Raw genomic sequence first — 134,581 nt, forward strand, 5'->3', positions numbered from 1 at the left:
TGACCCCTCTCAGGGCAATAACTTTCTGTGTTTTTTTTTTTTTTTCTACTTTCTATTATATTTTTCTTTTCTTTATTTTTTTGGTTTTGATTTTATTTTTGTTTTTGTGTATGTGTCTTGACTTAGTTTTTGAAGGCAAAGTCTATTTCTTACCTATTTTTCTATTCCTCATTTTGCTTGTCACATGAGTGTTTTATAATAAAGATGTTTGGTTTAGTTGAATATTTATTGAATGGATGGATGGATAACTGACATTACTGTCAAGATTTGTGCAATCTCTGTATATTTTATTTTTTAATGTCAATGTCTACAATAGAAGGCTTAATTATTAATCATATATTAAGTATATATGATTCTTGAGGTATGCTCTAAAGAACTAAATTTTCCTATTGGGGAAAAATCTACTGGACTTTTGTCTGGAGCATCTCAGCATCCTATTAGGTTATTCTTGAGTCATTTAATGTGATCACCTTTTTTTAAAGCTTATTTATTTATTTTGTGTGTGTGTGTGTGTGTGTGTGCGTGTGAGAGAGAGAGAGAGAGAGAGAGAGAGTGCGCGCGCAAGAGCGCAAGTTGGGGAGGGGCAGAGAGGGAGAGAATCCTAAGCAGGCTCTGTGCTGTCAGCACAGAGCCCAACTTGGGGCTTGATCTCATGAGCTGTGGGATGATGACCTGAGCTGAAACCAAGAGTCAGATGCTTAACCGATTAAGCCACTCAGGTGCCCCATTATGTGATCGCTCTTTGAAGGTGGGTAGATAAAGGAAAAGGAAAAGGTACTTCTTTGGGGATGGCGTCCTGGGTCTCTTGGAAACGCCTTCATGCTTAGTATAACATTTCCAGGTTTTCCCTTGACTCATAGACGAAAGCGGATTAGAGAAGCAGAAGCCATAGCCATGACGCTGGACCCAGTTTGGTGGTGCCTGCCTGTCCTGCTTGTGAAATTCAATCTGGAGTGTGGAGTTTCCACAGCTGAGCCTATTATCCCATGGACAGGTCTCTTGAGCTTTCTCTGCCTTTGAGGGTATTGTCTTTTCTTAGCCACACATGGTGAGCATCATGTTAAGCAAAATGCAGGGAACTCAAAGGAGGGATCAATGGAAAATGTCTTATGGTGTTATGTTTATTTGGGTTTCGTTGTCAAGTTTAAGTCTTATAATTTGAGCACATGATCAGTTGCAGCTCTTAGTTTCTTACCAGCTTGACAGAGTTAAATGCCTCTTTGGGAATGGAATCCAGGTTTCCTTATATCCTTTTTAGCTACTGTTGTTGATGATGGTGTGGATAATCTAAGGGAAAACTCTCACGTAAGGAGATCCTGGGGTTATCCAGAATTTGGGAGTGCTTCAGACAATCCACCTATTTAAACTTGAATGTCCTACGGAAGATAGCATATCTTCATTATAGAAGACCCAGGGAAAGTAAATTTGTTGCTGATTATCTGCTGGGCATGGAATCTGACAGAGAGCAATTCAGTAACAGTCTTATTAAAAATCTCTGCCCAGCTGCCCAGCTGCCTCTCCTCATCTTTCTTACACATCTTCTTCCCTCAGTCCAGCGATGAGCTAGCCAATAGGCAGTTGTGAATCAAGGTGAACGCTACATCTCCATTAAAAGGCAGGGCCCCTCCAATCCAGGGGTTGGGGGTGGGAAAAGATACCCACCACCAGCTGCCTTTCTGGAGTAGGAGCTCCAGACCAGGAGCAGCCTGGTTCTTCTTTGACCTGGTCCATAGGTACCTATATCCCAAATGTGAAGCTCAAAAATAAAGAAGGTCCTATGTGCTACACCCTCCGTTAGCTTGCATATCACTTTGTGGTTGCGTCCTCCCTTTCTCTGGGTCCCCTTTCACCTAAGCTCTGACTTATCCACACCGGCACCTTTCCACATAGAACCTGAAGGGATCACTTTGGAATCTTTTTCACCAGAAGGCATTGGATCCACAGAGGCTCACAGTCTTTTTCATCTATTTTAGAAGGAATAGATTTGGTATTTTTGTGTAAGCACTCTAGTGACTTTTCCTTAATTCTTTGTTCCTTTGGTCCTGGGTTCCACGCTTTTGTCCCTTCTAACTTACCCTGTTATAATCTGTGTCTGATGCCTTTGCCTGCTATTCATTAGAGACTTGAGGACAGGAGAATCTTGATTTCTAGAATTCAAAATGAATAGGAGTCTCTTTTTAAAAGGGGATCAGATCAGAAATACCTTTTGTGCTATGGATAAGCTATAGTTTGGAAATTTTATGTGGAGTGTGAGTCTGAGAATTAGGAATTTAGATTTAGAATTGGTGGTCTAAAGATTTTGGCTTCTGCTTTATGGAATTCACCCAAACAGGTTGGTAGAATCAGGTGACTCACGACACAAGCGAAGGTAGCTAATCTTTAATATCCTAGCCAAGGTTGTGAAGAGTGACAAACTTGGCAGATGGTGACTACATTTATTGTGGTGAGCACTGAGTAGGGTACAGAATTGTCAAATCACTATATTGTACACCTGACACTAACATAACATTGTAGGTCAACTCAACTTCAGTTAAAAAAAGCAAATAACCAAAAAAAGTCTATTTCAGAAAAGTGGACAATCTGGAAAACAGGCCATTTTATATCTCTAAGTATCTTCTTAAACCTTCTATAATGATTGAGAATGATCCATATATAATATCCAAAGCAGTGCAAAATATTGAAGCCAGCAGAGGCACCTGGGTGGCTCAGTCGGTTAAACATCAGACTTAGGCTCGGGTCATGATCTCAGGGTTCATGAGTTTGAGGAGTATGTACTTCACAGTTTTCTTGTTATTTCTTATGACAAAGCATATTTTCTCACTTTATCATCATCATCATGTCCTTGTGATGAAAACATTATTGTTATCAAAAAAATTTTTTTTAATTTTTTAATGTTTATTTATTTTTGAGAGAGAGAGTACAAGCAGGGGATGGGGAGAGAGAGAGGGAGACACAGAATCCAAAACAGGCTTCAGACTCCGAGCTGTCAGCACAGAGCCCAGTGCGGGGCCTAAACCCACAAACCATGAGATGGTGAACTGAGCTGAAGTTGGATGCTTAACCGACTGAGCCACCCAGGTGTCCCTTCCCAAGTTTCTTAAAATTCATTTTCTTATTTTATTTTTATTTATTTTCTTTTGGAGAGAAAGAGAGAGAGAGAGAGAGCACATGGGTGGGGGAGAGGGGCAGAGGGAGAGAGAGAGAGAGAGAGAGAGAGGATCTCAAGCAGGCTCCATGATGTCAGCACAGAGCCTGATGCAGGACTTGATCCCGTGACCCTGGGATCATGACCTGAGCTGAAATCAAGAGTCAGGCACTCAACCAACTGAGCCGCCCAGGTGCCCCACCATATATATATATATTTTTAGTGTTTATTTATTTATTCTGAGAGGGTGAGAGAGAACACGTGTGAGAGAGTGCGACTGGGAGTGGGGCAGGGGCAGAGAGAGAGAGGGAGAGAGAGAATCCCAAGCAGGTTCTGCCCTGAATAGCATGGGATTCGATCTCAAAACCCCGGGATCATGACCTGGGCCAAAATCAAGAGTTGGATGCTTAACCAACTGAGCCAGTCAGGCGCCCCACTGTTACTTTATTTTATAGATAAAATACTTTATTACTTTACTTTATTACTTTATTTTATAGACTGAGGCCAGAAAGTTTAGGTTCGTTGCCCCAAGTTCTCATACACAGTGACTAAGACGATCCAGGTCATCTGACTTCGGGTATCATCCACCTTCCATACATTTAAGTCTATATTTTGGTGGGCAAGTGAGATAAAGACAAAAAAAACCTACAACGTGTTCACATTCAGGAGCTTTCCTTTTCCCCCTGCCTTGCAAGAGGAAGTAGGCTTCTTGGATGTGTGGCCGCTTTTGCTCACGATGTGTGGGATCACATCTTAAGGAGGCAGTGGGGCTGAGGGATGGGCTCCCTGGCAAGGGCACGGCAGTCCTGGAGGGAAAGAAGAGCATTCCAAAAAGCAAAGCCAGAAGGGGGATGACAGCAAATGCCAGCTGAGGTCTGAGAGAGCATGTTTGGGCAGAGGGGGAGTGTGGGATGTCACGTCTGTGCTCTCTGAGAGAGAGAGTAGGAAACGGATAGGGAAAGACAGTCTGAGAAGTTTTATTATTATTATTATTATTATTACGAATGGAATGCTCACTGGGTGTCCTTTAAAGAAAATTCCAGCTAAGATTTTAATTGCTTTTAAGATTTCTTTGAAGGCCAGTTTGTTCTTTCTTTGGATTCAGCACCTCTCCACAGCTTTATGGGTGTTATATGAGCTAAAAGCCCAAGACGTGAGTCTGGGTTTTCACTCTCTCCTGTGCAGGGGAAAAGGGGCCAACAGTGTGCTTAGTCCCAGCTCAACAGCACCAACCAGAACTTGTAGAGAAATGGGCCAGGGGAAACATCCCCCTCACTTCCTCAGCTCCGTTGGCGGAGGTCACAGACAGGCTTGAGGCAAAGAACCTCAGAGTTGAATTCTGAGGGTCTTTACTTCGGAAGCCCTTATTTTCTTCTTAAACCCAGGAAATTCTTCTTGGTGTTAATATGATCCTTCCCTGATTACATAATGATCACAAATATCATTTTATTCACAGGAAGAGAAGTAGCAAAGCTCTAAAGGGAGAATTATTTTTTTGCAATTTCCCCCCATTTCATCGCTCGTGGTGAGTAAGCGTGGTCTTATGACTCAATTCCACTGGTGTAATAGCCTGGGCGGCAGTGCCGGCCATGGGTCGGGAGCCAGGGATGGAAATGTGCTGGAAAAGTGCTGCCTTAGCTGAACTGCTGACCTTGTCCCAGGAGAGGATATAGTGCGTCTCAGCCCAGTCAGGGTTGGGAATAGGAAAATCTGAGGCCAAAGGTAGACTCTGGCATATGACTTGTCTGGGCACTTCGGGTCTAATTTTGCTGAGAATTGGTATTTTATCTGCTGGTTTCAAGGCTGTTGGTTCACGGACAGGACATCGATTACTCACTAATGTCCAGAATGGGGCATCCACGTGCTGACTGAGAGAGCAACACCCTGTAGTTTGAATACGAGTGGGAGCAAATACTTTTTTCTCTTTTTAAATGTTTATTTTTGATGGAGAAGGAGACAGTGCATGAGTGAGGGAGGGGCAGAGAGAGACAGACCCTGAATCCAAAGCAGGCTCCAGGCTCTGAGCTGCCAGCACTGAGCCCGACGCGGGGCTCGAACTCACGAACGGTGAGATCATGACCTGGGCCGAAGTCAGACGCTTAACCGATTGAGCCACCCAGGCGCCCCAGGGGAGCAAATACTTTTCCTTCCTGTCCCTTGAGTGACTTCTTTCTGCGGCATGAGGCAAGTGTGCTTGCCAATGATGTACATTGCTTCTTCCAAGATACTGCTCAGTGCTTGATTAATACTGTAATTACAAATATTTGTAACTGGTAAGGACGTAAACCTTCTGCCCTTCGGTTGAGTATTTAGTGGCAACTTCCTTTCCCCTAAAATGACTCTTTCAAAAGGAATTGTTTTCATTTGGCTAAATAAACTTTGGTACGTGAGTTTTTATTTTTTACCTTATTTTTTAAAATTTATTTGTTTACTTTTGAGAGAGAGGGAGACAGGATCGGGGGAGGGGCAGATAGAGAGAGGGAGAGAGAGAATCTCAAGCAGGCTCCATGCTGTCAGCATACAGCCCGACGCGGGGCTCGATCACACAACCCTGGGATCATGACCTGAGCTGAAATCAAGAGCCAAGACGCTCAACCGACTGAGCCAACCAGGCGCCCCAGAGTATTCTCTCTCTCTCTCTCTCTCTCTCTCTCTCTCTCTCTCTCTTTTTTTTTTTAATAAGCAGGGGAGGGGCACAGAGAGAGGGAGACACAGAATAGGAAGCAGGCTCCAGGCTCTGAGCTGTAAGCACCGAGCCTGATGCAGGGCTTGAACTCACGAATTGTGACCTGAGCCGAAGTCAGATGCCTAACCGACTCAGCTGCCCAGGCACCCCGGGAAGTATTCTTTTTGTAGAATTACAAATTAGAGTCTATCTTAGTGCTTTATACTTGATCAGTATTTGTTGCATTGACTTGAATTGCCTTCAGAGTCAGAGACTGTCTTGTTAACATGTTTGACAGTGGAAAATCTTCCTTTTATCAGAGCAGATTCTGTAATTCAGAGCCAAATCTAATGAATAAGGTGGGGGGATCAAGCTGAGTGGCTCTGATTCAGATTGTTAAAAACCTCAATAAACTAAACCAGAGTGATTGTTTTTTTTCTCTGACTTAAACTGGCTTTTTAAAAAAGTGTTTTGATTTATTTTTAAGAGAGAGAGCATGGGCAGGAGAGGGGCAGAGAGAGAGGGGACAGGGGGTCTGAAGCAGGCTCTGCATTGACAGCAGTGAGCCCGACGTGGGCCTCAAACTCATGAACCGTGAGATCATGACCTGAGCTGAAGTTGGACCCTCAACCAGGGGAACCACCCAAGCACCCCTGACACTGGCTTTTGAAAACAATGGTATGAGTAGAAAGTTGTAACACTGTAAGAAATCAGTTTCATAATTTCACATTTTACATATGGAATATATTAGCAAATTATGGAATGCTTCTGCATTCTAGGCATGATATTCAGTGCTGGGGTTACAGAGATCAGTAAGTATTAGCCCTTGGGGAAACCATTGTCCAGTGGGGAGAGACAGCAGAAGATCAGTCATCAGAATGTGGTGAGATTAGACCTGTGGAGCTCGTTCAGTTTCTGTGAGCAGTCACAGGCGGTGGGTATGGTTGAAGTGGGGCAAGGGTCTGGGGTCTGGGAAGTTTTTAAAGTAGAGGTGATGCTTGAATGGGATGTTGAAGGATGTATATGGGCGTACAAGAATAAAGAGGGTATACGGGTGCGCGCGCGTGTGTGTGTGTGTGTATGCTTCTGATAGAAATGCATGTGGGATAGCTTGGAGGCCATGATGTCAGGAGAATGTTCTAAGGAGTGAGTAAGATCAAACAGATGAAATGCTTAAGGGCATTGCAGTTTTGATGTCTAACTAGGGTTAGCACTCAAAGAATACTTCTAAGAAGTCCGGTCTTCAAAGTCAGCCAACGAAAGGCAGTGAGCTGCGAGGCAGCATTGGGTCCTGCCCGAAGATCACTGTCAACAGTCTCTTGAGGGTTTTAAGATGAGTCGCCTGACGCTTCGTGGGTTTAAGTAATTTGCCTAAAGTCTTGTGGCTGCGAAGAAGTGGGAGTGGGATTTGAATTGGAGTCTGCCTCGCTCCGAGAACCTTACTTTACTATGAGTGTCGTCTCGTCTTTATCTGATGGCATAAGATTTCGCGTAGCTTCGGGCCCACCAACCTGAACATGAGATTGTTTGTATGGTCTGTAGCTGGAGACGAAGGGGCAGGTCCAGCCCTGATCGCGTGGACTGACACAGGCAATGCTCACCCTAGTAGTTTTCAGACTTCAGAGTGCCCAAGATTCCTTCCGGGGAATTCCTCTGATGGCTTCAGTTCTGAAGTCCCACTTCAGAGAGTCTGTCCTGTTGCGAAGCATCTCGGGCGATTCTGATGCAGATGGTATGTGATTCACGCTTTGATGGCCATCCCCCTGAATGAATGTCTTCTGTGAACGTGGGTATCTCTCTCCCTCTCTTCTTCCTTTCTCTCCCTCTCCCTCCTTCTCTCTCTCCCTTCTCTCCTACCCTTCCTTCCTCTCTTTCATTCTGCCTTTCCTTCCTTCTCCCCCGCTCCTCCCTCTTTTCCTTGCTTGCTTCCTTCCTTGTTTCCCCTTTCTTCTGCGGCTTCCCTTAATTGGGTTCCAAGACGCAAGGAGATCACTCATAAGTACTATTCCCTCTCTTTCCAGCAAGATCGTCTGTTCCTTGCAGGCAGAGATCCCACGTCCGTATGCCTTTTGCAGACACTCACCTGGGTGTGCTCCCAGGGATGAAAACATACACTGGGCACCCGGTGACACAGTTGGTCACTTTACAGCGAGGCATTTTGAAACACGTGGTTTAGCCAAGGAAGGCACGCTCAGCAGTTTTTCATGTCGTCTCTGTGAACTGCCTGTGTACTTACCTCTCACGGTCTCTGCCTTTCCTGCTCCTCACACAATTCTGGAGGGTCCCTAATGGGAAGGACACAGACTGATGCTTAGCAGCGGTTCCTTGCTGGTCCAGCCCTCGCTATTTCCCACAGCCCCCGGCCAAACCCCACCCCCTGGAAGTCTCCAGACCTGTGCTTCCCTCCTCATGCTCACTTCTTCGGACGCCTGTCTTGTGTTGCATTTCTGAAACGGGAAATCCCGTTTGCAGCTGGCTTAATATCTGGGGTACCCCCTCTTTCTGGGCCATGGCATGTCAGAGCCACGTGGATGGTCTGACCTTGTCCCATTTGGGCAGTTTTCTCCTCTGCGCCCTGGTGACAAAGGCCCAGCATTCCTGGCATAGTGGACTCCTTGCGTGGTATCACACAAGTGATGGATTCCTGTCTGTTTCTCTGCTGTGGCCTGGGTGCCCAGATTCTGAAGTCAGGTTACATGGGGTCCAGCTTTGCTTGTGGACTGGGAGTGTGGGCATGTTTTAAAACTCCTTCAAGCCCCCATATCCTCATCTGTAAAATAAGGACCATACAGTGGTTGTGAGGTTTAGAACCAAATGATGCTTGGGAGTGCCTGCTTTAGGGTAAGCACTATTGCAATTATTGTTCTTGGTGATAATTTTTTATTGTCCTTTTATGTCCTCAGTTGAAATTCTGTCAGTCTTGCAAAGCCCAGCTAGAGCTGTGCCTCATCCGCAAAGCTTTTTTGTCCACTCAGGTCCGCAGACAGCGCTGTCCTACATTCTCATGATCACTCAGGTCTAAGATTAATGTTTGATTGCCTTTAATATTTAATAGTGTGTTCCTATTGCACTGGGTCCTAATTGGTTTTATGCTTGGTCTTGAGAAGTTCTTAAATGTGGCTAATAAAGACTGCCTTTTTCTTTTAGCCTCCCCACTACTGGTTACGTAATTACATTACCTCTTCTTTCAGGTGTTATGATTAAGGATGTACGGGTCAATTCCCTTAACATGAACCCATTTGGGATAAACTCATATACACTGGCAGCATCTACACTGCAAATGACAGCATCCTGGGGTCCCACGTCAGCTGGCTTTGTGCCGCTGCTCTTACTAGATAAGGAGAAGGCCCTGGTTCAGGGAGAAGTGTTTTTAAAAATTTTTTTGATGTGTATTTATTTCTGAGACAGAGCATGAGAGGGGGAGCAGCAGAGAGAGAGGGAGACACAGAATCCGAAGCAGGCTCCAGGCTGAGAGCTGTCAGCACAGAGCCTGACGTGGGGCTGGAACTCCTGAGCTGTGAGATCATGACCTGAGCCGAAGTCGGACACGCTCAGCCAACCGAGCCACCTGGGCATCAGGGAGAAGTATTTTAAGGCTCGAGTGTTACGGATGGAAGGAAGACCTTGTTTTGACACCATTTCCTTCTGAAGTTGGTAACTCTGAGCCCTGGATGCACCGGAGAATCACTGCAGAGCTTAAAAAAAATACTGATGCCCCGGCCACATTCTGGGCCAGTCAGATCCAGAATCTGGGGGGTGAGGGGGGGTGGGGGAGGGGGAGAACAGGGGCGGGGCAGGAGCGAGATGGCGGAGGTGCCCAGGTATATAGTATTTTGAAAAAGCGTACCAGCAGGGGCGCCTGGGTGGCTCAGTCGGTTGAACATCAAACTCTTGATTTTGGCTCAGGTCATGATCTCATGGTTGGTGAGTTCAAGCCCTGTGCCGGGCTCTGCACCTGACAGTGTGGAGCCTGCCTGGGATTGTCTCCCTCTCTCTGCCCCTCCCTTGCTTGCTTGATCTCTCTCTCTCAAAAATAAATAAACATTTAAAAAAAAAAAAAAAAAAAAAGCTTACCAGGTGGCTTTATGATGCTGTCCAGGTTGAGAAGGGTGGAATTGCTCTAAAACCAGGTTCTCCAGCCCCTCCGCCTGGTGAACGGGTTTCGGTTTTAGTTACATGCCTTCATGCTGGTTTTCAGGGATACTGGCTACAATTAGCTTGCAGGGATTAGCTTTTAAGAGAGCCTGGATGTCTTAAGGGCCCAAACCATGCTGCAAAAGAGCGTTTATTATCTGAGAATGCCTTGCAACCAGGCTGCTCATGGGCACTCAGTGTGCCTAGGAATAGAATTTTCCTTGCCCTAGGTCACTGGTGCCGTGGCAGACAAGTGACAGGGCTCCCGTAGGACCTAAAGTATTTATAGCTCTTACAGTATTTCCGCAAGGTGAGCTTTGCCGCGGAGGCCTGAGTCGGGGCCGCTCAGAGTCACTAAGGTGCAAGAAATAGCTCTTAGTGCGGAGAGAGGGGCTCAGGTGTCCTTGGCCGAGAACAGAACGCGCGGGAAGCCGTGGAGCAGACCCATCCGGGATTCCTCCTCCACCTTGTGTGAGATATTTTGCACAGGAATCGATTAAGACCTCTTAAAAACTAGAGGTTTTGAAGTATAATTTACTTACCATGAACTTTATCTGTTTTAAATGTACAGTTCAGTGAGTTTTAGTAAATTCACAGGGCTGTGGAGCCATTCCCACAATCCAGTTTTAGAATATTTCCATCACCCCAGAAAGATCCTCGGTGCCTGTTTGCAGTCAGTTCCTGTGCCCAGTTCACATCCAGGCAACCGCAAAGTTGTGTTCTCCCTCTGTAGTTTTGCCTTTTCTGGACATTTCATATGAATGGAGTCCTACAATACGTAGTCTTTTGTGTCTGGCTTTTTTTACTTTAGCATAACAATTCCGAGGTTCATCCAAGTTGTGGCCTGTGTCAGTATTTTTTTCCTTTTTTTTAAATAGGGACGCCTGGGTGGCTCAGTCGGTTGTGTCCGACTTCGGCTCAGGTCATGATCTCACGGTTCATGGGTTCGAGCCCCGCGTCGGGCTCTGTGCTGACGGCTCAGAGCCTGGAACCCACTTCGGATTCTGTGTCTCCCTCTCTCTCTGCCCCTCTCCTGCTCGTGCTCTCTCTCTCTCTCTCTCTCAAAAATAAATAAACATTAAAAACTTTTATTTTAGAGAGAGGGAGAGAGAATGCAAGCAGGGGAGAGGGGCAGAGGGAGAGAATCTTAAGCGGGCTCCACACTCAGCGTGGAGCCAGAGCCCATGAATAATGACCTGGGCAGAAATCAAGAGTTGGACACTCAAGGTCGGAACCACCCAGGCACCCTGGTAGTTTGTTCCTTTTTATTGCTAAATAGTGTTACATTGTATGGATATGCTACGTTTTATTTATCCATACTCAGTTGACTGAGGTTGGGATTGTTTCCACTTTGGGACTTTTATAAATAATGCTGCTGTGAGCACTCAAGTTCAAGCTGCTGTATGGATGTATGTTCCCATTGCTCTTGGAGTGAACTTCCTGGCTTGCATGGAAAATTTATGTTAAGCTTTTCGAGAAACTGCAAATTTTGCAGTTCCATCAGAAATTCACGAAGGTTCCAGTTTCTCTCCATCCTCACTAACCTTCGTTATTACCTGTCTTTTTCATTCCAGGAGGTGTAATGTGGGTTTAAGTCCACTCAATCATTTTTGTTTTTTTTTCTTTTTTGAATCGTGCTTTTGTTGTCTTATCTAAGAAATCTTTGCCTATTCAAGGTCATACAGATTTTCCCCTAGATTTTAGGATATTTTAGATTTTCTTCTTAATCTTTTATAGTTTTAGCTTTTACATGAGGCTTTGATTAATTTTGAGTTAATTTCTAAGTATGGTGTGAGTAGGGATATAAATTAATTTTTTTTTTTTGATTGTTGAATTTACTGATCAATCGCTACCTCAGTGATATTGAGCTGTCTGATCCATGAATACAGATCTCCATTTATTTAGATCTTTAATTTCTCTCAACAATAATTTGTAGTTTTTGGTGAACAAGACTTCAATCAATATTTTTGGAGGGGTCCTGATAGGAAATTTCTTTTTCTTCCCTTCAGAGATCTCATTGAAAACAATGGAGGGGGTCACAGCTGAGCAGCCAGGAGCGGGAGGTGGGGTGGAGAGTGGAAAAGGCACCAGCTTGGGCGGCGGGAGGACCGGCTCTAATCTGGGGCAAGCCATGTCACCTCTCAGTTTGCTGATCCCTAAAATGAGTGTAATGTAGTTTGTTTTGCTTCAAGGTTGTAAGGTTAGAGGTAACGTGGGGAAGGAGCTTGGAAAAATGTTGTCTGTCCTATGATGAGGCTGATACGGCCATTAAAGGGGACACGAAGAACTAACAGAAGAAGATGCTCTGAGAGATTTCATCTTGGCCACTGAGTCTCTTTGCAGCTCGAGGCAGAGGCCAGTGATCCGCAGCGAAGTGAACATACCATCTCATTTGATCGCCAGACAACTCATTGAATTAGCCATTTTCATCCACATTTTGCAAAACGGAAACTGATGTTCGGAGAGGTAAAGTCAAGTTTCCAAGGTCACAGAGCTAGTAAGAGGCAGTGCAGGATTTAAACGCAGCCTTGTGTAACCTCAATGCTTCTGCCTTTCCACGGCACATCACCACCCTCGCTATCACCACCAGCTCCCATCAGGGAATCTACAAGGCAACGTTAAATCTCAGGCACAGCACAAAACTCCTCAGAGGATAAATGAACACTGATAAGTGGTTAATGTATCTTGCTCATCTTTCGTTCTTCACATGTTAAAGGTTTAGTTTTGTCTCAAGATTCAGGAAGGCAGATGTGATTTCCATCATCAAGGATTAGGTGGGAAAACCAAGCTGAATTCGTAAGGGTTGATCATAGCGAGCTTTTATTTATATTTTTTAAAAGCTTATTTATTTTGAGAGAGATAGAGACAGCACCAGTGGGGGAGGTGTGGAGAGAGAGAGATTGAGAGAGAGAGAGAGAGAGAGAGAGAGTGAGAGAGAGAGAGAATCCCAAGCAGGCCCCACACTGTCAGTGCAGAGCCCAACATGGGGTTTGAACCCATGAAACCGTGAGATCCTGACCCGAACTGAAACCAAGAGTTGGATGCTTAACCGACTGAGCCACCCAGACGCCCCAGATCATAGTGAGCTTTTAAAAAAAGTCACTTGGGTTACGTGGCTATATAGATCGAGATGAAAGGCAACCTTTGCTCCCAACGTTTATTATGATCTGACTTGAGCTCTGAGTTGCACCTTGTAGCTTCCATTTTCTCAGCGGTGATAGCATTGGTGAGAGGAAGGTGGAGTTTGTGGCAATGTGAAATTTCAGATTCAGGGTTACAGATGTCCTCTAGCTGGCTCCTCTGGGCTTGCTCAACAGCAGCATACGTACTCACAGATGCGAGTAGACCTGAGCCTACACGGATGGGTCACCAGTTTTTTCTCGCTTCCCACGCAGGAGATCTGGGTCTGCTTTCTAGCAAATCCTTTAATATGGCAGCATGGAGAGTGCACAGGCTTTTGGAATCAGACGAATTTTTGTTCTATTTCCACCATGCACTAGTTTTGCGATCGTGGGAAATGGGCTTAAATGATCTGAGCCTCAGTTTGTTCATGTAACACGGTGCAAATAATTGCCATGATGATTACAATGAGACAAAGTCTGTGCTTTGCTTATTAGTGGCAGATATGTAATATGTTCTAGACAAAGAGAGTCCTTTTGCTCTTTCTACTGGAGTTACACATGATTAGATTTAATTGTAAGGAAATCTCACTGTGGACAAGTGCATTAGTCTTCTTTTGCTGCAGTAACAAATAGCCCCCAAAGCTCAGTGGCTGAAAATCACATACACTTAATTTCTGGCTCATGTTATCTGAGGGCTGAATTAATGCTGCCTTTCCTGGGCTTCCCTGGGTTATGTTCTGCTCTTTGTGTCCTCTTACCTCGGGATCCCAGTTGAAGAAACATGCTGTTCTCATGGTGAAGGACAGAAACTCCAGAGAGCCAGAGCCAATCTGTAAAGCATATTTAAAGTTTCTGCTTGGACATCGTGTGTATCACATCTGCCCACATCCATTGTCATACGGCCAAGGCCAAAGTCAATTGATGGGTAAGTATAATCTGCCTAAAGGGAAGCATGGCGTGGGCTTTCTAAATAAATAAACAATCTTCCTTAAGAAGTGAGAATTTTGACAATTCTTGGGGTAATTCTTGGTAATCTGAGGAATAATCATTACATACATGGAATAGCCCGGCTTCTTTATTTTTAATCTTTCCCTTTGGCTGTGGCAGTTTGTTTGCTTGCTTTTTCAGGTTTTCTTTGTAAAAGCAGAGCCAACGAAAAACAATTTGTCAGAGTCTGAGAAAAAACTTTTGTGTTTTTCTTCCTGCGTCTCATTCTTCTCAGTCACTTGCTGTTCATCCCTTTTTACTCATCTAAACGTGGGCTTGCTTCGGCCTCTCTTCTCCTTGGACACTCTTTTCTCCAGGTAATCTCATACGAAACTCTGGCTTCAGCAGACTTCTCACCGAGGCATCCTGTGTCAACATTTGCAACTCAGATGCCACGGAACTGTCCACTCATATCGCCAGCCTGGCGTCTCTCCTGTGATGCCGTATGAATCTCAATGTAATAAAACCCAGCTGCGGTGACTCTAAGCGTACCTTCTAGGACCGGACCGTCCAGCCAGTTGTGGACATCGAGCCCTGGAATTCATCTTGCTACCTCCCTCTCCCTCGCTCTCTTATCCAGTCCTTTGCCAATCCCCTGTCTTTACCTCCTAAGGGCCTCTCTGATCATCTACTTCTCTCCATCCCCACTGCCACCAGGAATCCACGATCCTTCTTCATCCGGACTCTTGCAGTATCCCCCAGTTGTCTCCCTGTATCCTTGCTTTCCGCTTCTAATTTGATTTCTTCACGACAGCCATAGCCAGAGTCATTTTTTAAAGGATTTACATTTGGGGTGCCTGGGTGGCTCAGTCAATTAAGCGCCGGACTTCGGCTCAGCTCATGATCTTGCAGTTCGTGGGTTCGGGCCCCACGTCGGGATCCGTGCTGACGGCTAGGAACCTGGAGCCTGCTTCGGAGTCTGTGTCTCCCTCTCTCCCTGCCCCTCCCCTGCTCATGCTTTGTCTCTCTCTGTCTCAGAAATAAATAAACATTTAAAAAAAATTCAAAGATTCACATTTGGTCATATCTGCCTTGGGCTTACAGCCCTTCAGTGACTTCCTGTCTTTCCATAGCCCTCAAGGTCCTGCATGATCTGGCTTTTTTTCTGTCTCTCGCACTTTGTTTTGCAGCACTCTTGTCTATACTGTAGCTATGGTGTTCTTCCCTTTTGAATCCTTCCATGTGTCACGCCCTCACCTCTCTTGGGGACTTTGCACATGCTTCCCTCTGTTTGAAATGTTTTTACCCTGACCTCCATCCTTGAAATCCCAGCTCAGGAGTCTCTTCCTTGCTGAAGCACTCCCTAGCATCTCCAGGCTGAGAGGTTTGTTTTCTCTTCTATGACCACAGTTTATGCGAATTGAATGCATCTTGTGTTCTTGTTTGCTTACGCGAATCTCTGCCTGGGTTTCAAGGTCTGAGGGCCGAGTTCTGTCTCATTCTCCAGACACTGTTTTGTTTGTTTGTTTCTCTTTTGAGCTTAAATAAAACTACGCACAAGCCATCTGTAAGGTTTAGAGAAATCAAAATTCGCTGCTCGTAGAGCTCTTTTGTACTAAAACTCATAATCACAAACATCAAAATTGGGAGGTGGCAGGGATACCTCTGGTCCATGGCCTTTATTTTTATTAATGACAAAACTGAAGCCTGGAGAGAGCAAATGACTTGTTTAAGGTCATGCAGCTGGTAGGTGTCAGGTAACATTAGATTGTCTGAGTACCATCTGAAAGGGAAGGTTTCCATAAGGGGTCGGGTGGGGGTGATGGGGGGGTTGGGATGAAGGTGGAGGGGAGGGGCGGTGGCTAAGATGGCTTATCTTTCCCCAAAGGTACCATTTTTCAAAGGCTTATTTTGGGCCAGGGGTTGTATTAGCTCCTCATAGAAATAATCTCTAAATTTTAGGACCACACACGAGTTTAATCCCCATTTTAACTTGAGGGAAAATGAGAGTGACAGAGATTACAATGTGTTCAAGGTCCACGCAGCTCATGAGGAAATATCTCAATGCCTCGATAACAGTGATCCTTAACGCTGATTTCTTTTTACGTGTTGTTTGTTGGGTGGGGATGAGGGCTTGAGACGAGATCAGCCTAAACGGATTTTCACTGACAACTGGTAATCCCAAAGAGGCTTCCTAGTAGGAGACTTGCAAGGTTTCAGGGCTTCAGTGTAAAGCCGTAATCACATGGCCTTCAGGGAGAGGTTTATAGAGCTCCCACCAAGTGTACCCACGTGTACGGGCCAAGTTCAGTGAGGTGAAGAACTGTAAGCCATGAACTGCTTCTGAGGGAGACCAGATCAAAGGATCAGGCCTGTTCTTATCCGCCTTGCTGACTGGGAACGCGCCTATGGTCACTTCAGTGAGTGGGCATCCAAGTAGACCCCAAGTCATACACCAGACTGTATTGTTCTTTTTTTTAAAAAAATGTTTTATTTATTTTTGAGAGAGAAAGCAGGTGAGCAGGAGAAGGGGCAGAGAGAGAGAGGGACACAGGATCCAAAGCAGGCTTTGCGCTGATAGCAGTGAGCCCTGATTTGGGGCTTGAACTCATGAGCCATGAGATCATGACCTGAGCTGAAGTTGGACGCTCAACCAACCGAACCACCCAGATGCCCCCAGACTGTGTTTTTTTTTTAACTAAAATTTTTTTTTAATGTTTATTTTTGACAGAGAGAGAGAGAGAGGGAGAGAGAGACAGAGCATGAGTGGGGGAGGGGCAGAGAGACAGGGAGGCACAGAATTTGAAGTGGGTTCCAGGCTCTGAGCTGTCAGCACAGAGCCCGACGCGGGGCTCGAACTCACAGACCGTGAGATCATGACCTGAGCTGGAGTCAGACGCTTAACCGACTGAGCCACGCAGGTGCCCACCCCCCCGCAAAATGTTTTTAATGTTCATTTATTTTTGAGAGAGACAGAGCACGCGTTAGTGAGGATGAAGGGGGGAGGGGCAGAGAGAGAGGGAGACAAAGAATCCAAAGTAGGTTCCAGGTTCTGAGCTGTCAGTACAGAGACTGACGCAGGGCTCGAACCCAAGAACCATGAGATCAAGACCTGAGCTGAAGTCAGGCGCTCAACCGACTGAGCCATGCAGGTGCCCCCAGACTGTATTGTTCTTAAGTATTAATCTCTTGGCCTAAATAATTGGTCTGCTTAAGAAACCAGTTAGCTGCATCCTTTCCTAATCTGATCCTTGTCAATCACCCAGCACTGCCTTCAGATCGCCCCAGATTCCCACTGGGTCCTCCCTCAATCCCCTCCCCCCTCCCCCCCAGCAATATCCGAACTTCTTGCCGGAGTGGATTGCCAGTGTGCTGTCTTCACCCGTCTGGCGGCTTGCAAAGAGCAGATAATCCGTTTAAATCCTTCATTCTTAATAGTAATAGATGATCTGTTTGGCCTTATTTTCTAACATTAGCTTTCAGACTGCCTGTATCAAATCCACTGCCTGTATCAGACTGCCTGTATCAAAGGTTTTGAATGTGAATCCTAGAGACAAAGAGCGGTTAGCAACAGGAAAGAGCTGATGGCAGAATCGTGCAAAATCAAATCTGGAAGAATTAATTTTGTCGATTTCCCTAACAGGGCCGTCCTCTTTGTACCGAGCGGCAGATGATATTGGCAGTGAAAACACAAAACACAGAGTCAAGAAGAACCGGTCGCTGCACATGTCGGTCCTGCCGGGCACTAACAAGGTGACATGGGACGACTGCTAACCTTTTTAAACCTTCGTTTTCGTATTCATACAATGGGACAGTAAGATCTTTCAAGGCTGCAGAAGGGCTTTGTGAGTTGGAACTCGCTCTACAGTCTGAGGTACCATTCTGGGTGGAGCCCAGTCCCCTCCTCCTCGGGCAGAGCTTTTGTTTGGGGAAACTGAGGAGCCGGGGGTGGGGGGGGGGGTGGGGTTGTGTGCACTGTTGCCCACGAGGTATCCTCAGCTCTGTCGTGACCTTAAAGTCTCAGAGACGGCAGCTGTGTAGATGGAGCAGAGGGCCCTTCCCCACAGCCAGGGCTTGGTTTATTCAGGCAAAGATCTGGCAGGAAGGGGAACTCTCAACAGATGTGCTGATGGGCAGAGGGGAGGGTGAGTGGACAGTGATGCCACCTCCCTGTGTTAATCTCAATTACACAAGCCTAAATTACCCATACTCCTCACTAAATGGCACCTTCTCATCGTCTTTCCATGCTAAGCCCTTCCCTTTTTAAACTTAATACCCTTGGGGCGCCTGGGTGGCTCAGTCGGTTAAGTGTCCAATTTGGGTTCAGGTCACGATCTCATAGTTTGTGAGTTTGAGCCCCGTGTCGGGTTCTGTGCTAACAGCTCGGAGCCTGGAACCTGCTTCAGATTCTGTGTCTCCCTCTCTCTCTGCCCCTCCCCTGCTCATGCTCTGTCTCTCTCTCTCTCTGTCTCTCTCTCAAAAACAAACATTAAAAAAAATAAATTTAATATCCTTTAACCCTCATTCGCACTCACCATTCATTGAATGATATTCATTGAATGTGTTTATTTATTTATTTTGTTTTTAAATGTTATTTATTCTGAGAGAGAGTGCAAGTTGGGCAGAGGCAGAGAGAGAGAGGGAGAGAGAGAATCTCAAGCAGGGGTGCGGGGCTCAAATAATGCCCCATGAGATCACGACATGAGCCAAAATCAAGAATTGGATGCTTAACCGACTGAGCCACCCAGGAGCCCCAATGAATGTGTTTTAAATTGCATTTGACGTGTGTGTGAGTGCTATGGTGTTGTAATCATTCAATTAGTCAACAAAATGTATTAAGTGCCTCTTTTATGGTAGGCTCTGTTCTAGGCCTTGGGGGACATCAGTGAACAAAACAGGCAAAACTCTCACTCACATAGTAAAAGGTGGGAGTGGGGAGATAGTACTTACTACCTTTCACTTATTACATTTGATTGTTGTCTGAGGTAGAAATAGAGCTGAGTAAGGGGGACCAAGGGTGTGTGTGTGTGTGTGTGTGTGTGTGTGTGTGTGTGTGTGAGTGTGCGTGCGTGTAGAGGATTTTGAATGCTTATGATTCTAGATGGAGGGAGTAGCCAGTGCAAAGGTCCTGTAGCAGCATCACTACCCTGCATGTGTTGACTACAGCAGGGTGGCTGGTGAGGCTGGGCCAGAGTGAGCACTGGGGACAAGGGTGCTGTCAGGGAGGTAGAGGGAGTGTGGGGGGAGGGGGAGGAAGATCATCTAGGGCCTTGTGGGACATTGTAAGGACTTGTGTGCTCTCAGGGTTATAGAGTATTGTTAGGGTCCCCCCCCCCACTTATTTTTCCACTCAGCATTGTTTTCAAGATCCAGCCGTGTTGCCAAACGGACAGCTAGCCAGTTGCTTGTGCCATTCTGTAGCACTACATAAATTTTACCTGCTCACTCATCCAGCCTCCTGCACTTGACGTCCTCATGTGGGTTCCATCACGGGCCTGTGTGATCGTTTCTGTGGGCGACACACAGGGGCCTGGGGAGACTTGCTAGGTCACAGGGAGGCATACGCCTAATTTGGCTTAAGTAGTTCCAGATTGCTCTCCAGGCTGTCTCTACCCGACTGTGCTCCTTCAGTGGCGCTCCAGGGTCCCTGTAGCCCCACATCCCTGCCAAACGAGACGTGATTCAGCTTTCCATTTTTTGCCAATCTAATAAGTATGAAGTCCGTTGTTCTAATTTGCATTTTTCTGATTATTAACGAGCATGAACACCTACCTGTTTATATGCTTGTTAGTTTTTTGAGTTTCTTCTTTTATAAGTTGCCTGTTCATATTCTTGGCCAATTTTTCTATTGGGGTTCTTATTTTTTGTTTTTTGTTTTTTTTTCAGGAGTTTTCTTAGATTCTGAATATCATCCATAGTTGTTTTCAGGAGGGTAGATTTGAGGTGGCCTTTGAGGTAATCTAGTCTAACCACCCCATTTTACGCTTGAGGAAACTGAGACCCAAGCAATGAAACGACTTGTTAAAACACACACATAGTGGAAAAGCTGAGACTGGAAGTCAGTACTTTTCACGCTGTATCGTATGGAGTGGAGGTCCTTTTACGAGGCAGCGATGGCGGGAGGTGGTGGGCAGGAAGTGTGGGGTGTTGCTGGCTCCCTATCATCGACACTTCTTTAGGCAGTGGGGCCATGTGCCCTGACTGCTGGCAGAAGCCAGTTCTGGATCCAAGAGGCCCTCGGTCTGATGACTGTTTCCTCCTTTCCATTCAAACTGTTACTATTTTATTTCAGGATGTTATCTCTTCCCGCTCGACTAGTGTTTCTCAAATTTTAGTGGTGTGCAGGATTCACCCAGAAAACATACTATAATGCAGATTCCCCCTCCTGAAGATGGAAGCACTGCGTGGTATTTAGGACCCTGATGCAGGTGGCCCACAGACCTCATTTTGTGAGTACCCTGCCCCAAACAGTGCCATTAGCCACCTAATTGTTCTTCTGTCTCCATCCCAGAGCACTGCATCTGCCTTCTGGGCCGCCAAACAGAGCTACTGTCATTCCAGAACATCTCTCTCTCTCTGTCTGCCAGGCTTTCACCTTTAACACCCACCTGAAGTGCTCCTTCCTTTCGGAAATTCTGTGATTCTCAGGAGCCAGGTCAAACATGGTCTTCCTTAGAAAGCCCTCTCTGATTTTTCTGAGAATCGAGTTCAGGGTCACAGTATGAATGATGACATATGGCAGGAAGTAGGAAGAGCCCCCTCCCCGGCATGTTGCCCTTTGAAATCCTGGTGGATAGGGGCACTTGGGTGGCTCAGTCGATTAAGTGTCTGACTTCGGCTCAGGTCATGATCTCATGGTTCGTTGGGCTCTGTGCTGACAGCTCAGAACCTGGACCCTGCTTCGGCTTCTGTCTCCCTGTCTTTCTGCGCCTTCCCTGTTGGTGCTCTGTCTCTTTCTGTCTCTCAAAAATAAATAAATGTTAAAAAATTTTTTAAAAATTTTGAAATCCTGGTGGACACCCCTCTGTGCAAAGTGGTGAAGGACACCTCTTGAAGGTAGCAACACCCGGCAGCAGCCAGTCTTTTTTTTTTTTTTTTTTTAATTTTTAATGTTTATTTTTGAGAGAGAGACAGAGAGAGAGAGGGAGGGAGGGAGAGAGAGAGAGATGGGGAGAGAATGAGTGGGGGAGGGGCAGAGAGAGGGAGACACAGAATCCGAAGCAGGCTCCAGGCTCTGAGCTGTTAGCACAGAGCCGGACACGGGGCTCAAACCCACAGACCATGAGATCATGACCTGAGCCGAAGTCGGCCGCTTAACCGACTGAGCCACCCAGGCGCCCCAGTCTTTTCTTTTTTTTAAAGAAACACTCATTTTTTGTAATCAAATATATATGTACATAGTTTATTTAAAGAGTTGTAGTTCTACAGAATTTGTTATGGAAAATGGCAGTCTTCCATCATTTCCTTGTGTTGTTTTTTTTTTTACTCGCTAGAGGCAGACGCATGAAACGCTTTTGGCTGATTTTTTTCGTTTGTGTTTTTGATATCACCAAAGAATATGGTTATATTGATCCTGTATTTGATTTTTTCAGTTTTAGGCACTGCCTATTGACTTCCCTTTGCCGAGAATCAGGCTTTACCCTCCCATCCTGCCCCTGTGGCTCCACACGTGCCCCTCCCCACCCCCCAGGTTCTATCTTTGCCCGTTTTTTACGGACTCGTTCTCCCTGCCTCAGTGCCCGGGGCTCTTCCGGCCACGGCCACCAGCTGTCCAGGTCAGAAATTTGGGCCCCTCCTTAACTCCCTTTTCTCTTAATCCTCTACCCATTTTTCCGCCACCTCCCACTCCTGGAATTCTGTCAACTCTACCTCTGACAAAGCTCTTAAACCCATCCAGTTCTGTGTATATTGCCACAGTCCCTGCTCTGTCACCCTCCCAGCTTGCTCAGGATACGGCAGGTGTCCTAGTCCCCTTGCTTCCTGTCATCCCTCCCTCTTCTGTCTTCTTGACCTTACAGCCAGAGCGAGCTTCCCCAAAATGCCAACTGGACCATGCGATTCTCGTGCTTAAGACTTTGAGCGCACGGGGGAAGTTTCGAATTCCTTATCGTGGTGGGGTGGACACAGTACTTTGTTTCCCGTGGCATCGCGTCTTGCTGGCACACAGACCACCTTTGCTTGCCGTGAAGGTGGGGGTCGCGTGAAATGTGAGGGGAAGCAACGCGTCCTTTCCAGGCCCAGGGAGTTAAGAGCAACACGCTTAGGATGCCTCTTCTCTCTTCTGCAAGGGGCCTCCCAGGCCCATGTTCCAGAAGCTGTAGTTACAGAGTTGGGGGGGGGGGGCTGCCCTCCCCCCATCGGACTTTACACGAGTGAGAAATAAGTCTTGGTTACACTGAAGCCCACGGAGCTTTGGGGTTGTGTGTGGCTGCGGCATAGCCTGTCGTAACCTGGAGCGACACCAGGAATGAAGAAGGCCCTCTGGGGCCTGGCCTTGCTTCTCCCCGATATTATTTCTCTTCTCCTTGCCGTGGGCTCTGTTTTCCAGCTTTGACAGGCCAGGCTCTCTCCTGCTTCCAGGCTTCACATGTGCAGTTCTTGTCGCTAAGAATGTCTTCTCGTTACTCACCCCCTCTTCGCCGTGTGGTCTGGCCAATCCCAACTCAGCCTTCGAGCCTCGGCTCGTGCGTCTCCTCTTACGGGGACCTTGCAGGATTCCGCACCACCCGCTGGGTGAGGTGCCCTTCCTCTGTGTCCCTTAGCACCCCCCGTCCACCCTTCACTTTCCACTCCGTCCTGAGGTGGCCTGATTACTTGTGTCTCTGCCAAACCAGACTGGACGCTCCCTGAGCGTCTTAACCCTGCCTGTTCTTTGTGGTTTCTTAGGGCCGGTCAGGGTAGGTGCTCAGTCCATTTTGTTGTGGGACCATCCAGGGGATCTTAGAGGTTATCGTGAAAAACTGCAATTCAGATTTCTTTTGCCAAGATCTTCTTGGTAATTGATATTCCTGGGGCGCCTGGGTGGCTCAGTCGGCTGAGCGTCCGACTTCGGCTCAGGTCATCGTCTCATGGTTTGTGAGTTTGAGCCCCGCTTTGGGCTCTGCGCTGACAGCTCGGAGCCTGGAGCCTGCTTTGGGTTCTGTGTCTCCCTCTCTCTGAACCTCCCCTGCTTGCGCTCTGTCTCTCTCTCTCAAAAATAGATAAACATTAAAAAAAAAAAAAATCCTGAGAGACAGTACTTGTTGCTCATTGGGAGAAAGAGTTTGCAGTCAGACACAGCTGGTCTCATTTTGGTCTTTCTAGCTGGGTGATGTCGAGCAAGTTACTTAACCTCTGAAGCCCCAATGTCGTTATCTACGGGGGATAATAATAGTAACCATCTCACAGGGTCATTGTGATAGGGTTAGTGTCACAACGAAATGAGCTGGTCTATAGAAGCACTTAGAAGAACCCTTGCCCCATACATGTTAGATATTTTGTGAAGAATGTCCCAAGTACAAATGTGGGATTAGACCCTGGAACAGAAACACGGGAACAACCAGGGGCATCCGAATGAAGTCTGAAGTTAAATTCCAGCTTTGGGATTTCTTATTTTGACAGATAAGCCACGGTCGTGGGGGTAACTTTATGGGGAATAACTTTAGGGGAAACCCGGTGAGGGGGTATGTGGAAACTCTGTGTTCTACCTTTGTAACTTTTCTTTTTTTTTTTTTTATCCTTTAATACTGTTTTTATTTTTATTTATTTATTTATTTTTATATTTATTTATTTTTTATTATAAAATTTATTGTCAAATTGGTTTCCATACAACCCCCAGTGCTCATCCCAACAGGTGCCCTCCTCAATGCCCATCACCCACTTTCCCCTCCCTCCCACCCCCCCATAAACCCTCAGTTTGTTCTCAGTTTTTAGGAGTCTCTTATGTTTTGGCTCCCTCCCTCTCTAACCATTTTTTTTTCTTCCCCTCCCCCATGGTCTTCTGTTAAGTTTCTCAGGATCCACATAGGAGTGAAAACATGGAATCTGTCCTTCTCTGTATGTAACTTTTCTATAAGCCTCAAATTCTCCCAGGATGTTGCATTATTATTTATATATTCACATTATTCTTATAATATCCCTTTATGATGTGGGCACTATAACGATGGCCATTTACAGATGAAGAAACTGAGGCAGAGAGAAGTAAAATAGTTTGCCCATGGTCACCTCTCACAATCTGCATAACAGAGTAGGAATGATCGGTGGGTTGTGATTTCAATAGGATGTGATAATGAACTCTTATGGAACCCCTCCTTTTGTGTAAGGCACCTCCCTATGCACTGTGTCAACAGAGAATACCAGGAGGTCTCGGTCCTAAAGCTCATTATAAGCAAGAAGCCTACGGTGACACGGGGGTAAGGGCAGAATCAGGGGACAGGAACCTAGCCCCCAATTCAGGAGCTCCTACTCTTAACCATTACACTGGACAAATCTGGGGGAAATCATGTGGGATTCACAGAGGAAGTGCAGAGGTAAGGAAGATCTGGTTGGGGGTTTAGGGACAGCTGGCCTCATGGGTAGGGCCTTTGATCAGAGTCTTGAATGGGTCTTGGGGTTGAGCCACGCCTGTCAGCTGCTCCCTTTCCCTCCCTCCGGCCAGTCCTGAGAGGCGGATCGTACTTGTATACACTTGGCTCTTCTGTTTAGCGCTTCATGAAAGACGGGAGCTCACAGTACGCAGGGCACAGGCTTCGGGGTCAAGTGGCCTGGGAATCAGAATTCCTTTGGCTTCTCGTCAACCGTTTGATCCTGAGCTGGTTCCTTAGCCTCTCCGAGCTTCAGGAAAACGAGGGTAACAGCGACCACCTGACCTGGGGTCGTGAGGGCTGACCTGGGGAGAAAATGCATGCAATGCTGGGGGTGAGACTGGGTGCCGGGGAGGGGCTCGGTAAGTGGTGGTCGCCTCTGGGTTTCACTCCTTTGTTTCATACAAGGCTTACGTGGTGAGTCCTTGGCTGCATTGCCAAACATTTCTTGGGGAGGCAACCTCATGGAAAGGAAAGTGCATGGAGTTTGGGGGGCTGTGCTCCTGACCTGTTGGGTGGCCTCAGTCGCTTGTTTAACCTTTCTAGGCCTCAACTTTTCACTGTCAACTAGTATCCGTACCATGGGATGGTGGTGGCAGTCTTGAGACGGGGTGTGAAGTTGGCCCGTGGGCGTGTTCCACTGATGTCAGCTCTGATCACTGGGTCTTGCGTTTTTCTCCATTTCATTCATATTAGTCTTGACTTGCCCCAAACTGTTTGCTCTTTGGGAACTGGTCTTCAGTCTTGTGTTTTTCATATCCCTCCCGCCAGCCAAGGCATAGTAGTTGCTCATTAAACAAGTCGGCCTGCATTGAAGAGGGTGCAGCAGCCTTGTTCTATACCATCCTGCGGAGCTCACGGAGGTGCCCCTGGGCTGGTGGAGCAGGAAGGGACCAATTTGTGAAATGGCCACCAAACATTTTATTTGCTTTACTAATAGGCGTCAGTGTCTCAGACAGCTGTGAGGGAGTGGGAGGGGAGGGCGGAGAGAAGGCGGGGAGCCTTGGGAAAGGCACGTCCGATAGCCGTCTCGGGCCGCTAAATCAGCTGAGGGAACCCGTCCTGGGCCGAGTCGACCCTGCTTCTGAAGATCCGCCCGCTGACGTTCCCCCGCTGGCCGTGTTCGTCCTCGGTCTCGTCTTCGCTCGACTTGCGCCGGGCGTTCTGGTAGAGCACGGCACACATGCCTGTGAGCCAGGCGGCCACCGTGCCCGCCGAGAAGATGCAGAAGCCGATGAGCAGCAGGAAGAGGTAGTCCTGGCGGTCCAGCTGCGTGATGCACATGTAGCGGAGCGGGTTCCCCACCTGCGTGATGGGCCACCCCGCCAGCTCCGTGGGCTCCGTGCACGTGGCATTTTGATCATCTACGAGGAAGAACACAGCAGGACAGAGCTGAAACCGCAGAACCTCCAGGGTCCTGAGTCCAAAGGGGACCCGGAGAGGCCTCGCGGACCCGGGCTACTCAAAGCGTGGTCTGCGGGCCAGCAGCACGGGCTGGACCTCGTTAGAAACGCAGGACCTCAGGCACCACAACAAACCTCCCGAGGCAGGATGCGGGTGTGAACGAGACCCCCAGGTGGTATGTGGGCACAGCAAGGTTTGACAAGTACTGCACCAGCCCTGCTTCTTGTCCCCACCCCCCGCTTCCGGGTCCACTGTATTCAGTGGCCTCCTGGGAATGCGCTTGGCTCCTTCAGGATGCTCAAGGGACGAGAAACCACAACCGGGGCTGAAGGATCCCCCTGGAGTGTTGACCCCCACCGACATCCGTCACCTCCCTCCCGCCTCCCACCTTTCCAGCCACCTTGTCCCTTTTCCCCGGGCCTGACTGAGTCCCGCCGGGGACCACTGAGGCAGGCATCACACCCGGCTCAACTCTCCGGAGGGACAAGATTCCCCAGAAATGCCTCCTGTGTGTCCTCTGCGCAAGACGTCGGGGTGCGGGGAGCTCAGGGGAGAGGATAGCCAGGAGGAGGAGAGGCTCTGCTTCTCCATGGTGAGGTCGACATCACTGGCTCATCACGTGATCCACATGAGTCTTCGGTCCTTTTTAGCAGCCGACTCAGCTACCTGGCTACTTCTCTGAGCCCCTCCCCGTGTCAAGCGTCGTGGACTTGAGTATATGACAGAAAGCAAACTGGGCCCTGGATCCAGACAGACCAGACCAGAGTTCAGACCCAGACTGTCACTTACTAAGTTTGTGAACTTTGGCAGGATGTCCATTTCCCTCTCTGAGTCCCATTTCCTCACCTTACACGGGCTGGGCCATGAATGCTACCTGCTCTCAGGGTAGTCGAGAGGATTTCATTGCCGCAGGAGGGAAGGCAGGCCTGGTGCTCAGTAGTTGCACAGAAAACTCAGAGCTCTGCCCTCAGCCCTGCATTTTCCCATTTCCACATGCTCCTCCGTGCCGAGGCAGAGGGGTGTGTGCGTGTGTGTGTGTGTGTGTGTGCGTGCGTGCGCCAGGGGACTATATCCAGCAGGCATCACATAAATGCCCTCCAATGCAGGGTGAGACCAGGGCTTGAGATAATCATGCCCCCAATTATAACAGCAGCTACTATGTGCCAAGCTCAGACTACATGCTAAGTGGTATACAAAGGTCTTGTTTAATTCTTACAGCAGCTTTGACACACACAGTGCTATCATTCTTGTTTCGCACATAAGGAAACCGAGACTCAGAGACGTTTCTAGATAACCTGAAGGATCCAGGCAGGAGACAAGACACAGAAAACACAGACCGAGCTCTCTAAGCTCATTTGTAGACGTGGGAGACACAAGCCTGCTCGTGTGGAGAGATGCTTCTCCTAAACTTTAGGGCAGAAGCTCCCGGATGGGTGAAGGCATTCCGATCCTTGGGTGACCAAGGAAGTTAGGGAAATCGGGTTTGGACTGGAGCTATAGCAGCAGAGGAATTAGAGAAAGGGGTTACAGAAGTGAGCCAAGTGGCAAGGAGGCTGTTGGGCCTGGCTGGCCGGAAAGAGCTGACCAGCCTGGGCGCCCTCAAAGTCCGCCGCGGGCTGAACACCCATCCCCTGCGCCTTGCTTCTGCCCCAGTACGCCTGCAGTGAGAGTTGTTTGTTACTTTCAGGAAGATGGCCTGAAAGCTGTGATGTGGTCGAGGACTGGCTCTTGGTGGAGCCTGTAGACACAGGAAGGGAAGCCACCGGCTGTCACCTCCGCTATGTGCAAAGATTACAGAGGGAAGGAGAGGAAGAGACCCTTTGGGTGACCCTGCCCTGCCGGGGGGAGAGCTCTCAGGAGAGGAAAATGGGCTGGGGCCCTGGGATCCATGACAACTGCTGTCAAGGGGCAGGACCACAATCATGCCCGGAGGCCTCTGTCCAGTCAGCCTGGCTTAGCGATTTGCCCAGGAGGGCCCAGAGTGGGGGCGGTGGGCAGCCGGGGGCTTCTGGCCAGGCTTCGGGAATTCTATCAAGAGAGGGCTTGGGGCATCTCTCCAAACTGCCAGAGACCCGACATGGGACTATACAGAGAAAGATGTATTGGAGGAAGGAAAATGTGAGATTCTGTGGGTCCGGGTGTGTCTGGGGAGGGGAGGTTATCTCATTCTATTTTAAGAAGATTCAGCTTTCAAATTGGGGCTTGGGTGGCAGAGAGGAGACTAAACACGAAACACCGTTTCCCCATCTTGGAGCGTTACCTTGAAAGGGGCAATTAGCAGTGATTTTAAGGCTTTGTTAGGTTGCTCTTAAGTGCGGGATGTGGGTGGCTCTGCGGGGAGGGAGGTCTGGGTTTTTCTGCTGCTGTATTTTCTCCCCCTCCCCGCTCCCCAGTCACTGCCAAGGTGGGAGCCTTCCTACCTCCCAGCAGGTCCCCCTAAATCCACTTTCCCCCATTTTCCCCATTTCCCAGCTCTGGACCGTGTCACACACAACTGCCAGACTTCCCTTCCTCAAGCACAGCTCTGTCGTGGCACACTGGCTCGAACCCTCCTCTAACTCCCCCGTGGGCCTGGGAATAACATCCAGACCACCTGGCCTGGCGTTCAGAGCCCTCAGCATCTGCCCCCTTCTACCTCGCCCTCCTTTAGCACTCCAGTGCCCCTCCCTTTGCTCCAGTCAAATTAAACTATTAATTCCTTGATTACATCTTACCCCTGTTGTAGTGAGCTTTGTTCCACCACTCTTTCTGTATCAAATGCCTCCTCCTGCAATTTTTGCATGATCAAGTCCTTCCTATCCTTCAAAGTCTGGTGTGAATGCATCTGCTCTCAGGGTGCTCCCACAGCCCCCTAGTCCTCATAGCTCAGACTACATGTGATTGTCCCCCTTCCTGAACCATCCATAGCGTTCTCACTGTGCCTATTGCGTTGCCTCTTGCCGGGGGGTCGTGGTGGGGTACTTGCCAGAGGGGGAGTGTATCTTTTCTCCCCCACCAGGCAGACAAAATTCTTGAAGGCATAATCCATATCTTCTCATTCTTGTTCTTGTTAAGAAGACATTATCATTTATTGAAAGAAACACTTATTTTGGGGGGATTTTCTAGTTTGTATTTTTATTGTTGAATCCTACTTGAATTCTGTGGGCAGAGACATACTCTGTATGATTTCAGTCCTTTGAAATTTATTGAGAATTTGCTCGATAAAGCCAATTTTAGTAAATTTTGCACGTGCCCCCCAAAAGATGTGTATTCTGTCTTTGCTGAGTACGTCGTTCTGTGAATACCAACTAGGACGTGTTTTGTACAGGTCTTCTGTATCTGTTTTGGCTTGTCATTTATATCTTTACTGGCTTTTTATCGATAAAAACGATTGTCTCTTGGTTACTATGAGTTTATTCATTGTCTATTAGTTACCGCAAGAAGGATGTTAAAGTCATCGGTTTTGGCTGGGTATTTACCTACTTCTTCATATCGTTCTGTCATGATTTGCTTTACATATATTGAAGATATGTTATTGGATGTGTAGAAACTTCTGTTACCTCTTTCTGGTAAACTTACCCTTGCCTCACTGAACATTATCTCTCCTTATCTCTAGCAGGGCTTCTTGCCTTAAAGTCTACTGTCTTTGACATTAGTATGGCTCTATTGAATTTCTTTTGGTTAGTGTTTGCATTGTTTATCTTTTTCCATCCATTTACTTTTATCTACATTCCTATGTTTAAGATACATCTTTGTAAGCAGCATATAACTGAGTTTTGTTTTCTATGCAATCTAGCAAACTTTGTATTGTAATTATTCCGTTAACATTTAATGTTGGACTGATATATTTGTTTTCAATTTGTCCCACATACTTTATCTCTTTCTCTCTACCTTGTTGCTTTTTATTTTATTACTTCGTGTCCTTTTTGCTAGCTTGATAGTCATACATTGTTTTTCTATTCTGGCCTAATGACATTAGAGATTATAGGCCCATCTACTGATCTTGGAGAGCCTGATATATGCTGGGCACCATAGAATGTGCTTTTCAAAGTTAAATTCTACTCTGACCACTCCACCAGGTAGTTTTAATCATTCCCGTGCTACAGAATGAATAAATTGTTTGTCAATTATTCCCTCTCTGGCTTTCTTGATTTCCTTTCCTCTGACAAAGAGCTACCAAGTACTGTTGTATATGCTGTGCACTGCACAATTCTGGGGCCTTCATTCATATTGGAAACAGGTTACTAGACCCCACGTCATCCTTCTGTCAGCCCCACTCCATGGGCGCAGGGCATTTGTTCCAGTTAGAGCACCCAGGTACGATTACAGGCGTCATTGATGTTTAAACTCTTCCTGCAAATAGTTCCTAAGGAAACGTAAACTCCCCCCTTGTTTATCGCCACACATAGCGTGTTACTCACAGGCAGAAAACCCGTCTGCCAGAATCACGTGTCTGGAGGAGCAAGAGCTTCTGTGGCTCAGAACCACACCTGTTGGCGCAGGAGCCCAGGAAGCCTCTGTCTCAGAAAACTGGTTTGAACCCAGTGGTTGTAAGGCAGACTGTTCCTTTCTTGGCCTGCAGGGACCACAGTTCTGACCACAGTTCTGCACTGTGTTCTGCTGCAGGTTCCCAGGCCTGAGTCTCCAGAGGAGCCAAGTGCAGGCTCGGAGCGCCCCCCGCCCCCACCCCCGACCCCGTGCTGGTGTGCGTGTTCCGGAACCATCTGGGCTGAGTGGAGCCTGCACGCGGTGGCAACGTACGATGAAGGATGGAATTTGGAGACTCCCTCCTCTACTAAACTGTATCTGCTCTCACCCTCAGGGTGCAGCACCGGTTTCTAACAGCTTTAGCATTTTTGTCCTAAGACTTCCACCTTAACCCCGAGAAAAGACCTGCTTCCCCCCATTTCTCCTTATTAGGCCCTAGCTTGCCCGATCATCACTAGATGTATAGTTGGCCTTATTTTTTTCTCCGGCTAATTATGCATTTGTCAAGGAAGTGGATTTACCTCCTACTCCTTCGTCTGCCTCCACCCGCCAGATTATGAGCTCCATGAAGACATGGGAGTTTTGTCTGTGTGGTTCACTGTTGTTCCCTCAACACCTAGAACCGCGCTTAACCCACGCTAGAGCTCAAAGCAGGATTGTGGAATGAACAAAATGCTATTTGTTATTAATACCCCTCGGGGCCAGGGTCATTGACATAATGCTCAGCCAGAAAAAAAGGGAGCCTGGGGAGAAAGAACACCATACGTGGGTCAGCTAATCCTTGCCACCTTGGATTACTCGACACTAGACGAATACAAATCCCTGCTTCCCTTTCGAGAATTTGGGGAGGATTCAGTGAGCCATGGGGCGTGAAGTCCTGGGGGAGTCAGGAACAGGTGGTCTCCGGGACCAAATGGAGGGGTAAGCCTTGAACTGGGAAGCGACACGCTTCTGTCCTCAGCGACTGCAGAGAAGGAAGTGAGGGCAAGTGCAGATGGAGACAAGTGAGGGTGCAGGTGTCGTGGGCGTGCCATCAAAAGGGGCTTCTCACTAGTCCCTCATTAGCGTTAGAGAACTGACGGCAGAGGCCCTCTTTGTTCACCTTTGGGTCCCTGGTACCTGCTCAATAAATGTCTGTTGGATGCGTACAGGAGAGAATGGTGGGCTCTTGGTCTGATCTCACACAACAGTCCTTAATCGCTCCTGTCTTTGGCCTCACTCTTTAGGACCAGTTCCCGACTGGAATTTGAAAGGACCGCTGTTACATTCTGCTGTACTATGGGTGCCCAGAGGAAATGACTCCCTAGAGGGGAGCCTAGATTGGATCACCTAGCAGCCCAACAACACCAGAGCCAGCCAGCCAGCCAGGCCCCCTTCTCAGACTCGCATGTGCGGTCCTTTGGGCATTGGCTTCACCTTTGTTCCCTAGAGCTCTTTTTTTCTCATCACCTAGCTGTCTTCTCTAGCCCGGGCTCGGCAAACTCCAACCCGTGGGCCAAATTCAACCTGCTGCCTAGTTTTGTAAGTACATTTTTATCGGAACACAGCCATGCCCATTCATTTACGTATTTTCTGTGACGGCTTTCAGGTAACAGATGGCAAAATCGAGTAGTTGCAGCAGAGGTCCACAGAGCCTAAGACATTTCCTGTTTGGCTGTTTATAGAAAGCAGTGCTGACTCCTGGTCTAAACCATCCCTGGCATTGTGAAACCTTAAAGATTTGGAGGATTTGGGCTTGGGCCCTACAGTTCTTATCTGATACATTTCCCCCCCCTTGGATAAAGAGTCCCTACTTTGGTAAAGGTTAAAAGTGATTCATAGACTCTTGGAACATTACAGAAAAGACCTTCAAGTCCAGGAATTTCAACTCGATTATTCCTGTGCTTTAGAGGTGCTCTAGGCTACAGGACTAGTCTTTTGCATAAGGGGTTGTGTATGGGCATGTTTTAGGGGTAGAAAGACCCCCTTGCCTCAAAATACCGTCTTGTGTACTTGTGAGTACATGGGATTCCGTCAGCAGGAGATGTAACCTTCCATTCTGCCGACAGAATAAGGCTTGAAGGGTATCGTCTTCTGAAAAAGAAGGTAACGACTTAACGCCCTACGCTGGGAGAAACCGGCCACCTTTCTGAGTAAGGTTTTGATGGGACAGGGGAGCCAGCTGCATGGCCGGGCTGGGGGGTGGTACCAGTTGGTTCTTGGAGGCTAAAGGCAAATTCTAGTTTCTTCTTAGTTTGCTCTAGAGCTGGGCCTGCTTAATAACTACCCATCTGCCCAGAAAAATCCAGGTAGCGGACGGCTATCCTCATGGAGAGAGGCAATTTAGAAAAGTTCAGAAGCAGAAGGGCATCACTGATCACCAGTCACCCAGGCAGAAACTTGGGACCCCTCCTTGCTTCCTCCCTCGCATCACGAGCCACATCTCAAACCATGAGCCATTCCTGTTAGTGTTCGAAACCCTTTCGTGATATCCTGTCACACTTAATTTTTTTTTTATGTTTATTTATTTTTGAGAGAGACAGAGACAGAATGCGAGTGGGTTGGGGCAGAGAGAGAGGGAGGCACAGAATCTGAAGCAGGCTGTAGGCTCCGAGCTGTCAGCACAGAGCCTGACGCGGGGCTCGAACTCACGAGCTGTGAGATCAGGACCTGAGCCGAAGTAGGACGCTCAACCGACTGAACCACCCAGGCGCCCCTGATATCCTGTCACACTTAGAACAAAATCAGAAGCCTGTCATTGGCCCAGCGGTCCTACCTGATCTGGCCTCTATTTTTCTGTCTCCTTCCTCCACCTGCCTCTACCATACTCACCTTCTAATACATTGAGCTCATTCCACCCCAAGGCCTCTGCATTTGCTCTCTTCCCTCTGTCTAGAAAGCCCCCCTCCACCACGTCTTATGTCCACAGCTTGTCTCCTTACTTCCTTCAATTCTCGGCTCAAATGTCACCTCACTAGTAACCACCCAGTGTAAAGTATCTGCCTTGTCCTCAATCCCAGGCACGCTTTCTCCCTTCCCTGCCTGCATTTGCTTCTGTAGCACTTACCATCACTTGGCATTAGGTCATATATTTATTTGCTTATTTACTCCCCTCCTGATAGAGTGGAAACTTCACGCGAGTGTGTCTGTTTCTGTTCAGAGCTGTGTGCCCAGTGCCTGGCCCAGGACCTGGCACCTAATAGGTGCCCAGAAACTAATAGCGGAATGAGTGCACTCAGGTGCCAGGCTGGGCTCCTTACCCCTGTGTGAATGTCAAATAGAGTCAACAAGGCCTGCACCTCACCTCGGCCACACGCTCTGGCCAAGCATCGTAGCTGTTGGAAGAAAATATGGAAAATTGCAAGACTCTGTTAACATGATTTTAATTCTTGTCTGAACTATATTTTAATCGGATGCATTGGCTATTCCTTTATTTGGGTTGAGGGGAAGGCCAAATCTACCACTGTTCTGATAAAAGAGAAAATCCCTGTATATAGGCTAAGCATTAGGTTTCTTTCTCTCTTTTTTCACATAATGCTGCCATTTTGAAAGCTTTAAAACACCCTCCTCCACCCCAAAAGCCCTGGGGCCCCCCGTGGCTTTTGAGTGGGACTCCCCGTGGACAGTGCACCCCAGCAGGAAGAGTGGCAAGTCACAGCAGTACTTACCTGTCTCAGTAAACCCACACTGCTTTCCCCCCTCTCCATGTCCCCTGTGGTATTGGCAGTCGCCACCAGGGATTGTAACAGCAGCGACAATAGCCAACGTTAGTTGAGCACTTGCTGTGTACACTTCTAAAATCTTCCCGTGGGCGATTTCATTGAATTAGCACAACGACCCCAGAACTAGGAACTAATTGATCTCCAGTTTTCAGATGAGGAGCCTGCTTCTCCTGGAGACTGTGGCCCAGCCGGTAAGTGCCAGAGGCAGGATTAAAAACCAGGTCGTTTGAATCCAGAGCCCACCTTGGTTTTGCTTGTTCAACGGGAGCATGATCATCTCAAGAACAAAGGGCCATTTTGGGATCCCCTAATTGGGTTGATGGTACAGAAGCATCACAGAGCACATCACGGGAACCTGTGCACTTTTCTAGATACAGAGTTGTCCTTTGTCTTTTATTTCACTGCAAGAAAAGTAGGGACACTTGGGTGGGCCCCTCGATTCCATTTGCCGCACATCCTCACACTTACCCATGTGTGCTTACCCTCGCTTCCTTCTCTGCGGTCCCAGGGGAGGGGAGTTTCCCTGTTCAAGGCTTACCCTCCATTTGGCTCTGGAGTCCGTCCACTCCTGCCTCCTTGGGGCTTTACACCATTGCTTATTCCCCCACCCCATGTCTTTGCCCTGCGTTGCCTCCTCAGCAGCAGATAAAACACATGCATGGACCTCTTTGCTCCTAAGAAAGAAATACCCCCTTTATATCATTCTCGGCTGTCTGTCTCCTTTAGTCCATAGCCAAGCTTCCTAGAAGGGCTTACAATTTTTTTTTTGTTCAAGAAAGCTCTACGCCCAACGTGGGACTTGAACATGTGACCCCGAGATTAAGAGTTGCATGCTCCGCCAGCTGAGCCAGCCAGGCACCCCAAGCTTACATTTTTTCTGCACTCTTTTTATTCCTTGCTGTTCATTCCGTATCCCACTGTGCTCTGGTGTCCACACCCACGATGCCACTGGAAGGTCCAAGATGTCAGGGACCTCTTGGTAGCTAAATCTGACGGACCTTTCTCAACCCTTACTTGACCTGCTTCCACTCTCTGAAACTCTTCTTCTCTTGGCGTCCATGAGTATACCCTTCTCTGATTTCCTTTCTCTTCCCTGGCTTCTCCCACCCGGGGTACTTCATGGGTGCCTCTTCTTCACCCTTCTCTCTGTTGGGATTCCCCAAAGTTTCTGTCCTTGCTCTATTACCCCTTACTTTTTTGCTGGCTCATCTCATCCTTCATTTAGTTTCATTGGTCACCAGGGAGCTGATGATTCTCAAATATATACTCTATTCTCTATTCTGGATTTCAGGTCAGAACATCCAAAGACCTACTGGTTGACAGGGGCCCTCCCACTCAACATGCTCACGGTGGGATATGGTTGTGCCCTAGGCTCCTCACTGCCCCTCCTCTAAGAGTGTCCGTCTCAGGGAAGCCCCCAAAGCGGGCTGAGCCAATTCTTGTCTGTTATTTTCCACATCTCGCTTATTCATTGATTTTTCTCAATGAATATTTATTGAGCCCTTTTCTGTGTCAGGCCTTGAGCTAGTTTCTGAAGATTCAGACATGTTCCTTGCTCTCATAGACCTTACTGCCAGAGAAGACACATGTTAAATATACAAATCTATTAATTACGTAGAACTGTGCCAGAAGTCATGAAGGGCATACAAGGAACCTTGGGAGGGTCAAGTTCAGTCCTGTGTCCTATTGCTTCTATCTTCTAAATGGTTCCTTCTGACCTATTTGGACTTCTTCATCCCCATTGCCGCCATAGACCACCTTCCTCTTACCTGGGTGCCTACAGGAGCCTCCCAGCCCTGCACCCAGGCTCGCCTGCCTCCTAGGGCTTCTCAGGATGCACTGCCTGTTCCTTTAAAGGCCCTTCATGATTGGATCCCTGTTTCTCTTTCTAGCCACATCCACATTCTGCAGATTACCTCCGGGCTGGAGAGCTCTTCTCTTCTAGAGATAAGGAAACGGAGGTTGGCTGCTTTGGCTAGCCTTGCACTACTGCCTTCCAGAGGCCTGGCTGGTGTTGGGTGACCAGAGGTCTGGCATTGCTGAGCATGAAGGGACTTTGGGTCATCTCCTTTCAGGGGTCTCGAGTGAGCCGAATTCAAGAGTGTGTGAGAATCATTCAGCCTCCTTCCTAGACCACACGTGCTTGCCACCCCATCTCTTCTTGGCCTTTTTGGGCGGTTTAGGGATCACTGACCCAGATGCCCCCCTCCCAGCCCCCTCATTGCCCTCATGAGGCTGCACCTCTGGCTCTCAGCAGGGTGAGAAGGGAGGAGAGATGGGCTGGAGGAGAAGTTGATGGCCTTGGAAATGTCTGCTGCCCAGCTGTTCCCTTTTTGGGCGTCTGGTCTTTGCAGCAATTTCTCTGATGGAGGAGATGGGTTAGCATTAATGGTGGAAGAGTATGAGGACCTGAATTCATTCTGGAAATCTAAGTCTTGGCACAGCTGTAGATGACTTTGTACTTGGTGGCTTGAAATGGGGCCATTATCCTATTACAGCAGCCTTGAATACAAGATGAAGTAGCCTTGGAATGAAACTAAGATGTTCTCTGCTCAAAACGCCCTCGAGATGATGTGGACTTGAAATAGCACATGACCCAGCCCATCTGTTCCCTGCAGATGTCTCTGAGCGGCTTGGTGCCCCTTCCTCTACAGCACTCTTGCCCAGACTCCTCTTTGATTTGTAGGCCCCACCACCGGGTCACCCAAGACTGCTTAAGGACTATAACTTAAGAGCTGACACAGAGGGACACTCTGTCCCCAAACTACCCCCACTTCTACCCCTGGTGGTCTGTTGCTTTCTGAATTCTCACTGTTTCTGGTTGTTTTCTGTCACACTGCAAATGCCCCTTGAGGGAAACATGTCAAAACATTATTAGCCATTAACATCTCAGTGCAAATCAATTTATTCACCAGTGGCGGTAACCACTGTAGACCTAGAACACAAGCCATTGTCATAGGGTTTCTCAAAATATGGCCTAAGGATTTGCACTGTGCAAAACTAGAATCTCTGTATGTGGGGCCTGAGGTTTTTATGTTCACTGGAGTTTGAGAACCACTGGTTGAGCAGACCAAGCCTGGGAGGACAGTCGAAGTTAAGGCATTGTTTTAGTCAAGTAGACGGTGCTTAAGACAGGAGGTGGGACAGCGCAGGAGTTCAAGGCTGCTTGCTTACTACTTACATGCACGTCCTAATTACGTGACTGTAGCCTACATCTCCAGGAATGGCTCCACCTCAGCACTGATCCATCACATTGCCCATCTGGCACCCTGTCTGCTCATCACCGCTTTCCTGCATCCAAGTGCACCCTATCTTTCTAGTTAGCTCCATCGACTACCCATTCGAAGGGGCTTTAGAGAGTATCTAATCCTACTCTCTTTTTATTTCAAAGACAAGTGAGTCTCAGAGGGAAAGTGACTTGCCCCAAGTCACACAGTGGCATCACAGGGACCAGGTCAGGGCTTTCTGGCTTTCAATTGCATCTTCTCTCTCTTATATCCCAAGATTGTCTTATTACAGACAGGAATTATGGCGTCATTCTCTGTGATGAAAGCCATCATTACAATACAATGTTGGACATATACTGAACATACAGCAAATGTTTCAGAGTGGAGTGGACTGTGATGTGTCTCAGAGTAAGGAGGTATCATGGCATGGGGGAAAACACTGAATCTGGTTGTCAGGAGATCTCCATGCCAGGCTGGGCTGTACAGTCACTTACCTGTGAGGAAGCTAGATTCTAAAGTTCCAGCTTTGGCATCTTTTATTAAAAGGCTGCTCTGACCAATATGGTGGCCAATGGCCATTCATGTGGCTACTTACAAGATGTAAAATGACGTAAAATTAAAAATTCAGTTCCTCCATTGCAATAGCCTAACTTCAAGAACTCAATAGCCACATGTGGCTAGTGGCTACTGTATTGGACAACACAGATATGACCATTTCTACTGCTGCAGGGACTTTTATTGGACAGTGCCAGACCAAGCTTTGGGAGAAGAGGGGATGGAGGTCAGGTTCCTTATGTCCGGGAGCTTAGAGTTGCATGAGTTTTTGAGAGCATCTTCAGAGGCATTCGACCCTGTCCTAGTAGGCAGCTCTATCCTGGGAAGAGCTCAATTGTCAGTCTCACCTTCAAATGGTATTAATGACTGGAAAATTACAGTTCCAGCCAGGAATTAGTCCTCCTCTCTACTGATCTGGGCCAAAAAGAAAATGGAATCTGTGGGTCTATTTACCTCTGCATTGATCAGAGCATCCTGGAAACCAGCACATTACAACCCACCTCCATTTCTGCTGTGACTTTCATGTTTGTAAAGTGAGTATGTGAACTCTTTGAGGACTTAATAGTCTTTAGTGCATCTGGTGAGTATATCATTAGAGGGCTTCTTTTGATGAAGACCTTTTGATAATAGAATAGAACCTCTTGCCAATATGGGAAACTTTTGATTGATGATGAAATAGATGAATGAAACATTTAACCTTCTCTACAGCTCCTTTGTGGGGGTGGGTTTAGCCAAGATGGGCCATAGGGGAAGGACATATTTACTGCCTTCATATTTTTTGTTTTAAGATCTCCTCATTTCTTTGCTGGACCTTGGCTTCCTTCATGGTTCCCCACTGCTGCAGAACTAATCTTGGCTAATTGTATTTCTCAAGAATTCACTTCTGCCTCTAAGAGCTGATAAAGGCTTGGGGACACCAGTATTACTCAGCCCTAAAGTTCATATATTTTTGCAGGGTCCTCTTCAAGATTGGGGTACTTTTGGGGATCTAAAAGGGTAAATCTCTAATGGTTAATTTTAACTCAATGGTAGGCACTGGATGGGAGCCAAGGTATCACTTAGTCCTCTTCCAATAACAAAATCATACCATGTGGGTGACTTCTTGCTTTCAAGGCCATGTCTACCCCACAGTTGGACCTCCTTGCCCTCAGCTCTTGAAAGATCTCTGCATGTCCACACCTGTTTCTGGAAGTGGGGCTTGTCTTAGATAGAAGTTCAGTTCCAGACTCAGGTGTCTCAGAAAGAACCACTTGGCTACTACTGGCCCAGCACTGAGTCTTATGGTCCAGGCTGAGACCAAGCCTTGATTTGGGCTTCTGGTTTTGTTCCCCGGGGTCTGAACTCCTGTGTTCATAACTCGTCTAATACCTAGCTCCCCCTAAGATCCCTGCTATCCCATTTTCCAAGGGATTAGAGTCCTGGGACCCGCTGCCCACCTCCCCACATCCTATCTATATCCCCACACGCATCCCTATAGTCCTGTCTCCTGGACACTGTCCTCTTGTTCCATGTGTGCTGAGCCTTCCTGAAGTCCACTGCTTATCCTGGGGTCACCTAACTGATGTCTGTACTCTCTTAAGTACCCTATACCTTTCCCACGCCTGCCAACCATTCACTTATTGAATGTTTTTTGTGTGCAAGACTTAATGCTAATGGCAGTTTGTAAGTGTTCTCATCTCCACAGCCCACATAAGTTGGTTCTATTCTTATACCTGTCTGAAAGATGAAGTTGAAGTTCAGAGAGGTTAAGTAACTTCTCTGATATCCTATAAATAGCAAGTGGCAAGGCTAGAATTATAATCCATGTCTGTTTTTAACAGGAGCTCCCCTGCCTGCATGGTGTCTGGCCTTCCCCATCTGCAACTGAGGCTTTCCCAAGTGCCTGCTCTGCCCAGTAGGCACATGGTAGTCTCTTTTGTCCTGCCCTGTCTGGACAGTGGGGTTAGTTCTGCTGCACGTGACTGGACCATGGGACATATATGGTGCAGATGACCACAGTCACACGAGTCTACACACACAGCTCCAGGCTTCTTGGCTGGTTCCCTCCATGAACACTTTATGGCACCTAGTAGGACTCAATAAATATTTAAATGGATGAATGGATGACTGAGTGGTGGTAGCATGGAAGTTCCTTTCTTCACTTCTTGCTTTTCAAGGGTTCTACATTTTGCCATTCTTCTGTCATGCTGACCTTAATTCTGTACCATAGGTAAAATCGCCCAATACTAACGTTCAGTATCTTCCTGGGTCTAAAATGAAACCCATCTTTAGTTTGGATTCTTTTCTACAAATAACCAAGTTACTCAGCTCACTTCATAGAGAATCTTCTTATATCCTGCAGTGTGGGTACGTGGGGAGAGATGACTACACTCCATTGTAGAACATGCCCAAGGTCACCTGTTGATGGCAAATGTGGTATAATAGGAAGCTTGAGCATTTGCCACGAGTATTTGTCAATAGTGAAGATATTTCTACTTGAGACATGAATCGTACAAGAGTCACTTGAAATAAGTTATCTTCCATTATGTCGAGGTCTGGCTAAAGGGCAAGAGAAGCATCTTCTGAATTCTACTGTGTGTGTGTGCTCGGTTTCATGTGTATGTGGGTGCCTTCTCAAGTGTGGCTGTGTATCTGCACATTGGTATATGTATGTGTGTTGTATATATGTAATATGTGGGTGATTGTGTAAGTGAGTAGGTGTATATTTATGTTTGCATGTATGGTATGTGTGTGTGGGCACATCTTTGTGCTTGTATGTATGTGGGTATATGTGTGTGTGTTTGCACATGGGTTTATGTGTTTGTCACGGGGTGTATGTACGTGTAGGTGTGGGAAGGGAGAACCAGACTGAGATGCAAAGGTAAGCAAGGTTAGGCTCCTTCTTTGGGAGTTTGGGTAGGTTGTGGTGAACTTGGGTTTGCAAGAACACAGGCATATGATGAGTTTACCATGGCTACAACTCACTATCCAGTGGAAATGATCTTGGATGCATTCATGTGTGGTCATATCGGAAATAAAGCTGTAATTTAGATGCTGTGGCCAGATGCGTATAACATATGGATCATAGTTATGTAATATGGGGATTTAAGATATAGTAGTCTCATGAAAAAAGACCTGACTCAGGAGGTTCAAATCATTTTTGGGGGGCCATTTAGTAGCTGTGTGATTTTGGGCCAGTCTATTTTCTTATCCATATGATAGGGTTAAAATTACCAATCCTAGGGGTGCCCAGGTGGCTCAGTAGGTTGAGTGGCCGACTTAGGCTCAGGTCGTGATCTCACAGCTTGTGAGTTCAAGCCCCGTGTCAGGCTCTGTGCTGACATCTCGGAGGTTCCTCCCTCTCTCTCTGCCCCAACCCACTCACATTCTGTCTCTGTCTCTGTCAAAAATAAATAAACATTAAAAAAGTTTTTTTTTAAAAAAAATTACCAATCCTAGCCTCTTCCATAGGCCTAGGGCACAAAATTTAAGGGTTGGTTTGACACTCAAAGTAAAGAAGCATGTGTGAAAAGCTCTAACAGCTGCAAATCTCTCTACAAAGATAAATTGTTCTCTGTCTGGCCTTGGGCTCATTAGTGTTTTTAAGAGATAATAATTGTTAGCCAGGGCAACGAGACCACAGTTCTGCATGAAGTGGCCTGGGTGGGCTCCTCTAGGCCACCAAACAGCAGAGGGAGATGAGCAGATTAGTAGTTGTTGGGGGGAGTGTCTTGGGAGGGCGGGGCTCACAAAAGACAGACTGTTGTTCGTAAAGAGTTTATGAGTTTGACAGGATAGATACCCACTTCTGATGTTTTTGAGAACAGGCAGTGAAACAGATCTAGTCTACAATCCTATTTAATCTCAGAATGAAGTGAGTCAAAGAGTCCAAGGTAGTCAGCTTGAAAATTCCGACAAGAGATAACTCTATAAGCAGAATTTTGATGAAGGGAGATTCGGGGTCAGGTGAAGTGGTAGGTTTAGGGACTGGGGACGAGGCCAAGCTACATCTCCCTTTTCCGCTAGGGTAGGAGGTTCTCCTGGCTATGTGGTGGGCTCTGCTCAAGGAAAATATATATGTGTGATGGGGAGGGGGCAAGAGAAGATGAAGCTTCTTCACAGGCTGGTTATGTGAACACTGACAGGAGAATCCCATTTAAAAACCACATTTAATGCGCGAGAATGACCAATCACGACCCTCTTTCAGGGAGCTTTCTAGAAAGCAGCACAGCACCAGTCATTGAGAAAAGTAGAAGACATTCTCTTGGAGAGATCAGGCAACCCACCCAAGATAACTGCTCCTCTATTCTCTTATGATTGGTGGTCTTAAGAAGATAGTCTGATGAAATTCTTTCCTTTCGATTTATTCTAACTCAGATGGAAGTGCCTGTCAGCAGGACCAGGTGTCTAGGGCACAAAATGTGAGGAGCCACCCACTCTTAGTGCCTCCCTCAATTCTGCATTCCAGGAGGCTCGCTTGCCTCGCCAGAGTCCAGGCATTGCCCAGAAGACACGTTAAGACCCTCCCACTGGAAGGGAGGCCAGGAGTGCTGCCACCACTCAGCTCCCTCTCCCCCAGATCCCCTTGAAACCTGTCATTTTGGCTAGGGATCTTTCTGGGATATTGCCACCTGGGCAAGACTTCATGGTGGAAGCTTCAGCAGGTGCAGGTGCATGGAAATATTTTCAAGAACAAACACTCAGAGAAGGGAGAAACGACATGGTTTTGATAGGGTTTGAATCCAAAGTCCAATCTTGCCAGATTACATCAGTGGCTCCTGGCTTTCTGTGAGGAATTATCTCACATTCAACTGAAGTTTTGACTTCCTGAGTGAAGGTAGTATTGGTGGAGTGGGATAATTGGAGGATGAGGACTGGACAATAAAGTTACTGAACAGAAGAGGGGTGAGACACTGGAGGGCCCCAGGGACCATGGCAGAGGGGTGGGGACAGTGGAGAGAGTGGCAGCATCTGGATTGGAAATCTACCAGGTAAGACTTGAGAGTCTGCCTGGGAGGTTGGAATCTCCCTGCTGGACACAGTGGGTACTGGTGACCCATTCTTCATGGATTCATGCCATTCTCTCCTTCCTTATTGGGTTAGCATCTTGAAGATGAACCATCAAATGCCTTCTCCTCTCCCTTCTCTCTGCTCCCTCTCTCATTGTCTGGGGAGCTCCTGTGCCCCTCCTCCTCTCTCTATTGAACTTTCTCTTCCGTACATTATACCGTTGGATTTTCTACTGCCTATGCATGTCTGAATTTACTTTCGGATCCTGGAAAAATTCAGTCACTGAATCAAACAGATTAAAATAGTCCACCAATGGAATAAAGTGTCCCTGTATTACTTGGCTACTGTGCAGTTACAGAAGTCAGTCATTTCCACACATACCATCTTAGGTTGACATGACAGCTCTGTTTGGAAATATTATTGTCCCCACTTGATGGATCAGGAAACTGAGGCTCAGAGAAATTGGCTTTCCCAAGGGCAGCCAACTAGTAAGTGCTCAGCTTGGGACCAGAACTCAGCTCTTTGGATTCCTCCTCCAGAACTTTTTCTACTGACCCTACTGCCTCTCCAGTCAACCCCAGGATGGATCTTGCAGAGCCATAAGAATGTTTTCAATCAGATTAACCCAGACTTTTTCTCCCATCCTGACCATCTTTCGACTACCTTTTCTGTAACTAATTCCTCCTACTCCATCACATCCGCGTCCCCACACCCAATCAAACCCTCACCTGGATGGTTCAGATGGGACACTATTAAGTAGATGGTGAAGTCCAGGAAAGAACAGTTGCACCTCCATGGGTTTCCGCTCAGATACAGGGTCTGTAGTGTTATGAGGCTATGGAAGGCAGCATGGTCCAAGGTCTGCAAGCCGGTATTTCTGAGGTCCAGGTACCTCAGAGAGCTGGTGTTGGCAAAGGTGTACTTGTTGAGAGATAACAGGTGAGGGTTGTTGGAAATGTTCAGCTGCACCAGGTTGCTGAGCACGGAGAAACTGTATGGGGAGATCAAGGTTAGGTTGTTGGAGCTGAGATCAAGGTAGATGAGTCTGAAGACCCCGATGAAGGTATAATCCATCACCTCGCGAATCAGGTTATTCCGACAGTCCAAGTAAACAAGGTCACTGAGGAGTCCCAGAGTCATCGCTGGCAAAAAAGTGATGCCGTTATCATTCAGGTACAGCCTCCTGGTGTTCAGGGGTATGTCTGGGGGGTATTCGGTTAACCGGATCCCTGTGCAGATCACTTCTTGGGCTTGACACTGACAGTTATTTGGACACTTTGATCCCGATACCAGTCCCATTCCAAAGGAAAAGAGTAACCACCCAGGCCCAGGGCCTGAAGCAAGGGACATAGTAAGAAACCGCAACTACCCTCCTTCCACCTTCCTGCGGGCGCTGTCCCTCTGATCAGAAGGCTGCCGAGGGGCGGGGTGGTGGGGGGGAGGGGCGCTGGAAAGAACTGTAACACTCTAGCTTTGTGCAAAGCAATTTTCCATTACAGGAGAACAGAACAGAAGTTGAAACGAGAGGCCCAATGCCCCGCCGCCCGGCTGGGTGGCTCTGCCGCTTGCTCACTCCCAGGCTGCTGCTGGAAGCTTGCCCGCTTGGCGGCTTTGAAAGGTCTCACCCTTTCCCTGCGTTGCAAGTGAAGGGGAGCCAGGGGAGAGCCACATGACAATGAGGTTGCCAGTTGACACCTTTGTGATGTCAGCAGCCTCAGGAGACTGCCTGGCTGAGGGAGGGAGAGTCCCGCCTCTCCTTCTGGGTGGTGTGGGGGTGTTTTGTGTATCTCGGTAAGCTGGCTTTCCCCGGGGAATCAGGGCCCTGCAGCATGGGGGTGGGGGGCCGGTTCACAGTGTGTGTGTGTGTGTGTGTGTGTGTGTACCAGTTCCCAGGGAGGTGTAGTAGAGGATTAGGTTAGGGATCCAACCTAGGAGGGACCTTGGCGGTGTTCAGCACAGCTCCCTTCTATACTGAGGAGCAAAGTGACTTGTTTAAGGTCAGTTCTCAGAGTGGGTCTTTTCCTTGGGGAACGGATTCGGACAGGCGCCAGTTCTTGGTGGGAGAGGAAAGGGGAGCCTCCTTCGAACGAGGGAAGGGAATTCCTCTGATGAGGTGGTGCTCTTAAGATTGCATTCCTAGTGTGCGTACAACCCTTTCTGCATTTGGAATATATGTGCGTTAGTATTTTCAAAAACCTTTAGAGCAAGTATAAGCTACTCTCCTTAACACAAAACTCAAATGTATGAGAAAATATCTGAGTGCGAGGATATGAACTATTTCTTACCCTTACTATTCTCCTGGGACTTTTAAAGTAGCGAGTGCCTCTCTAGAGTTTCTCGTGAGAGTTTATAGTCATTAACTGTTTGAGGGATGATGGGAAAGAGGGTCTTTTGGAGGGAGGGATAGAAGATCTGGAAGCTGAAGAGTTGCGACGCATCATCTACTCCACGGAGGAAGGCATATTGGGCAGAAATGAAGAAAAAGCAACTCAGGAATGAAAATTTATGTTTTGGGGGAAAATAGGATTTCATAGGTAACCTAACTGTGAATATTCATAAAATAATGCCACTTATATTTAGCTTAGCATAGTGCCTGGCACCTGGTGTGTAATAAATATTTATTGAATGAATGATGCGTGAATGTCTCTGATGGTTTGGTCCCTTTTCGTGTTTCTCTGCCAAGAGAGAAATTAATAAACTCAAGTGGATTTGTGGCTGGTTAGCTAATGCTTGATTATGTTTACTTACTCAGCATTCCTAGGGTGACTGGCCGTGAATTAAGATGATGACTTAGGAGTGTTTACCAAATTGAAAGTGACCTTATTTAAGTAGAAATTTCAAACACTTAAAATAATGACCCAAAGGATGGTTGAACTAATTGAAGCAGGATTTTATTGATGGGGGAGCCACCCTTTCCTTATAATTAAAAAAAAAAAAAAAAAGTTCCTTGGTAGACCTTACATGATTGCCCGGGAGAGGAATTTCGCCTGTGAAGGCTATATATGGGGAAGAATTAATTTCTGGGGCGATGGCTTCCCCTGGGGGCCAAGATAAGTTGAGGGTGTGGTTTGGAGGGGGTGTGGTAGGAATGCCACATTCCTTCCCAGTGGGCTGGGTTTGCCTTTTTTTTTTTTTTAAGCATATTCATTTATTTTTAGAGAGAGAGGGAGAGAGAGGGCATGAGTGGGGGAGGGGCAGAGAGAGAGGGAGACAGAGAATCCCAAGCAGGCTCCACAGGGTCAGCACAGAGCCCAAAGCAGGGCTTGAACTCATGAACCATGAGATCATGACCTGAGCTGAAATCCAGAGTTGGCTGCTTAACTGACTGAGCCACCCAGGTGCCCCCATCCATTTCCTTTTGGGGAGAGATGATGGCTGCCTGGTTTGCCAAAGCTTGTGGAGTGACTTTTCGGCCTCTCTCCTTCTTTCTGACTCTTCCTTTCAGGGGAGCTAGCGTGTCCAGGTTTACGCATTTGATTTCTAGCCGCCGCATGTGGATGCACTTTCTCAAGGCAGCAGCCTCTGGCTCAGGTTTTGTTGTTTGGCCATATGATTGCAAGTGCTCTCACTTGGAAAAGCCTCGGACAAACAAAGTGCATTAAAAGTTATCAGGGACGCCAGTCAGTTATGTCTTTCTCTCTCTCCGGAGCATTGCCATTTTAGCAAAGCCTCATGAATGGTTAAATCGAGTAATAGTCCTTGGCCTGGGGTAGCTGTGTGCTTTGTGGTCCTGAAGTCTGCACGCCCGTAGGCTGGTTCCAGCTCTGCCAGGTTAGACCAGATCCCTCAAACGTGGTCCTCGTTTTGAGACTGAGTAAATATTTGTTAGATAGAGAATGAGTGTACGAGACAAAGAATAGAGAATGCGGCCTTTCCCAACTACCTGATCTCAGAGCCTTTAAGACAATTTCTCTTCAAGGAACATCTACGAGACTCTTATTTCAGGGATCCTGCTCTGGGAAGTTCTGGACTAGGCTGTTTGCCCTTGGCAGAGTTGCTTAATGTCTCCGTGCTTTATTTTTCTCATCTGTATATTGAGGGAGGTGAACGAGAGAATTTCCAACTCTCCTTAGGACTGCTGAATTCCTACATCATGGGAAGATTTCAGGCCCCACAGGGAGCCACTAGGGGAGAGCCAAGAGAAGAGCCTTCCTGTTCCTTCTGATGACCCCCTGTGGCCCCACGTGGTCAGATGGCTGCAGAAATAGAATCTGCTCGCCCCAGCTTCAGAAGCAGCTGGGTTGCCCTTAGTGTATACAGCTGTTTGCTGAGCCCACCTCTGCCCCTGAGGTGGCCGGGGTGGCTGTCCTTCCAGTAGCACTGGTGGGTATCAGGTGAACTCGGTGAGGAGCACCTGGTCTCAGTGCACACTCACTAGCTGAGGCTGCTCTCGGGCCGGCTCCTATTTTTAGCTGTATCTGACAGAGACAGCCTCCCGCTTACCGATCCCTCTCGAGTGCCAGTGTGCCTCCCAACAGACTCTCATGATCCAAAAGACAGGTGGGCACAGTCTTTGATGTTATAAAAAGGCAGGGGTGGGGGAGGATAGAGCAAAGTGGATACAGCCAGGACCCTTGATTTCCATCCCCTCCCAGGGCCTTGGTTTCCTTTCTATAGAACAAGGCGGGATGCTCTCTGAGCACCCGCCCAAGTGTAAGGTTCCATCAAGAGCCAGTCTGTGCAGGGGAAGGACAGATGCTTGAAGCCTTAAGACCCGAGCACCAGGACAGATTCTAGCGACTGCACGGTGCCCGGCACAGGGTAAACAGTTTGTAAATGTTAGTCAGTGCCTGTTCCATCCGACGCCCGGGAGCAAGGGCCGGGGGCAATATAATTTCCGCATACTTGTATTTGCTCAGGAGAAAAATAGAAAGAAATGCCGGTGCCATTTTATTTCAGTTAAGACTGCTCATGTGTTCAACTCAGGACTCTCCACAGGGTTAGCAACCTAGCGGCGTAGAAGTCAGTTCTCTGTTCTGCTTCCTGGGCCAGGAATTCAGTGGGTGCAGGTCTAACGAATGCAGAATGCTAAGGACTTTGATGTCAAAGCTGCTTATGGCATCCAGGTCACTCCAGACTTCTGATAACACTTGTGTCCTATTCAGCAGGGCCGTCGAGGCAGGTATGGGGCTGGGGGCAAGTCCCACGGAAAACAGATTGATGATGAACAGGAAAGACAGCCTGGAAGAGAAAAGAAGTCCTAATATATGCCAGGAGGGTGGGGCCTAAGGGCCAAATATGTCTGTCTTTCTGTCTACCTATAGATAGATTTATCTCTACCTATCTATCCATCCATCTATCATCTATCATATCTATCATCTATATCTTTATCTGTCATCTATTCATATGTCATCTCCATATCCATCCATCCATCCATGCACCCATCCATCTATCCATCTACCTGTCATATCTATCTATCTATCTATCTATCTATCTATCTATCTATCTATCATCTATCATCTATATCTTTATCTGTCATCTATTCATGTATCATCTCTATATCTATCTATCCATCCATCCACCTATCATCTATATCTATCTATCTATCTATCTATCTATCTATCTATCTATCTATCTATTATCTATCTATATCATCTATCATTTATATCTATCTATAATTTATCTGTTATCTATCTATATCTATCATCTATCTTATCTATTATCTATCTATATCTATCATATCTATGTATCTACCTACCTATCTACCTATCATATCTATCTATCTCTCCTCTATCTGTCATCTGTCTGTCTATAATTTATCTGTTATCTATATCTATCTATCTATCTATAATTGATTTGTTATCTATCTATACCTATCATCTATCATTTATCTATTATCTATATCTATCATAGCTGTCTATCTACCTACCTACCTATCTACCTATCTATTGTATCTATTTATCTATCTGTTGTCTATCTATCTATCTATCTATCTATCTATCTATGATTTATCTATTAGCTATCTAGCTAGCTAGCTGTGAGCCTTGGGTCTGTTTTTAGTACCACCTGGTATGAACTATTTTTGTCTTTCTCCTTCAGGTTGCCTGAGTCCCTGCTCAGGAGATTGGACCTTTACAAGAGTGTAGGCCAGAGGAAATCACTCCAATTGCTGTGTTCCCCAGGGATGTCTTTGTTTTCAGGCTCCCCCTACATTATACATTTCTGTAGTATTTATTATCTAGAGGAATCTAAGGGAAGCCTTGAAATTGCATACCGTTTTGGGGGGATTGGATCACCTTCTCAGCTTATAACAGACTTATATACTAACTAACGCCCAAGGCTAGGCTTATAGGTGTAGTAGTCATTATGCCTGAAACCCGCACTGCGACTTTGTCTGAGCCCATTGATTTGGGAGAGACCATGGGAGAGACACCTGTGTTGTGGTATGAGCTTCGGAAGGAGAAACTCCTTGCCGAGTGACTCCAGGCAAACACTTCAGCTTCTATGGACATGTTTCTTTTTGATACAATAGGGATGCCAAATAATGCTTCTCCAGGATTGCTATAAAGATTGAGTATCATTTAATATAACATACCAACTACCCTTTACTATTCACCCTGTCAGGTATGTGATTCTCACAGCAATGCAGCGAGTCATGTGGCATGACCCATGAAGAAAAAGAAGCTCTAAGAGGGGCCATTTGTCCAAGGCTACAGAGCTGATGAGTGATGAAGGCAGGATTGGGTCCAAAAAGTTTCATTCCTGAGTGCACGCTCTTAGTTACTAAGCCAGACCACCACCACTTATGCAAATGCCTCAAAATGCTCATTATTGTTTTTACAGGCTCCATGGAATAAATGTACTATAAAAGTGCCCCTCCGAGGCACTAAATGGTACATTAACTCCAGACCAGCTCAAACCACTGTGGTTATGTGATCTATTTACACTTTGGGGTTCCTTGTCTTTCAGAAGGCTTACAACCTTTTCAGCTTTAAAGACTTACATTAACCTTTGAGATTGTTTTGTATAATTTTCTTCCTTTTGCAGGCAAGGAAGCTGAATAGAAAAACAACTTTCCTAAGCTCAAAGAATGAATGGCAAAGCCAGCAACCGTTGACTCGTCGATGCCTGAGGTGACCCATATTTCTGTAATGAGGAATTCCTTCCAAGGCCATCTGCAACATGCTGTATCCATTGGGCAGACCACTGGGCATTTCATACTTTATCAGAGCCCCAGAAGGGGCAGAACCACTATCATGGAAATCTCTCCATAATCCAGGTGGGCATGGCTACCCACCTCCTTCCTGGCCTTCAGAACAACCTTTGATACTGAAATTCTAAAGCAGTGGAAGCCTTTGGTGGTCTCTCGGGGGGAATCTGTACTTCACAGAGGCTCTGGGCGGTTAGGAGGAGGACTGAGGGAAATTGGGTCCTGTCTCTCCTCCAGCATTCCTCGCACACAGATTTTCAAGAAAATATGTCATGTGGGAGGTAGAGACAAATGCCATGGGCAAGGTGAAGGGTGTCCCCACAGGGTGTCACATAGAGGGGCCAAGTTGGCATTTGGCATAGAAATTGAAAAGGAGAGCATGAATCCTGAGGGAGGCAGGTAAGAAGGTCTCAGAGTTTTCCCAGCATCTTTGAAAGGCTGTTTTTTGTTTTTTGTTTTTTGTTAATGTTTTATTTATTTTTGAGAGAGCACACGCCGGGGAAGGGCAGAGAGAGAGGGGGACAGAGGATCCGAAGTGGGCTCTGTGCTAACAGCGGTGAACCCAATGCGGGGCTTGAACTTATGAACTGTGAGGTCGTGACCTGAGCTGAAGTCCGACGCTCAACTGACTGAGCCACCCAGGTGCTGGGGCTTTTGGGTTTTTGGAAGGGCTGCTGTCAGAGGTCAATGGAGTCATGTGGGTGTGTCATTGCCATACTCCCAGAAGGACAATGGGGGGAGGACCACGGAGCTCCTGGGAAGAAAGCTTACTCTACCGTGGGTCTTACAAGGAGCATCTGTATTTCTGATCAGAGCCCATGAACTCACTCCCCCAGGAGGGTCTTCCCAGCTCTTTACTTCCTGGACAGACTGAAGAAGACACCCTTAAGGCCTGGCCAGAGTCCCAGTGGTGCCAAGCAAGGGGAAGGCAGGGGTAGCTGAGCGACTGGTTAACGTTGTGATAAATGCTTTCGCTTCTGTCTCCAGGCTGACTCTCAACCTGAGCCCTTCTCCACCAGACCCCAAGTGTCCAAGTATCAGAGGCAGGCTCACTAACCTGTCATGGGGCTCAAATAGCCCCTGTTTCATGGATCACGCCGTCTACCTTCCTGGAGAGCTTGCTTTGGATAAATGTCTCTCCACTTCCCAAACTAGGAAGGATGGAAAGGTTAGAAAAACCTCAGGGAAAATCCTGGTGCATGCGGCTTGCTGTGTCATTTGGCCACTCGCCTTCACCCCTATCTCAGAGAGAACCCAGCTTACAGCCGCCATGCTTCTGTGTAAAAACGGGCCGCGCTGGGTTCTCTCCGAGATAGATTCTTTTGCTGTTGCCCTAGTAACAGAATTATTAAAGCTCCAGCCTTGGGAGTATTTGTGCCTGGTGAGGTAATGTCTGTCGCATGCAGCCTTTTCATTCCCACCCCCACCCCTCGCCTCAGGCCCTTTGTACCTCACACCTAGACTCATGGACTGCCTTCCTCCTCGGCCTCCATGCCGCCTGCCCACCCTCCCCGCCAGGGTGGCTCCCAGCTGAGCAACACCCTTTCTCAGACTCAGAGACACTGTGTTGGTCGTATTCCCCATCAGCCTGGCATTCTGAGGCTGATGGGGAATTCAGTGGTCCATACCACTTTCCGAAAACCCACAGAGCCCTCTGGGCTTGAGTAGAGCGGGATGTGGTTGCAGTACAGTGACAGGAAGCCGCAGGGAGAATACACCAGGCTAAGGTAGTGACTGGTTCGTTGGGAGGCAACACAGTGTAATAGTTCAGCGTTTGGGCTTTGGAATAAACGGTCTATAAAATGTGATCTCTCTCACAAAATAGCTGTGTGACCTTGGGCAAGTTTCTTTCTTTCTTTTTTTTAAACTTTTTTTGAATGTTTGTTTATTTTTGAAGGAGAGAGAGAGAGACAGAGTGTGAGCAGGGGAGGAGCAGAGAGAGAGGGAGACACAGAATCCAAGGTGGGTTCCAGGCTCTGAGCTGTTAGCACAGAGCCCGACCCAGGGCTCGAACTCATAAACCGTCAGATCATGAGCCGAAGTCGGTCACTTAACTGATTGAGCCACCCAGGCACTCTGATCTTGGGCAAGTTTCTTAACTCAAGTCTCAGTTTCCCCAGATGCAAAGCAGAGATAATGATAGTACCTTCCTCGTGAGGGTTTCGCTGCCCAATTAAAGATCTTGTAAAGTGCTTGGCTTAGTATCTTTGAACGTAGAATCACACCGGAAGTGCTAGCTGTGATGGTCAAGATGGCGGAGAAAGGGGGAAGGGTGGCCGTGTGACAAGTGGAAGAGAGAGCGGTGTCCGGTTTCGGCCAGTGGGTAGGAGTCATGCAGGTAGAGAGACCAGGTGCAGAAGGAACCCGTTTGTGAGAACAGATCACATTTTTGCTTTGGGTCTTCTTGAGTGGGAAGTGTCACGGTTCACTTTTCCTGATTGGCACTGAATGCCAGGCACTCTGCTAAGCACATTCCATGCATCATTTCTTCCAGAATTCCCCCTCCCCACTGCAGCCCCCTGAGATAAGGCTTAGTAACACAGGGCAAGGTTAAGTAGCTTGACGCGTTGTTGAGCAGAAGAGCTGGGATTTGAACCCAGGTCTGTGTGCCTCCAGCAGTGCACTCTATAAGCTGCCTTGACTGGATATCTTTTATTTTTTTTTTTATTTTATTTTATTTTTTTTTTAAATTTTTTTTTTCAACGTTTTTTATTTATTTTTGGGACAGAGAGAGACAGAGCATGAACGGGGGAGGGGCAGAGAGAGAGGGAGACACAGAATCGGAAACAGGCTCCAGGCTCCGAGCCATCAGCCCAGAGCCTGACGCGGGGCTCGAACTCACGGACTGCGAGATCGTGACCTGGCTGAAGTCGGACGCTTAACCGACTGCGCCACCCAGGCGCCCCGAGACTGGATATCTTTTAAAATAAATTTTTTTTAACGTTTATTTTTTTATTTTTGGGACAGAGAGAGATAGAGCATGAACGGGGAGGGGCAGAGAGAGAAAGGGAGACACAGAATCAGAAGCAGGCTCCAGGCTCTGAGCCATCAGCCCAGAGCTTGATGTGGGGCTCGAACTCACAGACCGCGAGATCGTGACCTGAACTGAAGTCGGATGCTTAACCGACTGAGCCACCCAGGTGCCCCTGGATATCTTGACTGGAGTTAGGAAGTTGGTCCATATGTGTGTATGCACCCATGTGCACACGCTTTTAAAGCTAACATGGTCTTAGGGGGCGCATAATAGTTTGCAATGATTCCTGCCTAGGCAGCGGTCTGACCCCTCATCTGGGGTCCCTGTGTGTAAATTTGGCCCCTAGACTTGGGGACTTCTTTTACAACAGGTGCTCTCCTGTGCTTGTGCTCAGTCAGTGACTCAGTGCTCAACTCTCACCCAGTCTTCCTGCCTCATTCTCAATCCCCCCACATGGCATCCTGGTCTTGAGAAGTGCATTAGCATCTCTGAACCTCAGTTTCCTCCTCCGAACAACTTAAGCAGTTAGAGAGTTGCAGGAAGCATCAAAAGAGACAGAGTTTTCTTGAGGAAAAGGGCTGTTTCCGATTTCTCACCAGTCCCAGCGCCTGGGCCAGTGCTGGGCATATACTGGGTGCTCTCTGGTTTCTGAACGAATACATGCCCAACTTACTGCTTATGCTGATATGTATGGTGCAGGGTCCACCCCTGCTTTTGACTCTACTGAGATTGCTTCCTTTTCTACTTGTCCTGCTGTCCTGAGTGGTTACCCCAATTTTAGTGCTTTAGGGCTGACTTTCTTTAAAGTTTTGGAGTCAGCTAAACCACAATGGCAGAACTGGGTTACAGCGCTGGTGTTGGGTGTTGCCCATATATGTGACGGGGATGGGGAGGGGGTGGGAGGTAGCAGGTGTGGAGGGACAAGGGTGTAGACTGGATCCTATTTCCTCCACAGACTTTTTTCGTAATTGAACGTATGAATTTACATGCAGTAAATGGAACCCAGGTGCTATGGTTGAATCTTAAAGGCCAGTGTGATGGTATTAGGAGGTGAGGCCTCTGGGGGGAGGTTAGGTTGTGAAGATAAAGCCTCATGAATGTGATTAATGCCTCATAACGGAGGACCCCAGAGAGCTCCCAACCCCTTCTGCCCTGTGAGGATACAAGAAGTTGGAGACCCAGGAAAGGGCCCTCGCTCAGTCATGCCAGCACCTTGACCTTGGACTTCCAGCTCCCAGAACTGTGAGAAATAAATTTCTGTCGTTTACAAGACACCCAGGCTGTGGCATTTTGTTACAGCAGCCTGAACAGACAGCAGGGTACAATGAGTTGGTTTTTAACAGTTTTCTGTTCTTTTAATAACAATACTTCAACATGACAAATTTCAAATATTTTTCCCCCCTTCTTTCCAGGTATTTTACACTTTAAGTAACCTGCGTATGGATCCCACTGCTATTTAATTAAGACTTAAACCTATAAAGATGCACATTTAATACTCAGAGTAAACCCTTGACTTGTTCCCTTTGAAGATAAACAGGTGAGATACCTTCTTGAACTCAGATTTCTAAGATAATTAAGATTAGTTGCCATAGAGAGAGAGACAGAAACGCATTAAAATGTATCATACTTTTCGTGTTTAGGAAACTCAGTTAAATATTCAGGGCCATTAAATCTACCCAGACCCAGATACCTATTAATCTGCTGGCCACACAGCCTCCAGAGTGATCTGTCTTTGTCAGGAAAGCCTTCTAATTGCTCTGCTCCTCTGCGCGGAAACTTCTAATGGCTCACCATTGTCCTGTGTACAGATGGTGTTCCCGACCCTCAGGGCCTGACCCAGCCTCCTTTCCCCAGCTCATTTGCTACTCCCTAGCCTCATAGGTGCCTACTGGCCCCCTCTGGCCCCTGCAGTGTGCCAGTTCTCTCTATATTACATACCCTTTGGGTCCTCTGTCTTGTCCTCTTGTGACTTTACGAGGTCCTGCTCACTCTGTAGGTACCCACTTCAAATTCCACATCCAGGTTAAATGCTGGGCCTCTTTAGATTCCTCCAGACAGAATTACCCTAGGCTTTCTTGGACTTTGTAACTGTATGACAATTCTCCTTAAAATGTACCATAATTATGCATTCCCCCCCCCCCCCCCCCCCCCGGCCCCAGACTGAGAACACCTTGGGGCCCAGGGACCAATTCATTATATGAATATGTAGAATGCCTTTTATGAATGTGGAGATTCATATACTATCTAGCTTATAGTAGGTCCTGCATTACTCTTGTTGGAGGAAGTTAAGTTGATGGCATTACATGGTCAGTTAATAGTATGTGTTAGGATGTTATAGAGATTTCTTCAAGGAATGAATTATGTGACCCAGCCTTTTCTGTGGTGCCCCATATAAAAGCTCCAGAGAGTGTGTGTGTGTGTGTGTGCATGCGTGTGCGCGTTCATGTTTTAATGTTTATTTTTGAGAGAGAGAGAGAGTAGGGGAGGGGCAGAGAGAAGGGAACAGTTGGGCCCCTTGCTGACAACACAGAGCCTGATGCACGCTCAAACTCAAGACCCATGAGATCAGGACCTGAGTTGAAGTTGGACGCTTAACCGACTGAGCCACGCAGGTGCCCCCGTGCCATAGCTTATTTTAGTTCTCTCTCCATTGATGTTTAGATTATTACCAGTTTTCTGTGGGTAAACAGTGCCATAGTGAATGAGCTTGGCAGTGGTCCTGGGTAAGGCCATCATAGGGACCTGTTTAGAGAATTGTGCCCTTGAAGCAGAACGAACAGCACTGGCTTGTGGAGAGCACCATTTTCACACGTATAAATGACTATTAGGGAGTCCGAGTTTAAGGGAAGGAAAGCCCTTTTGAAACCGCCAGTCCCAGCCACTGCTTCTGTGGGCGAGAAAGCAAACTTGTCCAAGGTCACGTGGCCCTTTGGACACAGCTGAGGTTAGGACACAATCTCTTGACTCTCAGTCCATGCTTGGCAGAACTGCCTGTTGTGTGCCCAGGCACTTCCAGTGGTCAACTCCCCCAAATTGGCTGAGCTCCAGTGGTCAACTCCCCCAAATTGGCTGAGCTGCACGATGTGAACATAGCTCTTGATTGGAGGCCACGAGGTGTAAATGAATGAGCAAAGATTTGGGGCCAAGCTGACCTGGAGTGAATCCTGTCTCCAGCTCTTACAGTACTTGACTCTGAACCTTGACATCCCCACATGACAAAAAACACTTGTCACAGGTGGCGTGGTGGTGTAAACCCCCTGTCCCACCCTGCCTGGTGCAGATGCTACGTGGGAACTCCCTTCCTCCCACCTGCTTCTCCTTCTTCCTTCCAATGCAGTTGTTAGGAGAAGCAAATCAGCAAAACAATTTTTTTCAAGCTCACTTATTTATTTTGTGTGTGTGAGAGAGAGTGCAGGTTGGGGAGAGACAGGGGGAGAGAAAGAGTCCCAAGCAGGCTCCATGCGGTCAGTGCGGAGCCCGATGAGGGGATGAACTCATGAACTGTGAGATCACGACCTGAGCCAAAATCAAGAGTCGGGGGCTTAACTGACTGAGCCACCCGGGAGCATCCCCCACCCCAGAAAGTTTTTCATAAACCTTCAAGGAAGCAAAGCCTTCAGAGAGCAAACCAAAAACAGTGTTCTGTGTGGATACATGTAATTTCAAGCTTTATTTTGTTCTGAAAATAATGTCCTCACTCAGATGTTTCTAAGCAAACTACGAATATATTAGAGACATCAGTCTCAGAAGATGAGTGGTGATAAGACTGAGAACAATTAGGGAAAACAGAAATCCTTTGATAATCCTCATTTTAAAATAAAACTCTGTTTTTTCTGAGTATAAAACCTTTTTCCCCCCCAATTATGATATGTTTTGCAAAAACATGGAAAGTACAGAAAAGTATGAAGAAGAAAGTAAAGTAATGCATAATTCCATAGGCACTACTAACCTTTTGATGAGTTTCCCGGCTTTTTTTCTGTGCGGATTGTGATATGTGCCACTCGAATGTCCCTTCGCTAGAGAGCTGGTGAGCTGCTCCGGAACTGGCCTCAGCTTTTGAACCAAAGTCCTAGTTTTCTAGAGCTGGCCCCAGACGGTGACTGAGCAAGGCTGCTTCATAGGAGCCTATCTAGTGTTCAGACAGTTTCCCCTCAGATGGCTGTTGGCTTTTTATTTGGCTTTGGGACATATAAAAGTTTTACATTTTTAAAAAAGATTTATGATTATTATTATTACTATTCTTTTTTTTAGAGAGCGAGAGTGAGTGAGGGAGGGGCAAAGGGAGAGGAAGAGAGAATCTCAAGCAGGATCCACACCCGGTGCAAAGCCTGATGCAGGGCTCGATCCCAGGACCCCAGGATCACGACTTGAGCCGAAATCGAGAGTAGGATGCTCAACCGACTGAACCACCCAGGTGCCCCCAAAGGTTTACATTTTTGTGTAGACTAATCTAATGTTTCCTTTTTTGATTTCTTCCAGTGTTTTTATGCCTAAAAAAATCTTTCTTCATCCAGAGATCAGGCAAAATCTTCATTTTTTCCCCTTTTGTTCATAGTTTTATTTGTTAAGTCTTTAATCTGTCCAATATTTATTTTGTTTTATGGTGTCAGGTGAAGAATCTAGAAGGAGCTCATTTCAAATAGTTTTCTGGGCCCCACTTATTGACCAAAGGCAAGTTACTTAACCTGTTTTAACATCCATTTCTTTATTCATAGAGGGTAAAGGAAATCCTACTTTGCAGGGTTAGGTTGAAGAAGAAAACAGGTCATGGACACGAAAGCATTTTATAAATGCCATAGGAGTGTTGGTTTTTGCAGTTGTTTTTAAGTGAGAAAATCATGTGTGAATGCTTGTTTGGTCTGGTCTTGTTCCAGTCCACTTATGAAAACAACACTGACAGGGCTGGCTCCGAAGATCCCAACAAACCCAAGACTACTGGACCCACAGAGAGGTTGTAGGGTGCCACAGAGGAGTTCAAACGTAGGCTGTTTATAATAAGTATGATTCAAGGGCCCATATGTTTATGGGTACGGAGCAAAGGAGAATTCATTCTATATGGGGGTGGGGGTGCTGATCCATCAGGGAAAGTGGCCAAAGCCTTTCATGAGTAGTGTGTGATGAGGGGAAACAGTTATTTGTCTCTGGAGTCCTGAAGGACCACAGAGCGGTTGGGATTTCAGGAATTATTTGAATGATAGGAGACACATGGCCTGGCATGTTGAGAGGGAGGGTTTTCCAGCCATGCTGTGCTGTTTTGGAGCTGGCCTGGGGGCTGGTCAAAGTCAGACTCAGAAGGGTGAGTTGGACTGTGTTATCCTGGCGTGGCCACGATTTCCTCTCCTCATTTAGACAAGAAGAGAGATCTCTTATTTCTCATCGGAGGGAGATACAAAAGAAGGTTGCTGGCAGATAGAGCCAATTCTTAACCACTGAGAGGAGAGGCTAGCTGAAGACCTAACATCCTAAGGAAGGCTCTCCAGATGTAAGCATTTCACCCCCAAATTATTTATTGACTTGCTTTCTTCTTTCCTCTCTTTTCAAACCTACCAGCATGTTTCAAATGTGTTTAATTACAGGAGGTCTGGAGTCTGATGGAGCCCCTAAAAGGATACTGCCCCTAAAAAATGGTAGCAGAGAGAGAAGTGTGGAAGAAGGAAAATAAGACGAAAATACGTTCTTTGGAGTTAGGAGTTCTGTCTCCTTCATTTTTGAGTGACTTAGGGAGTTTCGTACAGAGAGCAGGAAGCAGTGGGTGTACAAGATGTACTGGTTGGTTGAATTAGGGAGAGCACAGACCAGAGAAACACACTTTGGTTAGTCAAGAGTTAACACGGTTCTCTTGAAGAGAGTAATTGGTGGTGGCTGAGCTATAGTAACACTGCACATTCCCTGCTAAGTGCACATTTCCTGTTCAGGACGTGGATTTGATGGGGCCTTTTAAAAGTAGGTGACTTAGGCGGTTCTTTTTATTGGGGGGAAAATCAAGATAATATGGTCTGGCTTTGGAACCTAATTTCCCATTATTCCTCATCAAGGGCCTTCATCCAAGCCACGCACGTCTACTCGTGATTCTCCAAATCTAAACAGACTGCACCGATCCTGCCTTTGAACCTTTGTTTATGTTGTTCCTTCCAAAGGCCGCACCCTGTCCTCTCCCCTCTCCTGAGATCCTACTCTTCTTCAAGACCTGAGTCTAGCTTCTTTTTTTTTTTTTTTAATATTTGTTTGTTCATTTTGAGGGGGGGGGGTGCGTGGGGAGGGGCTGAGAGAGAGAGAATCCCAAGCAGGTTCCTCACTGTCAGCACAGAACCCCGCGCGGTGCTCGAACTCACAAACCGTGAGATCATGACCTGAGCTGAAATTAAGACCGGGTTGTTTCACTGACTGAGCCACCCAGGCGCCCCTAGCATCGTTTGCAAAGCTGCCTCAAAAGCCCTTCCAACTTTCCTCCTTTTCCTGCACTCTCTCCCTCTCTGAATTTCTCCTCTCACTGCTAATGTGTATGTAATTTATTTGCACTCATATTCTCTGATGCAACGTTAGTGTTTTATATGCATACATTTGAATCTTCAATTAGATAATATATTTCTTATTGTCTGAGACCTAGTTTTCTATTTCCTTATTATCTACCCCCTCCCCCCCATAGTGCTTAGTATAAATCTGCCCCCAGACCAGGTAGCAAAAAGTTATTTGATAGTTTGATGATTTCAGAAGATTCCATGATGCTCACCCCCAGGTAAATTATCTTTGTGACGCTAACAAGGCAGGAACAAAGGCAATGTTTGATTTAGGCTCAGCACGTGGAGCATAGTGTCAAGGGGAACGAAATAGTTGCCATGAGGGCACATCAGCTACTGGTCAGTGTTTCTCTTTCTGAATTCTACTGGAAAGTCTGGCTCCCTGGATGAAAAGCAACTGAGGCATGACCCTGTCCTCTGTGCGCAGGCCAAGCATGGGAGACAATAAGGATACCTACCGATGACTAAAAGACAGCATGGTAAATTGGATAGAGGGATATAGAGATGGTTATGGGAGTCCAGAGAGAGGGCATCCAAATGAAGCTGGGTTAGGCCATCAGGGAAGACTTCCTGGAGGATGCAGTGCTTGACCTAAGTTTAGATACAGAAGAAAGGAAAAGATTTCGAACACCATCACAGTCCAGGTCAGGAAAGGGTGTGCGGGGAAATTTAGAAAGGGAACTTTTCTAAGATCAAGTTATTTTACAAAGAAGCAGCACTGGGAAATCAAGGGAATTTAATTACAACTGCCTCACGAGCAGGATTTGAAAAGGAGTGGGAAGCTCATGGAAACCTTAATTGCTGAGAAAAGTTAAGAGGAGAAATATGACAGAAGTAATAGGTCTGTATGTATGTCATGTCTGATTTGTCATTTTTCTAGACAGGCACTCTGCCTCCTGCCTTCTAGGTTAGAGGAAGAAAAGATCCTTCGGCTGCTAAGGTGAAGATAGCATTTAGGATGCAGAAATGGGACTTGGAAGTACTCCTGATTCCTTTTAGGGAAGAAAAGGTCCATCTCGGCTTACCTCATTGCTAAGAAGAATAATAAGCATTTGTTCAGCGATAATAATGTGTGAGGTGCCTGAAAGAGCCCTGAATCAGGCTAAATAATTTCTTCCTTCCTTTAGAAAATAAAAAACAGCTTGCCCGATTTCTCTTCCAATTTATTCTTGTGGCTTTCCATTCCTTTGGAAATCCGGAGGATGCCTATTTTATGAGCTTTTGTGGACCAGCCCTTCAATACTCAGAGAGGGTGTCCTTGTGTGCATTAAGCTGGGTCTTTTAGATTAATGCAATATGCAGGAACATGTGATCAATGATACGGCATTAGCAACTTTTACTTTGGCAAGTGGCTGCATGTTGAAGGCATCTGGAAAAATTGTAAATCACAGCATGACCAGAGCATCAGCCACAGACATCAAGACAGGGGAATGGCCAAGTGAGAAGGATGGACCTAGAGCCTCCTGGGTTGTCCACACAGGTATTGCTAGAGACAGAGAAGGATGTAAGGATGTCCCAGCATAGAGGGGCTAGAGGACACAAATCTGTTGGTACCCGGAAAGGGAATCAATATGGAGAAGAGTCTCCATACACAGGTAGAAGGGTAGATGAGACAATCTCCAAGGTTCTGTCCAACTCAAACTTTGATTCCATGACTCTCTAAATAAGGACTTAATGAATTTTTTCAATAAGCTCTAATATCTCATAGACCAATGGAGTCCTTGGCTACACACACACACACACACACACACACACACACACACAAATTATATACAATGTAACTATATAATATACTAAAATATATTAAAAATATAAATTATTATTATGTTTGATTCATATATAAAATGTATATATATTATATAATTATTAAAGCTCAGAAAGATATATATTTATATATAACATATAAATATATATATCACTATATAACATACAAATATACATATAAAGTATATAAATATATAATTAAATAGTATATAATTATATAAGCATAATTATATAATATATATAATTTTCATGAGCTTTAATACTTTACATTTGTGTAGTACTTTACAGTTTGTGGGGACTTAATCTCACAGACTCTATTGGTTATCTGTTGCCACAATGATGCCACATAACAAAGAGCCCTGCAATGTCAGTGCCATACGACGAGTGTTTATTGCTCACATGTCTGTAGCTTTGCGGTCTTGTCTAGGCTTGCTCACATAGCTGGACATTGGCTGGCTGTCGGTTGATCTAGGATGGCCTCAAGCTGAGGTGACTTGGGTGTCTCCTAGCTTTCAACAAGCTACCCCAGGCATGTCCTCCCGTGGCAGAGAGGGTGATAGAAGAGGCAAAAGAGAGCAAGTAGAAACTTGCGAGGCCTCATTTACTCCTATACTGGCCAGAGGAAGTCACAGGGCTGAACTCGGTGTCAAGGTGTGGGGGACTGTGCTCCATTCTTTTTGTTAGAGCAGCTGCAGAATCACCTAGGAAAGGCTGTAGATATAAGTGAAGTAGCAATCTACCACACAGATGTGGCCTTGCTTAATCCTGTCAGTGTCATCCTTTACCCTGGTATTATTCCTGCTTTTACAGATTAAAACATGGACACCAAAGAGGTCAGCAACTTATATGAGGCCACATGGATCATAGGAACTGGAATATTGGCTTTCCTGCTATAAAATCAAGGCACTTTCTGTTGTTCTACACCATGCTTAATTAAAAGCATGAATCCCAGGAGTGTTGTCAGGGGCTTCCTAGAGGTAGACTGGTAAAGTGTGAGGCCCTCAATGTTGCGTGAGTTGCAGAATACACAAACTTTTACTTATCTGTTCTAATCCTTCTATGTAAAATATGATACTTTAACAAAATAATATATGGACCCAAGGAATTTACTAGTCATCTAAACATTAGTTTCTTTGTAACTAGATAGTTACTTCATGTATTTGTCAGAGTAGGCTAAATGCTGTGACTAAGTACCCCTAAATCTTGGTGATGTAGGAAAAAGTTTATTTCTTGCTCATATTGGCCAGAACTCTGGCACATGGCCACATCTAATAATAAAGAAGGCTGGTAAATATAATATAACTGTATGGAGAAAAGAGGATATTGATAAATACTTAACAAGACTCAAATGAATGGACCATAGTATAGGTAAGTTTTGCAAGGAGACTAGGAGGTATGTGGTAGGTGATGGAAGACGTAACAAAGGAAGATGGGACAGAAAAGCCCATAGCTTGAGACTCTATCCAAGGACATGTGTAGACCATTGGATCTAAGACATTTTGCACAAATATACTCTCCTGTCAGTAGGTGGGACGACAATTAGGAATTTAAGAATTTAAATCTGATTATGTCACTCCTCTGCTTAAAACCCTTCAATGTTTACCCTAAGGATAGATGGTTAATGTGTGTTACACAGTCTTCCAAAATGTATCCTCTGTCTCTCCAGCCTTATCTGCTATACCTTCCCATTCACCCTTTTATTTTTTTTAATGTGAGGATCTCTCATCTATAGGCCATTAATCATGCTATTTCTTCCACCTGTTCAGAATCTTCTTTTCTGAAACCCCCTTCTCAACCATTCTTTTTCTGGCTGAGACCTACTCATTTGTCAGTTCTCAGCTTAAAAATTACACCCTCCCAACAACCAAAGGTAGGTCCAAAATTAAAACACCAAACCACAGATCTAAGAAGCTGAGAGAACACCAACAGAGAACACCAAACAGCATAAATACCAAAACACAAACACATCTATACATATCATTCAAAATGTTAAAAGCCAAGAGATATTATTTTTTTAGATGTTTATTTATTTTTGAGAGAGAGAGAGAGATAGAGAGAGAGAAAGAGAGAAAGAGAGAAAGAGCAAGCAGGGGAGGGGCAGAGAGAGGGAGACAGAATCCCAAGGAGGCTCCATGCTTTAGCACAGAGCCCGATATAGGGCTCAAACCCATGAACTGTGAGATCATGACCTGAACTGAAACCGAGTTGAATGATTTACTGACTGACCTACCCAGGCACCTCAAGCCAAGAGATATTCTTGAAGGCCCCTGAGAAAAAAAAGACACGTTGCACTTAGATAAAAGTTATGGCAGACTTCTCATCACAAACTATACAAGCCAGAAGACAATGGAGTAGAATTCTTACATTTCTGAAAGAAGAAAATGTCAACCCAGAATTCCATACCCAGCAAAAATATCTTTTGGAGATTAGGAAGAAATAAAAAAATCTCATTGGACAAATAAAAACTGAACTAATTTACTTTTAGCAGACCTAGAAGTACAATAAATGTTAAAGGAATTTCCTCAAGAAAATAAAAATGATACCAGACAGGCTCTTGGATCTACACAAAGAAATGAAGAGCACTGGAAATGGAATAAATGAAGATAAGTTTAAATGCATTATTTCTTCAAATATTTTTCTGCCATGTTTCCTTCTTCTGGGATCCCAAATATATGCATATTAGACTCTTCAATATTGTCCCACAGTTCTTGGGTGCCTTTTTTTTTTTTTTTTGGCTCTTTTTTCCTTTGGGTTTTCCTTTGGGTAATTTCTATTGACCTATCTTTAAACTTACTTATTAATTCCCTTATTCATTTCAAGTCTATGATGTGCCCATTGGAAACATTCTTTATCTCTGTGACTATGGTTTCCATTTCTAGCATTTTCATTTGATTCTTTTTTACAGTTTCTCTCTCTTAGTGGAAGTTACCCATCTCATCATGTATGTTTTTCATTTTTTCCACTAGAGCCTTTTACCATAATAATCGTAAGTATTTAAAATTCCCTGTTTGTTGGTTCTGACATGTGTGTAACATCTGAGTCTGGTTCTATGGATTGCTTTGCCTCTTGACAATTTTTTTGTTGTTCTTGTTTCCTTGCATACCTTGTAATTTTTTGATGAAAGCCAGACATCTTGTCTAGGGTATTAGAGACTGAGTTAAATAGTTGTCCCTGGAAATGGACATTTTTTCCTATTCTTAGCATTTAGTGTGGAGGGTTGAATCAGCCTAATTAAGAGTTGAAAACCAGTTTGGGATTTGTTGTTGCTATGGTTACTTTCATTCTAACACAGTTTTAAACTCCTCTGGTGTTCGGCGCCTGGATGGCTCGGTCGGTTAAGTGTCTGACCAGTTTAGGTCATGATCTTGTGGTCTATGAGTTTGAGTCCTGTGCCAGGCTCTGTGCTGACAGCTCAGAGTCTGGAGCCTGCTTCAGATTCTGTGTCTCCCTCTGTCTCTGCCTCTCTGTCTCAAAAATAAATAAAAACATTAAAAATTTTTAAATTTCTCTGGTGTTTAGGGTGGTGGCTGGTTTGTTGGAAGGTTTTCTCCCCATGGTGTCTGCTCTACCCTTGGGTGTTGATCTTCCTTTTGCCCTGTGCTTCCATGGGGGTTTCTCACCATGATTTTGCACCTCTTTCAGCAGTAGAGTACTATCAGTAGTTACTAGATGCTTATTAGCCTGGTGGGGGGTGGGGAGCATTCTCTGATGTTCTGATTAGGTCTCCATTGTAGCCAGGCCTTGTGTCTCTACATCTTGGAGGTGGTGCTTTCTTAGTGGTTGTCCTTTACCTTTAACTATAGGTCTGGGTCCAGAACATATTCCTGCGCCTTCCCAAGACTATAGAGCTGCTCCCCCACCTTTCCCCAGCTACAATAGCTTTTCACCAGCGTCCTAGGACTGACAGGGTTTGTTGCCCTTCTGCCAATATTTCCAAGCTAGATTTGATAGGAGATAAGAATCTAAGTGGAATTCCAGACATTTCCCACAGTGTCTGCTACTTCTTTCTCCCAGGCCTGCAGCGCGTAGGATGCTGCCTGAAGACTCGTGTCCTATTCTCCATCTTTTTTGTGTATCCTTAATGAGGTCTGTGGAGGAAAACCTGCTAGAGGGTGTGAATTTGCCTTTGTCTGTGTCCCAAGGGGTTCTATAGCCTCTTGCTGGTCTAAGCTCAGCCTTTAGCAATTTGTTGAAATTTTTGTTGATTTTTATTCTTTGTTTATGTATTTATTTTTGAGAGAGAGAGAGAGAGAGAGAGAGAGAGAGAGAGAGAGAGAGTGCACATGAGCTGGAGAGGGACAGAGAGAGAGGGAGTGAGAGAATTCCAAGCAGGCTCCATGTTCTTAGTGCAGAGCCCGACACGGGGCTCAATCACATGAACCGCGAAATCATGACCTGACCTAAAATCAAGAGTCTGATGCTTAACAGACTGACCCACACAGGTGTGCCAATTTGTTGAGATTTTTAGCTGAATTAGTCTTATCTGGGTCCAGCGGCATGGGCCCCAGATAATCAAGTGCTTATATTTGTCTCTCTCTGGAGGTTCCTGTAGTTTCCTTGGGTTTGGGGTTAGCTGACTGTCTTTCAGTCCCAGATCTCTGATGGGTCAAGAAAGGTGAATTTGCAGATTATTCAACTTTTCTTTTTCTTGGTGTAATGGTAGGAGTGATGTTCTTTCCAGTTTTCTACATCCTAAGTGGGAAGCTAACACATAATTCTTAAAACATTTGTGTATCAATTTTTCCATTTTTCAAGAGTATAGAACAGTATTTATTATAGTATCATTTCCAGACCATCTATATCAGAGTGTTAAGGCTTATTAAAAATGCTGATTATGGAGCCACACTCCAGGCTTATAAATCTGAAAATCTAAGGGTCATTCATTTTACCAAGCTCCCCAGGTGATTCTCATGCATTTTTAAAAAAAGTTTATTTATTTATTTTGAGAGAGAGAGAGAGAGAGAGAGAGAGAGGAGGAGGGGTAGAGAGAGAGGGAAACAGAGAATCCCAAGCAGGCTGTGTGGTGCTCGAACCCAAGAAACTGTGAGATCATGACCTGAACTGGAACCAAGAGTCGGATGCTTAACCCACTGAGCCACCCAGGTGCCCCATCTCATGCATTTTGAAATTTGAAAATGGTTGGATTCACAATTAGCCGTGAACATTTATTGGCATTTATTATAGTGCACCTGGCATATTACAAAGATTATCTTAATCTCACAACAAACCTATGATATAGGCACTTTTATCATCCTTTTTTTTTCCTAAATTTTTTAATGTTTATTTTTGAGAGAGAGAGGCGCGTGCTAGTAGAGGAAGGGAAGAGAGAGGGGGAGACACAGAATCCAAAGCAGGCTCCAGGCTCTGAGCTGTCAGCACAGAGCCGACGCAGGGCTCGAACTCACACACTGTGAGATCATGACCTGAGCCGAAGTCAGCCGCTGAGCCACCCAGGCGCCCCTATCGTCCTTCCTTATACACTATGCAGCTGGGTCTCAAAGAGGTTAATTAGCTTATCCAAGGTAACCCAGCTGGGATACAGCAGGGGTGGAATTTGAACTCAGATGGTCTGATTCTGAAGCCCCAGATCTTTTTAAACATTGAGCTATAATTCACATTTCTATCTTTTAAAGCGTACCATCAGTGGTTTTTATTATATTTACAAGATGATACAATCATCACCACTCTTTAATGGCACATTTTATTTTCATCGCCCCACCCCCCCAAAAGCAATTTGGTACCTGCTAGCAGGCACCCCCCCACTCCCCCGCCCCCCTCCAGCTCCCGGCAATCACTAACTCACTTTCCATCTCTAAGGATTTGTCTCTTCGGGACATTTCATGTAAATGCAATCATACAATACGTGGCCTTTTGTGTCTGGCTTCTTTCACTTAGTAAAGCCGGAGATCTTAACCACCGTGTCAGAAAATTAGAAACGGGATCGTATCTGCTTAGACAAAAAGAACTAACACCTGTCAGCTCGCTGGTGCAGGAGGAGACAGGCTACCCAGGAGACACAAAGACAAGAATTCCATTCAGTTTAGTGAAGACTAATAAAGACCACGTGTGTTACGCGCGAGAGCGGTTTCGCGCGGGGAGGGGGGTATCTGGGTGGTGGGGTCTGGGGTCCGGGGCGGTTCCGGCTTCAGGTGGCCGCATTCCCCGCGGGCTCCAGATGCCCGGAGCAGAGGGGACCCCGGCGGGCGCGCAGGAGGCGACGTCCCCGCGGACACGTCTGCAGGAGCCCCAGTGTCCGTGACCCTGGCGCGCCCGGCCGCCGCGGTGCGCAGCTCTGGGCCGGGCTGCGGAGGCGGCTCCCCACGCAAACTCAAGCTCCCCGAGCCGCGAGAGATGCGTTCGCCAGGAGGTTTGGTCAAAGTCCCTGATGAGGCCGGAGCACTGATGACAGGACGCGGCCAAACTTCAGGCTTGGGCCTGACGCCGTGGACCGCCCCGCCTCCCCCCCACCTACAGGAATGATGGTACAGTTTTGAGGCGGCCTCTACAACGCTTTGCAAAAAGTTCGTGGGTTTGGTTTGTTAGGAAGAGTTGAAATGAAGAATGTGAGTGGAGAGAGAAAACTGGGGTGCCTCCTGAGAGCAAAATCTGGGGCCGGATACTCCATGCGGATGCACATCAGAATTGCCCCTGGGGTGTGATAAAAATAGATTTCTGGGCTTCACTGGGGGAAATTCTGGTTTTGGGGTCTAAACAGGGCCCCGTGTCCCGTGATTCTAACAGGCCTCTGCAGGTGATGAGTGAGGGGCCAGGGCCAGGCTGGCACGCACAGCTGGAGGGTAATAGTTTTCCGCGTTTAATGTGCATGCGAATCATCTGAAGGTCTTATTAAAATTCAGAATCTAATTCATTCAGCAGGTCAGAGAAGGGGCCGGAGAGTCTGCGGTTCTGAGGACCTGATTCGCTATCCGGGGACCACCTTTTGAATGGGAAGGTTGTAGGGGATACCGGCTTAAGGATAGAAAGCTCTGGCTCTCACTTAGGGTACTTGCCGTCTAGGGCGGGGAGCCCGGTGGACAGCTGCTTCTAGGCCAACGTGAAGTGGTCTGTCCCAGTAAAGACCCAGAATCGTTGTAAGGGGAGACACACCCTTTCTGTGGGCATCACGTGTTCGTAGTGAGACATCCAGGAAAAAAAAAAAGGTGTATGTCATGTTCGACAAACTGTTTAGCAAGATAGGAAAGGGTACTACAGATCTGACGCATATTTCTATCCCAAATGGTTAATATCTTCAGAAAAAAATATGGACGCTAAAGAGGTAAGCCCTAATTTTCTAGAAAATTCACTGATGTGGAAAACTTCATTTCCTGATAATGCCGGGAAAATCTGTGTTTTGTTGGGTGCTCCATATGCTGTTGGTGCTTATGAATTGTGCAGTTTTATTATCCTCATTAACAGGGATAATGCTTGCTTTTTAACAATCATGATCACCATCTGGAACTTGGAAAACCATCGTTTGAGACTCAGGTAGGAAGGGGAAACGGTCTTGATGGGGTCCTGGCTCACTCACTTCCCCACTGCCCCAGCCTTGTTCACGTCCAAGGGCTTGGCTGCCAGGCACAGAAGAACCATACAGACAGATGTGATGTTAGTTGTGGTTCAAGAGGAAACAGAAACAAAGCAAAACAGAATGAGACTCAGCACAAGGAACGTTTGGCTTTGACTTCACTGTTTAATTTCATTCTCATCTTTCTTTTTTTTTAATTAAAAAAAAATTTTTTTTTTAAATTTATTTTTGAGAGGGAGAGAGATGCGAATGGAGGAGGGGCAGAGAGAGAGGGAGACACAGAATCTGAAGCAGGCTCCAGGCTCTGAGCTGTCAGCACAGAGCGTGATGTGGGGCTTGAACCCACATCATGACCCGAGCCAAAGTCTCAGCTGAACCACCGACTGAACCACCCAGGTGCCCTGAATGTCATTCTAATGTTAACAAATGTTCATAAAGTGGCTTTCCATGTGTGTTCCCCTCACAGCCCTGGTGATCTATATGCTGTGACATTGTGACAAGCTGGCTAATGTGACCGTCAGTGCTCTCCCAGCTCTTGGGGGGAGTTGGATTTGGGCACCTGAATGTCTTTTTTGCTTCACGGAGGATTACCTTGTCAGAAAGAGGTGGCTAGACCTCCAGGACCTGATAACCATAGCAACCATGCACGCCTGACCTTGTGGGTTCTTTAAGACACCTCCCCAGACCTTTCCCAGACGGATCTTTTCAAGCTTTCCCCAAACTGTTAGTGGCATTCTTAGACGGGCTTAGCCCTAACATGCAGGGCACTTCAGGAGTATTGACCTGACTGTCTTTTCCAGGTACCTAAACAGCACTCCATGGGGAACAGGAGGAGCTAGAAAAATTGGGAAAGTGAGAAGAACAACACGAGCAGAATCTCGCCAAGGAAATAAAGCACCTGCTTTTGATCACTAAGAACAGAAGATAAAATGCTCACATTCGAGAATGCGATCAACTCACTGTAAGGAATTGCACTTAGAAGTTTCTTGGTGGGGGCGGGGTGGGTAGCAGGTATGTAGGTGAGTTGGAGGTAGTTTTCTAGAGAAGGCGGGTTTCCAGTAGAATTGGTGGAGGAGAAGAAAAGGGCAAAACATGGTTGTGAAAAAGGGAGGAGATGTTAGTAGTTCCCCCATAGGGGCTGTGTATTGTTTCAGGGGCACAGGTGGGGGCAGGTCCTCTGAGGCTGAACCAATGGAACAAGGCGTTGGGGGCCATATGGCTGAGTCTTACAGGCTGGATCCATCATCATGAGTAGCCAGTTCCAGGGTGGGCAGACACTAAAACAATCAGGCTTCCCCACGTTGTGTCCTCCCTGAGTTTTCCAGCCTTTCTTCCCGCCATGCTCCCCCTTTCCCCGTTTCACCCTCCCCAGCAGCCTCTTCCTTGCATGTGGCTTCCAAAGCACCCGTGCCATCCCATCAATTGGTACCAGATTGAAATGAGGTTGAGACCAGATGTCGACATGCACTGAAGCTTAGAACACTATTGGGGCTCAGCCAAGTCAACTCGTTGTGGTTTCTTGACCGTTTCTCTGCTGACATGTGGACATTTACCACAAATAGTGAATGTTTACACCAAAGAAGTGGAAGGATGTGCATTCTAGCTGACCTTCACTTCACCTCCCTCTGTCATCTTCTAGAAATAGGGCTTTATCGTTGGAGATGGAGTCAATGGGTTATGTCTCAAGTATGAAGACTACTTCACCACAGGGGGGTAAATAGTGATGTTTCCCATTGCAGTTATTATGGGATGGAAGGGGTAGAAATATGTAGTCTGATTTGCGCTATTTCTTCTTTGGGGGAAGCACACACTGTATTAGGCCTACCTCACGTTGCATTTGGTGCTGGTTGGATGAGATCATGATCCTGTCCTCTGTAAATGGAAGGTGACTCGGATACTTTCTCATGGATCCTATGTAATTGTCCTGTAACTTACTGGGTGACTCTGAACTTAGGTTCCATTGGGTGAAGTTACTAGGTGACCTGGTTTCCTCAGCTCTCAAATGAGGGGAGTGGGGTTGGACCTTAGTTAGACTAGATGATAATTCATAGCCCTTCCAGTTCAAATATTCTGTGACTTTCCTGGGTACTGGGCAAAGCTCAAGTTCTAATCACAGAAACACCTGTGAGCCCCTTCCACTGCAGACATTAGCTCCATCCTCTGTGGCTCTGGGTGAAAAGTGACACATTATCAGTAGGGACCATGGGCACATGTCCAGTTTCATACCTGGAAGGCACGAGGCCATGAAGTGTCCAGAACCCAGCACGAGAAGTAATAAAGAAGTTCTTTGAGAGCAGGGATGATTTACATCCGGTAAGATTAAGTGTGGCTCTGTCTCAAGGAAAACCTAAAATAACTGTTTTAAAGCAGTTCTCAAAGTGTGGTTCCTGAACCAGCATCATCAGCATCACTTGAGAGCTTATTAGAAATGCAGATTCTTAGGCCTCAGTCATAACTGAAGAATCAGAAATTGGAGCCCAGCCATCTATGGTCTAATGAGCCCTCCGCATGATTCTGATGTATGTTAAAGTTTGAGAACCGCTGGCCTAAACATACCAAGATTATTCTATTATGGAAAAAGAGGTCTGGCGGATGACCTCGTGGGCTGATAGAATGTCACCAGGAACCTAAACTGACCATCCACCTGTTTTACCAGACTTGGTTCTGAATGATTTTGGCTTGCCCTGAAAAATAAATTCCATTCTCAAAGCAAAAAGACCCAGTGGCGATTACAGGTACCCAATATAATTTGGTTCATTTATTGAAAAGAATTCACAAATATGAATTCTAAAAATATTTTAAGCGATGGCACCATCATTGGGTTGTGCGCTTCCTAAGGTGAGGTGCCACTCACATGGATGTGTGTAGTCTTTGGTGTGTTTGTTTAAAAATTAACCTAATTAATTCATGGTCATACATCTTAACACGGTAACATTATAAGGCCATCATCTTTAATGCTTACTTCTTCATTTATTTTGAGAGAAAGAGAGAGCATGAGAGAGTGCTTGAGCGGGGCAGGGGCAGAGAGAGAGGGAGAGAAAGAATCCCAAGTAGGCTCCACGCTCAACATGGAGCCTGACATAGAGCTCAGTCTCACAACTGTGAGGCCATGGCCCGAGCCGAAATCAAGAGTCGGGCACTCAACTGACTGAGCCACCCAGGTGCCCCTCTAAGGCCACATCTTGCAGTCCTTTTGTAACCCTCTCATAACATACTTCTTTCTGGCCACTGAGTAAGCTTTCAATAAATAATGATTGAGTTAAATGGGTGACTTTATAGAGACCAAGGCAAGGCAAGATGAAATCAAGAATCAAACACTGATCTGGATAACTAAATCAGTGTAGACAGAAATGTAAGATGTTTCAGAATCTCAAACATTTGGTTCTCCATTGTAGATTTTTTCCTTTTTCAGTAATAGTTTGGGTTATGTTGATTTGAACAGGGGACTGAGAGCTAGGACCCAAGTTAAAAGCTCTGCCTTCAGCATTGGGAAAGTCACTTACACTCATTTTGTATCCCATTTCTTTTCCCTACAGGCAAGGGTTTTTACAATTAAAAGAGTTGGACAAGAGCTAGTCCATGAATCTGTCTTCTGCTCCTGAGGGGATACGTATGCAGGGCCTCCCCGTAGAGAGAATGGCACATTCTCAGTGGCACCTTTAGGACACAGCAGATACCTACCGTCGACCCCCATTCCTTCAGATGTGACTATTTTCCATTGGTCTGTATGGATCTGCGGGTGGGAGAATTATGGGGTGACCTTGAAGACCGAATGACACAGTGTGTTCTCATTTCTAACCTATCTGAGAAGCCTAGATGGTTTAGAAAATTGGAATAATTTCCTTTCATTTTCACAGAGAGCTGTGGTTTCTAAGAAAAAATATCAATGTTTTTGACCAATTCCTTCCATGAAGACTGGAAAAACCATGCCCTATCTGCTTAGCCCAGGCGCTGCGGGCCAGACAAGACAGTTGCCTGTTTACACGAGCAGAAAACAAAGCCGCTTCTAGATCAGGCTGTCTGACTGCTGCCGATCAGATCAGATCAGCAGCACTGAATGGGCTCCTCGCAGGGCCAGCTCCGGGTACCCCAGAAGACACGGGGCTGGCGGGGTCTACTCTCAGGTTCTCTGCCCAGCATTCATTCTGGCTTCTTCTTGACCAGCAGAACTCCTGCATCATTGAGGGCAGCAAGGTGTCCACTGAAAAGCGATGCTTTTTCAGCTTCCTTTTCTCCTTACCTGTAGGTAGCCTTGTGACCGTGTTCTGGTCCTTGAAATCCAAATGGAGCCTTCACGTGGATCTCCAGGAAGGCTCTCTAAAGACTGCCGATTCAGCCCAGAGGTGTGCCTGTGTTATTATTGTTCTACTCTTTCTCCTCGCTGCTGCCCGGAATTGAAAGGTGACATCTGGAGCCTCAGCGGTCATGCTGGGCCGTAAGTGTAGAAGCCAGGCACTGAGGTTGGCAGAGCAGAAAGGCGGAGGGATTAGTCCCTGTTGACTTCGTGTCAATCATGGGTGCCTCCCCAAAGACCTCTTTTATGTGGCAGAGTAACTTTTTTGTGTTTAGACCTCAGTCATTTTGGGCTTTCCATTATATGTGGTCGTATCTAATCCCAGCTGATACCAGTGGTCCCTGCTCTCACTTCATGCCTGTGGATGCTGTGGAGTCTGGCACATTCAGGTGCATGCATGTGGTCCCTACTGTGGAGTGTATCACTCTTCGGTCAGAGTCTTCGAGGATTGGAGTGAAGGATGAGGGGATGGCAGGGTATTTTCATGATTAGGGTACCAGGCTTCCCTAACTCCCATGAGAGGGTCACAGGATGTTAACGATGACCTGGTTTAGTTCCTACGTCACCGCCTGCCCTTCTACATTGTGGGCCCAGGTTCATTATCTGGTACGTGTGAGATGGAGATTTCAATCACCAGGGGTTTTGGGGACCTGGAAGGAAACCTTGGACCACCGAATCAACACCTCTGCTTGAAGCATGAAGTGGAGACGAGACTACATGGGTGATGGTCTCTCTGAAGTGATTCAATATGGTCTGGATTTCAGCCGCAGAATGCAGCCTGACGAACAAGGTTCAGGCTTGGCTCCTTGTATCTGAGTGTTCTCGTTGAGCATGCTCGGGAATTTTTGACTAGATAAACCAATCGCAACTGAAGTTGACCATGGATCCCAGCTCATAATTCCAATATATAATTTTTTGTAATGCCTATTTTTGAGAGAGTGAGAGATAGAGACCTAGCATGAGTGGGGAGAGGCAGACACACACACACACACACACACACACGCACGCACACACACACACAGAATCCGAAGCAGGCCCCGGGCTCTGAGCTGTCAGCACAGAGCCTGACACAGGGCTCAAACTCACAAACCATGAGATCATGACCTGAGCCAAAGTTGGACGCTCACTGACTGAGCCACCCAGGTGCCTCAAGTTCTGTAGATTTTCACTCATGCACCGAGTCTTGCCAAATACCACCACTAACAGAACACAGAACAATCCCAACACCTCATGAATTTCCTTGTGCTACCTGGTAGTTTTTTAAAATACCTTTCCTGAGTTATAATCACATACCATACAGTCCACCCATTTAAAGTGTACAGTGTGATGGCTTTTCATATATTCACAGATAACGTGCAGCCTCCACCAGTAAATTTTAGAACATTTTCATCACCTCCAAGAGAAGCCCCTTACCCTTTAGCCATCCACTTATCTTTCCATCCTTGTCCCAGGCAACCACTAGTCTGCTTTCTGTCTCTATAGATTTGCCTGTTCCGGACATTTCCTATAAATGGAATTATGTAATATGTGGTCTTTTGTTACTGGCTTCTGTCTCTTAGCATACCATTTTCAAGGCTTCTCTGTGCTGTGGCATGTATCACTATTTGTTTCCTTTTCATGGTCCAGCGACATTCCATTGCATGAGATACCACACGTTCTTTAGTTAATGGACATTTGGATGGTTCCCACCTTTTAGCTATTGTGAACAGTGCTACTGTGAACACTTGTGTACAAGTTTTTGTTTGAACAACCTGTTCTCGGTGCTTTTGGGTATGGAAGTAGGAGCGGAATTGTTGGGTCACGTGTACTTTTATGTTGAAGTTTTTAAGGAATCACCAAATTGATTTCCCACACTGGCTTAGCTGTTTTATGTTCCCACCAGCAATATAGGAGGGTTCTAATTTCTATGCATCTTTGCTAACATTTGTAATTTTCTGTTTTTGCTTATAGCCATCATGGTGGGTGGAAAGTTACATGGTCGTTTTTTGGATTGTAATAGTCTCACACGCTGGGTGAAAAATGTGGACATTTTTGTCCTGTTTCTTTGCCTTCAGCCAATTGAAACTTAGCAAAACATAGACTTTCAGAATGAGAGATTTGTATAAAGGGGGAATTGGCAGAGCAAGTGAATCAAAAGGAATGGTCTATAAACACAATATAAGGAAGAGCCAAATGTTATATGAAAATCATGGGTCCAATATACACTTCAGTCAATGCATATTATTTGTTCCTACCGTGTGCCAGGCTCTGTGCTAGGCACTTGGGGCTTAAAACTTAAATAGGAACAGAGCCTTTAGAATGTTTACTGTATGGAGCAGGTGCTCAGAGGAGGGGCCCTTCACACAGTCTAGGTAGGTATCAGGAAGGCTTCTTGGAGGCAGAGGGATGGAAAGTAAAGAAATTCTGATCAGAAAATAAGGGACACTAGAAGTATTTGAGAGGGAAAGAACTCATGCTGGAACATTTGGGAACTATCTTCCGGATGGCCTATTTTTTTTTTTTTTTTTTTGCCTTTAGGCTAAAATCTTGATTAGCCTGATTTCTTTCATTTCCCAATCTGCAATTGGTGGGTAGAATTCTTTCTTGAGGAAAATAAATCATAACTAAGACTTTTGTAAATATTGCTAGCTTTTGATTGTTTGCACTAATTAAAGGGGAATGTATAATTCAGGATGGCAACGACGTAAACAGGGTTTATATTGACTTTGGAATATGTTTTTTGTTTTTTTCTGAAATTCCCAGATGTTGCTGTGTCGGATGTTCTCAGAACACACAGACCCGACTACGGCATGATGCCCTAGGAAGTGGGCTCTGTAGTGCTTCAGGATGATGCGTCGGCCTAAGCAGACAAATTTTCTTCAGACAGTGCTTATGGGGCACACCTTTCCTGCGGTGAGAATTCATTGTTTGGGCTTTAGGTTTTCTGTCTCCTGATTTATACTAAAAAGGAGGAATAATTCCAAAATTGTTTGCTCTATTTTAGAGGTGGCAAAAAATCCTCGGAGATCACCTGTGCTGCCCATTCTTTCTTGGTACCATAAATAAAACCTTTTTGCCAAATTCAGGGGAGGAAAAGAAATTCTTCTGATATGATCAAATTCTTTTGATGACACCCTGTGGCTTTTTAAATAAACACAAGTAACTTATTAATTCATGTCCCAAGTAGCGGCCTAGACATTGCCATAAAATATACACACATATACAATGGACCAGATTTTGGACGACTTGTTTCTGAAGGGTCGCCAATGGAGAACAGACTCTGATCCCAAATAAATAACATTGCCAATTGGTCAAAGTAAGAAATAGATTCACATATGTACAATAAAACCTGAAACTCATTTGGGCTACTTATGGAGAATTAGCAACAAGTCTTTCTTAAAATTTTTTAAATTAAAAATGTTTTTTTTATTTAAAAATTTTTTTAATGTTTATTTTTGAGAAAGAGGGACAGAGCATGAGCAGGGGAAAGGCAAAGAGAGGGAGACACAGAATTGGAAGCAAGCTCCAGGCTCTGAGCTGTCAGCATGGAGCCTGATGTGGGCTCGAACCCACAAACCGTGAGATCGTGACCTGAGCTGAAGTTGGACACTTAACCAACTGGGCCACCCAGGCACCAGGGGCACCTTAGCCAGGGGCTAAGTTCATGGTCTTGTGGGTTCATGAGTTCAAGCCTGTGTTGGGCTCTGTGCTGACAGCTCAGAGCCTGGAGCCTGCTTCCAATTCTGTGTCTCCCTCTCTCTCTGCCCCTCCCCTGCTTGCTCTCTGTCTCACTCACTCTCTCTCTCAAAAATAATAAGGATTAAAAAAAAATTGGAAAATAAAGATCCTTGAGTATCTGATTTGAATGAATAATAAAAAGTAATTTGTAATTAGCACACCAGTTATATATTTGCTATCTATTGCTACGTAGCACATTATCCCAAAACTTAATGACTTAAAGTAACAATAAACGTTTCTTATCTTATGTAGTTTCTGGAAATGGATTACCTAGTGTTTCTGGCTCAGGGATTGTCATGAGACTGTAGTCAAGCTGTCAGCCGAGTCTGCAGTCATCTGGAGGTTTGACTGAGGCTGGAGGACCTGCTTCCAAGATGGCGCACCCACATGGTTGGAAAACTGATTTCTCAGTCCCCTTTCTAGTGAAACTTGCTCAAAGCCTGCTTGAGTTTTATCAAAGCATGACAGCTAGCTTCTCCCAAAACAAGATCTGAGGGGGCAAGGCAGAAATAGCAATGTCTTTTATGACCTAGTGTAGGAAGTCACACGTCATCACTTGAGCCATATTTTATTGACCACACCAAGACGCCCTGATACAGTGTGGCTAAGACTGCACAAGGGTGTGCATACCAGGAGGTACTGGAGGTACCAGGAGGCATCACTGGATGCCATCTTGGAGGCTGACCACCACGAGCTGTTAGAACATAATTGGAAATGAGTCACTCCAAAAGAGAATTGGATTAATCACTTTCCTATTCTGGCAGTTAGCATCCAACTACTATAAAAAAAATTCCAAGTGGGTAAAGTCAAATTGTGAATTTGAGCGCTTTCAGGATGAGAGGTTTATGATCAACATCAAGATAAGTCATTAGCTCAGGGTCATAGAAGACCATCTACAGTTAGCTGGATTCTACTCTTTGCCGTTGTGAGTACAGAGCCCTTGGGTATTGGTACCCTACCCAGATTCTTCAATGGTGATTTCATGCCACCTCTTGTGTCATCTTCATCATGAAGCTACTCAGCTGGCTTGGTTCTGGTGGTGGCTTCCAACCACTTCTGTCTCTACTGAGGACGTTCCCTCACATTGCACACTCTCACGGGCAACTCTCAGATTATATACATCTCCCAGACCACTAGGTGCTAGCCCATTTTGTTTTCTTTTAAATTCAAGAAACGTATTAGAATACCAGTGAATGGGGGGGGGGGGTTATGCTAGGGATAAACTCAACCCTGTTCTGATTTATATGAATCAGAAAAGCATGTGTATAAACACATAAGGCATTTACAAACATTAGCACATTGACTATTACTAGGAACAAGTCTCTCTTAACACATTAGTGTGTTCACCCTGAGATTGAGGGCCTCAGAAAGGACACTGGCATGGCGAGTTCAAATCCGAAACCCAGACTGGCCTGTTAGTTCTTCCATGTTTCCTGGTAGGCTGGGAAGCATCTGCCACTAATTATAGGGTAAACTGAGTGAGCGTGTCTGTGTGACTGGTCCCTGCCCATTTAAACAGACTTCGCTTCCACCAGCAAATGGGCCCTGAGAAGTATTTAAAGGAGAGGCGTGGACATTGGCTTCAAACGGCCAGAAGTTTTTCAGACTGACTCCTGTCTTCCCATGTCAACTCACTGTTTTTGTCTTTATCTCCCTTTTTCTCCAACCCTATTTTCTTTGTACCTTGGCTCTGATATCCACCAGGTCCCCGTGCTCCAATGATGGGTGTAGACGTGTTTGTTGAATTCACTCTCTGGATCTGAGCAACCTTGGCTGCGCTATGCTGAAGCGCTTCGCCCCTGCCACCATCCCCTGGTGTGAGTCTGTCCCTACTCCCTTTGAGCCCCAGTGGCCACCGGTAGGGATCACACCTGTTATTGTACACAAATGCATCACTGCCCCCCGGGGCAAACAAGTCAATGACCATTAGATAGGATTATTACCATCATTGTAATTCATCAAATGAATTTTCATTTATTGTGGTTCACTTCAAATTCAGACATTTGTTCTTAGAAAGGCTTTTCTATTCCTTTCTTAATAAAGGAGTATTTATGTGGTGAGTTTTCTTCCAGTTAACACATGAGAAAACCAAGGTTGAGAAAAAGTAAGCCACATAGCCACTAAGTTATGGGGAGAGGATTACAATCTCAGCCTTCCAATATTTGGTCTAAAATGATTTTTTTAAGTTTATTTATTTTAAGAGACAGAGAGAGAGTGAAAGAGAGCACACAGGAGTGGGGGAGCGGCAGGGAGAGAGAGAGAGAGAGAGAGAGAGAGAGAGAGAGAGAGAGAGAACGAACCAAGCAGGCTCACAATGTTAACGCAGAGCCTCACATGGGGCTCAATCTCACGAACCATGAGATTATGACCTGAGCCGAAATCAAGAGTTGGACGCTTAACTGACTGAGCCACCCAGGTGCCCCTGGACTTTGTTTTTAAAAGAAAATGTGCAGTGACTTTCACCATTTGATGTAATAATTGTCTCCCAGCATTAGAGAATTAAATTCAACTTAGTTAAGTTGAATAGAAGGGTAGTGGCAAGGGGCACCTGGCTGGCTCAGTCAGGAGAGCATGAGACTTGATCTCAGGGTTGTGAGTTCAAGCCCCATGTTGGACATGGAGGCTACTTTATTTTATTTTTATTAAAAAAAATTTTTTTTTACATTTATTTATTTTTGAGAGACAGAGACAGAGCATGAGCAAGGGAGGGGCAGAGAGAGAGAGACAGAATCCGAAGCAGGCTCCAGGCTCTGAGCTGTCAGCACAGAGCCCGACGCGGGGCTCGAACTCACAGACCGCGAGATCATGACCTGAGCCGAAGTCGGCCGCTTAACTGACTGAGCCACCCAGGCGCCCCCCAGAGCCTACTTTAAAAAAAGCACAAACTAAAAGTTAGAAGGGCAGTGGCAAAAGTGTCAGAATGATGGGGGTTTGGGAAGAAGTGCATTTGTAGTTCTTCATCTTTGCATTGTGGTATAGATAGTGAGGAGTCCACCTGCTAAAAATGTTCTTAATTTTTAAGTACTTGTTGCAAAGCTACTGGGGGTAAGGCATTTACCTTGATATGAGGGACCCTGTAGGGTCCATATTTTGGGGAATATTATAACCGGAAGTACTTGAAGTGTCCTTTGAGGGCTATTCTAATAAGTTCTCTGTGAGACATTTTTGTGTCTTGCGTGGGGATGTGGTGGAGAACCTGGTCGGCCACATGATGCTGTGTTCCTTCGTAATGATGGAGAGATCTTTTGGATCTCAGCATGTGCAAGAGCTGCTCAGAAACCCTAAGTCTCAAAACCTACTGCATTTCCTTCTTTGAGTTTGTCTTCTAGCTTGTGTTTCTGTGTGCTAACTTTGCCCCAGCGTTATCTTTGAGCGTTGCTCAATTTTATCTTTGCCTTGATTTTCCTCCCTTTTTGTGTATAGTATCCTGTGGTCCTGCATAGCCCTGACGCGATTCTGAATGTGAATGCGTGTCTACGTTAACTTGGACAGATATAATAATTTTACAAACATCTGTGGAGGAAGGGTATTTATTTATTTATTTAGAGAGTACGTGTGCACGAGTGTGAGAGGGGGAGGGGGAAAGGCAGCGAGGGAGAGAGAGAAAATTTTAAGCAGGCTCCACGCTCAGCACAGAGCCAGTCCAGGGCTCGATCCCACGACCCTGGGGTCATGACCTAAGCCGAAGTCAAGAGCCAGCCAGCCAGCCTGAGCCACCCAGGCGCCCCTGGAGGAAGTTTTAACAAACAGATGAGATTCATTTTGGTTTAGTAATACTCATTGCTTAGAAACAATGTGTTATCAACAAAGGAGGGAGTAGAGATGGAAGAAATAAGAGGGCATAGGCTGTCGGGTCATTTTCTACAGGCTGCCTGTCCAGTCAGTGGCCCAGAGAGGCTCCCTGAGAAGGCTGTGTGACTTTGCTTCTGGAAGCCCTTCAGGACAGCACAGTGCTATCTGAGAAACTGTCAGGGCCACCCAGAAGACTGGCTGGTTGATTGATCTCATGGGATTACTTAGTATGATGCTTTCATTGAACTTTTTTTCTGTACTGGAAGAGTATATGGGGAAGAAGAAAGGGTTCCAGCAAGAGTTTTCTCTGGGGGCCAAAAACATAACCAGTGGTTCTCAATGTGTGGTCCAGCATCATCGCCATCACTGGGGAATGTGCTAGAAATGTAAGTCTTCAGGCCTCACCCAGAGCTACTGAATCAGAAATTCTGAGTGTGTGGCCTAGAAATCTGTATTGTAACAAGCCCTCCAGCTGATTCTTCATGCTCGGGTGTGAGAGCTGCGGGCATTTAGAAGTCAAGAGTATGAGTTCTGGACTCTGACCTCCTTTGCTAGAATCCTGGCACCACCCCTTATTTAAGCTGTGCGACTCTGGGAGCATTGCTAGATCTCTCTGTGCTTTAGTTTTCCCATCTGTAAGTATCTGGAGAGAATTATAGTACCACCTTCAGAAAGTTGTAATAAGGATTAGATTTGTGAATATACTCAAGAGTAGTACCTGGCACATAATAGCAGCTCAGTAAATGTTAGCCATTATTATCAGCGGACTTCTTGTCATGGAAAAGTGGGAGAGGGTTTCTCGCTCTAGCCTCTCTCCGTAAGAACCCGCGAAGCTCATGCAGCCTTCTGTGAGGAACAGCTACAGGCTGGAATTGCTAGGATAGTGCAGAACACGAGATGCTCAAAGCCCCGTCTGCGCATATCATGTATGTTGCCTTAGAGATAGCCCTGAGTTGTGAGAAACTCAGTTTCCTTCTCAGCATTGGTAAGATCCGTTTCTGACCTGGGGGACAGAGAATTGATTCCTCGATTTTGGGCGAAACCCCAAGTGTCTGAGGGATCACAAAGGTGTTGCAGAATTCACCAAAAAAGTCTGAAAGTAATATCACCTAAAATTAACTTTAAATATCTTAAAAGAAGTTCTAGTTTGCCCAGATTTTCGAAAACTGTGCCTTAGGGGGTGGTGGGGAATGGGGGAATCTAGAAAGAACCAAATGGCTATTGGACGTGGTAACCTCTCTCCAAAGCCTGGGGATCACCGTTGCAATGTTTCAATGGATTATTTTCAAAAGTTGCTACAGACACACTCATCAACACGGCCTCAAGACCCACTTTCCAGTTGCGATAGGGTGGCATTGTGATTTCCCTTCTCCCAAGGTTTGAAATTTTTCCAAGATGATGTGCAGCTTGGCTGAATTAAATCCTTGTCAATAAGATGAAATACACCAGATCAATTGGGGGTTTTCTTTTGGCAGCCCCCACCGCCAAGCCGGCTCATCTGTATGGCGGATCCACTCAATCATGCAATAGTAGTTGCTGACATGACCAGAAAGAGTGATTTGTTGGGGAAAAATGGTTGGAATTGGAAAGGGCTGGGATTAAACGCAGGAGCTCAGAGGTTCCATGCTGTGCCTGAGCAGCCCAGGGGCTCCGGCGGCCTCTTTGTCTAGTCCCGGCGGAGTCACTAAATGGAAGGAGAGGACACGGGCCAAGCTGGGTCAAGGTCTTTGGATGAATGTGCACGGGTAGCCCTGGAGTGTCCTGGAGATTCTAGCCACCCCCCCCCCCCCCATCTCTCTCTCTCTCTCTCTCTCTCTCTCTCATTCTCTCGTTCTCATGTTCCAGACCTGAGAACCTGTTGAGGCCAAAGAGAATGAATTCTGAGGTCCAGTCCTAGGTCCAAGAGCCAGAAAGCAGAGCTCAGGGGTCTGGTTGTGTAGACAACAGCCAAGTGCTTTTCTTATCTCAGTACATTCTTCTCCTAGCCCACCCCTCCCCCTCACCATCTCTCCTCATCAAACTTCCCAGTGAATTAGGCTGTTGCTTTGACAACAGCTGGGAAGGGGGGTGGGGGGGATGGTGAAGTGGAGGACTGGAAAGTTCCACGTCACTCTGTGGCAGAACTGCTGATGAGACCCAGGAAGGAGCACGGAATGAGATGTTAGCTTGAGGATTGCAAACATTGGCAACGCAGGATGATTTACCCCGGGCTGGAGAGGCTTCTCTTATTCCTTCGCCTGCCCCCCCAGGAAGCCTCTAGGACTCTGAAAATAATGGATTTATCTCATGGGAGAGAGCTGGTGTCTTGCCAAGAGAAAAGCATCCTGATAGCAACAGGTCGAAGCCTCACGTTGTGGCAGGATTTATGATGGGGGTTTATCAGCCAGAGAGAGAGGCAGTGTGGGGAGGCCTGGGCGGTATCTCTCCCCACAGGAATGTTCTGCATGATCCCTTTACTACATGAAAAATGAAGTGTGGTGGGCTAGTGGGGAGACCTCGTAAAGCTCGGGTGATCACACAGACTTGGATACAGAGCCTGGCTTCAGAGCATAAGAAATACCCAGGCTATACCAGTGAAAGGGTGTGGACATAAATAATGGGCAACTCCCATAAAAAAGGTCAAACGTCTGACTTCAAATAACATGCTTTTTCTTCCTGAGCCGAGTTGCCGAGAGTTGAATGAGGGTCAGATTTGCATCCACATCTCTCCCTAGCTCAGCTCTTGGCTTGCCTCGTTTTCTCCCCAGGGTGTATTAGAAACAGAGCCGCTTCACGTGAATGTGATGGTTCCCATTCGGAACCCTGCCTCGGCTTTGGTTTTTCTCTATCATCCTGAAGGGGGAAATGTCCCCCCCAGCTTCCAGGTCACCTGCGAGCTATTTGGGTTTGGAAATGAAATGAGACCCTTGGAAAGCGCGCCTCTTTACTCATACTTCGCTGATGTTAGTAAGACTCGGTCATTCTCCAGCCCCGGGTCAGGGGTCAGGCAGCCATAGACCTGCCCGCGGAATTTCTTTCGGGCAGAATTACTTTTTCTTTCTCTCTTCTTTTGCTGTGGAAGGAAAGGATTTTGGAAAAAACGGTTTGCTTTTGCTCTGTGGTTTTTGTTTTTTGTTTTTTGTTTTTCTGTTTTGGTGGCTCCTTAGAGCTAATCTTCTGGCCTGACAAAGCACCTGAAAATACATGTGTAAACAGTGATGGCCTATCTGCCTGACCCACCCCTGCCCCGGCCCCCACCCCTGCTTCTTTGAGTCTTAGACTCAGCAGCTGGAATCCTTAACTCCCAGGGAGAGACCTAGCCTTAACCTTAGGCTTTGAAGTTGATTTCATTCCTGGCCGAGGGTTGTAAGGAGACCCAGGGCAGGAGCGGACTGAGGTGGAAGTGAGTTTCCCTCGCTGCTGTCTGACCGGTGCCTTCAGTCCCCAGCTGGGCCCTGGTCCTCATGGTCTGTTCCAGCCTTCCTGCTGTTTGTCCTCTGTGGCACTGGCCCTTCTGGCCATCACCTGTCCCTTCCTTGGTTTCCAGGCAACCACTCGTTTCCTGGTTCTTCTCCTACCTCTCCCAGAAAATTCACCCCCTCCTTGGCATGCTCTCCTCTGCTCCCCCTCCACCCCCCACCCCCCACCCCCCACCCCGAAACGTTGACATTCCTTAGGGCTCTACCATTTGTCATTTTCTCCTCTCTGAGTAACCTTATTTACACCTGTGACTTTAATCACCAAGTCTGGGCTACTGGTTCCCAACCATGGAGATTAAGCTCCAGGCGTGTTTCCAGAACTTTCTGGCCACATCGACTTGCAATGACCCGTAGTAGCTGAAACTTACACATTCCAATATGACCTCATTTTCTTCCCCCTCAAGGAAAACTTCTTGTAGTCTTGTTTTTGATAGATGGTTTTCCATCCATCCAGTCCCTCGAGTAAAAAAATCGTGAGTGCTCCTTGACTCCCCCGCCCCCATCCCCTATGTTCAAACACTCACATGTCCTGATGTTTGCAGTTCAGAAATTTTTCTGGAGCCCTGCCTCTCATTTCTGTTTTCCATATTTACTGCTATTGCTTTGGTCTAAACCCTCACCCTCCTTCCCCTCTAAACATGTAACATTATAATTCTTGAACAACCGTAAGCTCAACAAATATTGGTCGAAAGGATGGATAACCTCTCTAGACCTCGGCAGACTGCTGTGAGGGTTATATGAGATGCTTTACGAAAAGCCTCCTTAGCACAATGATTGGCTCACAGTAGATGCTCAGGGAACATCAGTTGTTATATGTTATATACAGGAGCTGTTTGAAAGTGTGGACCTTGGACCCAGGCTGCCTGGTTTCAGACTCTGGTTCCATCCTGTTTTCACTTGTCGTATACACGATGTCCGTGTCTCCATTTTTTTTCATCTGTAAGATGAGATGATGATCATACAGCTGTTGGGATTACATTATTTAATTTATGTAAAGCTTTTAGAATAGTGCCTAGCATATGATAAATGCCCAATATGTCAGTCCTTACTGTCATTATTTTTGTTAGTCTCCTGCTTCCTGGGTTTCATAGTCAACATGTTGGGCTCTGTTAGAGGAAATGTGTGTTCTCTGAGCTCTCATGTGTGGCACCCTAAAATTACGTTAGGGAAAAATCATCACCTCATTTTCACCGAGTATCATGTCTGTCTCCTGTGGACTTGATAAATACTGAATCACAGTCTTTTTTGCTGCATTTTATAATCGTTCTTTGGGGTGAGCAGCTGTCCTGGTTTTCCTGGGATGAGAGGTTTTCCAGGATGGGGGACTTTTGGTGTAAAACTAGGATAGTCCTGGGCAAACCAGGACAGCTGGTCATCTTGCCCTTTATCTTCAGTACCCTGAGCTCTTCTGAAGCTCAGCTTCTAAACATGCTTCCCCAAGCATATTTCAGAGGCAAAACCAAAATGCATAAGTCAAGGTGACGGGCTTGCATATCACATTGGGAAAATAATCCGGGAGCCCTCACATGCCATCTTCTGTTCTTCTCCACTGAAATGTCACATTCTGGGAATTTCTGGGACAAACCAAGGCTGTTTTTTTTTTTTTTTTATTTTTTTTTTTTACTGGTGAGAAGAATGACTTCTCATTTCTGGCTCTGTCCTTAAACACTGCAGCTCTCTTTAGCTGAGTCTCTGCGCTGACGAGCAAACCGAGATCCCCTTTCTCATCCGCCAGGCCTTCTCCGCACACGGGCTGCAGGGCCGCAGGATCCTGGTGGCAGCTGACCAGCTGTGAGCCCAGCCATTGCAGAGAAGGTGGCTGCTGCTCCCTACCAGCTAATAAGCAGCTTCCCTCTGCTTCACTCCCGAGGCCTCTCCTCCTGTTGTTTCTAAGCAGAGTCTCTCTTTCCCTATTGGCACCAGACTTCTCTTCATAGAAAAGAAATCAATGCACATCATTTCCCAGCCCAAATCTGTTGGTTCCGGAGGCCCATAGCATTGGAGCCAAATCCTTGGCTCGCTCTTGGGCTCCTTCACGGTCTGGCCTCCAACGATCTCTCCAAAGCCTTCTTGGCTGACTTCTGCTTTCATTATCCAGAGGTCACCACTGTTCCTCAAAGATCACCATGTCTTTGGATTAATCTACTCAGGCTGCTGTAATGAAATACCATCGACTGGGTGGCTTAAGCAACATTTACTTCTCATACTTCTGGAGCCTGGAAATCCAAGATTGAGATTCCAGCCAGTTTGGTTTCTGGGGAGGGTGCGCTTCCTGGCCTGTGACAGCCGCCTTCTCAAGCTGTGTTCTCATAGGGCAGAGAGAGAGAGAGAGAGAGAGAGAGAGAGAACTGGTGTCTCTTCCTTTCTTCGAAGAGCACTAATCCCATCACAAGGGCTCCACCTACATGACCTCATCTAAGCCTAATTGTCGCCAAAAAGTCTCACCTCCAAATACTACCACATGGAAGGTAGGGCTTCAACGTTTGAATTTGGGGGGAAACACTTCAGTCCCTGACACCTTTTAATTAACTCCGGCTTCTGCACATGCTATTTTCTCTGTCTTGCATGCCCTTTCCCTTTGCCAGACAGATTCCTACTCATCTCTTAAAACCCACATAAGAGCTTCCACTCTCTGTGAAGCCTGCCTTGGCTCCCCTCTGGGTGCCTGTAGCATTTTGTCCAGTGCTTAGAGAAGTTGCCACTTTGTACGAGAACACGTTTACATGTCCGTCGCTCCCTGGAGTCTTAGAGAGTCTTGAGGGACTGCACTTCTGGAGTATTCTTCTCAGAAAACCCGGTGCCTAGCACAGGTGTGGTTTGGTCATCGAACGACTGGATGAGAGTGCCAGCCAATCTGTAGCCATGACAGCAGCAGTTAACCTTGACCGGGAGCACTTCCTGGGTGCCGCGGTGCTCTGTGCAGTGCTTTGCAGGTCCCATCTTGGTCCTTGAAGGAAAGCGGTGTTGCTATCCCCACTTGACGTGAAGGCCATCGCTAATTTGGTTAGCAGCTGGAGTCCATCTTTGCTCCATCCACGCAGAAGGAACTTCAGACATGTCATCAACAGAATGCTTTTTTTATTGTCATTATTATTCATTTTGAGAGACAGAGAGCAAGTGGGGGAGGGGCAGAGAGAGAGGGAGACGGGATCCCAGGCAGACTTTTTGATGTCAGTGCAGAGCCCGACGCGGGGCTTGAACTCACAAACCGCAAGCTCGTGACCTGAGCCGAAATCAGTTAATCAGGGCTCTTAACTGACTAAGACACACAGGCGTCCCCAACAGAATGTTTTTTAAAAGCTTTAAAATACTACATAACCTTTCTCAAGACATTCTAACATATTGAAAGCTCTCATGTATTAAGAATTGATGTGCTAATCACAAGTTCAATGTGGCTCCTAAGGCAGCCTCCAAAAAATGATTATATGACATTTCCTTGACGTGATGTCACTTTTAGTTTGTATCTGGAAGTTATAAGACTGATTTTCTTTTAAAATATCCTTAGCTAGTTGGTGGGAATGCAAACTGGTGCAGCCACTCTGGAGAACAGTATGGAGGTTCCTCAAAAAATTAAAAATAGAAGTACCTTACAACCCAGTAATTATACTGTTAGGTATTTATCCAGAGGATACAAAAATGCTGATTTGAAGGTGCATGTGCTATATTGTTTATAGCAGCCCTATCAATAATAGCCAAATTATGGAAAGAGCCCAAATGTCTATCAACCAATGGATGGATAAAGGAGATGTGGTATATATACACAATGGAATATTACTTGGTGATCAAAAAGAATGAAATCTTGCCATTTGCAACAACTTGGAAGGAACTAGAGTGTATTATGCTAAGTGAAATTAGAGAAAGACAAGTGTCATATGATTTCACTCATGTGCAATTTAAGAAACCCAACAGATGAACATAGGGGAAGGGAAGGAAAAATAAAAGAAAAACAGAGAGGGAGGCAAACCATAAGAGACTCTTAAATACAGAGAACAAACTGGGGGTTGCCAGAGGGGAGGTGGGTGGGGGACGGGCTAAATGGGTGATGGGCATTCAGGAGGGCCCTTGTTGGGATGAGCACTGGGTGTCATATGTAAGTGATGAATCATTGGGCTCTGCTCCTGAAACCAATACTATACTGTATATCAACTAACTTGAATAAAAAAAAATATATATATATATATGTATAAAAAATTAAAATTTCAGAAAAAAAACATCCTTAGTTAGGATGTTTCATAGAGCCACATTGGCCTTGACCTTGCTGACCTGAGTCAGGCCTATGTGCCATTTGAGGCCATGTCTCTCACTTGCTTTCCAGGTAATTTCTGCGTTCGCTTTAGCGGATGCCTCCACTTTGTGCCACGTACCTGCTTTGGTGTATAATTGGAAGGGAAAAAATTGTTCGGTGAAAAAAAAATTAAGTCAATGCACAGAATAAGGCCCTGAGAACATTTCTGTTAGGTGGACAGACCTCATTATAGCTGCATCATTCTAGATGCCGATAAAGGATACTAAAAGCAACCATAATTTCTTGGCTCCTTTTTGTGTTTCAACATTTTACACTGCCTTAATCTTCACATGTGTCCTACAAAGTAAGTGGACTTTTTCCATTTTACAGAGGAAGAAACTGAGGACCAGAAAGTTGCATAACTTGTTCAAGGTCTCCCTTGAGAGAACAGAGGACTTGGGAGCTGAGCCAAGGTTAGTCTTACGTCAGATCGCACGCTCTTCACCTGCGAGCTACACCGTCAGGTGATGCCAATAACACAGTGTCCGCAGACACCCCACATTCTAATCTAGAGTGTGACATCACCAGCCTGTGTTCCCCAAATGTGACCTAGTGCCCATTCCTGGCCTCAGTATTTCTAGGTGGCATGACACATCCTGTGTCACCCGAGCGGCCGATGCTGGAAATAATCCTTGCTCACTCTTCTGTAGGGTTGGAGATTCCTTTGGACATTTTCCCCGGGCAGAGGAGGGGTGGGGCCAGGGTAAGGATATAGTGGATGACAGCTGGCATAGAAGCTTGATAGCAGGGACACGAGCTGACTTGCTTAGTGAGACGCGTTTAAATCTGTCCCTGACCTTTCCCCAGGCGTCATGCCTCCATCTTGTTTCTACTTCTGGTGCGAAGGATCTGGTGAAACGTAATGATGAATAATTCCAAAACCCAAGAAATGTTCTTATTAAGTAGGATTTTTGTCTTGAAAACGGGGCATCTGTGGGCAAGTACAAACTCATCAGGCGACTCCCAAATAAAGACCTGGGTGGCCCTCCTCATTCTTTCCCACGCTGAGAAAATTTTGGTGGTGGAAACTGCAAATTTGCAAAGCTGTAGCAACTTGAAAATAGTTCTCCGGGCTGTAAAATTTACCCCACTAAAACCAATCTAATTTCTTGAGCCAAAGATCAAACTTTTGCCAGATGTGGTTTTTCCATTGTCATTTCAGCCTTCAGGTGGCAAAGCAACGCTTGATGAGTTTTAATATATGGAAGCTATGTCTCCATGGGCAAAGAGGTGTAGGTCAGAGCAGTTAACTGGACAACTCAGTCTACAACCTGGATTTGACGGACCAGTGTCTAGACGTAACTACATTTGTCCTGGTTTTAATTCTGTAGTTTACCGGTGTCCAGAAGTTTGGTTTGCTCCACAACGTCTACTTAACGACTTGCTTTTGGAATCTGGCCCTGAATGAGCGCTTCCTTGGATTCCTCCCCCCACCCCGCCCCCTTCCTTGGGTTTGTTCTCCACAGCTGGAATCAAGGACTGGACAGTGTGAAATGAAGGGCTGGGGCCATCCACTGTGGGCTTCCAGGATGGCTCCCTGGCAGCAGGAGTGCAGTGACCCTGGAAGGCTGATGTGGACTCAGTTCTCCTGATGTAACATGGCTGGCAAAGCTCCAGCTCTGGAATGTTAGCATATTCTTCCACGCTGGTGGTTCAGCCGGCACATGGGAAATTGGACTCGGGTGGGGCCGTCTGGCAACAAATCCAAACCAAAATGGGAATCAGTCCTTTAAGGCCAACCGTGAAAATGTACGTGGGCCCACAGCCCGAAGGCCCGAGGGGCACTGGGAAGGGCGGAGGTGGAATCAAGAACACTTTTAGTGACGTGCTGCAAACACCCCTTACCCAACCTGGCAGGTCTTTGTGTGTGCTGAGATCGGGCTATGGGAAGGGCCACTGAACATCTTCTCAGGCCAGGGAAAAATGGCAGAGGCACAGCATGTGGGGGAAGCTATTTTCAAAGATGTCTTAGATTTTTTGTTGTTGCTGTTGCTCGATTGAGAGCTCTATTCATTTTGGAAAAAAAGAAATGGTAGCCTTCGTAGGAGGCAAAGTAGCTAGCCTCGAGCGGGCTTCTGGGATGTCTCCATCATGGATTACTCACCTCTTCTAATTGCTCAGGAGAAGGCTGGGGCCGGAGGGGGAGCCTCAGGAACATCCACTGCAGGGCTTCTCAACCTGGTCCCGCACTGGAATCCCTTGGGGAATATTCTAGAAATACTGATGCCTGGGCTGCATTCCAAGCACATCAAATCAGAATGTCTGGGGTCCCTGCCCGGACATCCACGTGTTCTGATACGGCATTCTGCGGTGTGGCCGAGGTTGAGAAGCACCAAGCTAGGCGAATCTGACATGTGAAGAAATGAACTGTCCAGAGAAGACTCTCACTGAGCCCTCTTGTGCCACGTTACATTGCTTCTCTTTACTGTAGTTTGGCCATAAATTAAAAGCACACTTCAAGGTGTAAGTTTACGAAGTAGCTTTAAGAAATGAGTTCCTTTGAAGGCAAACAGGGATTTAATCACCGGTAATACACTGATGCTTTTTTACAGGAACGTCTGGCCGGCATGAGCTTATTGTGTCTGGGGCCAGCTGAGCTGAACATGGGCTCCTTTGTGGCTTCCCCATCGCTGGCCAGCAGGCTGGCCTTCTGTTTCTCCTCCGGAAACCTTGCACACTCCTTTGATTCATGGTGTTAATGGAAAACCTGTAGCTGGTGGTCCGTACATCTGCTGGAGAAACATTTTTCACAGAACTCACCTCATCTGGGGACCATGTGTCCAGGAGAGTTACCGGTTTTTGGCAAAGGGCACATCCAGACCCATGTGCCAGCGTTACCCTCTGGGACATCTGGTTACCAACTAATGACAGGCAGCCAGGTACGCTTACTGGTTTGCTTTGGTTTGGTCTTGTCTTGTCCTGTCCAGCAACCCCCCCCCCCCCCCCGCCCCATATTTGCCACATTGCAGCTAAAAATTCTTAGCTAGACTTACCAACAATGCCATTTAATCACATTTAGACCAGATTTCAAGGTGTTGCTGGTCTCTATACGAAAACATTTGAATTTCTTCTTGTGTTAAAAGAATGACGTGATCTATGATGTAATTTCTAAGGTGTTTAAAAAAATTGCTTGGTCTAGACTAATGGTCTTTAACTCTGGCCACTTTAGACTCACCTGGGGTATTAAAAAACACTACTGTCTCCTGGGACCCACCTCATAGATTCTGAAGCTGTCGGTCTGGGGTGGGGCCATGGGGTGGGACCAAAGCGTGAACACTTCTGAATCTCCTCACTGAGTCTAGCTTGCAGTCTGGGCTGACACTAAAACAGGGCCCCGAGCTCTGGATTCTTCACTGTGACCTTGGTGCTATTTGCAATTTCATTCATTTTATTTATTCAATGAATTTATGTTTAAGAGGGAAATTTTTTTGAAATACTTCCCTAGGTATCCTTTCCTCCAGTCGTACATGCAGTCTTTTCTTCACCTTTGCAACCTCATTATGGCTAAAGCAGACATTTATCACCCCTGGGAAGGAGAAGGTAGGTACTGCGAAGAAAGGTGATTTGCAACCTTAGATGCCCTTTAGAGCCACTTGGGAAGCTTTAAAAAATTGGCAGTGCCTGGGATCCACTCCAGACTAATTAAATCAGAATGTGGGGGATGGGTCCAGGGATTACTATAAAAGTACTCCAGGCATAATACTTTTTTGTTATGTGTCCAAGGTGGAGACCGATGATTCTAGTAAGAAATGGATGGCTTACCAACTTACAATGAAATTCTGTTTTTTTAATGGTATTTATTCGGCACTGTTGTTTAAAAAATTATTTTAGAGGGAGAGAGAGAGAAAGTGAGTGGGGGAGAGCAGGAGAAGGAGAGAGAGAGAGAGAGAGAGAGAGAGAGAGAGAAGAGAAAAATCAAGAGTCAGATGCTCAACCGACTGAGCCACCCAGGTGCCCCTACAATGAGATTCTTATTTCTTAAAATCTTGTGTATTCGAACCCGAAGTTTTGAGATTTAAGGGAAATTATCTACTGACCTGTAATTGGAAAAGATGGAGGTTAGTTTTGTTATTGGTGATAGGACTTGATGATTTACCTTCATAAATATTTATTGAATAACTAGTATATGCAAGGAAACTGTGATTAGAAACACCTGGGAACTTTTGGTTTGTTTACTTTGGGTCAGGAAGGAGACCAGCGTGGATATATGGGTCTGGGTCCCAGCAGGAAAGACAAGGCAAGCTCGCACTTGATAAGTATATAGGATTTAACAAAGGGACTGTTTATCATGATACAAGCAGGGTTTAGGGAAACCGATAGGGAGGGGTGCAGCTCGTAGGAATGGGGAGTCACAGGGGGAGCCATGAACAACCCCAGGCCTGAGGGGCCAGGCAGACTAGCTGTGTTAGGAGGGCACCTGACAGAAGCCACAAGCTTCTTGAGAAGGACACAGCATTGCCCAGGGACCCTTTCTGTATAAGATCATTCTAGTTGAGTTCCTGTCTCACCCAGCCCAGAGAACTAAGTCATTCACAACCGGTCCTAGAGGTGAGCAGGTATAAGTGACAGAGTCTATCTTTTGAAGGTGGGCAAACGAGAGGGAAGGAGTAGGTAGCCCCTGATTCTGGCTTGGGAAACTGGTAATCCCGCAGTTTGATAACCACTGCCCCGTCTCGTGGGACTCTGCCTTTGAGGCTCACCGGGGCTGGAGAGTCTCACGGCAGCACAGAAGACGTCAGCCTGCCATTCATTCATTTATACCTTTACTCGTTCTGTGAAATCGAGAAATACTTCCTGAGTGGCTCCCAAGTGCCAGGCACGGTTCTCGCAACAGGAGCTAGAGCGTCGATGGAGAAGCAGTAGAGGAGACCGCGCCTGACGCAGCTGGCTCCGAACAAAAATATTCACACCTGTCAGGGGATCGTGTAGACAAGCGTCGGCAGTCACTGCCTTAAATCCATTTCTTTTTTAAAAGTTTTTTAATTTAGTTTGAAAGAGATAGAGTGTGTGAGCAGGGGAGAGGCAGAGAGAGAGGGAGAGAGGATCCCAAGCAGGCTCCACGCCGTCAGCACAGAGTCCGATGTGGGGCTTGAACTCACAAACCTGAGATCGTGACCTGAGCCGAAACCAAGAGTCGGATGCTTAACCGACTGAGCCACCCAGGCGCCCCTAAAATTCATTTCTTAAAAGGTGCTTTCTGAACTTACATTTGGCATTATGCTTTGAATTCATGGTAAAACCGCCATGAAGAGAAGACACTTGGTGTGGAATTGCACTGCTAAATAAGAAGCTGGCTTTGGCACGAACTAGCCACATAGCATCCTACCGTTGTTCTGGAAATCTCTATTCTCAGTTTCTTAGATGTAGGGATGTGACTTGGGCACTGGGGGTGGGTGGGGGCTGGGAAATGGCCCTGAAGAAATTTAGGAGAGAAAAGAAGCCTTTCCTTGTAGCTGGAGATGGTCTCCATAATAAGGGAGAGAGTTTCATTCATTCATTCATTCATTCATTCATTCACAGACACATTTGTTGGAGGACTGTCATGTGAGGACACAGGGTTGGGTGGCAGGGAACCCCAAATAATGACAGCTTCCTTGTCCTCAAGGCGCTGGTGGTTTCCTGGTGATTCAAGTGAGCACGTCACTGTTTACCTGGAGTTTGGTGGGGTTATCCTTGAGGAATCTCTTGAAAATGGTTCATTTGATAAAGGATTTGACCACCTGCCAAATGCTAGCCTGAGTATTTGTGACTTGTGTGCTCTGTGTGTGCACACATGTGCTGGCCTGCACATATGTCCTTCATCTAGAAAGAATTCTCTACTGGGATGAAGTGAGGAGGAAGGACAGAGAAGCACGAAATTTTTCCTTAATGTTTTTCTGGTGAGAAAGTAAGCAGGAACCTAACGCAGCACAGGCTGTGAAGGTAGAAAAATTCTGGTCTACACAATCTTCTCTCTTTTGACTCAGAACCAGGTGATGTCAGCAGGCTGTTGGGGTTTCGGGACCAGTCCTAGGGTCCAGTGAAATGGCTCTACTTTATGATCCCTTAGAACAGGGGCCCGTTTTCATGTGAATTCTGCAACGTCTTTGCTGGCAGGTGGAGCAGGGCGGGCGGCAGGGCGGGGGGGGGGCTTCAAACAAATGGACTTAGCATCTAGGGTTTCTCGTTAGGTTGGCCTCCCTTTGCTAATATCTGGGACTTTTGCCAACGTCTTTGAACACCAAAGGTGAAATCAAAGCCCAGAAGGTGACACGTGTCCGAGAACAGGAGGAAGCCCATTATGTTAATGTGTTCCTCTGTGTCTCTGTCATCATGTACGCGCTTCTGTCCTGACTTTGAGTAGGCGACCTTTAGCTGAGATGTGAGGGTCTGTCCTTCTCATGTCCGACAGCGATGGAGATTTGTTCCAAATGGAGCAACAGTTAGGCTAGTTGTCCAGTGCTAGTGTCTGTGAGTGAGGAATGGCACCAAGGGAGACCGGGATGGAGTAACTCACCGCTGCTCGACCTCGCTGAGAGCCCGAGACCCAACTGGGTCCCAGGAGGACTTGTACAGGAGAGGACTGAGGGGTTTATTTAGGGACATCACAGACATGCCTTTTGCAGAAACGGGAAAGGAGCAAGGATAAATCCCCTGATAACCCAGGGGTTTGGTGCTTTCTCAGTTCCGGAGGACACAAGGGTAACTCATTGTGGGTGGATGCCACCTGGATGCACTAAATTTCCTTATGGATGTGCCCGGGGTGACTTTGGGGTGTTCATGTGGCCCCACAGGCCGGGGTGGGGGGAGCAGTGGCCGCCCCTTGCATCTCTAACCCTGCTGCTGTCAAGGTTCTGCCCTCATTTGCTTCTGATGTGTATCCTGAACTTCAGGTGACCTATATTTAGATTATGTAAAAAGGGTGGAAAGCAAGTGGCCTTTTTGCTCTAAGGTCAGAGTTCGGCTGTGCTTGATAATGCCGCTTTGATCTCTAGGACCCTGCCTGTCGAGATCTATGGTGTCTGTCAACTAACCTCGCCCCGCACTTGACCTTTTGCTTGCCTGGGCCTGTAGTTACTGCCAAGACTCTAATCCCTCAGCATTGTCACTTCTGGCAAAAAAAAAAAAAAAAAAAAAAAGTCCCAAAAGCCCGAGATTCAGACATTCCAGATTCTGCCCTGGCCCCTTAAAAATACATTTAATGAAGACTTTTTTGAAATAAAAAAACCAAGAGGGTGAAGGAGTGGTTTTAAGAGGAAACTTCAAACAAACTGTACAGCCAATGATGCAGAGCTCAGTAACAGTAGTTGGCTTGGCCAGAGTCCTGTAGAAGGCACTCGGAATCCTAAGAGCTGGCCGGAATGGAGACATTTGCTGCGGCTCCCTGTTTGGGAGCAGGTGACCCCCCACCCACCAAAGACAGATGCTTATCTCCTGTCCTGTTGAGAATTTCTCCCCGTGCTTTCCTTTGAGTTGCTCATTTTGATATTTTATCATGCAGGCAGCTGAAAAGTACTTCCTTACGTCCAGCTGGAATCTTTGCCACTTAATTTAAAAATCAATTTTCCATCCCTTGTCAATTTCAGTTACTTATTATTATTATTATTATTTTGTATGGGTCCTTTCCAGATGTGCACGTGGTTTCCACAGTGTGGTGAACCAACTTGGACCCGATACCCTCAGAGGTCTGACTGCCGCACGGCACGTCAGGACCGTTGGCCCAGGACTCAGGAGGAGTCTGGTCGTCTGCCTGCCTAGAACCTATTGCTTGACCTCGGATAAGTCGCTTTCCCTGTCCAGGCATTGTGTCCCTCCGCTCTAAGGTAAGGGAATCCAATCACATCATCTCTAAGATTTCTTTCAGTTTTGATGCTTATATGATTTTGCTAAGAGCACTGTATTGAAACAACGAATCTGCTTAACATGTAATAGATACACAATAAATATTTATCAAGCAGAATTCAATCATAGGGATTTCCACTGAAGGCTTCTTTCAGCACTGGCTGGCTAAACCTTGGAACCGATGTCCTGTCCTCAGTCTCTTCCGGGAGTGATCTATCTCTATCTCGTGTGGAAGTAGGAACCAGATGGCAGTGGTGAAGACCTTTCTTCACAAGGTGCATCAGGCGCCTGGTACAGGAGTAGGCAGGACTCTCCAGCTCCACAGACAACCTGTTTCTAGTCACTTCTCCTCCATCATAGCCAATTCATTAAAATGCCTCTGTGATTCCAGAAAGAAGGCAAGTGTCCATGAGGAAGAGGTTATAAATACATCCAATTATAAATATATCCCATTAAAAATAGATATCAACAAGCAGCTCCAGACAGCATTGGGCTTGGCAAACTTAGCCAAGGAGAAAAAAGGAGGCTAATATCCCGAAAAGGAGGCTAAAATCCAGTTTTCCGTTGAGCGACATGGCTTTGAACTGCGCGGGTCCACGTAGTATGTGGATTTGTCTTGTAAATACAACACAGTGCTGTGAATGTACTTTTTATTATGATTTTCTTAATTATATTTTCTTTTTTCTGTCTTCTAAGAATACAGCATATAATATGTATAACATACGACAATGTACTAGTTGACTGTTTATATGATTGGTAAGGCTTCCACTCAACAGTAGGCTATTGGTGGTTAAGTTTCTGGGGAATCAAAACTTTTATGTGGATTTCTGACTGTGCAGGAGGTCAGATCCCACTGTGCAAGAGTCCAATGTAACGTTTTCTTAAATGATTCCTTAGTAATATCTTTGGCGTTGTATGTGGCTCTTAACTAGCTACTAAATAGCGTAGGTGGTCAGAGGAGGGTTTGGCTTAGAACGTCCAGTAAAAATAGAAGTAGGACTTAATAAAGATTTCTCTGTGTCACAATATGTACACAGAAACTCCAGTGGACTGTTAGGGGTGACTGTGTTCCTGGGACTTTGGAAAGACAGAGTGGCATGCAGTCCCTAACATTCCTGGCTTTTAAAGTCTCCAGAGAGGGGTGCCTTGATGGCTTCATTGGTTAAGCATCCGACTTTGGCTCAGGTCACGATCTCGTGGTTTGTGAGTTCAAGCCCCGTGTCGGGCTCCGTGCTGACAGCATGGAGCCTGGGGCCTGCTTGGGATTCTGCATCCCCCAATCTCTCTCTGCCCCTCCCCTGCTCCCGCTTTGTCTCTCTCTCTCTCAAAAATAAATAAACAAAAACATAAATAAAAGCTTGAGGGTGTGGCTGCCCCTGGAATCAGAGGGCCTGGGCTTCCATACTGGGTCCGGCAGGTCCCAGGCGGGTGACCTTGGGGAAACCAAGCCCTTTCACTGCTTTAAGCCTCAGGTGTGTATTAACAATTACGTGAGGTAACAGAATAGAAAGGAACCTAGCCTAGAATCTGGCCTGTGGGAAGAACTCAGACGTCGGCTTCTCGTAGTGGCTGTCTGGGGTCAGGGCCAGTGGAGGACATGCGCCACCTTGGAGGAGCTCCCAGGGCCCCTCCCTCAGACCGCATGATGCACTCCGATCCCCTCTCCATGAGTCTGTGGAGTTTCTGTGGCAAAATGCCACAGACTGGGTGGCTCAGACAGCAGGAGCCGATTTTCTCCCAGTTCTGGAATCTGGAGCCCGAGATCAAGGTGCTGACAAGGGTTGGTTTCTCAGAGGACTCTCCACTTGGCTGGCCTGCAGGTGGCTGCTCTCTTGCTGTCTCTTCACATGGCCATCCCTCTGGGCACACAGCCCCCGGTGTCTCTCTGCGTGTCCTAATCTCCTCTTCTTATAAGGACGTGGGGCAGATTGGATTATGGTCACCCTAACACTCTTATTTCAATTTTAACATCATCGTCTCTTTAAATGTTTTTTAAGTTTATTGATTTATTTTGAAAAGAGACAAAGGGGGGGAGGGCAGAGAGAGAGGGAGGGAGAGAATCCCAAGCAGGCTCTGAGCTGTCAGCACAGAGCCTGATGTGGGGCTTGAACCCACAGACAGTGAGGTCGTGACCTGAGCCCAAGTTGAGAGTAAGACGCTTAACTGCCGGGGCCACCCAGGCACCGACATCATCATCTCTTTAAAGGCCTTGTTTCCATGGTCACATTCTGAGGTACTAGGGACAGGACTTTAAGTTTGCAGGGAGGGAGACAGAATTCAGTCCACGAGGCCCAGGCACCCACTGAGCCTGCACGTGGAGCTAAGACCTTACGGTCCCGGCCGTGTCGGGCTTTGCAGTTCAGCTCCCAGATGAGCGTCTGTGCTCAGGTCAGTCCTCTCTGCTCCCTCCTCCCTTCCTCTTCTGGGAGGAAGACTCAAGCTAACACCCCCATTTTTCCAAGGGAACACTGCTCCCTTTTTAGAGAGGCTTGATGTGTGGACACTGAACCAAGGACACTGAAGTCCCTGTGTCCTGGGGGAAACCCCCAGGGAACTTGGGGGGGCTCTGAAACCACCCCATAAAATGGCTCCCGAGCGCCGAAGGCTGGGCTGTGTGAGGCCATGAGACAGAACGCCAGAGCCACACCCCAAGGGGCCCGAAGGGGGTTCCCATCTTCTGTGGCTTTCTCTTTTCGTCCCTCGGCACCCCGCCTACATGGTGAGTCATCGCAAACTCCAAACACCCAGCCAGCTGCTTGGAACAGAAGAAACAACCACAGTCAGAGGCATCTTGGGCCCAAACTCTCCCTCTCCTCCCTCCCCCCTCCATCTCCCTCTCTCCATCTCCATCTGCATCATCTGCATCATCTGCATCATCTGCATCATCTGCATCATCTGCATCATCTCCACCTTCTCTATCTTCTCCATCTCCATCATCTCCATCATCTCCATCATCTGCATCATCTGCATTATATGCATCATCTCCATCTCCATCATCTCCATCATCTGCATCATCTGCGTCATCTCCATCATCTCCATCATCTCCATCATCTGCATCATCTGTATTATCTGCATCATCTCCATCTGCATCATCTGCATCATCTGCATCATCTGCATCATCTCCATTTCTGTCATCTCCGTCATCTCCATCATCTGCATCATCTCCATCATCTCCATCATCTCCATCTTCTCCATCTTCTCCATCTCCATCATCTCCATCATCTCCATCATCTGCATTATCTGCATCATCTCCATCTCTGTCATCTCCGTCATCTCCATCATCTCCATCATCTCCATCATCTCCATCATCTCCATCATCTCCATCATCTCCATCATCTCCATCATCTCCATCATCTCCATCTCCATCTCAATCTCATTGTTGGGTTTTCCAACTCTCTCTTTTCCCCCTCTTCTCATTCTCATCCTCTCAAGGCTTAATTTGATTGTCTGGAGACACTGGGTCTTTGCCACTCAATGTCTGATCTATGGAAAAATTAGCATTTACCAAACTAATAGTTACAGCAAAGCCCTTAAGCCATGTTTCTTCCTGAAGCAAGATCACTTTTCTTGTAATTCCTACCTAGAGTGTTAGCTTCTCACGAACAGGGGCCATGTTGTGCTCTCCACAACCCTCATGCCTTCCACACAGAAATACACAAACACTATTTGCAGAGAGAGATGAAACTTTTAATGATAATAATACTCTCTGAAAAGCTCAGGCCTGCAGTTAGTTTTTTTCCAATGTTATTTTTGAGAGAGAGTAAGCCAGGGAGGGGCAGAGAGAGGGGGGGCACAGAGGGTCCAAAGCGGGCTTTGTGCTGACAGCAGAGAGCCTGACGTGGGGCTCGAACTCGCGAAGTGTGAGATCGTGACCAGAGCCGAAGTCTGATGCTTAACCGACTGAGCCACCCACGTGCCCCAGGCCTGCAGTTAGCTTTAAAGACACTTAGTAAGCCCCCCCGGGACCCAGACCTGGAGGTGCCAGCGTGCCAAGGCCCGGCTTCATCACTTCTGGTGATTCAGTTTGAGCCACTGAGCTCAGCAATAGATACAGTTGATTTAAAGAACAAACCTCAAATATGGCTTTTGACACTAAACTATAAAGCAGAAAATCATGTAGTTTTCATGGACAGAAATGCCTGCATCAAATGCAGCACCTTATCAACTCAAAATGATTTTGTCGTGATTATCTGTTTAAAAAAAACCTTTTTTTTGTATATCTATACAATGGAATACTACTTGGCAAGGAGAAAGAATGAAATAATACCATTTGCAGCAATGTGGATGGAACTGGAAGGTATTATGCTGAGTGACATAAGTCAGTCAGAGAAGGACGGGTGTCATATGTTTTCACTCATATGTGGATCTTGAGCAACTTAGCAGAAGACCATGGGGGAGGGGAAGGGGAAAAACAGTTACAAATAGAGAGGGAGGGAGGCAAACCATTGTTCTCTCTTAAATACAGAGAACAATCTGAGGATTGATGGGGGGTGGGGGAGAGGGGAAGGTGGGTGATGGGCACTGAGGAGGGCACTTGTTGGGATGAGCACTGGGTGTTGTATGTGAGCCAATTCGATGATAAATTATACTTAAAAAAAGACCAAAACCTTTTTTCCCCTCTTTTGGCTTCAAAGTTAGAAATTCCCTTGTAGGTACTTGGTCTAATATTGAAGTCCCTGACGTTCTGCTGAAGTCAATGCCTTCAAGTTTGCTTCAACAGATGGGGGCCGTGGGCTCTGAACCCGGTCTTGACCTCATTTGCTCTTTCTGTCCCTCACTCTGCTGTCAGAGGAAGATGGGGCTCATGAGAAAATCGAACGGATTTTCGTTTCCCATCTCTGACCTTTCCCACACTCCTCTACGCTTAGTGGAAATAAGAAATAAAGATTGGGCACAAGCGTGAAGCATGTACCTGTTCACTCATCTAGTCATTCAACAGTTATTTGTTTAGCACCTATTACGTGCCAGACATTTTGCCAGTCCAGGCACTACAGAGACGAGAAAGAGATCCCTGCCTGCAGGAAGCCCGCAGTCTACTGGGGGGTAGACGTGCAACCAAATCATTCCTGAATACTGACATATGAGAAATACGTATGAAACACTATAGGAGAACCGAAGAGGGGTCTGTCTCTTCGCATGAACAGAAGGAAGGTTGGAGACCTTGGAATGAAGCCTTGAAGGATGAGCCCAGTTTTGCTAGATGGTGTGGAGTGGGAAGGACCACCTACGGCTGTGGTGTCCCACATGGTAGTCAGTAGCCACATATGACTATTTAGATTTAAGTTACTTAAAATTAAAACAAAAAAGTTAATTTCTCAGTTGTTCTGACTTTACTTATTTATTTAGGTAGAGAGAGAGGGAGGGAGGGGGGGTGCAGAGAACGAGGAAGACCGAGAATCCCAAGCAGGCTCCGCACTGTCAGTGCAAAGCCCAACTCCAGTTTCGAACTCATGAGCCATGAGATCGTGACCTGAGCTGAAATCAAGAGTCAGACGCTTAACCGACTGAGCCACCCAGGCGTCCCAACATTTCAAGTACTCAAAAGCCACACCTGGCTAGTGGCTCTCACTTTGGACAGGGAAGATACAGAACATTTCTATCACTGCAGAAAGTTCTACTGGACAAAGCTGTTGTGGGCAGAAAGGACAGCGTGCTGACTTCTGGGACGCCATCAGCTTTGGTCTGAAAATGCTTCCCTGAGGCTGCTTTTTGTGCCACGAGCCTCGGAACCTTCAGCGCTGCCTTGTGACAGAGACTGGTCCATGGGGCATGGCCTGGAAAGCTGGGTGCCCAGTGACCACAGCATGAGGCTGCCGGGTAAGCCGTCCTCGCGGGCCATCTGCTCTGGGGGCGGGGCAGTGGATGCTGACTGGCGGTTATCAGCAAGGACACAGCAGCTGGCTTCAGTGGCATGTGACCTCAACGTCTCCCTCCATTGGACATCCAGTGGACATCTAAACCCGAGCCCCGCATCCCTCATGCCCACCTGCTTCCCCACAGTCCTGCCCCCTCAGGTGATGGCATTTCCACTCTCCTAGCTGTTCAGGCCCAGGCCCTGGTGAGTACCTTACACCCCCCTCTTCTCCCGGCCCTAACCCTCCACCTAACCTATCAGGAAGTCCTGTCGGCTCTACCTTTCCAACATGGCTGGTGCGGGCCTCTTCCTCCCATCTCCATTGCTGCCGCCATGTTGGAACTCCATTACCTTTCACCAGGATTTCTGCAGCAGCCCCCTCACTGGTGTCCCAGGTGTCCCCCTTGCCCGCTCCCGTACCTTCTGTCCCCAGTAGAGTGGCTGGAGTGATAGTGCTAAAAGTTAGGTCATTTCATTCCTCTGCTTAAAAGCCTCCAAATTCAGAGTAAAGGTTAGAATCCTTACAATGTCCTGTAAAACCCTCTGTGACTGTAGAACCTGGCCCCGTTCCCTCTCTGACTTCATCTATTACTATTCCCCCACTGCGTCCTCTGCTTCAGCTACATTTGCCTCCTCCCTGTTCCCAAGGGCCTTTGCTCTGGCTGTCCCCTCTGCTTGGAAAGCCTTTTCTCCAGATATCCGTAAGCAAACTCCCCTCTTCCTTCGGATCTTTGCTTAAACGTCAACTTCTCAACGAAGCTCGTGGCAATCTTATTTAAAATAGTAACCTGCACGCCTCCCTGTCTTTCCCGGCACCTCCATCCCCATTACCCTATAATACTCTTTTCTCAAATAGCGCACGGCACCTAGCCTGCCTCTTCGTTTATGGGTTGGCTGCACTCATTTTTGCTTTGCCGTCTCCCCTCCCTAGAACAGAGGCCAAGCGAAGGCAGGGGACTTTGTCAGTTGCATTCACTGAGATGTCCTATGTGCCTAGAGCCCACAGTGGTTCAGTTGTGTTCATTTGTTCTCATCCCGAGCTGCTCTCTGCCGCTGGGGAGCAGGTCGTGTGTACGTATGAGCCAATCGGCAGCCTGGGTCGGCAGCCCTCGCCTCTCCTTAGGCTTGCTGAGCGGGGCTCCAGGGGCGACGGACTTACTGAAATTCTCAAGCGGAAGCTAGAGGCTTGGCCCTCAGGCGACCTGACTCTAAAGCAGTCTTCTGCTTTTCTGAGGGTCCCGGGTTGACAGAGGGTAGGAAGGGGTGGTTGGAGCAGTGAGGAAGGGGCTCCTGGGCAGGGTGGTGGGTTAGGGACCCTCGACGGTACGGTGGGGAGTGTAGTGCACCTGCCCGCGGTGTCCAGGGCGGCTGACTCTTTTCAAAACTGCTCCGTCATGCCCTCCAGTTGTACGAGCCTCCCGCGAGCATGCCTGATGACTCAGTAGCTGAATGGGACGGGGGAGGGTTTCAGGCATCAGAGCGGGGCTTATCAAGGGGTGGATGTGGAGTCTGAGTTGCGCACCGAGCGAGTGAGGAGAGGGCGCCGCGGGCAGCGAGTGGGGAGCTCTGCCCGCACCGCCCCCCACGCCAAGCCATGGATTTTTCATCCGTTCAAAGGGAACAGTAAAGCCTGCCTGTCTCCCTTTCAGCGTCCTGAGGATCAAATGAAATAATGTATATGAAAATGTTCCAAAAAGAATAAAGAGCTTGGCCAGGATAAAAAATTGCTTTTATTCCCAACGATAAGTCAAGGGTGAGGTTTCTAAGAAGTCGTTTGTGTGGGCTGTTATTTCAGATCCTGTTTGTTTTGTTAAAAAAAAAAAAAATTAAACCAAATCTGGGCCTGTTGTATCAAGGGACAGTGGAAGAAAGTGTGCTATATGGTTCCTCAGACCTGTGGTCCAGCCGTTTCCCGCCCCGGCGCCCTCCCCCTCCTCCCCCTCCCCCCTCCCCACTTGTCTGATGGTCTCAGTGCCCTCCAGCTGCTGTGACGCCCCTGTGTGTCTCGGGCCGGCTGTGACCTTGTAGAAGGCGGGATGCAGAACCGTGCCGCTTGGTCATGGGGCCAGAACGACCTGTCCCCAGAGCCTCGGTGGCCCCGCTGAGGGACAGAGGGAAGCTGGGGTAATGACCTGGCTTGTTCAGGACCTGAGTGGGGAGCAGCGGAGAAAGAGGAGGGCGACTTGTACCCGTAGGACCTCCGTGCTGTGCCAGAGGCCGTCGTGACTTTCCGCCTCCCAACGCACCTGTGTCTCTCTAAGGTAGTGTTGCCCTTAGCTTAAAGATGAAGAAAGCTGAGGCTCAGAGAGGTTGACAGTCGGTCCCAGGACACACAGCTTAGTGGTGACCAGCAGTGTCAGCATTGGAACTCAGATCTGTCTGGTTTCAGAAGCCGTGCCCTTTCCAGGCTGCCCTGCTCCCCCCTCTACACAGGCCGAGGGGTGGGGCTCCAGGTTTGGCTCCTTCCCTCAGATGTGTGATGATGGGCGTGTCTTTCCAACGTTTCTCACCCATTTCTTCAGCAACAGAGGCAGCGGTAACTTCGTCCCTCATGGGGTGGTTGTGAGAATCAAGGGAAACCGTGTATGTGGAGGAACCCGAATATTGCAAAGTGTTGCATGCAAGTGAGGAATGGCTATTAGAATTTTACCCTGTGACTGCCTTGCTCAAGAACCTTCAGTGAGTCCCTCTTCCCCGACCCGCTGGATCCTGGCGTCCCTAGTTCCGTGCCTGCGCTCTCCCTGTCTGCCCCTCACCCGGCCTTTCTCTGTGGTCTGGCAAATGGCATGTCCATTACTGGAAGTGTCCTTCCCGCCACCTCTCTGCCAATGTGGCTCTCTCGCCACCTTTCCGACCTGACACAAATATGCCCCACCTCCTCCAGGAAGCCCTCCCTCACAGCCTCGCCTGCCTGTGTCACGTGGCTTTCAATGTGCTGCCTGGTGGCTGGGCACAAGTGCTCTCCAGCTGACTCAGAACCTTGAGAACTTCTCCCCAAGGAGGTTTGCCAGTCCTGTACCACTGAGATCATGGTTCTGTGCTCTTTGAATGCCCCCACAGCGCCTCATCCAGTACTCGGGACCCACGACTTAAACGGTCCGAAAATGTCAACCGGTGGACAAACGCAGGGTCCTGGACCAATGCTTCCACTTTCTCATGTGGTGGGGGTCACGGAGAGCTCTGGCAGCTTTTCCAGGCAGCCTCCTGCAGCCCCTCGGTCTCTTCTGGAAGAGGCAGCTTCCGGCCTGAGCTCACACGGTGCCTGGAGTGAACCGGGCCCCTCCTGTGTGCCTGGCCAGACCACCCTGTCCTTGCGGGGCCAGCTCACCGCAGAGCTCTGGGAGCAAGGACGCTGACCTCAGCCCCCTTCCCTGCTCTGCACTTCTCTCAAATGTCATGCCCGGGCGGTGCGTTACACCTTGGCTTGTCTTCCAAGAACCTAGAGAAAAGAGAGCAGCCTTGACCTTCCTCGTGCATGTAGTGGTAGGACCTCGTACGTCCCTTACCGTGGCTGGACACAGATCTCGAAGCAGGGTCACGTAACACCTGCGTACGGAGACTCCAAAGCTTGCTTTCCAGGTGCCTTCTGTGATTCGGGAGAGAAGGTACGAGGACCCCAAGGGGGGGAGGGTAACAGAAAGCATGCGTTGGTGTCACTCACATCGGCCGGTAGCCTGCCACTGGGCACATTAGCTCATCTTCCGGGGCACCAGTGTCCTGATGTGTAAAGTGCGGATGACAATAGCATGGCCACCACAATGCATGGCTTTAAATTCCGTCTCGAATTTTGTCCGCCTCCCCACTGTTCAGGTCTCAGGGTCGACGTCACCTTCTAAGACGTTCCCGCCACCCTAGGGATGTCCCTGGTGCCGTCCTGAGTGTCGCGCCCTGGCAATCCTTCCTGGCACTTCTTACGATCTGTAATCATTATGTTTGTGCACCTGTGTATGTTTTTGCTGCTAGAACGGAAGCCCCACGAGGGCAGGGAACACATGGGTCTTACTCACTGTTGTGTCTCGAACTCCTAGAACAACAGCTGGCACTTAGTAGGTGTTCGGTACACTCTGGTTCCCTTTCTTTTCCTTCCCCAGTAAATAACACGTGGTCAGTGTCAGGGAGAGAAAGTTTCCCGTTGGGCTTCCAAGTAAGTTCCTGCAAGGGTGTAAAAGTCCGAGTGGCCTGTGTCAAAAAGAAACTCCTACCCGCCACGGAAAGCTTGACCAGTGGGGGTCAGGGAGGGGCAGGTGCTGGTGACCTTTCAGCCTGAAGCAGTGGAACAGATGCCCCCCTTGTACCGAACGAACTGGCTGTGGGGTATCCTCCAGGAGACCCCTCCCACCCGGCCCCCGCAGAGCCGCAGGGCCATGGGCATTTCTGGGGACAGCAGCCTGGTTTTGCCCTCCTTCCTGTGCCCACCCCCACCTTCCCAGTGCTTAGCGAGCACCAGACGTTTCCACACGCGGCCACGGGGCCTCTGAGGACGCTCTGGAATCTGTCACCTTTCTCCCACGACACACATGCCAGGAAGATGGACGTGAGTGTGTGCGTGGGGACGGGAGGTGTCCATGTAAACTTTTTCCGAGGGAAGAGAAATGAAGGACAGAGCGGGAGAGAAGGGACTGGCAGAGATGTGAGGAGGGCGGAGTGAAAAATGTTGGAAAAGGGACTTTTTTTTTTTTTTTTTTTTTTAATCTTAGAAAGGTTTGAATGAGTGGGAAGGAGCCAGCTGACAGGAGGAGCTTGAAAATCCAGGAACACAGGGTGAGGGAAGGCTGATAAGCAGACAGAGTCTAGGGGTTACCCGGGACGAAGGGGCTTCCCAGGAGGTGGGAAGAGGCCCACCAGGGACTTGTCCATGGCTGAGCTCCGTGGCTGAGCAGGCCAGGCATTGGCACAGGCGTGACTTTGTCCTGTCCTCACTCAGGTAGCTAAGGGTGCAATTATATGCCTTCCGAGGCCTTCCAGCAATCGAACCTCACTTCCCCTCCACCCCCCACAAAAGCGCATTCCCTGTGCTGGAGATGGGACGCTAGAAAGCCACCTCATCTTTCCAGGCCTCGTTCTCCAGGACAGAGGGCTGGTTGGATGATGTCTGAGGTTCTTTCCAGCTGACCTGTTGCGAGTCGACGGTTTAAGTTGCCTGTGATGGCTTTGATGTCCCTGGCCGGGTCTGTTCTCAGGACACAGCATCAGGGGTCTCCAGGGGAAAGTCTTCACGTAGCGATGCTCCTGGCTTTCCTGAAGCCTCTTGCCCCGTCCTGCTTTGGAGGACACGGCTTGGGGACGAGTGGGTGCGTACGGGTTTGTCCGCCCTCAGGAGACTCTGCTGGCTGTGTGGGGTCTGGGTCAGCCAGGCGCCGCACAGCAGTGGTGACATGGGAGCGCGGGGGGTGCGTGACTTCAGCAGCCGCACCATGTGGCCTGGGTGGAAGCAATAGCAGTGGGAAATGGGGGAGGGGGCTGCTGGTGAGCTGATCGGGTTTCTCAATTATTTCTTTACACTAACCAGTTTGGGCTGAGCGAGCACCTGGGGCTCTTCAGTTTTGCGGGGAGGAGGTCCCGGGAGAGATGTTATGCGATCCTTCAATCTGGGCAGGGGGGCACCTGGGTGAGTAACGCGCACATAAAAAACCAGGGGTGGCTTTATTTCCCAAGCTGGTGGTGCAGGTCATGCCAATGACATTAGTTTTCTTTAAAAAGAGGCAAAGCCAACAAAAAATGCTATGTATGGGTCTGTAGTAGGGTTCGTGTGTGTTGTATGTCGGGGGGGGGGGGGAGGTGGCTGAAATCCCAAATCAATAAGGTAATTGAGTTATTTCCGTCGAGTGTTTAAGGCTATTACTTTAAGTGAACACAGGGCAGTTGGCTGTGTTTGCTGTAATCAGCTTTGGACTCATCGGGCATATTGATCTGTCCCAGCGCTGTTTGGTGTTCTTGAAACATCAGCGGAAGTCTTACCCCCGCCTCCCCCTCCTCTTTCCTCCTCTTCTTCCCAAGGCTTCTGAAAAGCACAAACACAGTTCTCTCTGCTGGCTGGGTTGCAAGTTTTCCACTTCACATCATCATCATTTGTTCTAAAAGCAAAATGCCATTTTCCGCGACTCTTTACACTTGTGTGTGTGTGTGCGTGCACACACACACACACACACACACACACACACACACACACACACAGCCTCTGTGCTCAACAATGTGCTTTTTAATATAAAGAAGGAGTGAAGACAACAGGTCCACTATTTCTGCAATATCCCGGGGCAGGGAAGCCATTCCCAGTCCAGCAAGAAACATTGTGCCCATTGAGGCTGCCCTCCAGCTCTGGGCGGCTGACAATCCCAACCTTTGTGACCACCAGAGAATCATGGCCTGTACCCGTCCCCTCGGACTCCACCCTACTGGCCCCCAAAGGTCACTGACAGTGATGTCACGGAAAAGCATGGGGTCACAGAGCCTGTCCTCCGAAGAAGCTCTGGGAAGTGTTGGTGGGTCCCTGAAAGCTAGTGGACTTACCCACTCCCTTCCATCTAGCCCCCAGCCCTGAGCCCTGCAGAAGTTCTCCAGCTCAGAGGTAACGCACCGGGGCAAGGACTCCATCCTGGATCCTGGCCCTAGTGGGAGCGTGCGAGAAGCTGTGGGCAATCTGCCGTGCCCACTCTCCATGGCACCCGCTGGCTGTCAGGACTGAGCAAGGGGGACCCTGGCCCCTCCCCTTAGACCTCCTGCTGCTCATCTACTTTAACCCCATTCTTGCTGGGCTTGGCTCCACATCCGACATTCATTTGCCCTTTTGATGCCTCTCTCTCCCCAGCTTTACCCCCTGCAGAAATGGGATACGCAGGTGTACCTGTACACACACACACACACACACACACACACACACACACACAGTCCCCATTAACCCACTCTGAGAGTGCCAGCCTCATCCAAGTCAGGCCAGAGAACCCAGGAAAACCCCTTGGTAACCTGGGGGTGCTATTAGCTGGAGCTTGCGCACACCTGCCTAAAGTTTGGGGACACAGAACTCCTGGACGCTCTCGGGGGAATATGGACAGAATCCCAGAGAAAGCAACACGATTTATGGTAAAATTGCACAGACTGAGCCCTGTCCATGTGTCCTAAGCCACATACATTATTTCCCATCCATTCCGGGAAGGAGCTGTTTGTGTTGTAATTTTGCGCTGAAGAAGGTGAATCTCGGTGGTGAGGGCAAACTCTTGGGTGGTAGATTTGAAACCAGGCTTTGACTCCAAATCCAAGACCCCCCACTGCCCCCCACCCCCACCCCGGGCTATCCCGGGGCTTAGAAATGACAACAGGTAACCAGGATTATTTGCACTCCAGAAGGGAAGACTTGTGCAGATCCATGTGTGGGCGGTGGGGGCCGGGGTGGATGGTTTGAGGAATTTGGAGCCCTGGTAATGGGGTGAGATGGCACCATGTCTTGTGATCTCCTTAGCGCCATCATCCCTGGTACTTGTATCCTCCTCTCTCCTTGGGATCAAGCCCTTTCAACTTAACTCTGCCCAAGGCCTCCGCCATGACTCCTGCCACCCAGCAACCCACTGCTGTTGGGGAAAAAGTCCTGGCTCCCAATCTGGCGGCCCCTCTCCGCTCCCCCACCCCAACTCTGCCTTACTTGCTGTGCCTCCGACATCCATGCACTTCTGACTCCCAGACTCTGCAGTGGCCGTGCCCTTCTGCTGACACGTCTCCTTCTCCTCACTCTTTTTGGTGACCTCCTATGATCTTCTGAGTCCCAGCTTGTGACATTCTCCCTAATCCCCATCCCCACTGTCTTCCCATAACACTGCATTGTCTGGCCTAGCAATGCAAGTATGATCAGAGCTGTGGTTTAGAAAGATCACTGTATTGGTGGTGTAGGCATTGACTGGATGAAACACTAAGGGCTGGGAGAACATTTGGAGTCTTTTGCAACCCTTTCAGTGAGAGAGGAACCAGGGCAGGGGATAGAAAGAAGAGTTCTGGCTGGGGGTGGGGGTAGGTTCTGGAGACTGAGACTCCCAGATATGGAGCTGAGTTTGAGCCCAGGGTCAGACTAAAGGAGGCTAGCACCTGTCCCAAGATGGCTTTCAGGGAACTCTTGCCTCTCGGCAGGGGACTTCCCTAGAAGACCTTTGGAAGACCCTTTCAACCCTTTAACTGATTCTGTTATAACTGTGGCATTCTCTGGGTTGCTCAGAAGGCAGGAGCTCTAAAAATAGAAAGCCTTATTATCACCGATTAAATTTCTTTCCACCTACAGAATTTTCTGAAAGTAATAAGAAGAGGAAGCCTGAGTCTGTGCTGAAGTGTTCAGGGAGCAGATATATGCTGAGAGGTGATGACAGAGATAAGGAGGGGTTGAGGGGAAAACCACTGATTGAACACGCTAGTGGGTAAAGAGACTTTCCAGAGGGTGTGGACCCTTCAAGGGGAGGTGTGCATGAATATTAAAACTATAGAGTGCCCGCCGAGGCCACTGTCTGAGCCATGGGAGGACAGTGGCCATGGGGTGCAGTGACTTCACCCCTGTCTCTGCCTCAGGGCAATGCACGAATGACCTCTGCAACCCTGCTCTGGGGTGCAGCTCATTCCCCAACTCTCCTGCCTCCTGATGCATTTCATGCTCATGAAGATCCCCCTGCAAGGCTGACGGCAGCCTCACAGTTTCTGAGAAGGGCGCCCTTGACGACTAAGGATCTGTAAAGTCGCACAAAGAGTCCAAAGAAGAGAGGGAATAGAAAATACTCTATTTGTGCATTTTATTATGTTTTTAAAGAATTTTAAAAATGTTTTTTTATTATTTTTTTTGAAAGAGAGCGAGTGGGGGAAGGGGAGAGAGAGAGAGAGAGAGGGAGAGAGAGAGGGAGGGAGAGAGAGAATCCCAAGTAGGCTCCATGCTGTCAGCCCAGAGCCCGACGTGGGGCTTGAACTCACAAACCATGAGTTCATGACCTGAGCCAAGATCAAGAGTTGGACACTTAACTGACTGAGCCACTCAGGCGCCCCACTTATTATTAAAAAAAAAAAAAAAAAAAAAAAAGATCCCTCCCCCGGGCAATCGAATCAGTGTCAGGTACTCCACACCTGGATCCACCCTATAGCTCTGCCCTAGAATAATTTAGAACAATTTTAATGCCTCTTTCTAATGACGTGAAAAAGTCCAAGTCACTTTCTATGTGCTTCTTCCTGTAGGTTCTCTTTGCCCGCGTGGCTTAGTCCCACATCCTGGGTGCCGTCCGTGGTCAGGCGTTCCCGCAGGGGTGGTCTCACCAGCCGGGTCTACGTCGGGGCTTTGCAGTCAGGCTTGAAACCTGGCCCTTCTAGTAACTGGCTTGGGTTCTTAAATGGAATTATTCCAAACTGCCATTTGTTCAAAAGTTAGAAATGATTGAATAACAGCATTTACACATGGTTTAACATTGAGTTTCCTTTTCCGCAAAATGGAGACCATAAAGGAGTGCTGTTTAATGGGTTTCAGTTTTGCAAGGTGAAGACAGTTCTGGAGAGTGGGTTGCACAACAGTGTGTATGTACAATGTGGACATATAACCGAGAAAATTTTAAAGGTCTTATTGTTTCAGTGATTCGTGAATCGGGTGGCACCCAATCCAGCAGATAGAAAGGGGCTCCTGGGCGTCTGGGTGGCTCAGTCCGCTGAGAGCCCGACTCTTGATTTCTGCTCAGGCCGTAACCTCGCGGTTTGTGAGATGGAGCCCTGCCCTTCTAGCTGCCAGTGATGAACCTGCTCAGGATTGTTTCTCTCCGTCTCTCTCTCAAAATAAATGAATAAACTTAAAAAGAAAGAAAGAAAGAAAAGGGGTACAAGTTGCTGTACAAATGAAAGACTTTTATAGGCAGAAAGGAGCAGGAACAAGCAACTTATACCAGGTTAGTAGATGGTTACTTTCCATTTAGGGGATGGTGGGGATTTTATAAGGCAGATCTCCTACCGAATGCTGCTTAGGAGGTTCCTGATTGGCTCGTTTACAGTTCCATCTCTGATAGAGTGGAAACTGTAATTGAGTTGACGGTGTTTGATGAGGTGGGGTTTAGCACAGGCAGCTCCATTTTGGACCCGCCATCTTGTTTTCCACAGTACTCAACACTACTGGACTGCGTACTTAAAAATAATTAATGTGGTAAGTTTTGTTACGTGGGCTTTACCACTATTAAAAAACTGGAGATAATAAAGTCGGTCTCACCTGACGGTGAAGGTGGGCTGAGAAGACGTATGTAAAGTACTAGGCACAGTTCCTGGCATCTGGCAAACACACAGCTCGATAATTGTTAACTTATTAGTAGTATTAGTATTGATATTTCTTGTTCCCCAAACCGGCATTCTCTTCCCCCAGGCTAAAATCAAGGTGTCTCTACTAGGGAAGGGAAGAGCTAGAGAGGATCATCACCTAGTGGAATCTCCAAAACATTCGTTACTGACATTAGGTTTTCCTTGAGGCCGGAGTTTATAATAACGACAGCTAACACTCATCTCCACACAAATGAGCCCACTTAAGCCCCACAAAACCCGAGGGAATGGGTATAATTATTTCCATCATTTGTCTGAAGTCACACAGCTAGTAAGTGACAGTCCAGATAAAGCTGTTTGTCCCAGGGCCTACAGTGTTGACCACCAAGTCATGACCTACACCCAGCCCACCACTGCGTTAGAATCTCTGGCTTATGGCCTCTTGAAGCGATGGGTCCCTTCTTAGCTGTGGCCAACGAAACTCTTCAGGCCTTGATCTCCTGTAATGCCAGCCATCAGCTCAGATTTGCAGGCCATTTGTATTTCAGACGTAAGAAGGGCACACCTGAGCCGTGCTCACGTTGGCTGAACTCTGGAAACAGTCCTGAGGTCACTCATTCTTCGTAAGACTACGCAGTTCAACCCCTCAGAGCTCTGTGGTTGACTCCTTTCTCCCAGAGGTTCTATTTATTTAGCTTTCCATGTTCTTCGCTCCCTAATTAATTAAAGTAATAGATGCACAGAATAAGAAATACGCAGGCAATCAAGGACAATAGAAAATGCAAAGTAGAAATGTTCCTTCCCCTTCCCTCGCCTGTGCCTCTGTTTCATTATTTCAGTTTCTAGTTCTTCTGGTGCCTATTTCCAACCTTTAACCATCTAAATGCTTTTATGCCTTTCTCTTGGTTTTTCATTTTTAAACAGTGTTGATTGATTTCTTACCATGAAAGAAGAAAGATATAACTCATTTGCTGTAATCCTCCTTCTAATTTTGCTAGTTTTTGTTCTTCACCTGTGTAATTTTAAATAACATATTTAAATTTATATTTTTAAAAGATTATGTTTCTCAATATCTCAACTCTAGACAGTACTTTTCTGATTTTTGCACTGCAAAATAAGGACTTTACCTTCCTCTGTGTTCTGATTTCTACCAGCTGCTCTCCTACTTTTCCATTGCTTGTGTAAAATAGTCACACTCTGGGGGTGCCTGGGTGGCTCAGCTGGTTGAGCCAGTTGAGTTTGACTCCTGATTTTGGTTCAGGTCATGATCCCAGGGTCATGGGATTGAGCCCCAAGTTGGGTTCCACGCTAAGTATGAAGCCTGCTTACCATTCTCCCTCTTTCTCCCTCTGCCCCTCTCCCCCACTTGGGTGCTCTCTCTCTGAAATAAATTGAAAAAAATATTTACACTCTGTTTTGTAACTACCATTAGATCCTCTGTGTTTGGCTTATATGCTGATTTTTACAGATTAAAAATCAATGGGTATTTATGTTATGATTATTTACTTATTTTCCTCAGAATAAGCAGTGTGATTAGACCCATAGAAAAGATGTAATTCTATTGTTGAAGTAATTAAACACGGAGGCCATTAGGCTGAGGTGACTCTAATGTTCTGGTAGCTTACCTAAGCCAGAGTCAATTCCTATAAATGTACTTGTATCCAAGAAAGCAAAACTTAATAGTAACCAATCACAACGGCCAACTAGGCTTTCCTAAATAAGGCAACAGCTTGAGATTTAGACAATGAAATAATTTCCTCGCTTTGCTTTTATGTCTGTTCTATAAAAGTCTCTCCCTAAGTTCCTGTCCGCCAGGTGCCCCTAACCACTTTTGGCTTGGTTCTGGTGGATTCCAACCAATGTTTGCTCAAATAAACTCTTCAAAAATTGAATGTGCCTCGGTTTATCTTTTTTCATACTACGTTGTTAAGACTTTCCGGTCAAAGGAGAATGCTTCCAGAATCAATGCCAGATGGATTCTGTTTTCATACATTCTATTCATGTTCAGAATCATGATACATTTTTACTTTTGTGTATTTTGACTGTGACTTTTTAATACAACTCTTTGCTAATTTTATTTTTCCTGGTATTCCTAACTACATTTCCTTTTCATTCATAGACAACGCTATTCTTTTTAGATCATCCAGCTTCTCATCCCAATTACCTGTTATGGGAAATTGCCTTGATTTAAACAATTTTTAATTTAATTTGAATTCTTCTTCAGCACTGGACCTGAGCTGAGACATAACTGAACATGAAAGTTATGAACATCCCCAGCCTAGGTGAGGACATCCAGGAAGCCAGCCAACGTTGTTCTAGGTTTCCTGAGTCATAAAGGAACCATGAAATGCAATGTGGCCTCCTGGAGAAGGAACTGTATCTGAGTTCATGTTCTTGTTTCCACACACCACTTAGTTTCTCTGCACCTCAGGATTGGTCTCCGTAGAACAATGGTGGCTACCGTTTTATTGAGCATGTACTAAGTGCTGAGCATAGCATTCTAAGCACCGTATGTACATCACCACGATCCAGCTCCAAAATAACCATAAGCGAAGGCCAATCATCATTGCAATTTTAGACACAAGGGGCTGAGATTCAGCAAGACTAAGCAATTTCTCAAGGTTGTGAGTAACAGAGGCAAGGCTTGAACCCAGGTGGCCTGACTCCAAAATCCAGTATTGTTTCTGTGAAAGAATTTCTCAGCTCCCTTTCTGCATTAAATAAAGGCCAATGATTCTGTGAGCACTTATTCTATTAAGTATCGATAGCGACTACCTTTGGAGCTGTGAATTTTGAGGGAGGGCCCTTGACTCTTAAAGATATCCTTCTCAGAGGGCTCTGTGTCCTTTCCTAATATGCTTGGTTATTTTCTAGGTCCCCTGGGGAACTGTCACTGACGGGTTTCAATTCACTTCATTGCTGGGTTACTTTTACTCTTTCCAGATCCTGTGCTCTCCTGTCGCTCAGATATCTGTTTCACTTGGCTGGAGTATGCTTTCAAATGATCATTATGAAGAGGTGCAGAGGCACTGGGTGGCTTAAGTATCTGACTCTTGGTTTCGGCTCAGGTCACGATCTCACAATTGGTGAGTTCAAGCCCCACATTGGGCTCTGCCATGACATTGTGGAGCCTGCTTGGGATTCTCTCTCTCCCTCTCTCTGCCCCTCCCCCACTATCTAACTCTCTCTCAAATAAATAAACACTAACAAAGGTGCAGTGGATGTCAAATTTCCGACACTTAGCATTCAGTTTTAGTGATGGCAGTCTGATACATGTTGCTTTACAGATAACCACTTTTATTTTTTCCTACATCTTCAAGTATTGACAGTTGGCATTTCTAAACTTTTACTTGGATATACTTGGGTGGTGGACCTAGTGTGTATTTTTTGTAAGCTCCAGGCACTTGTCCTTCTTTCTTTCTTTCTTTTATCATTTTCTCCCTTCCATCTTCTCTGTTCACATTTTCTGGAATGCATTAAATTGATGGTCCACTTATTGGGTTGACCCTCTAAGTCTCTTCACTTTTTGTCTGAAATTTTCTATGTCTTTGTCTTAATGATCCATGGTCTGAAAGTCTTTTTGAATTTGCTCTTCACTTGCTCCATTGACCTTTTCCATTCAGCCACTATGTTTGTAATTTCCAGTATCTCTTTCCTGCTCGCTGAATGTTTTCTTTTTACAGCAACTCTTTTTGTTTTATGGATGTACTATCTCCCTGAATCTTTCTGAGCAGAGGAATCAGAATCGTTGTTTTAATTTATTTTTTAAGTTTATTTATTTTGTGTGTGAGAGAGAGAGTGCACAAGCAGGGGAGGGGCAGAGAGAGAGGGAGAGAGAATCCCAAGCAGGCTCTGCTTGGGTTCCACATTGGGCTCGAACCCATGAACTATGAGATCATGACCTGAACCAAAACCAAGAGTCAGATGCTTAACTGACTGAGCCACCAGGTGCCCCTAGAATCATTTAAAAAGTCTTTTCTGTTTTGTTTTCTCTGGAGTGAGTGTTTTTATTTGTTCATCTAGATTCTTTAGTGATGTTGAATTTTCTCAAATGCTTGGTGTCCTTGGAAATCCCACGCATATTTTTTTGAATGAAAGAGAAAGTTTACTAACTTCTGAGGTCAGCATGAATTTCCTTTATGGATGTAGAGACCTATTTATTTACCAGGTCTCTTTCTTAAATGAAAGACAAAGTAAAAGTGATACACAAAATGCCTGCACTCATGCTAGTTAAAGTCTTAGAGATGCAAACATCACATACATAATGGGATAAATATAAAATTTTGGTGAGATTTGGTGAGAAATACCAGGGCTTTATAAGAGAATATAGTGGGAAGATCTAATTTAAATTGGAGTTTTAGGAAGGGCTTTTCCGAGGAGGTGACATTTATACTGGGTCCTGAAGTATTGGTTGGAGTTGCCTGGTAGAGTTGGTAGAATACCAGAGCATTCCAAGTAGCAGGGATAGCATGTCTAAAGGCCCTGGGGCAGGAAAGGGTGTGACATGTCGTAGGCACTGAAAGGAGAGCTGTGCATCTATGACACAGTGATCGAGGGCAAGAGTACAGGAGTTTAGGTAAAGAAGTAGCCAGGGGCAGGTCATGGGGACCTTAAAGATCAAGTTACGGTAAAGGAGGTTACTTTTCAGTTCAATTATAAAACATTAAAGGCTTTTTTTTTTTGAGAGAGAGAGACAGAGCGAGAGAGAGAGCACACATGAGCAGTGGTCAAAGGGAGAGGGAGAGAAAACCTTAAATGGGCTCCATGACCAGCCCAGCACAGAAGCTGACATGGGGCTTGATCTCACAACCAGGAGATCATGACCTGAGTGGAAATCAAGAGTCGGATACTTAACCTACTGAGCCACCCAGGTGCCCTATTCATGAAAGGACTTAAGCATAGGAGTCATATGATCAATTCTGCATTAAAAAAAAATCTGGCTATTGTGTAACTAAGGGGATGGAGAGGGTAACAGTGGAAGCAAGGGGAAAAGGAGGTGTTTGCAGCAATCCAGGCAGAACAAGATGGAGACCAAGCTGGGTGCATCGAAGATGAGAAGAACTGACAGCATTGGGTGGCGGAGGAAGTAAAAGAAACAAGGGGGAAAGTGGTTTCATATTGGCTGGAGCTGCCATCTAGGAGTGGAAGACTCTGGAAGAAAAGCAGATTTGGAGGCAACATCCTGAGTTTAGTTAGGCTGTGTCAGGTGTGAGATAGTTGTGAGACATCCAAGTCTAGATGTCTAGAGGGGCTGTGAATACTTAGATCTGTGAGGATTGTGCCAAGGAGGCCAAAGGATCATGCTTCAAGAAGGGAAGAGAAGAAGTCAGTAGTGTTGAACGCTGTTCCATTGTTAGATAAACAGCTAAAACATGAATTCAAATCTGAAACAAAGGGGCTTCTGATGACCTTGGAGAGAGTGGTCATATCAGAGTGGGGGCTGTGGAGGCCAGATTTGCGGACTCAGAAGCAAGTGAAAGGTGAGCAAATGAGTAGGGGTGGGGCGGGGTGGGGGAGGGTGCTCAGCAGCTTCTGGAGGTATTGGCTGGGAAGGGGAAGAGACAGCCGCAGCTAAAGGGAAGTGGAGCATAATATAGGTTCCCACATCACAATTATTCATCAGATCGTGAGCTTGAGGAGGACAGGAAGCATTTCTGACACTTCTTTCTGTCCCCTAGGCCAGCACGATGGCTAGGATATGGGAGTTGATCAAACTGTGTTTATTGAATCTGCAGAAATATACGAAGGCTGGGGAAGAGAATGGCTCTACTGTTCCACGGCAGGTAGAGCTGGCTCAAAGCCTGGCCTGCAGGGCTGTTGCTGACGCTGCCCACAGGTCCAGACCACCACAGACTGTGGACAGTCACGACTTGTGTAAATTGCCATTGTCAGCCTGGCCTCTTGGGGTCAAGCTGCTGAAGTTCCAGTAGGCCTGCTGGTAAACCCCAGGTACTGTCTGTAGAGTCGAATGGCCCTCTTAAGATAAGAACAGATGTTTTCTTTTCTTTATTTAAAAAAAAAATGTTTAAATGTTTATAATTTATTTTTGAGAGAGGGAGAGAGAGAGAGAGAGAGAGAGAGAGAGAGAGAGACAGAGTGTGAGCAGGGAGGGGCAGAGAGAGAGGGAGACACAGAATCTGAAGCAGGCTCCAGGCTCTAAGCTGTCAGCACAGAGCCCGACGCGGGGCTCGAACTCACAAACTGTGAGATCATGACCTAAGCCGAAGTCAGACGCTTGACCGACTGAGTCACCCAGGCGCCCCAGAGGTTCTTGTCTTTAAAAAAAAAAACAACAGCCCAAAGATCTCACAGCTGGCCGGTGAGAAGCTGGGCCCTGAACCCGAGACAGTAGACTCCCCGGCAGAAGTTGATGTGGATAAAGCACCCAGTCTAGCATCTGGAACGTACAAGGACTCATTAGGTGTGGATCATCCTTCCTTGCCCCATCTCATGTGCTTTCCCTCTGCCTGGCAGCCTCCTGTGCTCTACGGTGTGTCCCCGGATGGACAGACAGTATTCTAATAGAGTAATGAAGCTTGATGGTATGGAAATCAGCATCGGCCTTGACCTTCTATTCATAGTGTATGAACTCTGACTCTCCACTTTGGTAGGACTCACCCAGAACACCATCAACCAAGAGGCCACGCCAAACTGAGTTACAAGAGAACTTCTTAAAGTCTTTCTTCGGTGAGTACAAATAAAACCCGTGTTTCTGGTTTTTGTTTTTGTTTTTTTCTTTTGTAAATTCACAACCTGGTTTTACCCAAGTATTTGTACCGCTCATATCTTGAAACAGCACTGGGGGCTTCCAGGTCAAGGACACAGGGGGATCCTAATCTTCACTAGCAGCAGAAAAATCTGGAGAGGCTCCAGACACACCCCAGCTAGCAGGGCTCAGACAGGAGAGGCTGCCCCGACTGGCGGGTACCACAGATCCTGCTCGTCCGTTCCCTTTGGTGCCTACTCTGTGTCTGCCCATGTTTGCCTTTCCTCCACCCCCATCCCATGTGCATCCCTACCCCCCTTCTCCCAGCTGCAGACTCCCTATTCTTATCAAAAGCTGCTCCTGTTCTCCAGATCATGTAATGCCCGTTACCATGGCACCCGGTACTTCACATTATTAAGACAATCTCTTTATTAGTAAGCCCGCTCCTCCCAGGAAGTCAGGCGCCTTGGAGCCCATTTGACGAGACGATGAACCCGAGTCTCTGGAGGTTTCGGGACTGTCAGGGGGTCAGGACAGACAGGCTCGGAGAGCTCGGGCCTCATGCCCCACTCCTGGATTGCACCTGACTGCTTAGAGGGTGACTGGGACTCTCACAGCCTCCTTCCCTTTCATTGCCTTCATTGCCTTTTCTTTTCATCATGCACTCATAATAATTATACACGTTATCACACTTCACGTTTTACAAAAGGCTTTCAAATACATCCCTACTTTCCATCTTCACAGTATCCCTGTTGACTAAGAATTTTGTGCTCATTTTAAAGGCTGAGGAAACTGGAAGCTGACATTCAGGGAATCTGACTGTTCAAGGTCATACAGACACTCAGGGGCAAAGCTAGGGCTCAAACCAGACCCTCTGCTGTCTCTACAACCCCTTTTCTTATCCTAGACAGACAGATAGGCACACAGATAGACAAAAAATTCTATGCCAATTGCGTGCTCAGTAATAATTTGTTGATTTATAGGCTCAACGTGTCCGCTTGGAATCCAATGTGATGTTACTGACTCACCATTACTGACTTTGGACTGCCTTCCCAGTAGACGAATAGCTTCAACGACTTTTTTCTTCCTTTCCTTTCCTTTCCTTTCCTTTCCTTTCCTTTCCTTTCCTTTCCTTTCCTTTCCTTCCCTTTCCTTTTTTCTTTTCTCTTTTCTTTTTTCTTTTCTGCTTTTTTTCCTTTTGAGCATCTGCTATGAACAAGGCACCACTGGAAGTGGTGGGGTATACAAAGAATGTCCTACATCACCTGTATTCTTAGACACCTGTATTCTTAGACACACCCTATGCTCACAACGCTATAATCTAGCACGGAGTGTGATAAATGATAGTCATCCATTCGCCAGCTACTCATTGCCTACCAGCCACGTCCCAGGATTCAATGACGGGTAGAAGAGATATGCTCTCATGAAGCTTTCTGTCCGTGGAGGGAGGCAGGTATTAAGCAGAGTTATACAATTGGTTGATTATAATTAGGATATGTGCTGGTGAGGAAGAGTGGATGCGTGGCGAGAGCAAAGAAGCAGAGGTCCGACATTTGCTAGGGTGGGGGGATGGGGGTGTGGCACGGGAAGCTTCCTAAGAAGAACACATTGATCCGCTGAGTGGGATGACACGTCCCAATGTCCCTCTACCCCCCGCCCCAAGGAAACTTGCCTCATCACAATGAGGCCAAGCCCTCAGTAGACACTGAGGAAAGAGCGTGGATTAAAAAGGGCATGCGAGATGGGTTTTAATAACAGCAAGTTCAGTGACATTAGTCTGTGCATAGGCTTCATGTGAAGAAAACCCAAAGGTCACATGGCTGAGCTAGTGGTGGGTCACAACAGAGAGGTGCTCAAAGTTGGGCAGTGGGTGTAGAAGTGCCAAGAGCAGGGAGAGAGAAGGAGATACAGCCACGCGGAGAGGAGGGAGGGGGGGGAGTGAGAGAGAGAAAGAGAGAGAGATACCTAACTGGGGGAACCAGGAGGAGGTGGCATTTAGGCGCCCAGAGAAGGGCCAGCTAGGATTCAGCCAATGGGGAGGAACAGTGGGGAAGGCGGTGTTCCAGAAGGGATGGAGCAGCTTGAGCGAAAGCAGGGAACAAGGGCGAAGGAGCGAGCAGGGTGGGTTTGGGGAAGAGAACACGGTGCCCTTTTCTGGAGACTAGAATGTGCTGAGTCAAGGTGAGGGCCAAAGGTTTGGAGAGATGGAAGGGGACCCAGTGCAGATACCTCTGTGGGTGGAGGGGGAGCCATTAAGAGTATTTGGCCTGAGGAATCACATCCGAGCCCTATGCATTAGGAGGATTAATCTGCCGGGAGTGCACAAGATGGATGGACGGGGAGGGAGGAGGGATGGTAGCTGCTCCTTCCATGCCACTCCCAGTGTCTTCCTGGTCGATCCCTGGCAAGCTGATCGATAAATGGAAGTTTTTTGGTTTAAAAAATTTTTTTTAATGTTTTATTTTATGTTTGAGAGAGAGAGAGAGAGAGAGACAGCATGAGCAGGGGAGGGACAGAGAGAGAGGGAGACACAGAATCTGAAGACAGGCTCCAGGCCCTGAGCTAGCTGTGAGCACAGAGCCCGACGCAGGGCTCAGAGCCACGAACCGCGAGATCATGACCTGAGCCGAAGTCGGATGTTTGACAGAGCCACCCAGGTGCCCCTAAATGGAAGTTTGAACACAGTCCTCTGCCTACTTTCCAATGGAAAAAGGCTGATTAATTTTTGGCCCTAATCATGATTGCTTTCTTAAATTACCTGGCATGACTGATCCTTCTCTGAAGTATAGAGAGGGTATATCCCTGCCCCTCAAACAGTTGATAAAATAATGGATGTTCGAGAACTACATATAGGATTAATTGAATTTCCTCTCTTCTTACTTTAGCTTTTGGGGGCCTAAAGTCCTTGGGAGCTATTTTCATCTGCCAGGATGTCGAGGGGAAGTCCTCTCCTCTGCCCCTGCCTTCTCCACCTCTGATTATAGAGTCCTTCCAGTCTTGGCTAGCTGAAGCTTGCCAAAGGTCTGGACCAAAGGCATCCGTGCAGGGTCATGGCGGGAGGGGGCAACATCAGCCTCAGATGCAGGCTTTGATTAGGCGTCAGAAAGGCTCCAATCCTTAAATATCTGTGCCCAGCCTGCTGATGTGTCTGAAATTCCCCCTTAAGAGTCACTGATGTTTGGGCAATTCCAGAAATAACGCTGTACCCTTAACAGCTGCCCATGGGTGATGTCACAGGCAGCCAGAACAGCCTTCCTCTTCCCACATGCCACTGCACCGGGAAACTGCTTCTAGAGCTGCCCTCCCCCACTGTCCATCAGACTCTGTAGCGGCATCTCTAACTGGACATATTCTGAGACTGCTTTCGCCAGGCTTTTCCTCTTCACCCGGTCCTGTGCGCGCTGAATGCTTTCAACTATTTCTTGTCTCTTGGGCCTACTTTCTCCCAACTAAGTCTTCCCAAAACCCATAGCTGCAAGGAAGCACCACTTCACCCCTACCTCACCTTCGCACTCAACCCTTTTTCCAGAATCTTTGTCCGACCAGAGTCTGGGCCACCTGCTTGTCAGGGACAGAGGTTTGGATAGTTCAGGAAGTGCATCTTGCACATTAAAAACAAAGGTGGGGGGGGCCCTGGGTGGCTCGATCGGTTAAGCATCAGAGTCCTGATTTTGGCCGGGTCATGATCTCGTGGTGTGTGAGATCCAGACCCGCGTCGGGCTCCATGCTGACAACTCAGAGCCTGCTTGGGATTCTCTCTCTCCCTCTGTCTCTGCCCCTCCCCAGATCATGCTCTCTCTCTCAAAATAGACAAATACACACTTAAAGAAAGTAAATATTGTGTTCTCTCTACCACATTTTACCAGGAAGATGAACTTTTTAAAAATTTTTTAAATGTTTTATTTTTGAGAGATAGAGAGCACACACAAGCAGGGTATGGGCACAGAGAGAGAGAGAGGGACAGAGGATCCAAAGCAGGCTCCGTGCTGACAGCAGAGGAGCCCAGCACAGGGCTCGTACCTGCGAACTGTGAGATCGTGACCTGAGCCGAAGTCGGGTGCTTAACCGACTGAGCCACGCAGGTGCCCGTTTTTTTTTTTTTTTTTCAATGTGTATTTATTTATTTTGAGAGAGAGGGAGAGAGAATCCCCAGCAGGCTTCATGCTCTCAGCGTGGAGCCAAACGCGGGGCTCGACCTCATGAACCGTGGGATCATGACCTGAGCCGAAATCAAGAGTTGGACGCCTAACCAACTGAGCTACCCAGGTGCCCCGAGAGAGCACAATATTTACAGTCAGAAGAATTTCCTAAGCTTGACCCCACTACTTACAATAACCGTGGCTTTAGGAACTCAGGCTGTAAAAAGAGATTAATGTTGGCCTTACAGCGTAACTGGGAGGCATGGATGAGTGATCTCTGACACCACAACATGGTGCGAACACCCGGTTGAGATTTGGCCTTCTTTAGGTGCCATTCTGGAGGCTGCACATTTCACTGCTTATAGGAATCACCTGCTGAGCTTGTTAGAGATGCTCATGCCCAGGGCCTCTGTAGCTCCAGAGATTCTGATCCAGAAGGTCCGGACGGGGCCTAGAGATCTCTGGGGTTTAACAAGCCCCCCAGATGAGTCTCACGCAGATGGTGCCTCGACCCTCTGAGCTACCCCTGCTGCAGGGGGTAGACGCCTCAGATGCCGACTTCCTCCACTGGTTCTCTTCAGTGTCCCGTGGTCGATTCTGGCGAAACTGGGTCCGGTATGTCCCCGGAGACTAGGATAATACACTAAATACAGAGCTTTCTCCAACTCTGTCTGCTACTGCTAAACATTGACTTTAAGACCTTCCTTCTGCCACACTTTTGCCCTAATCGACTATTTCTCTGCCTTTAGCTAATTCTATTCATTTTTGCTGTCAGGCAGAGTTACCTGAATGCTGCCGGTTAGTGCAGCTCTCACTCAGTTCCTTCGGAAACTAAATGCTTTCTGGCCTTTTGGGATTAGCTGCCTGGAAATAGCATTGGTTATACAGCGTTTGGCTTTTGGCAGTAAGAGAACTATGTCTTGGTGGGACACTAACTCAAAAGGCCTTCCCCGCTGCAGAGAAAATCATGACAGCAAGATAAATTCTCGTGTCCTGATAGCCAACGTCCTTTCTGACTGCAGCCCCCTGTGCATTTGCTCTCCACGATACACCATACCTGCTTATAAATAAGCTATGAAAGCGTGTCGTAGACTATCGGGTGTTACACATATGGGAGATTTCATTACCATTGCCTGTATAATTGCAAGACCTTCCTATGCTCTAAATGCCTGAGAACAGAACGAGGTCCATTTTGCCCAAGTCCTCCTTTGTGGCATCGCCATGCTCAGTGGATCTTACGAGGGAACAGGATAGCGGTTGTGTTGCCATACAGAGCCCACAGCTGGGGGCTCATGAATGAAAACCCCGTCAAATATAACAGACACTTGCCCTTATGTAAATATAGCTCTACAAGTGGTGGGGCCTTTGGGCTGTGCGAGGGTAATGGTGAGGTTCTGGAAGTCCCTGTCTGCCCCGCCCTGCTCAGCTGCCGGCAATGATAATCTGCCTCCTGCAGTCACTGGAGGGTATATTTAGAGCCTCTTCCCCAAGAGTGAGCGGGATCTGAAAATAGATCGCTTGGCCTGTGTGTGATTGGGTTGCCGCCTCTAAATCGACACCTGAATGTATGTAGCCAGTAACCAGGTCAATCCATGTCTGTTCAACGGAATGCGAGTGCCAGTGGCCCGGTCTTGGGGGCTGGGCTCTGTTCCAGTATTTCTTCTTCCCTCACGGGACTTGAGCAGGCCTTCCTGAGGTCTAGTGCTGACATCCACCTCTTTGGCTGTGGCTCCTTGGATCCGGACCTAGTCTGGATTAGAGAGTCCCACATTTGAACTGCTGACCTCTCTCTAGAAGGGACCAGATGTTTCCCTCTGGTCTCCACTCTGTGTGATCACAGTTGCTCTATATCCTGAGAGCCCCCATGTGCTTTGCAGCTGTGGCCAAGTTGTTTATGTGACAAGGGGAGGGTTTTATGACCATAGTTTGACTGGGAACCATTGAAGGGATGGAAGCATCTATGTAACCCATTCTTTCTACCTTGAGAATTTTATGACGATGTTATTTAGTTTGGAGTTAAGGGCAATTAAAAGTTACCCTCAACTTCGTAGCTTATAGCTCCACGAGAGCGGGGACGGAGTCTGTCCGGGTCATAGTGGTAATCTTAGCGTCCGTTCAACAAGCATTTATGAAGCACTCGTTGTGTACAAAGCCAAATGCTAGATTCTTTGATATTATAAAGATGAAGGAGTTGTCCCTATCCTCAAGAAGAAGGTTCCAGTTTAATAAGTAATTATGATACAGAGGGAAATTAAACTAGTGCTGTAATAAATATTGAAGCAAGTGTTTCGGAGAATGGTCGAAGTATTACCTATTTGTACGGGCAGATTGATGGAGGAGGCAGCCTTTATTTATATTATTTTTTAAAGTTTATTTATTTATTTATTTAGAGAGAGAGAGAGAGACAGACAGACGGGGGTGGGGGAGGAGAGAGAATCCCAAGCAGGCTCCATGCTCAGTGTGGAGCTGGACGCGGGGCTCGATCCCATGACCTGAGCCGAAACCAAGAGCCAGATGGTCAACTGAGTGAGCCACCCAGGCGCCCCAGGTAGTGCCTTTAATGAATAAGATTTTGATGGCAGAGGAGGTAAGGTGCGAGCACAATACCAGTAAGCCTCAAGGCAGTATATGCTAAGTCTACACAGCAGACAGCCTCAGCCACCACAGATCCTGCTAAGCAAGAGCTTGTGTTCATAAGTTCCGACTGTGTGTACCAGCAAATGGGCAAAGTGGATCTTCCTGGTTTCTCAGAATTATCCTGGGAAGGGCTTTCTCATTTTTTTTTGCTGGTGGGTCCTTCTTAGCTTCCGGTTAAAGGAAAGGTCTCTTTCTTTAAGTAAGTACTTCCCAAACTCATCTAGCTGCACATCAGAATCACTTGGGCTTCTTTAAGCAGTTCGGAAAACTAGACCACAGCCCCAAGCCAATGAAGTAATCTCTGGAGGTGGATAAAAGCTTCTGTAATCTTTTTAAGCCTCCTGGGTAATTCTAATGCCAAGTTTGGGAACAACTCCCTTAGGGCAAATTTTACTCCCCTTGTCTCACTAGTGATTGGAACAATTAGCTACGATACAAACGTGACTGGTTGCAAAGCTATGGATGACGCCTTACAGATCCAGCATGGGCCTTTGGACACATTTTAGACCTTATGGAAATGGCTCACTTTTGGGTGATAGCTGAGACAGTTTTCAAGCTGATCAGGACTCCCTCTGAATCAGGCACCTCATTTCTGTCCTCAGAGACTCTCAGTCACCAAGACAGATGTACGAATGCCACTATCAAGCCTGTCCACACACGGTGTATGGCTCTAGGAGAAGGAGCCCACGCAAATGAAATTTGGGTTGTGAAAACTGTTGGAGCCTAGGAACACTTACCTCCTCGTGCCTAGTACCCTGGGAGAGGTCAGCCTAATCAACAAATATTTATCCATTCATCAATAGTGCAGTTACTGGACTTCTATTATGTGTGAGACTGTGTTGTAAAGGCTGTTGGAGCTAGAAAAATGACTCATGCTCTGATGCCAGTTATAGGGTTTCCTGTCTAGTACGTGGGGTTTTCAGATGCATTCATGATAATCACACAAGAAGGAACATGCTGAGTGACCCAAGAATGGTTCCGACCAAGGGCTGTGGGACTCTAGGAGACGTGGTTCAAATGGAGGGCCACCTAAAATTGCCCGTGAGAATGGCCTTGGGGAATGGTGGTATTCGGACAGAGAACGGAAAGAGGGGAGGCTATTCTGAGCAGAGGGACAGAATGAGCACATCCACAAAGATAGATTACCGGGGTGGCACCACTGGAAAACAGCGAGTTATCTGAATTCGAACAGCATGTGAAGGAGAGACAAAGCCAGGAAGGGGGGTTTCCCGCAGTATACGGTTGGCATGGCACGTTGAACACAGAATCAGGGGCGAGACTTTGCCCCCATGGAAATCTTGGAGGCCAGATCCTCTAAAGGGGAGCCCTGAACATTGTACTTCCTGGCTGCTTGAATACACTGAGCTCATCCCCTCCTCAAGGCTATTAGGTCTACTGGTATACCCTCCCTCTACCTTTTCCTTTCCCCCAACTGAATCTTACTCATTCTTTAGATCTGAGTATAACTGTCATTTCCTCAAAGAAGTCTCCCTGACCTTTCAATTTAAATTAGATTTCCCTGCTATAGTCCCTCTTCTCATTCGGTTATTTTCCTTCAAAGCACTTATCATGGCTTATAATGATATATTTGTGTCTGTGACTATTTATTTGATGTCCGTATTCTCCATCAGCCTACATAAGCTCCATGAGGTCAGGGACTTGATATATCTTGTCTCGGAGTGTATCCCCGATGATTGACAGGTACAAAGCTCTCATTAAGTATTGACTGGATGATAATTGAGTGAATGAGTGACAGCGAAGAGAAAAAAACCAATATGTAAGTAAGAAACTCCCACCCCACAACACATAACACAATACAAGAAACACATTATTATTTTTTAATGTTTTTATTTTATTTTTGAGAGAGAGAGAGAGAGAGAGAGGCAGAGTGTGAGTGGAGGAGGGGCAGAGAGAGAGGGAGACACAGAATTGGAAGCAGGCTACAGACTCTGAGCTGTCAGCACAGAGCCCGACACAGGGCTCGAATTCAAGAACTTTGAGATCATGACCTGAGCCGAAGTCGCTGCTCAACTGCCTGAGCCACCCAGGCGCCCCTAGAAACGCCTTGTTAATAAGAGAAGGATCAAGGTCAAGTGAAAGACACGTTGGCTGGGCGTCAGAATTGGGGGCCTGGTTTTTTATACCCATTTCTGTCACTTCCTAGTTGTGAGACCACATCTGAAATCTGACTTGTGGGAGTAGCTACCTTTCCTTCTCTGACTTCACAACCTTGGACTCCAACGCCTCCTTTATGTAATAGGGTAGCACACTATGCCCTGTTTAACTCTAATATTTGGGGAAACACATTGAAACTTTATATGCTATTATGCAGGTGAAGCGCTACATAAATGTAAAAATATTAATCCATATCATCAGCGTCGAGCTATTTGCATCTAAATTTTATATCTAATCAATGACTTTGATTTTTTATGTGTGTTTACTGCAAAATATTATTTTCCATTGCCATTGGTCAACAGTATGTGCACGCATGTGGGTATACACACACACACACACACACACACACACACACACACACACCAGTGGTAAAGCTATATCCTTTTATTACAAGGGTGAATATAAGATGTGCTGAGTCTATGGCAAACATACCAGTGAAAACACATGCCCTTTTCATTTACTCAAAGGCACTAATGGCTTTAATAAACGCAGAACATATCACTTAAGAGGAATAGATAATTAGCCTTGACAAGAAGTGAGCTCAGAATTCTTATGAATGAATTAGCTAATTCCCACTATGGACATCGAGCATTTGCGTTTTCATTTGACATCCTAATGAGAATCCAGTAACAGCTGGAGGCAGTGGAGAGGCTGAAGTCAGTGGCGTTGTCTGGGAAGGGCTTAGGTTAGGCTAATGCTGTTATGTCAGTAATGGTCTCGGACAAGACACAGCGGTGCCAGCAAAAAATGTGGATTAGAAAGAAAAGCCACATTCATATTTCTTGTACTTTAGGCAAAGTTTATGGCTTGTTACGGAATGTTAAATCACATGGAAGGCGTCACAAGGAAAACATGCCGGGATATTTTGGTATAAGCAGATCTCGCATTTTTTAATGCAAAAGGACATATTGAGCACCTCCTGTGTTCTAGCAGTTATGTGGGAAAACCATTGTTGTGGCAAGCGGGCGGGGGAAGGGAAGTGGGTCTGGGCAATGGGGCCGTAGTTGGGAGGAACACGCTCTGCTCCCAGGGTGAGCAAAGCAGCCAGACCAGAAGGGACCCCTGGAGGAAGGCGAGAAAAAAAAACAAACAAGCAAACAAACAAAATATTACCTCCTCGTATTTGTACAGAACTCTAGAGTGTGAAACAAACACACAAAAATCCCAAACCAAACCAAAGCAGAACACATGTACTCCTCTTGCCACATTTGGTCGTGAGACACAAACCCCAGACACCTCAGTGAGGTGAGTGGTGTGGCCGTTTCCCTGGAGAGGACATGAGCTTGCCCAAGGTCACACCGCTGGAGGCTGGTGGGGCTGGCGGGCCCTGGGCCTTGTGACCACTCTCCCAGGGCACTTTCCTCCAGGTGGAGCTTAAAAGGTAAGGCTTTTGGTCTCTGTTCTGTGAGGAAAAGTGGACAGGAACCTGGCTTAGCAAAAGGGGAAGAAAACAGAGTCTACCTCAAACTGCCGACCGATCATCTTGACGCTGACCTTGAACGAGGCTCTGAGAGCTTTTTAAAGGATGGTTTCTGAGTACTTGGAAGAGCCCTTGCCAGTGTGTCTTCACCAAAAAGCCGATTGGGGCCAGAAAAACGCATTCCTTTCTCGGGCAGGCGTACCTATTTGCAGTTTGTACTTTTGTAAGACGTTTGCTTCAGACACCTCTGCAGAGAAAATGGACCATTATGGGATGCGTGGTGGATTCGTTTGCCTTTACTTTGAAAGTTGAAGGGGATGTTGGAACTCATCTGGCCCTGTTCCATCATTTTACAAATGATGTAAAAAGAAACAAGGGGTAAAGGGATCTGCTTAACTTGCGGGCACACGAGCGGATACATCCGCTCATAGCGGATACATGAGCGTTAATTGTGTGCCCGGCGTATTGGCATATTCTACGTGATTAACACGTGTGGAGTCAGCAATCCTCATAACAAACCCAGGTGGTCACCGAGGTGCAGGGAGGGCCAGTAACTTGCCAACATTGTGAGGCTGGGAACGACAGAACTGAGATTTGTACCCAGCAAGGCTGGCTTCTGACTTGCTGTTTTCTCTGCAGACACAGCCTCTGCAGGCCACACAACGAGTGTCGTATGAGCAAAGTGTCGTGGTACTAACGGACGGACTTTCTGGTGATATGCTGTAAGGCGTCCTTGCTATATCCTTTTCATTTCTTGTCCATGAGTTAGACAAAATACGGATACAGTTCATCAGATCTTCAGAAGTCATGAAACGGGGCGGGGGTGGGGGAGGAATGACAAATACACAGGACGAAAGAAGCAGGACGCCGGAAGATCTGGGGTGATGAACGAACCCAAATGTTTTGTTTCAGGGGAATATGTGGGATGATATTGCAGGTGGGTCCCCAAACCAATCGCCCAAGAATAGGATGGGGAATGTGTACGAGAGAGAACACAACTGGGTGGATGGGTAACTTGTGAAGTTAGTTCTACGTTGGTTAACATGTAGGGTGGCCCAGAAGCTCATACGGGTATAGGCAGAGTCCTCCTGTATTCTGCACTGCCCGTGTCTATGCTGGTTCTCAACCCATGCTCTGAGTCCGGCACCCACCCGAGGGAGCCCCAGGCGCACCAGCCTTCGGTGACGGCCTTCACCTCTCTTCTTCCTTCCCGACCAACTTTTGCTCTGATCCCCATCTTGGCCCTTCTCCTCCCTCGTCATCTGGATGCTCTTCTCACCTCTGGGCCTTTACTCTTAAGTTTTTGTTCTGGGTTCTCTTAGCATTTGAACCTTGATTTTTTTCCTGTGGGGGCTTGAGTTGGCTCGAATCTCTATGTGCCATGTGGTGCCAGGGGCAAACCTCTCATCGTGTCTCAGCCCCTCAGAGCCCAGCCCATGCCCCTGGCGGTGTGCTGATAGCCCCTCCGCTACCTTGCGGACAGACCCCGAGAGGAGAAGATCTGGATCCCATCTGAGGTATTGTATTCAAGTCTGGCCAACCCCTTCCCCTCCATGAGGGCCTCCATAAATTGAAGTACGTTCCTAGAAAAAGAATAGGTTGTGAATAGGCTGGAATGCTTGGTGATACACAGAGGGGTTGAAAGAGGCAAGAGTGTCTAGAGAAGTCGATTATGGGCACGGGACATTTAGCTGTGAATTTGCAGAAGATGCCACTGCGAGAGACCCCATGGGCTCCTCTGCTGTGGCGTCAGGGATCACCCCTGAGCCTGTTGGCAGAAACTGCAGAGAAAAGGCAGATTTCGGCTCAATAAAAAACTTTCTTACGGTAAGAGCTGTCCAGGAATGGAATGGGATGGTAGTGAGCTCCCCGTTACCAGAGGTGTTCAAGCAGTGGCTTGTCAGGAAAGCCGTGTAACAGATCCAAAGAGCAAAGGGATACTTAGGCTCTTTGATTTGTGGCTGCGTCCCTCCCGAGAGAGTCTCTGGTTCGGTGAGGACTCCGTGGTGCTTTTTGAACAGGTGGCTGGATGACAGTGGTATTTAAGGTGATTGCGTCGCTTCAGCGAATGACCGCCACGTCCAGCCAAGGCGCCCTCCCTACTTGCACATTTTCCGTGGGAAACAACTCAGGCTCCCAACTGCACCCGTCACGCTGCCCCCGCTGCAGCCCAGACAAATGTTTCTGGCCACCCCGAAGGGATGCTTTAGCTGACTTTTCCACAGCTGGGGATGCAGTCTCGCCCTTTTCCGATCTTGTGCTTTTGGAAGGGGCTCCCTTCTCTCTTGGCCCCCACCCCTCCCCCCTCCCCGGATCAAATACCAAGTGCGCCAGACGGACGGGACAGAAGCCGGAGTGAGAAAAGGCATTTGAGTAAAACCCCACTGATTTTTTTTTTCTTGTGGGTGCAAGTGAAGGAGGAGGCCCCTGAAGAGTTCCCCCCGCCCCGGCCCCTGCCGCCTCCCTCCCCTGACCCCCTGGGGGCGGTCGCACATCGATCTGCTTCCCGGGGATAATAGGAGGCTCCGCGGCCCAGCCCCGTGTGAATCAAAGCAGCAACAGCAACAGGAGCCCGTGCGCGGCGGGGCGCGGCGGCGCGTTGTGCGTGGTTACTGACAGGCACCAGCTGCCGCGCTATGTGGCCGCTCGGAGCGACAGGCAGATTCCAGACTAATCCCGGAGGGCTGGCCCAGCCCGAGCTGCCGGGGCTGCGAGGAAGCGATGACCACTCCTGTTAGCCCAAGTTGAAGGCAGCCCGGCTGCGCTCGGGAGCCCCGGAGGCCGTGCTCTCCAGAAGAGGCGGGAGAGAGAGAGCGAGCGAGCGAGAGAGCGAGAGAGCGAGCGAGAGAGAGAGCGAGGAACATGAACTGAAGAGTAACCATGTATGGGAATTATTCTCACTTCATGAAGTTTCCCGCAGGCTTCGGCGGTGAGTACTGGCTTGGGCTGCCCCCCGGTGGGGGGGACCTGGCCGGACAGACCCCAGGGGATCCTGCCCTGCGGAGGAGCGCAGGGTCACGCATTAGGAGGAGGGCACGTATGTTGATGTGCATTCGTGGTGTGTTTCCCCTGTGAGTGTGTCTGGGCGTGCAGGAGGGAGGGAGGGAGAGGGGATGGTCGGAGGTGAGGATCTGTGCAGAGCAGTATGAGTGAGCCGAAGGGAGGGTGTGCGGATATTCTAAGCCACCTGCCTGAGGATCTGTCTGAGACCCAGACGGCATAGGAGCATTGTTCGAAGCCGGTGTGTTTGTGTGGGTGTGAAAAGTGCAAGAATCAAAGGGAATTACTATGATGGACCTATTATCCAACTTGTGAGAAAAGCGTGAGCCAAAAGGCTTCACCCGTCTATTAAGGGTCCCTGGGATAGTTCGTAACAAGGGCGTTATTGAACAGCAGATCTCCCTGTAATTGGATTTTTGCAAAGAAAACGTAGCACTTTAATTTGCCGCTGTGTTTTCCTTCCTCTGTGGTCTTCCCTTTTGATTTGCTACTAGCCTCGCGCCCCCTCCATGCTGCTGCCCCCAATGCCATTTCCAGGGTCTCCGCTGTGACTTGTACTCTGAGGGTGGGATCTGGGGGGGTGTGTGGGGTGAGGGGAGCTGTCGATCCGAGTTGCCAGCCAGGCAGGGCAGCTCGGTCACACTTCACAGGGGCTGCCTTCACGGGAGTCCCGAGGCTCCCTTGATTCAGTGGCAGAAACTGCCCAGCCGCCCCAGCTTTGAATAAATGGAACCACCAGCTGACCAGCTGGCCTGTCACTTGTCAGCTGGTGGCATGTAACTTGTGTTCTCGGGAGCCGAAGAGAAGCGTTTGCCCTGCGGATGCTGGCAGACAGGACAAAGCAGAAATTCTTGTTAGGTCTTGAGAACTGGAGAGTCCCTGCTCTCCCGACCCCCTGTGTGGACAGACGGGCAAGTCATCTGAGGGCTAGGGAGTAAAGCTTGCCTACATTGCTGGGCAGAACCCTCTGTGAGGCCTGGAGGGGCATTGCAAGGTGGATGGGGTCCCTGCCCGGGGGGCCCCCAGGCCAGGGGGCTTGCTCCTTCATTCAGGGTGTCTGGGGGTAGTTTCTGTGATCCAACCATGGTATTAGGCTCTAGGAAGACAGATGCGAAGGAGACACGGTAGGCTTATCACACAGGCACATTATAATATTTCGTGCCATGTGCTCTTTTGGAGGCAGGAGGAAGCTGTTGCTGGGACGCACGGGGTGGGGGGCCACGGAGATGTTCCTGGAAGAGGTGATGTTTAACTTATTGGGGCCAATCTTGTATATGACCCAGTCAGAGTGGTGGCCAAGGCTGCGGCCGGGACATCTGATCTCCAGTTTATAGTTGGGTCCTGGGTGTGAAGAGCCTTCTCAGCTCCCATCTTGGTCCCATTCACGGCTGAGAAACCCTTTTTCCTTTTCCCTCTGAATTCAGTGCTTTTCTGTGAGATTCTCGGGCGCCCCGAGGTCTGTGAGGTCATGGCTTCACGAAAGCCACTGAGACGGTGGGAGCGAATGACCGGGTGGAAGGTGGAAAGGTCTAGGGAGTGAGCTAAGAGAAAGGCTGGAGAAAGAGGGTCTATCCCCAACTTCAACGGGGGCTGCCCGCTGGAATCTTGGAATGGTAGCCTTCCTAAGGAACCTGGAGAAAGCCTCTGAGACCTCTCATTTTACAAGGTGGAAACTGAGGTCTCCAAAAGGCAGGGAACAGTCTAAGGTTATGTGGGATTGAATGGGAGACAAAAGCCCTGACTCAGAATACTCCTTCAATCTGATATAGTAAAAAAAAAAAAAAAAAGGCAGGAGAGAAAGAGAGAGAGAGAGAGAGCTGAACTTGGTTCACTTACTCGCTGTGTGATGTTACACAAGATATTGAACCTCTCTGAGCCTCAGTGCCTTCATCACTAAAATGGAGTTGATCAGCCCAGCCTCCGAGTATTGTCTGGGGAATTAAATGTGCTCACGCTTGACAAAGCAGTCATAAAGTGTTGTCTGTGTATTTGGTACTTAATAAAAATTATTATTTTCATCCCCTGCATTTTGCTCAAGGTAGTCACATACAAACTCACTTAAAGATCAAACATTCCTGTCGAATAATGAATTAGGAATGTGGGCAAATAAAATTAAAACCGCAAGGACCCACACACTTTGCGGGTTCAGATTCTCACCGTGGTGAGAGCTCATTGAGCGTAAGTAGGTTTCAGATAAAAGGAAACACAA

General features: G+C 47.1%; 1 protein-coding gene and 6 long non-coding RNA genes across 9 annotated transcripts; 6 read left to right on the top strand and 1 right to left on the bottom strand.

Annotated features, from left to right (window-relative positions):
* The first annotated feature begins 13,845 nt into the window (after positions 1–13,845).
* LOC122211775 lies at positions 13,846–31,574 on the top strand. The gene is made up of 3 exons (XR_006198827.1): positions 13,846–13,991; positions 17,637–17,746; positions 30,565–31,574. It is a non-coding gene; the product is annotated as an uncharacterized LOC122211775 (long non-coding RNA).
* Positions 25,462–44,554, bottom strand: LRRC52 (leucine rich repeat containing 52). The gene is made up of 2 exons (XM_042925190.1): positions 43,627–44,554; positions 25,462–25,919 (listed from the first exon to the last, which is right to left on the bottom strand). Exons 1-2 carry the CDS (start codon positions 44,246–44,248, stop codon positions 25,594–25,596), a joined length of 948 nt encoding a protein of 315 aa, XP_042781124.1. The 5' UTR covers positions 44,249–44,554; the 3' UTR covers positions 25,462–25,593.
* Positions 44,555–44,601: 47 nt separating this feature from the next.
* Positions 44,602–57,313, top strand: LOC122211771. 2 transcript variants are annotated; one of them, XR_006198821.1, is made up of 4 exons: positions 44,602–44,689; positions 49,886–50,117; positions 54,435–54,559; positions 57,274–57,313. It is a non-coding gene; the product is annotated as an uncharacterized LOC122211771 (long non-coding RNA). The 2 variants fall into 2 exon arrangements; XR_006198822.1 differs by lacking the exon at positions 44,602–44,689 and adding an exon at positions 44,708–44,895.
* Positions 57,314–57,394: 81 nt separating this feature from the next.
* LOC122211772 lies at positions 57,395–60,690 on the top strand. 2 transcript variants are annotated; one of them, XR_006198824.1, is made up of 3 exons: positions 57,395–57,436; positions 58,372–58,504; positions 60,421–60,690. It is a non-coding gene; the product is annotated as an uncharacterized LOC122211772 (long non-coding RNA). The 2 variants fall into 2 exon arrangements; XR_006198823.1 differs by lacking the exon at positions 60,421–60,690 and adding an exon at positions 58,599–58,705.
* Positions 60,691–69,642: 8,952 nt separating this feature from the next.
* On the top strand, positions 69,643–96,171 carry LOC122211774. The gene is made up of 6 exons (XR_006198826.1): positions 69,643–69,790; positions 75,866–76,015; positions 88,706–88,788; positions 90,928–91,254; positions 91,821–91,915; positions 95,984–96,171. It is a non-coding gene; the product is annotated as an uncharacterized LOC122211774 (long non-coding RNA).
* Positions 96,172–108,496: 12,325 nt separating this feature from the next.
* Positions 108,497–111,845, top strand: LOC122211778. Its single transcript, XR_006198829.1, has 3 exons — positions 108,497–108,615; positions 110,311–110,385; positions 111,243–111,845. It is a non-coding gene; the product is annotated as an uncharacterized LOC122211778 (long non-coding RNA).
* A 6,022-nt stretch (positions 111,846–117,867) lies between these two features.
* Positions 117,868–120,079, top strand: LOC122211776. Its single transcript, XR_006198828.1, has 3 exons — positions 117,868–118,244; positions 118,770–118,982; positions 119,985–120,079. It is a non-coding gene; the product is annotated as an uncharacterized LOC122211776 (long non-coding RNA).
* Positions 120,080–134,581: the final 14,502 nt, after the last annotated feature.

Source organism: Panthera leo, chromosome F3, assembly GCF_018350215.1.
Source record: "Panthera leo isolate Ple1 chromosome F3, P.leo_Ple1_pat1.1, whole genome shotgun sequence".
Classification (NCBI taxonomy): domain Eukaryota; kingdom Metazoa; phylum Chordata; class Mammalia; order Carnivora; family Felidae; genus Panthera; species Panthera leo.

Coding starts and splice junctions, on each gene's coding strand:
- LRRC52 (XM_042925190.1), bottom strand. CDS start 44,248: ATGTCCCTTGCTTCAGGCCCTGGGCCTGGGTGGTTACTCTTTTCCTTT. Junction 25,920..43,626: donor GTCCCATCTGAACCATCCAG/GTGAGGGTTTGA, acceptor TCTTCCTCGTAG/ATGATCAAAATGCCACGTGC.